The following is a 144,179-nucleotide window of genomic DNA, read 5'->3' as shown; positions in this document are numbered from 1 at the left end:
ACTAACAATAGGGGGAAAGAGATGCTGAAATAGCTGTGCACTGTTGGCTCCTCTTTTTCTCTCTTGATCTGTGGTTTTGGCAAGACGACACTTAGGATCACTTCCAAGTGAGCAATTTTCTTCAATGAGCTCAAAACTTTTATGGGGCCAGGTCACCCTTCCCAGGCCCCATCTCTTCCTCAAGGGTTAGAAGGCCTCAAAGGGGAAGGCCTCAGGCTCGGAGCTCAGTAGTTCTACATGAGAAGAGCATTGTTGGATCAGACCAAATTCCCGGATAATCCAGCATGCTGTTTCCATAGTGGCCAGCCAGATGTCCATGTGAAGCCACAGCAGCAGGACAGGAGCTGAATAGCATGCCTCCACTTGTGATCTGTGGCAATTGGTATTCAGAGACCCCATACTGTATATCGGAAGTAATATATACTAGTTGTCATGATTAGTAGCAACCAATAGTCTTGTTCTCTGCTGATTTTTCTAATCTAAAGCCACCCAAGTTGGTGGTCATCACTACATCTTCATGAAGGTTCCTACAAGGATGCTGCATGTATTGGTGGGGCATCCTGGGGACATGGCATAAAAGGGATTGATCACAAAGGGTGTAGGCTTGAAGGGTCTTGGGCTCTGGAGTCCCTGCTCTGCTGGGCTCCCAGCTTGGGCATGGTGTTGGGGCAGGGGCTATCCTATAGTGTTACTGGATCAGGCTGACCCCCATGAGTTGTGTCCTAGCCTGTGCTCCAGGTGAGAGCTCTAATATTTGCTTCCAGTGCCACTGAGCTGGGGGATTCTGTTGGATTGTCCTTCTCAGAGCTCAGGCTGCTGCCTGGCACTCTTGAATGATGCTCAAGACCTGATCTGAGAAAAGAGGGCTGACTCCGCTATTAGGCAGGGTGAGACAGCAGCCTCAGTAAGTGGGTGCTGGGTTGAGCCAGTCTGAGACGGCAGGACCCCCGTCCCCCTTTCCCCTCTAAACTAGACAGCTATAAACTAGCCTATGCTGTGCTGCTCTCAGGTACCATGGAAGATGCTGCCCTGTTACCAACCCAAAGTGGGGAGTGGATGAAGTAGGCTACACAGTGGTACCTCGGGTTACATACGCTTCAGGTTACATACGCTTCAGGTTACAGACTCTGCTAGCCCAGAAATAGTACCTCAGGTTAAGAACTTTGCTTCAGGATGAGAACAGAAATCGTGCTCCGGCGGCGCAGCAGCAGCGGGAGGCCCCATTAGCAAAAGTGGTGCTTCAGGTTAAGAACAGTTTCAGGTTAAGTACGGACCTCCAGAACGAATTAAGTACTTAACCCAAGGTACCACTATATATGAGACCCTTCTAACTCCTGGATCCAAAAAGTGTTAAAATATAAGCCAGACAAGATTCCAATGTTGAGGCGATTGCCTGGGCGATGGGCCATTCAGGGTAACAAAGGAAAGGGGCTCTGTCTGATACAGCAAATGGGTGGAAGAAGGACAAAGCCTGAGTTTAGAGTTGAAAATGACAGTGATGTGCCCTAAAAGTAAAACAGCAAGTAGCAGAGAGAGTCAGAGCAATGACCAAGAGCAATGCTTGACTGCTGTTTGAATCCAAAATTGTCGCTATGGGAGAAATAAGACCCTTTGGGGTGTTAATGCTGTGAACCCACCACCATAGGCTCAGGTTGTATAACTAAACCATAGATCCTAAAGACACCAGAGTCTTGGCTGTGCCTCCAAAAGGAAACACCAGCCTGGAGCTCCTGGAATCTCACACGGCTCGGACAGAGATTGAGGTGGCATGCAGTGCTATAATATTCTTAAGCTTACTGATACATGCAGCAACAGGTTAAAAAGAAGAGCGAGATGAGTATGTCAATGAGTTCCTTTCATCATGTTTTCATATATACCAAGGTGAATAGTCCTTGTTATAGTTTGTGTTACTGCTGTCTTAAATTCTATTATTCCAGTAGAATTGCTCAGCAATAATTTTTCTTTATGTATACACAATAGATCTTCCCCCAGTTGCATTTCTGAGCTTATCTTCTGTGAGCAATTTTGAAAATCTGCTTTTTATGAAAACCCTGCTTCACCTAAGACCGTATTTATAAAATCCAGATCTATTTCCCTATACAATATGTTTGCTAAAGCCTGAGTGATAAAAAAAGTGAGAATTTGATTTATTTTGGTATAAATGTCCTTCGTAGGATGTGTCAATGAATACTTTGCAGAGACAGCAATAGCAGGGAAATAAAAAGCTGCCTGGATGGCTGCGGTGACTTTGGTACAAACAGAAAACCAGACAATGATATGTGGAAATGGAGGAAAGCAAAAGAACAAAAAGAAGGTGGGAGAATTCAGAATGAGAAGGAATAGGTGTCCTTTTGTTCGAAAAGCGAAGCAGAATAGAATAACAGAAAAAGGGAAAGTGAAGGAGTAATGACCAAAAGCTAGATAAACTTCCATATATGTAACCCAAAAGAACAGATGAGCAACTGTTTGTTCATTAGAAGGCTGATCCACAGCCAAACTACACATTAAGTAAAACCAGGCATGCAAATAAGCCCAGAGTTACCAGTGTGCAATTTTTTAACAATCATTTTAAGCTGGCTCTGCTTTCATGCTGGACATGGAGGAAAGAAGTGCAAATAATTGAAATATACATACAACACATCTCAGCACTGTATTTCATTTCCTTCTATGACTTAGAGCCATATTTGCATCCTGTGATCAACCCACACCATTTCTCGTGATTGTGCACCCCTTACCAAACGAATGGCATAGGTGGAATGGAAAAAAGAAGCAGAAATCTGTATTTCATCATAATGGAGTTCACCTACAGATTTCTGAAGCCTGGCCTTCAGTTTGGGGCAGGCTATGTCACCCCTTCAGGGGGTATGAATTCTGCCAAATTTCAGAAGGGTCGCTGCAGTGGTTTCCCTGTAAAGTAGGTGCTACTGGCTTAAGGTAGGAATAACTTAATCTCCCCTTCTGTTTTATTGGCAGAAAATTGATCAGAAAATTGCAAACATGAAAGAAGTGCCTCTGGGTAAGAAACCCGCCAAATTAGAGACAAATAAGTCCAGGGATGTTTGTTCTTTGTCTTCGATTTATTTTGTTCACTGATAAAATGAAATAAAAAAACAAGTCCAGGGACTTTTGTCCTAGGCACCTTTATATTCCGTTTTGGGATGGGAAAAACGAAGAAAATCACTTTCTAGGTAAAATCAGTCCTTCTGATTACAAACTTGAGCTATCAATCATGCTGGAGCTCTCCTTCTGAGTCCTCTGCCCGCCACATCCCGGCATGTTCCTGAAGCTTAGAGTCATAAATTTCACTCTGGTAAATCTGCTCTTTCCCCCAGAGCACTGGGATTAGAGAGCACAGGTAAAATAATTCCCTCTGATTACAAGCTAGACCTGTCAGTCACAACGGAGTTTCCCATCTGTGCCCTCTCCCCAAAGGTGTTTAGCCTCTCTACTCCCACGATCCCATCCTATTGTTGTGATCCGATAAGCTTAAAGAAATCCCACTTTCTGCAGGTGCTCACCTACAGCATTTTAAAAAATGTATGGATCATTGAAGTGCCTTGCTGCAACTCATGCAGAGATTATTTCTTCACCTCTGGCGAGCAGAATCCATCCTAATCTAGGGTTGACGTATTTCAAAAAGTAAAATTCAGGACACCCCGAAAGTTGTTGATTCCCTCCCCCCCAAAAAAACCCTGCTATTTTTTGATTGACTTGCCTAAGATCCAGGATAGAGCACCACCTTTCGGAAATTCTCCCTGCCTTTGAAATCCCAGTAATGTCTAGAGAAATTTGGACATTAGGCATTCTAATCGGATGCATGCCCCTATAACACACAAAGCTGGCCAGGGCCGAAAATGCCACAAGCACCCGTTCCTAGGAGTAGAAGTACAGTGAGAATCATTTTTTTTTAATAACAATTTGCTGCCATTTCAGGATACCCCAAACCAGCCATCTCACACTACCTAACAGCACATCTGGTAGGTCTTTAACTACTCGCTGTTATGCATTCCTGCTGTCTTCAGTTTTTCTAAGGATACTGTGTTACATCTTCTCTCTGATTTTTGATTGTATAGGCCAGGCACGTCCAACAGGTAGATCGTGATCTACCAGTAGATCACTGGACATCTGTGGTAGATCACTGGCTACCCCCAAAGAAGCCCAACAAGTTTGGCTCCCCTAAAAAAAGCTCAAAAACTTTTGCCCTGCATTCCCCAAAAATGGGGCTTGGGCTTTCCTCCTCCCTAAAAAAAGTTCAACAACTTTGATCTGAACCCTCCAAAAAGGTGTAGATCACTGCCAGTCTTTAACTGATCTTTAACTAGATCACAGTCTCTTGAAGTTGGCCCCTTCTTACACCCCCAAGCTAGCAGCTTTCCTCCTTGTTTCCAGTGAAGAGCGCCAAAACTGACAAAGTGTACCGCTGTTCAGTGAAGTAAACATTCATGAAATATAAAACTTTTAAAAACACAAGTAGAATGCCATAGGACAGCAATAACAACACACTCTCTCAAATATTTTAATAAATTGCAGAAACAGCCTACATTAACAGGCTTGCTAAGAAGCCTATTAATGGGTTTTATCAATTTTATCCACTCATGTAAGATGGGATTTGTGCTCCAGTGGAGCATTTCGTGAAAGGAAGGAGAGTTAATATACAACAATCGCAGAAAACATTATGTACAAATAAAAGGGGAAATGATGGAGTGCTAACCCAGTTTCATGATTATTTTATTTAAAACTTAAGATTATTAATGACTGGAGGGAAAATGTGACCCGTTTTCTTTTTTATCATATTTAATAGCTGTTTTAAATATGTTGTATCGTATTTATAAATAATATATCCAAGGAAGAGTGCAAGACTAAACAATGCAAAAGGAACCGATTAATTTTTTGCACCATTTTGCACTCTCATCATAATCTTCGTCAAGCGGATGGAATAATTTGTGCCATTTTGTGGTCCTTATTAAGGAATTTGTCATTGGAATGATGTGTCAAGAGGCATTTAGAGTACGTCCCATATTTTATGAATTAAAATACTGTGTCACACAGCCATGACCTTTTTAATATTCTATTTCTTTCCTCCACTGTTTGGACATTTCTCTTCCTCTCTATTCTGAAGGCGCCAAGGTTATTACAGAGAAGAAAACTGTTTGTCTGAAAAGGATTCCTCACCGATATAATTTTGCTACTGCTTTATTAAAAAGTGGCAAAGGCTACAAGGAACCAAATCAATGTAACTTGTCAATTTTCATTTTGACAAATTGATTCAGGACCTAAATTACACATGTGCCAAATCTACAGATATTTAAGCATTTCACTGTTCATAATGAGGCTGACTCTCTCAGACAAATCAGTAGTGTGTTTTCCTCCAAGGTTTTAAAAGGCTTTTTCTTTTTTTTACATCCTGACTTCTCTCTTTTAAATCTCTAACTTTATTTTGATCATTTTAAGTTGGATAGGAAGTAAGTGATCATATTTTTATCACATTCCTTTTTGGGTGCAGATATATTCACTACGAGCCCCTAGGAAAGAATGTAGTACAGAGATTGCCAACCTGGTGCCCACAGGCACCGGTGTACTCAACAGTATCCACTACAGTATCAGTTCTCCCAGTTTCTCATTTTTACAATCTTAAATTATTTTCACTGCCTTTCTGCAGCAATTTGTGATTTATTTATTTATTTTAACTCCCACGAAAAGCTACATACCCCCCCCCCAAGTGTCGCTGGAAAAAACGGGACATCCCCATTTTAATCACAAAAGAATGGTGGCCATTTTGGTTACTATGATCTCATGTGATTTCACAGTGCGATTCCCTCACACACACCCCTGCAAAAAAAGAGGTTTTGAGGAGAAGACTGTGGCATGAAATCACATGAGATCACAGCAACCAAAATGGCTTCCACACTCTTGCAATACAAAAAGGGGGTGTGTGTGGTTTCTGGGAAGATGGCGTCCTGAATTTTGGCTTCAACGTGTTTTTGTAGAGTATGAAGTTGTCCACATTTTATTGCTAATCTCTCCTAATATGCACATTTTTTTTTCTACACAAACTTGCCTAATGTACACATTTTTGCAAAGTAATTTCCCCTTACAGTGTGTTTTTGTATAGCGTGTATATTTTCACTAATATAAGTATTCTTATGCAGACTTTACCTTAGCATGTGCATTTTTACACACACTACCTGACTGTTTTGGTCTGTGTATTGTTTTTGAAACAGAGGATTTGGTGGGTTCAGCCTTAAATGTCAACTGAATTGAATTTCTTCCCTAGCCCTAGCTATGGGTGGATTGTGGACTGGGTTGGCAGAGATGAGTCCAGCCATGGCCACATAGGAATGTGTACATTTCTCTCACATGGCTGCCTAAATACAACTTTATACAGGGCACACAAGGAAAGTCACCTTGTGTGAGGCAACAGTGAGAATCTTCAATGAGATTCCCCAGACTGCTCCTATCTGTATTTCCCTCAGTCTTCCTTTGCAAGAGGAAAACAACAGGAATTCACTGCTGATGCCACATACGATCTTCATATAAAATCTGTCCACATTATCTTGACTTACATGTAGAGTGATAAAATGTGTCAGAGACTATATAGCCTTTTGGCTTTCCATTTTGCATATTGACTGCTTCTCTCTTGACACGTCCTTTGCTGAATGTTTTAGATCTTTTGGGTATCTGGTTATTCCGGAAGTTTAAGATGTGCATGGCTCTCTGCTAAGAGAATTCATTGCCGCTGTGTTAAATACTTCATTACCCTATCACTTTGTATGCAGCTAGAGCATTGGCACTATTGGTCCCAAACAACAGCCGTTTAAAAGTAATTTCTTCTAGATGAGTCCAAATGAGAAGGCAGCTTAAGCAGATCTTTAAATCACATCAACACAGGCCTAGTTCCTCAGTACATCACACTTAATCAATGGTAAAATGCAGAGGAGGGGACATAGATAGACAAGTGAATGATCAAATGCTTGCATTTCATTAAGCAGAGAAATTGCATGAAGATGTATTTACAGGCTAACATTCTCAAGGACAAACAAAAAGGAACTTGGAGAGTTACTCGAAAAAAGCAGTGAGTCTGGGAGCTGCTGTGGCTCTTAGGAAAGAAGCTTCCAGGGTGTATTAGCTAGCACAGGAGGAAGGGGCAAGGGGCAAGGGGCAAAAACATCCTGCTCCCTTGGCCAATAAAGTGAGATGAGCACCACAACCCCAGAGTCAGCCACGACTGGACCTAATGGTCAGGGGTGGTGCTGTGGTCTAAACCACTGAGCCTCTTGGGCTGTCCGATCGGAAGGTCGGCGGTTTGAATCCCCGCGACGGGGTGAGCTCCCCTTCTTTGGTCCCAGCTCCTGCCAACCTAGCAGTTCGAAAGCACACCAGTGCAAGTAGATAAATAGGTACCACTGCGGCGGGAAGGTAAATGGTGTTTCCCAGCGCTCTTCCCAGAAGCGATTTAGCCATGCTGGCCACATGAGCTGGAAAGCTGTCTGTGGACAAATGCCGGCTTCCTCAGACTAGAAAGTGAGATGAACGCTGCAGCCCCATAGTCGCCTTTGACTGGACTTAACTGTCCAGGGGTCCTTTACCTTTACCTTTTTACCTTGATGGGAACTACTCATAATGAATGGTTTCTCACCCAACTGTGAGCTCATAATATAACTTTCCTCCACTTCTCTTTTTATTGAATTTTCTGCATAACCACAAAAAGCATACAATGGGTTTTTAGCCAATTCCCCATCCCTCGCTGCCCTCTCCTTGTCTAGAGATTTTCAATGCGTAAAAGGCAAATTCATGTTTCATGTTGGACTGCTGTGGCTGCTGTTGCACATATGATCTTCCTGTTGAACGCAGAGAATAAACAGCATATCTCCAAATATCATTATCTCTAGCCAATAGTCTTCCGTGTGATTTGATTTTGTGACTTCATTGTTTCAAAGCAATTTCCCAGATTGAATCTTAAAAGGATTGTAAAAGAAGGAGCCGTTTGGATTATGTATGAATACACCTACTGTACTTCTGAGCACATGACTTGCAAGATTTGTATGCAGAATTTTTTTATTACATTTTCTTTTATGGCACATTCCCTTATGAATAAAGATTTCTAATGGTGGGATATATCTTATTAAAATAAACACACTCTGTCTACGTGGTTATAAGTGCACAAATGCACCCCCTTGTTCTTAAAAAGAAAATCACTGCCATATTTGAGACTACCAAGGAAAAACTAAAGCAATCTTGAATGCATCCGAAGTTTTGTATTGGGGCAGGGGGCGGAAGGACTATAAAATATTATCGGAACAATCCTAAATGAGGTCAGGGAGTCCACACCATCAAATATATTTTTGTTGGTGGAGTGGATGGGGTTTTTGTTCCTACTCAAGTTCCAGGCTGACAACTTCTGGCATGACAGAGCCCCCTCAATGGTGAAACTTCTCTCTGCTGGTTGAGTTCAGCAAAGAGGCACCAACATGCTAACCTAACCCCCTCTAGCATCAATTTGGGGGGATCAGGATTGTGCTGTGTTCTCCATACAGAAAAAAGACTTAACAGAAAGTACCGTACTTGAAATTATAAGACCCTTGTTCTCAATGAAGTTATTTTCAAGTCAGGGCCAGAAACAACAACTTGAGCAAAGCAAAATTTCCGGAAATAAAATGTTAATGGAAGGAAACTGTTTTCCTTGTGAAGTTATGCAGCTATTGGCCATAATAGTTGCAGAACATAATAGGGACACGGGTGGCGCTGTGGTTTAAACCCAGTGGGGCTTGCCGATTGGAAGGTCAGTGGTTCAAATCCCCGCAACGGGGTGAGCTCCCCTTCTTCAGTCCCAGCTCCTGCCAACCTAGCAGTTCAAAAACACACCATTGCAACTAGATAAATAGATACCACTATGGTGGGAAGGTAAATGGCATTTCTCTGCGCTCTTCCGTTGTGCCAGAACCGGTTTAGTCATGCTGGCCACATTACCCAGAAAGCTGTCTGTGGACAAATGCCGACTCCCTCAGTCTGAAAACGAGATGAGCGCCGCACCCCATAGTTGCTTTTGACTGGACGTATTACTTTTATTGGCCATAAACATGGACCTCTGGGGGGTGGACATTCCAAAGCTTGGCCATTGCCACCAATAAATACTTGTTCCATGCCACAGACCTATAGGCATTCAGATGGCAAGGAGCGATCTCAAAGATGATGCAAGGATCTTGCAATCCTGCAAACTTTTCAAGCCAATCCTGCAACCCTGATAATATGTACAATCAAGAGTGTGCCAGATAATCAAAAGACGGAGTTGTGAGTGTATGAACTTTGAAGTCAGAACAATCTTTGAAAAGAAGATCTCTGAAGCAGTTCATGGTGCAATGTGAAGTGTCACCTTGGTCCTGTTCCACTCTTTCTCTGTGCTACTAAGTTGGATCTGCCCATAGTAAGACACAGCAACAACATTTGCAACTATATCCCCGCAGAACATGTATGTATGAATGTATTGTATGGCTGAGAGCTCTTGAATAAATGGAAATTAGTAAATAGTTTTGAAAGCTGGGGCTTTGTTTCTGTGCACTCCTCCTCTGATCCCAGAGGGCATTCATAACAATGCTGACCATTCATTCTTTTCTCTCTCACACACCCATTTTCCCCCATTTATGGATACAGTGGTACCTTGGTTTTCGAACATCTCCGTTGATGAACATTTCAGTTTTCGAACGCCATAAACCCAGAAGTAAATGCCTCGGTTTTTGAATACGCCTTGGAAGTCAAACATGCCATGCGGCTTCCATACTGAGTTTTCCGTATTGAGGCTTACGTATTGAGTTTTCAGTTTTCGAACGTTTCAGAATTTGAACGGTCTTCCAGAACGGATTACATTAGAAAACCAAGGTACCACTGTATTTGTTATTGCATTATTGCAGGGGTTGCCAATATGGTGCCCTCTGGATTGTTTGGACTACAATTCCCATCAGTGCCTGCCAGCATGGCCAATGGTTGGGATGATGGGATATGAAGTCCACAACTTCAGATGGGCACCACATTGTATATATATTTAACCTGTGTCTGAGCAGACTTGGAAGGCAGACCATTACAGCAGAAATTCTAGAGGTTAATAATGCAAGGGTGATTGTAGGGGTCACAGCTGAGTCCAGCCTACAGTTCCATCTAATTTGTTGAAATTGCTAATGCACAGGTGGTGGTAGTAAGGTCTCTGCTCTTTAGTATATTATTCATGATTTCTTTTATTTTAAAAAATAGACACCAACTAATTAAATAGCTCTTATACTGAAATAGCCTATAATCTTTCAAATGATCATGGCAGGGTTTCGTGGAAAAATGCTGGGGTATAATAAGGGCAAAAAGAATGCCTGAATGCCAAAACTTTTTTTTTTTAACCCAATTAGTTGAAAAGTTGTAGAAATGTGGACTCTGTTTCAAATGATGGATTAGCAAGTCGGAAAGATTTGCACAGTATCAATACCATAGCAGCAAACACACACACACACAACTCCCAGAGAAATGTAACAGGAAATTAAGCACAAATTGATTCCACAAATTAATGTACATAAGGAGATGCTGAATAATTTAGCAAATCGATATGAATAATCTGAGTAATTGATGGGTATAGAGGCAAAGTGCTATGTAGGTTAATGTTTAATACAAACCTATTTAGTGACCTGCTCAGTAGCAATAATTGTTGAATTCTAAATGTGTGAATAATAGAGAGATAGTTGCAGTGTAGTTGAAGGAGAAAGACAAGAGGAGACATGGAGGTCACCAAGTGGAATGCAGCAATATCCATACTAAAATGTTTCAAATACGCTTGCTAATTAATGCAAGCGAAAATTGCACCAAAGTATTTTAAGGTATGAGGCATGGTTTTTAGCAGGGCTAAGAATAGTTACTATAAATGTTTTAGAGTATTTGCTCATAGACAAGGAATGGAATGTTAGCAAATAGAAAGTAAATGTAATTTGCACCTCTTTGAATTTTAATTTAATGCAAATATAGGCTTCTGTTTACTTTGAAGTGAGCTGATTTTTCAAATAGGTTCCCCACCACCACCACACACAGATGCAACTATCAATGTGCTGTCATCTTAAAGACAATGAAATGAGAGGACTAAACTGAAGGCTGTTGTCCTATGGGAATAATGCAGAGCTGTCTCTTTGTATTCATTGGAACTTCACTTGAGAGGTGGTGCTCTGGTTTTTATTGGGCTTTATTGGGTTTTTATTGGGCTCTTCTCAGCAATATGAATTTAGTTGGTCTTTGCAGGAAAAAACCCCCTCATAGGGCAGTGATTCCCAATAAAGCGAGATGAGCGCCGCAACCCCAGAGTCGGCCACGACTGGACCTAATAGTCAGGGGTCCCTTTACCTATTTCCATCTGAGGAATGTCAGAGTGTATAATAGGCCAACTCTATCGCTGAAGCAGTCCTAGGGCAGAGAGTAGCTCACATGGTGCCTCCTGGATGTCAGACTGCAGTTCCCAAAATCCCCAATCAGTATGGCTAATAGCCAGGGATGATGGGAGTTGTAGTACAACAACATGTGGAGAGCATTATGTTGCCTATGCATCCCAGGGAGTTGTTCCAGGTGTTTCGCATCTCTGCACAAAAGGTGGGGTGGGAAGAGCCTGTAGCTGGGTACAAGAGGTTTCTGTGCCCAAACTTGTTTCTCAACCCCCATTTCATCAACACAGTCCAGCCCTGAAATCTCTTTCCCACTTTCAATCTATAAGCTACTTTTAAGACTTGGCAGAGACTTCAAAAGCTACTGGTGGCTTTGGATAGTTTGAGTGCCATTCATCAAAGAAAGAGGAAAGCACAGGTGTGCTAAGTATATGAATATGTCTTTTGTAGAGTGATCCATACAATGAGCTTTTAGGAAGCGGACAATGATGTCGATGATGGATTCCACATATTAGTTGCTTGTTGCTAAGGTATCCAAGCAATTGGATATTTAAAAACGAACAAATACATTAGACAATTAAAAAATTCATATAAAATATCGATATTCTAATATAAACACCTACACACACAACACACACACTGCGTAATAGCTAGCCTACAAGAAGCCTTGGTAGCAACTAAAATCAGAACAAAATTAATTGGGTGCGTCAAAAGCCTGGGGTAGAGAAGATAAATCTTTACCTGATGTTGAGAAGATGTCAGCAAAGGCGCCAGGCAGACCTCACCATGGAGAACATGTCACAGATGGGGAGCCACCACTGAGAGGGTCCCGGCTGATATTCCACATGCATTATTAAGGCTAAGAGAAATGATATCCACCTGGTTTGCTTCATAAACCCTAGGAACTCCAGCACTTCAGTGAAACATGCAGGAAGGTGCCTTGTACCAGGTCAGGCTATGAGTACCACCTAGTCCAGTATTTTCTATGCTGACACGCGATAGCTCTCGTCGCCTGCTGCCTGAGGGTTTTAACTGACGATGCCAGGAGTCGAACCCGAGGCCTTCTGCATGCCAAGCACGCACACACTGCAACTGAGCTATCAACATGGATTTTGCTGACTGCACTTGGCTTCTGCAAAGAGGTAATTGCCCTCCCTAGCACATCTGTTGGCAGCACCAGGCCCTCATTTATTAATCAAGAGCCAGATGGGTTCTGCGTGGGGGTGGGGAGAAGCCAGACAGGTGTGCTCAAGTCCCTTGATTACCTTGCTGACATGGTGAGAAAAGGGATTTCTATAATTCATTAAAATGCTTGACACTTGTGTCACAGAGCAGATTCTCTCCTAGCAAAGTCAGGTGGCTCAGCAAGGAAGAGGAGCCACGGAAACAAACAGGATCCTGCCAAGGCAGTGCACTGAGACTATATAGGAAGCAACGTGTTTTAAGTTATATTGTGAGTTGTGTACCTGCTTAGTCTGCTGACTGGGTGCTGCTAATTGTGGATGGGCAACTTCGAAGTTTCTGCCCTCCCTTTCTGTGGTTCCTTATCTTTAAACTAGACCTGAAGCCTTCAAACAGATGGAACCTTCAGCTAAAGGACTGGCATCTGGTAAAGGGGTAAAGGGGGACCCCTGATCATTAGGTCCAGTCGTGACCGACTCTGGGGTTGCGGCGCTCATCTCGCTTTATTGGCCGAGGGAGCCGGCATACAGCTCCCGGGTCATGTGGCCAGCATGACTAAGCCACTTCTGGCGAACCAGAACAGCGCATGGAAACGCCATTACCTTCCCGCAGGAGCGGTACCTATTTATCTACTTGCACTTTTGACGTGCTTTTGAACTGCTAGGTTGGCAGGAGCAGGGACCGAGCAACGGGAGCTCACCCCATCGCGGGGATTCGAACCTCCGATCTTCTGAACGGCAAGTCCTAGGCTCTGTGGTTTAACCCACAGCGTGACCCGCGTCCCTTATCTTTAAACCAGACCATTTTATATGAATGTGGTTCCTTATCTTTAAACCAGACCTGAAGCCTTCAAACAGATGGAACCTTCAGCTAAAGGACTGGCATCTGCTAGGCCTTCCAAATAGAGGACTCTTCTCTAAAAAATAGGACACATGACTACGCTAGGAGGGCCTGTGTTTCTGCCGTGAATTGAGGCTGTCTTATTCAAGCCTGTATCTTTGAGAATTCCCATTTTGAATACTTGCCCCATCCGAAGTTTATGTTGGTAAACCTCGTTGCCTGTATGGAACTTGAATCCATACAGAATAGGGGTGAACAAGAAAATGGGAGAGATTTACATTCATTATCTCAGTGCACAAATACAAGTTGTAAATAATTTAAATGGTTTCACAAAAATAAATGAATATGCAATCAATGACTGCTAATCAATAAGCCATTAGTTCCCTGATTTCCTTTTTGGCTGTTTGTAACTACATACCCTCCAACTGTCCAAAAGCCAGGGCTGGTCCCTAGTAAATCACTGTCCCTATTTCACCCCCCCACCCCATTTTATTTTTTTGGGGGGGGAGAAGATTTTGTTATTAACATTGTGGCACTCAAGTTCAGCTCCCTCCCCCAAATTGGTTAAGACGTTAAATCAATAGATAAAGCTGGTGACACGCAGCTTTATCTATTTCCCCCCCATCTGTACCCTAGAATCACCACTCAACATGAAAGGGAAGCATTTTAGCCCCTGTATGCTGAGCATTTAGGAACACAAGGTGCTTCGGTTTCGAGAGAAATGTGTGCAAGTTTTGTACCATAAAAAGGAATTTCATGGGAAACAGTCACTCCAAAAGAAGATATTGGAGCACTCCAAATCATTTGCCCAGGTATGGGCACAGAAAATAGTAGATTGAGCTGAAAGCCAACATATGCATTGATCATTGCAATGCATTGTTATTGTATAATTATACGATCATTGTATACTTGTAGAAAGTTATGGATGTGACTATCATGAAGGGACCTTGCACTTCTGAATTTGCCGCCACACTATTTCTGTTAGAAGTTGGTTCATCTGCCCAGGCTACAGGGTGGGGTTGCAAAGCTCTTAAAGGATCAGGTTTGCCGTTTGGGGGTATTGATTGAACCAGTTTCATCAACAGAGGCTCAAATGGGCTCAGAGCACCTTTTATCAGATCCCAATGATACACCCTCTCTGCAATATCACCTGGATGCACAGTGCCTTATTTCAGTCACCCACGCTCCTGGATTGCTGCAATGTATTACATGTGGGAGCTGCTTTTGAAAATGGTGCAAGAGCTTCAGAAAGGGGCTACAAGTGTCAATACATGGACTGGTTAATTTGACCGTATTATGCCAGTGTTCTGTCGTCTGCCCTGGCTCCTAGTCTGTGTCCAGCCACAACTAAAAATGCTGGCTGTGACCCCTGAAGCCCCTAACAACTTGGTACCAGGTTACCTGAACGATTGTTTCCTCACAGATGCAGCCACCTGGACCCCAAGCCTTCTCCATAGCTGTCAACCGTCCCTTATTTGGCGGGAAACTCCCTTATCCCAGCGCCGTGTCCCGTTGCTGTCCCTTATTGATGATGTCCCTTAAATTTCCTAGATTTCATGCTTGCCCGGCTCGGGAGGGAAGCAGCGGCTCAGGGTCCTCCGCTGTGAGACACAGCGCACGCTGGTGCCATCGTCCTGGCGCGAGGAGTTCCATCGACCCTTCCCCGCCCAAGGGGGGGGAGGGAGGGAGACTCTCGCCCACGCCACCCGCAAGCCCGGAGGCAGCAGTGGTGGTGGCAGCTGAGGAGGCAGCCTGAGGGAGGAGGAAGAGGAGGGGATGGGGAGGGACGCAGAAGGGCGACACTTCAGTGGTTGCCGCTGCGCCGCAACCGCCTCATGCCGGATTGACAGCATCTGTCAATCCTACCAATGTATGCAACTCTTTACAACAGCAAAATCCCTTATTTTGGCTGCCGATCCCTTATTTTCGAGGCTGCTGATCCCTTATTTTCAAATTTGTAAGTTGACAGCTATGCTTCTCTAGATGCTCCTGCCACAAGAGGTGGAACAGGTGGATATTGGGGAAAGGGTATTTTTAGTGATGGCACCTCAGTTAGAGGTTTGCCTAATGCCTTCCATATTTTCTTTTTTCAACTGGCCTTATTGTCCCAGGATTTTTGTATCTGTGCACTTTTAACCCTCTGAAGTTTTGGTGATCTACTTTTAGTGATGCTGTGTATCTTAGCATTCTATTTTACTTGCTGCCTTTAATTCTTTTTTATAGCTTTGGAGGAGGGCAAAATCCTAACTCTGACAGTGGATTCTTGACTGCCCCCTTTCCCCCTCCTCCCTGCCCCTCCCCACCTCCAAAATGGCTGGTGTCTCTGCTGGCAGAGTCTGGCACAGCCAGGCAGGTCTGGGCAGAGGGACACCTCCACCTCATCCACACTGGATATCCGTGTGAATTATTATTTTTAATGTTTTATTGTAAGCATCCAGGGGACACTGTTATTGGGTAGCATAAAATTATAATAAATGCACACACAATAGGCATGCACTTTGATGCTAAAGTCCCACATAGCACGGTCCGCCATTTCACATACCGCAGCTGCTGAAATCCATTTTGAAGGATTGATATACCATATTGGAAGACAACCATGTTTTTTCTAATCCCTTTAACTGGAGAAAAAGCATCGTCTGCTTTTAAATAATCGTAAGGCAAGCTGTGGCTGAGTAAAGTAGGTGAAGCAGAGTCTTCAGTAATGTATAGCAGGCAGGATGGAAGATCTCAAGCATGCAAACAGGAATGCTACATGCATGTTTCTCTTTTCATCTGTCCAGTGTCAGAGAGAAGGTACATATAACTGTATATTTCTATATGGCAGTAAACTTTAGATCTACGTGAATTACATTGTACTGTGGTCCCATCTGGCATTTATCGGCAGTCTGTAGAAAAGGTTGGGGCAAAGCATAACTTCCAATGAGGTTGGTGTAGAATGATGCTATATTCCTGACTGAATAGCTTATACAGTGGTACCTTGGGTTGCATACGCTTCAGGTTACATACGCTTCAGGATACAGACTCTGCTAACCCAGAAATAGCACCTCAGGTTAAGAACTTTGCTTCAGGATGAGAACAGAAATCATGCTCTGGCGGCACGGCAGCAGCAGGAGGCCCCATTAACTAAAGTGGTGCTTCAGGTTAAGAACAGTTTCAGGTTAAGAACTGACCTCCAGAACGAATTAAGTACTTAACCCGAGGTACCACTGTAGTCTGTTGTGTGGCTTTTCTGCCCCGTGAAAGTATCAAGTAATCGTTACTAATAAATGCATTTCTTAAGGAATTTTGAAAATAGGATCCCATGGGATTTCCATTTTTTGTGTCCTCCATTTTCTTTTGTTACAAAAGAATTCTCATCCGTTGTGCCCTACTCCCATCCTTGATCACACAGATACCACACAGGTACACGTAAATAGCAACACTTGGATGGGGATGCAATTCAGATCCGGAAAATTGTGTGTGTTCTCTGGTACCACAGCCCTTATCGGAATCCCAAATGTCTCATGTAGGAACCCTTGGGACATCACACACACACACACACACACACACACACACACACAACTGCAGCAGGAAGTTACAGGATATGCACCAATTGAAAAGGAAACCGTATGCCTGCCCCAAAACATTTGTAGGATCAAAACATATGGAATATGCAGAAATGGTGAAACTTACCAGAAGAATAAGAAATCAAGATAACTAAGAATGGAAATGGTTTATTGAATATTTACAGATAAATTGTAAACAGATTAAAACATTAGCAGGTTTATTGTAATAACCTGCAGTTTTATAAGAGTGTATATTTACAGTAGATAATTAAATGAGTAAATTAAATGAATTTGGATATGCAGAAGATATGAAAAAATAAATTTAAGGAACCACGGAAAAAGGGGGAAGGAAGTCAAATTTTGAAATGTTAAATGGAATGTAAAATTAAGGAAATGTATAAATTTGAAAAGTATAAATGGGGGGAGGGGACTTTTGTAGGATCACGGAGGATTGATTTGATTTATTGTATATCTATGCTGCGGACTGAGCAGAGGAGACCAATAGGGGCTTCACAGTTACGAAGATGGTTTCTGCACATGCTGTAGAGAGAAATGAGGGGCAGATGGGGCTCATCAACCTGGGAAGGTAGCCCATCTAGGAGAAGGAAAACTCTTATCCTAAACCTCCACTGCCTTGGGAGATATCTTTGGGAGAAGAAAAGGCTGAGGAGTAAAAACACTACACAAATCCAGAGTGGAGTCTGTAAATCCAGCAAGGATGGTGCCTTGTATGCCTCCTTCTGGCAACTCCTGCAGCCAAGCTGTTGCCAGACATATTGCTTTCCTTTGGACTGAGAAAGGGGTCTTGTTGTCTGGTCAGCTCAGGACTTCGAAACACACTGCTTATGCTCGCACCTTGGGGGTGGGGGTCAGTTCAGTGCTGCTGCTGAAGCCCCCAGAGGCGCACTCCATTGTTTCTCAAGACAGATGCCAACAACAACACTTCTTTTCATTCAAATGAAATCTCCAAGTGGCTTACAAACAATGAATTGCAATAACATAATAGAACATCACAAATGCAGCATAAACTATATAATCAACAAATCATCAACAAAACCATTACAACCTATATAATAGTATAAATGAAACAGCAACTAAAAAAAACCAGCTGAACACCACAATTACAAGAAAAGTCAGATTATCTGATTAACCAATCAATATGGCATTTATAATCTATGGAACGATATTAACAACATTAACAAAATTATAACTAACAGGGTGACAGACAGTTCACTGCCTTGATAGCATCATAAACACAAAGCATCATGAATACACAATAAAAAGCGTGTCTGGAGGGGCCCATAGTTTGGTTTCTGAGTATAGAGAATCACTCAGCCAGAGAGAAATGCTAAGTATTCCTGTGAAAAAATTGCATGTGGTCTGAAACATGGCATGGCTACTTTTCCTAAATGACACCCCTGCTTCTTAGTACCTTCTGAAGTAATGCCAAGGATAACAATCACGGATCCTAAAATGCAGATCATGCAAGCTTTAAATGTCTGGATTTGGATATACAGTAGTTTTTAGTCATATGGGCCATAGTTGGGATTGGTCTATGAAAGCACAGAACCACATTACAAGCAACTCTGCTTGCTTTTTTCCATTATGATGCAAAGAGTTCAGAAAGAGCTGGCCTTCTTCCCGTACATTGTTGTAGCTGTCCAACCAGTTGCTCCACAGCTACTGGATGTAATCTCTCTGTTCCTGCATTTTGGCGCTCCTTGTGATTCCTTCCTTGCGATTTTGCAACCTCCCTGGTTTCTGTGTCTAGTCCTATACATAAACTTGCTCAATCCCCTGACTAACATTCAAAACCTGATTTAGCCTCAGGCTTGATCTTCTGAGCTGGGCATTAAGCCAAATGATCATTTAGTACTGACTCCAGGTGTGATTTTCTTTAGAAGTCCAATATGATCTGACACCGGAAGCTGCCTTATACGGAGACCGCTGGTGCATGCAGCTTAATATTGTCTACCTGGAAATACCAGACATTGAACCCAAGGCCTTTGGTGCACAAAACATGTGTTTTACCACTGAGCTATGATCCTTTCCCACTGATCTTGCTAAGTGTGCTCAGGTTCTGTGCTATTAAGGGCAAAGAGAAGCAAGCTGAATTTAGAGGCAGGTGCAATTTGTTCTAAACACAGGTGGTCTATTGCCTAAGAATGCCAGATGGTAGTTATAAATTAAGCAATTGATATGTTAAATGGCTTTTTGAGTCTCTGCTGGAATATACCATAAAATGCTACTTCTTTATGTTGAGAGAGAGAACAGGTTTATATAAAAAACACACAAGTAAAATAAATATTGCTGCTCAAGTTCATCATTTGGAAAGGCAGCATGGATGGTCAGGAATAAATTCATCAAATCCTAGTTCTCAAACACCTCCGCAGGAACACTGCCAGTTGAAACAAGTGGGATTTAATGGCTGTGGATGAAGGCTATGTTTTGAGGCTAGGGTTGTACATTAATTCTGTTCAATTGCAAACATCTGGAGGGTGCTTTTGCCAGAATTATGAAAAGGTTTTAGCATTTTAAAGTAGTTGTCTGAAAATTATTGAACTTTAAAACAGTGGGGGGTTTTATGTATCTGTTGCATTTGTATCCTACATCAAGGTTCTCTTTCTCTCTCCTGAATTGGGGATCATTCACTGAAGCTTCCTGTAACAGAGTTTGAGGTTCCTTGATTTGAAGTGAAATCCTAACCTCCTAACCTGGATTAGGCTTCAGCAGAAGTGCTCCTTCTGTGCACCTTCCACCAGTCTATTCTGGCAAGTGAGCATCCTCCACCATGGAGGACTCAAGGAACCCACTAAAAACATCAGCAGGGACGAAGCTACAGCCAGAGATGTTCCTATAAATGGTAGCCAGCAGAGGTCTCCAAATGAGGAAGTAATGGTATGTCAATGGACCCAGTGGATCTTGAGATGGACTGTTTCCCAGAGAGGGGCCTGGGAAGGGGCCTTTTATTGGGACAGCTTGGATCTGGTGCAGCTTGGATCTGTCCACATCCCTAGCCAGCAGGAGGATTGCTCTGCCTGTCAGATGTAGTTTCATCATCAAGTAGCTAAAGCCTGAATTCATTATCATGTCATCTAATACAGCCACAGCTGCCCTGGCTAGGGCTGATGGGAGTTGTAGTCCAAAACATCTGGAGAGCAGCAGCCTGGGGAAGGCTATAATGGAAAGCATCTTCCAGTTTGATTTCCCCCCACAACCGCCTCTCCGTTAAAATAAAAAGAGCGCTGGCACAAACAAATCAGTCTTCTCAATTACCAAAGTGTTACTGGCATGCTAAAAAGTTTATGGATTAATATTCTGAGATAGAAAACAATCTAAAAGGAGGAGCACGTGGCTTTTCCTATGCAGCAACGGAACTGAGCTCACTCCCCAGGTCAGGCCCTTACTCCATGGCAGGTTCTTCACCCCTGTTGGACACCCATGAGTCATGTCCTTGTTTTCTATGACGTCATCTCAAGCCCTGCCTTTATATGGACAGGATTTAGAAAATACAAACTGAGATATAGGACATTGCACATTAAAATGGCAGTATGGTTCCCAAATAATCCGCAATGTGCACACTGACGTCGCAATCTTGGTTTGAATGAAACATCAAAGAGTCTTGTGGCACCTGAAAGGTTAATGACTTATTTGCTTGTTTGAGTGAAGTGGGTCCTCAAGAGTTTCGTGGTGCCACACAATGATTTCTTACGTATTCCCTGCTTCCGACTAAACATTTGCTACCCCTTTGGTCTGCATGACTTATCATTTTCTTGCAAGGTACTTGACAGTCCTTTTCATCTTTGGGTGCTTCCAGATGGCTGTGTATTGTTGGACAGGTGCTCCTCACACATGCAGGGGTGTGTGTGTGTTGCAGCATCTTTATGATGTTGTCCTCAGCAAAATGCTAGTCCATATTTTCCCCCATTTAGCCTTTCATGGGAAAATTTGACCTTAAAAACAAAACACCTGTGATCAATGACCTGTTCTGTTTGTGATGTTTCAACAATCCACTTACCAGAATCATAGACATCCCAAGTACCCCTCTGCAAAAAAGCTAATTATACATCGTGGACTTGATTCTTATAAAGGCAAAACTAGTAAATGCTAATAAAACCAACAATCCTATATTAAGCTTTCCTGGTAATACGAAAACATTGTTTTGTTGTGTGGATTCTTTTGAGATATAGCAATGCCCATTGTCAGGAAAATATGTGGCATGCTGTTCTTTAAGCAGCAGATGAGTATTGTGACAGCAGCTGTCCAAAACTTAGAAAGACAGGTAAATGCTGGTTCTTATTTAAGAATAGTGTTAGACAGCAACAGATAATATGACTGGTCTTTACAATCAACAATCTCAAGAGTTTCTCTATTTAAAATAATGAATAGATCCTGGTTTGATTTTATTTGAACTCTTTGCTGAATTTAAAGCTTTATACTTTTTGCAGTTTAATGAATATCTGATATTTAAATGCATTGTAATAGCTGGCTGGGGACTTATTTGTGTAGCCTTATGAGGCTTTGCCCTCGGGTGGGGAAAAATATTGCGCCCGGGAAAGGGAGTGGGAGTCAACAGACACTCAAGGAATAGTTTCGGAGAAAAAGTTTTATTTCTACCATCCATGAACTGGTAGAAGGAGCAAGTGTGATAGTTCACAAACAAGCACGAGTTCACAGTCATTTGCACAGAGCATATATTCCCAGTTCTCTCCCCTTTCTCCTCCTCTTCCGAAGTCCTGCCCCATGAGTTCCTCTGAGCATGAACAGAAAGCTCCTATCTTTGGAACTCTTGGCACCCTTCCCAGGAAAGGGGGTGAGAAGCCAATGGGGGGGTCGAGGAGCCTTGTGGTTCACCATGTCCAAAATGTTGCAACTGAATGAGATAAGATCCAGTTCTCAGGCCTGCTCTGACAGAGTCTATTCATTAGCCTTTTTGAAGCTCTCTTGTACTGATAAAAGTAACGGTTTGCCCTTGCACAGCATCTTGTGAGAAAAGCAGAGGAAAAACTTTAGCTGTGGATTTTTTAGAAGAGAGAAAAGGAATTTTGGACAGTTTTGAGGCCTGGGGTGATTATTGAAGGGGGGTGACTAGGTGGGGTCACCTGTCCTTACCTCCTTCAATTTGGATCTTTATTTTTTAAAATCCCTTAAATATTACAAAAGTTTCTAAATTTCAATATTTTTCAGTATTCAACACCTTTGGATTTTTGAGGGAGTGCCATGAACAACTCTTGCAAAATGGCTGCCACAGGGTGAGGCCTATGACAAAATGGCTGCCATGGGGAAAGTGGCGGAACGCAAGGTGCAAGATGTGGCCCAGCTATACAGTGGCAACAATAATGTCCTAACTAAAAGTGTGACTGACACATATGTTTAAAATATATTTTGTGTATGCAGGCAAAAAAAATAACACAAAGAGAAAGAAAGCATTATTCTGAATAAAAATTAATTTGGTGACAAGGTCTTTGTAGATTGCAGCAATACAGGCTCAAAAATCCTCTAAGCTAATTTTCAAAAGACCTAGTAAGTCATCGTAATCTTACAAACAAATTCGATAACTTAGGATATTGTCTCCAAAGCACAGACAGCACCAAATGGGTTTCTATTTATAAAGGTACTTAGTTACAGGGTCCTTCTGATCAAAGGATAAAGACAAAACAGCTGGCTAAGATAAATATAAGTTATTAGGCAAGGGAGAGAAAGCACACACAAAAGGACCACAGGTCAATGCACTATGATAATACATTATTTATTGTGCAATAAAGAAGGATATCTAGGTTACATCCAAAAATCGACTTACAAGATAGCTCTGTTCTCGCTGACCTTTTGCAGAACAGCAAGCGAGTAGGTATATAAATGTTTTGCAACATGCAGTTTGGTATAAAACCTTTCAAAATGCACATGGCTAAGTGTCAATATTTCCCAACTGTATTTTTATGTACACTGGTGTCTGAGTGAGGAAAATAGGTGCATACATATTATAATATCCCAATACGCATACCAGGAACGTTTTGTCCAATCTACAGCTCAAACACATCTCAACAGCAGCACTGTGTGATGTTTGTGCTGGGGTTGAATATTTGGACCAGCATTTTTGCCACAGGGAGCTATGGAGTTTGGGGAGCAAGAACTCTCTCTGACGATTACATGGAATATAAATCTGGGTTTTGTTTCTGCACGTTTGGGTGGCAAGGGTTGGTTTCATCCCTTCTCCTTTTAAAAACTATTCATTTATTTACATACCACTTATAAGCAATTTACAGGGGTAAACTGCTTGTAAGTGGTATGTAATGGCAGGGGTACAGCCGTTAAAAGCCATCATTAAAATACACAATAAAACAATCCCATAAAACACTTAAATATTAACACCCACACTTGAAAATATGCAATAAATCAATCCTGTTGAAATAACACCACAATTTAAACTGGAGAGTCAGGCAGAGAGATCAAGGGAATGGCGGTAGAAACAGAAACATCATCTTTGAAAGCTGATAAAATACCACCACACATTGCGCCCTCATATTTCAGCAGGGGCTGCATTCTATGATACTGGTGCCATCAAAGGAAAAACCCACCACTGTATCAATAACCATTAAGCCATGGCAAGACGAAGCAGATTCCATTGGTTCAACTTAATGCGTTGACCAGGCAATGGAGAGGAAGTCAGTCTTCCAAGTAGAAAAGCTAAGTTGTCAGTCCCATGAGCATCCATATTCCATTATGAGTGTTTGGAGCAGTCACTTAGTTATTATTTTCCATTCTAAGGTTAATTTTTAAATAAATAAATAAATATTAAACCAGCCTCATTGTTCTGCTGTCACTAGGTTTTTCATTTACCAGGGTGTTTGCCAGTGGCATAAGTAAAAAAAAATGTGTCCTGGGCTTGTCTGAGTAAACAAGCATTCATGTTAGACAGGGGTGGTTCTACTATGAAACTAATGAAGCCTAAACTTCAGGGCACCTAATTCCAGAGGGGCAACAGAAGTACCGTATTTTTTGCTCTATAAGACTCACTTTTTCCGTCCTAAAAAGTAAGAGGAAATGTCTGTGCGTCTTATGGAGCGAATGCAGGCTGCGCAGCTATCCCAGAAGCCAGAACAGCAAGAGGGATTGCTGCTTTCACTGCGCAGCGATCCCTCTTGCTGTTCTGGCTTCTGAGATTCAGATTATTTTTTTTCTTGTTTTCCTCCTCCAAAAACTAGGTGCGTCTTGTGGTCTGGTGCATCTTATAGAGCGAAAAATACGGTAACTTTAGTGCACATTGCTTACAATTTTGGATCTAGTAGATCCAATTCGAGTCACACAGCTCAATTTGATGTTGTTGATGATGATTAGTATATATTTTAACAATCCCAAAGTTTGAGAGTCAGTAGCACAGAAGTTGGAAAGGTGTGGTGATCTGTCGTGGAACAACTCCATTGAAGAAAATAAAGTGGTACCTCGGGTTACAGACTGCACTAACCCAGAAATAGTGCCTCGGGTTAAGAACTTTGCTTCAGAAGAGAACAGAAATCGCGTGGCGGTAGCACGACGGCAGTTACCACGTTAAGAACGTACCTCCAGAATGAATTAAGTTCTTAACCCAAGGTACCACTGTAACAGTGGTCACCCAGATCTTATTGCTGGTTGTGAAGGGGCCCCCATAACAGTTCAAGATTCAGGGCCCCCAAAATGGAGGTCCACCACTGATATTAAAGGCCAAACTCACCCATGTTGCAGATGACCCATCCTCAGTTTCAGTTAAGGATCCCAGCTCCACACTCATAAATTGAGCCTGTTCAGGGCTTGGTGTAATGCTGGGACGTTCATCTCATCCTCTGATGAAGAATTTCCTGGCTGAGATATTACACTCAATGCCTTCATGGAATTGCAACAACTCTTCCCCACTCCAAAGTCCTGTGACTCTGGCCCAGCTGGCAACAGTCACAAATATTCAACTCCCTCAATGCACACAACATACATAAGGGAAGGATGGACCCATGAAAATGGGGGAGGGGGAGCGGTATCTCTGCTTTGATAAATAGCAGAGGTTATGCCTCCCATTAACAGCAGTCTCGTTAAAGTTTTGTCATTTTGAATTCCAGTTTTGCAGGTGAAAGGCACACCAAGTAATCTTTCTGTAAGGTGGCTTTAGGCATGCAAAACTGGTTTGGTTTGCTTTTCCTGGAGAATAATAGCATCAAGGTCATTAAGCAGCTCAGATCCGCTGGATAGCACAGAATACTGGCGCCTTCAAATTATATCAGCATTGTAAAAAAGAACATCATGTATTGGTAATTTTATTTTATGTTTGCCTATTTATTCTAATGTTCCAAAAGATGGCCAAATCTGAAGCCCTGGTTGATTGTCCTTTCTGTACAGAGCATGTGTGTGGCTTTTCTCTTTCCTGTCACTTGGACATACTCTACTACTGATAAAAACATTCATGATGGGAAAGACCATTGTTTAGATTCTGTCTACAAGGTTTTAGGGGTGCTGGTGAAATTTACTGGGTGCTGCTAAAGCCGATTGTAATTTTAAAAATCTCTGATCAAGAGGGAGCAATGATGAGAAGAAAAGAGGAAGGGTTTAAAGACTGGTGGAAGTAAAACTTGCGCCATCTTTCCAGAAAATTGATAACGGGTTGTTACCTCATAACATATTTGCTTGCAATTCAAGCCCATGTTCAAGATTGTTTGAACACCTCAGAAGGCTTTTTCCAGATTTTCAAACGCAATGTACTGTGAAACGCTGCAATGAAAGAATGACAATTTTTGGCTTCCCCCCCTATGCTTAATGCTTAACACCTCCATTAATGAATGGCCAAGTAAACTAATTGATTAATTCTGCACTATGAAATAAACCCAAAGCCTGCAAGGAATATTTTTATTTCATGTGTTAAATATTTATTTCAGCCTGACCTTTGCAAACGATCTCAGAGTGGAGTTAAGTGTAACTGAAAAAGCAGCAGATACTTGTGAGAACACAGCTGGAGTTTGACTTTTCTTGCATGTTAGTGAAGGGCCCATTAGAAGAATGGGATGCTTTCAAAAGGCAGGCTCTGTCTGAGGCCATCTCTGCATCTCAGGACTGTTTGGCAAGCCCTTTATTATTAGCAAAAGGCATGGAGCAAGCATTGGTGGAGACAACTGCGTTTGTCACTACAAGAAGCTTCCGCTATCTGTTTGGGGACTCAGCTACATTAGTCAAAAAAACGTTCTGAATGCGTTATAAGCATGCAACACCAGATGCATCTCTACAGATGGCGCTGCAGAGCAGAAAATATTTCTATGTGATTTCCCCCCTTTTTCTTATAATGATTTAATTTCTGACTTTTTGATAGCGTGTCCGTCCATCCCGTCCCCCCGGTGTGTAGATCCACCCTGGTTCTTCTTACAGTACAGGGTGACCAGGAGGCTCTGTTGGATAAGTGGTCAGGAAGAAGCAAAGGTAATTGCTTCTACCAGGCATTTGTTTATGTAGTTCTGCTTATCTAGGTTTCCACCATACACAAAAGACATGAAGAATGGCCCCATTTCACTTCCAATCTGATGGGCACTAAACCACCTTGGCTCACTATTAGAAGGAATGTTGCATAATGGAGTGCGGAGGGCTGGGTGTGCTGGAAAATCCCTGCATGTGCTGGCTCCACTTTAAAACCAGATGGCTTTAAAAGAAGATTAGACACCTTTGTGGAGGGCAAGGCTATCAATGACTACTAGCCATGATGACTATGCACTGCCTCCACCATCTGCATGTCAGTTGCTGGAAACTGCAGGAGGGCAGAGTGCTGGTCCACTCAAGGTCCACCTTGTCTGCTTCTCACAGGCATCTGGTCGGCCACAGTGAGAACAGGATGCTGGAAGAGATGGGCCATTGGGCAAATCCAGCAGGCTCTTCTTGCAGGTGAATTTTAGGTTCCCTTCCCAGAGGGAAATAGTAGCAAGGTATGAATAAGGGAGGGACACAGGTGACGCTGTGGGTTAAACCACAGAGCCTAGGGCTTGCCGATCAGAAGGTCTGTGGTTCGAATCCCCGCGAAGGGGTGAGCTCCTGTTGCTCAGTCCCTGCTCCTGCCAACCTAGCAGTTTGAAAGTACATCAAGTGCAAGTAGATAAATAGGTACCACTCCGGCGGAAAGCTAAACGGCGTTTCTGTGTGCTGCTCTGGTTCTCCAGAAGCGGCTTAGTCATGCTGGCCACATGACCAAGAAGCTGTATGCCGGCTCCCTCGGCCAATAAAGCGAGATGAGTGCTGCAACCCCAGAGTCATACACGACTGGACCTAATGGTCAGGGGTCCCTTTACCTTTACCTATGAATCAGGGAAGATTTATTGCACGTGAAACCCCAATGAAGAAGTCACTACAAAGGATTCAAACGCCATGCAAGCATAGGTACATCAACATCAAACCCACCCTGTCGTTGCCTTAGTTCAACACAATCTTAAAGCATCATTTCAGCGACACGAACCAATAAGCAGTTTACACTTTTTGACGTGGCACTGTTAGTTCCCTTTGTTGCTACCCTATTTTACACTGTCAGCTAAGCATAACTGCTCAATCTGCAATTCTCTTTGAAGCTCCTACAGCGTGATTTGTTGCGTTCTCCATCTCCTGACGTCTCCAAATGTTTTGATACCTGAAACATAGCTTGCTTACTCCCCTTTCGATCCAGTCAAATATCGCCTTGTTTTCATTCCACCTAGCAGTTTCTCTTCGTGACAAATTAACTATTTCAGTCCCTGCACCCCTCGCTCCTGATATTCTGTTGGGTATCACCTTATGATGCTAATCTCACTCCTAACTTTTTTACCCCTCTTTTCTATTCTACCCATCCATCTATTCTCCACCCCCCATCTATCTTAACCATATGCAGTGCCGGATTTACGTATAAACTAAACAAGCTATAGCTTGGGGCCCCAAATCAATATCCTTACCCATATAGGTGCAGCATTCGTTTCTCACCAGGGCACACACTCCTTTGGCCAAATGCAATCCAGCGCCATTCTATCTTGCAAGGAAACTAAGCATATGTTATACTCTTCACCATCGATTCCCTCCCCAACCATCAATTGAAGCATTTATTAATGTTTTTAATGCCTGACTGAGGGCATTCAGCCATTCTCATTGCCCTTGCTGCCTCATACCAAAGGAAGGCTGAACCAAAACGTACCTGACACATCATTACTAAAAAGGAGGCTTATTTTGTCCTTAGATAAGGCCATTTCTCTCTCATTTCTTACTCTTTCTCCAAGATGTGGACGTATACGAAATGCAGGCATTAGTAACACCTTCCATTCCAATTCTTGAGAACCAAAGGTACGCCTTCTGTTCATGCTTAAAAGCAACTTCTTCCATATGTGGGTAAAGTGCATTTCAAAACCTTCCCTTCGCAGTTTTCACTGGGCCAATAGTCTTCCTTTCCATTCGTGGTTACATTTTCTATTACAGCTCAAAGGATGATTGCTGTTACTTTGAACAATCACACATTCCTGTCCCTTTCTTCTCGAAGCAGAAGGAATGGCAGACACATGCAGAGGTTTAGGAGGGACATTCACTTGCATAATATTTACAATTCTTATCTGCGGCACCCTCCCACATCGTCACTCGACCCTCCCAGTCCCAGCAATGGACTTAATTTGCACACCATTAGATAGGAGAACAGAACCAGCCAAAGAAATCTGGTCCTGAGTTGACCTGAAAATGCAAGCTTGTCTGGAAGCCCTGCTTGCAGCATACTGATGGTCCAGATGACCCCTACCTAACTGGTAGCAGCTGTAGCAGTCAGTGGCGTAGCGTGGAGGGTGCAGGGGGGGCCGGCCGCACCAGGCGCAACATCTGGGTGTTAGGGTTAGGGGGCGCAAATCCACGGGTTAGGGGGAGCAAATCCACGGGTTAGGGGGTGCAAATCCACGGGTTAGGGGGCGCAAATCCACGGATTAGGGGGTGCAAATTACTTGCCTTGCCCCGGGTGCTGACAACCCACGCTACGCCACTGGTAGCAGTGAGCTTATATGTGTTTCACACACTCTGATGTATCCACAGGCCCCAGGCGTAGCTAAACGGGTTGTTGTTGTTTAGTCACTTAGTCGTGTCCGACTCTTTGTGACCCCATGGACCAGAGCATGCCAGGCACTCCTGCCTTCCACTGCCTCCCACAGTTTGGTCAAACTCGTGCTGGTAACAGTCCCTTGTGTTCCTATGTGACGTAGCCTACTTGAGCCCATAAAGATTGTGTGTATCTTCATTTGGGTGTGGATAAGCCACCTCCTTGCTGTCAAATCTGTCCCACAGAATGCTGTGAGACAGGGGCAAGGAGGGAGCTGTTGGACTTTTGTTGTAAGTTTGTACCCTTCTTTAATAAATCGTTAGACCTGATCACTCTGCTGGTTTGAGCATCTTTCTTTGGAATTCCTGTGTACCCGAACTTCCATGAGGCCTCCTCTGGTTCCGGAAGGTGTTTCAGGTTCCCAGCTGATCCCATACTTTACTGCAAGGAAACATTCATGCAATTCCAACATACACTTAGGTTGAGAGCTTGACAGGTCTCTGTCTTGAAAAGCTCCTTTCAAAGGCCTGTCATCCAAATGTCCCGAGGCTCTGGAGAAATAAAATATTTTGTAAATCCAGCATGGTTATTATAGATAGGGTACAGAAAAGCCCGTCAGCACTTGACTTAAAACAGTTTCAGGGCCACCTGTAGTTGTACCAAACCAGGTATAGGTACAGCAAAGCAGAATTCAGAGACGTGTGAATTTCAAAAGGTTAGCTGCATTTCAGTTTCTGTATTATTTCAGAAAGTGCAAATTGCATAGGTTCACATTGAAATGAGAACTGAACCCAAATTCTCCCTGTCCCTAACTATAAGCAACTTCTCAAACTTCTAAAAGGCGAAAATAAAGGGCAAACAAGCATTTCAACACAAAAGGGGGAGGGAAGGGAATAAAGTTTTGTCAACGAAGCAACATATTTTCACTGCAAACAGTTCTTATTGACATAATGAAGAAAGCCAGCCATGTCCAGCCCATGGGCCTTTGCTGAGATGCCCTCCGAACTCCCAGTTCTGTATACAATATTCCCATATGACTGGCAATTGAACAACATTGGTTTGTCACCTGCTGCATCTGAGGAGAGCAGGGCAGATGGCATGACATAAACTGCTTTGTTTTCCAATACTTTGTCATTGTACCCCCCCCCCCGCACCCCGCCAGCCTCTGTTGCTTGACGCAGCCACCTCACTCTGCTTAATGGGTAAGGCTGGCCCATTAGTTTGAAATGTTATAATCATTTCCTTATCTCTATAGGCAGGAATTCTTTAAAACACTATCTCTTTGCTGTTGTGGTTGGGGACATGAAAGCAGAAAAATTCTTCCAGGTGATCCTAACTGTTCTCCTGGCATGCCGCAAACAACTCTGCTTATCTAAGTAAGCACAGGAGCTTTAGAATAATCATCCTAGGTAACTCTTATGGGCCTGGGATGCTGCCAAGGCTTGGAAGGTGTCTTTCCTTCCCCTGGGAAAGAGTTTTCTCCCATCAGTTGAAAAATACGGATCCCTCCCTCCCAAAAATAATATTCTATTGAATTTTCTGTCTCTGTGACCTTTCTGGTATCCTATCTGTTTTCATGTTGGATCATCATGTGCCGTAGAGATTTGAAAGCTATCTGCATCTTAAGAAATAAAAATAAAATGAAGATGAGTTGCAAATTAAATGCAAGCAAATCCTCAGGGCTCAAAGAGTTGTTTTTGTGGTTGAATGTAATACTTGGCCTCCAACATGTATCGGAAACTTTTCTCTTTCTTCCCCTGCCTTTCAGTGGATTCCTGTAATACTGGGAATTTTACATGAAGGAGCTGAATGTCTGAAATAACATTCCAGGTGTTAGGGCAACAGTGCTGGGATTGCAGTAAGGAGTTCTGTTCTGAACATGAAGAAATAGTAAGAGAATCTGATAAAATTACTTTTAGCAATGTAGAAAATTAGAATTCAAGTAATGGGACTTTATTTGTGATTGTAATAGTGCCCATTTCCACCCATGTGGTTTCATCACTTGCATGCATCTCTCAGCTGTGTGGGAGCACATCACGGCAAAGTAGCTACCAACCTGCAATCCTTAGTATACTTCCGGGGAGCAAGGGCTGGGGGAATCCACAGAACAGATTTGGGAGGGCGCATGTGGGGCAGAGGTGCCAACTGACACCCATGAAAGGGGAGCAGGAAAAAACTTAAGTAGACCAGAAGCAATTCTACTTCATCCAGCAGAGCTTTTACTGGTGCTGAAGGCAAAAGAGCACAAATGGTCACAAATCCAATACATCCAGGATTGGCACTGTCTGAAAGAAATCCAATTGCAGCACTTACCATAAAACTTACAAAACTTATAATAAGTCTAAAACAGGCTTCCTCAACCTCGGCCCTCCAGATGTTTTGAGACTACAATTCCCATCATCCCTGACCATTGGTCCTGCTAGATAGGGATCATGGGAGTTGTAGGCCAAAAACATCTGGAGGGCCAAGGTTGAGGAAGCCTGGTCTAAAACTTGACACTACAGCATGCAGAAACAGAACACCAGAACAAAGGAAACGGAAAAAAGTAAGTGAGACCTCCTAGTCTTACTATTATAGTCAGCACAACCTTGGCAGAAAGATAACAGAACCAGTTTAAACCAGCTGTATTTGGGTTCCCAGAGAAATAACCCAAACAGAAACCTCCTTTCACACAGAGAAGTTTCTTGAACCTTCTTGTAGTAAACAGAATAGGAAGGATCTCTACACATCAGATTAATACTTTCTGTACTAAGAAATGGCGACTGACACCAACTTCTCGAAAATATTGCAGGGGCCCAAGGCAATGTCCTGACGTCATGCGTGTGACATTGCACAGAGCCAGGGGGTGGAGCCAAGCGTGGTGGCAGCATGGTTACAGCAACCGGTGGCCCCCGTCCTCCCCACCCCCCTACAGCACCAGGGAAAGGGGGGAGCTGCCCCCACTGTGCCTCCAGATTCTACTCCAGAGAGCCAGTGTGGTGTAGTGGTTAAGAGCGGTGGACTCGTAATCTGGTGAACCGGGTTCGCTTCCCCACTCCTCCACATGCAGCTGCTGGGTGACCTTGGGCCAGTCACACTTCTCTGAAGTCTCTCAGCCCCACTAACCTCACAGAGTGTTTGCTGTGGTGGAGGAAGGGAAAAGAAGAATGTTAGCCGCTTTGAGACTCCTTCGGGTAGTGATAAAGCGGGGTATCGAATCCAAACTCCTCCTCCTCCTCCTCCTCCTCCTCTTCTTCTTCTTCTTCTTCTTCTTCTTCTTCTTCTTCCTCTTCTGGCTGGTTCAATTCCCCCTGCCTGGTGACATTCTGCACTCCACAGAAGGGGCAAGGGAGAGACCTGCCATATCTGGTTCCTCCTCTCTGACTTTTAGAGTTACAAAGGGACGCCCTCCCTGCTTCACCCCTGAGTGCCCACCTTCCAGTCCCTCATCTGCTCCTCCTGTTGGCATTTCAGGCTGCCAAATCATGCCAGATCCTGACAAAGCTGAGGGGGCCATGGTAGGACAGGAGATATGGGTCCCAGCACAAAGGACCTGGGCCTCTGGCCTCCTGTGCCTTCCCCTAAATATACCTATAAAACCAACTACCTGAAAGCTTTTCTCCTTTAAGTTTACACTTTAATTATGGGGCAAATGTCCAAGGCTGTTTTATGAAAAGACTCGCGGCACAATCACATTTACTCAGACATAAATCCCACTGAATTTAATGGGGTTTACTCCCAAGTAAGTAAGTACAGTGGTACCTTGGGTTAAGAACTTAATTCGTTCTGGAGGTCCGTTCTTAACCTGAAACTGTTCTTAACCTGAGGTACCACTTTAGCTAATGGAGCCTCCCGCTGCTGCCATGCGATTTCTGTTCTCATCCTGAAGCAAAGTTCTTAACCCGAGGTACTATTTCTTGGTTAGCAGAGTCTGTAACCAGAAGTATCTGGAACTTGAAGAGTCTGTAACCTGGGGTACCACTGTCTAAGATTACAGCCATAGCTTGCTTATCTTTGTCTCTAAAAACACTCCTGCTGGTATCTTTTCTGTTTCTGGTTACATTCTCATGAGAAGCCAACATGTTGCCCTCCAAATGTTGAATCACAACTCCGATCATCTCTAACCATTGGCCATGCTGTCTGGAGATGGCAAAATCTGGGAGTTAACAATAGGTAAAGGTAAAGGGACCCCTGACCATTAGGTCCAGTTGTGACCGACTCTGGGGTTGCCGCACTCATCTAGCTTTATTGGCCAAGAGAGCCGGCGTACAGCTTCCGGGTCATGTGGCCAGCATGACTACGCCGCTTCTGGCGAACCAGAGCAGAGCACAGAAACACCCTTTACTTTCCCGCCGGAGTGGTACCTATTTATCTACTTGCACTTTGACGTGCTTTTGAACTGCTAGGTTGGCAGGAGCTGGGACTGAACAACGGGAGCTCACCCCATCGCCGGGATTTGAAGCGCCGACCTTCTGATTGGCAAGTCCTAGGCTCTGTGGTTGAACCCACAGCGCCACCTGCGTCCTAGGGAGTTAACAATATCTGGGAGATATTTCCCCCCCCCTTCCTCTTCTTCATGTTGCTGGAAAAGGACAGGAGCGGCAGTTGAACAATTTTGGAGCCCAGCCCGCAGTGTAACATAACCGCTGTGGTATATATAATAAACAAGATTCAAATAGCACTTTTTGCTTAGTGTGAAATTAATAAGGCCTCCTCTTGGGAATTGCTGCATATATAGCGTGGCTATTTCTTTTATTACTGCTATAGTACGGAGAAAAAATGCTATGCCAGAGTTTCCTCTGTTTATTTATAACAGTGCTGTGCCGAATCCTGTCCTCCTATTTCTGAAAATATTCATTCCTTTGAGAAAGAGGCTTCCATTTGGCTTTGTCATTCTCGGCGAGCTTTTGAATTTCTTTCAACTTTTGGTGGGGACAGGGTTGAGCTTATTTTAACATTGCAAGGTGACCATGGGTGGTTTGAACTCTGCAGCCTCCCTAGCTGCCTGCACTTCCTGATCTGAACAAGACCTATAGGAAGAGTCCTCTCAGAAGGTCTTCTCTGAGCTTTGTGCACAATTCCTTAAAATAAATTAATTCAGGCATAGGCAGACTTGGTCCTGCAGATGTTTTGGGACTACAACTCTCATCATCCCTGACCACTGGCCCTGTTAGCTAGGGATGATGGGAGTTGTAGTCCCAAAACATCTGGAGGGCCGAGTTTGCCTATGCCTGAATTAATCAATCAAAAGACTTTGCTTAAAAGAAGAACAAGGACATCATTAGGTTCTTAGGGAATATGGGTACCCAGGAAAGCTGCAGAATGCGGACCACTAGAGATTTGATGTGTCGCATGAAGGAAAGAAGCACCCCTAGGCCGTTTTAAAAGTAAGTGCAGCAAAAACCGTGTGCCCCACTCTTGAGAATTTATCTGAAATTTTCTCTGCCCTTTGATAATTTTTGAATGCTAGTTAGTTCTTTTCTCATTAACTGATGGAGAATGGTAAAAAAAAAAAGGGGGTGTGGGTGGGTGGTTGAGATAGAAATCCAGCACAGCACTAATTTATACTAACTTAAAATGGAACTCTTAGGCAAACTGTCACCAAATGGTGATGAAAACATAACTCAGAGGCAGGTGACGCCTTGGTCCCCAGGGCTAACTTTCATTTTCTTCTTTTTTCACATATTTCATGGGGTTCTCCACAAGCCTCCCAGTTCCCTGCTGCTCATTTTCATCTGCCACCTTTTTCCTGTGCCTCACAACATCTGCCCTGAGTATTTAATCCATCTATTGTTCACTATCATTAGCCCAGATCTCACACCTGGCATGTGCCTTGCCTAATAATTTCCCTGCAAAATTTCCAGGTATATGTAATTGGGTTATCTTTTTAGTGCCGTCGTAAATTCCTTCTCTGAATATCCGTGATGTAAGGCACATGGTTCTTCAAGTGCTACGGAACTGGGCAAAGGCCACAGTATATATGAATAGATTAGTCTGAGGTGAGAGAGCCCATCCAGTTGCTAGGCAACCTTATGAATTAGCGGCACGGAAAGTGCAATAGTTTCTCGTCAGTGTTGGTGGGTGGGGGGTTGCAATTATGCAAATAGGTGTGAGAAGAGGGAGAACGTACATCTCAATGGCACAGAAGCCTACTAACATGAGCAACCTTGCTATGGTTAATTTTCTGTAGCTTTTATGGAGGATTTTTTTTTGGGGGGGGGGAGGAGGATTTCTTAGAGATTAAAAGTCAAAAGTGGATTAAACATAGCCTGTTAACCCCTTCTTCTTCTGAGCATCCAAGTTACAATGCTGCCTGAGCCAGTGAAGCAGTCTGTAGGAAGGGAGAGGACAAGCAAAGTCATATGATTAGGGCTAAAGTACATGCGATGCAGCAGGTCTGTGATCAGATTTTCGGATGCCTCCCACCCCCCCTGCCCCTCCCATCTACTGCCAAGCAGCCACAGAAAGCTAGTTATTTGAATGGGGGAGTAGAGTTGCGGGTTCAAACCACAACGCTGTAGAAGGAGCAAGAGAGAGGCGGGGCCTGAATTTTTTGCATTGCCGCTGAAATTTGAGAACCCAAAGTCTGCCACGGCCTAGACCAAGCTCCTTCTGTAAGCTACACCCCTCAACTGCACCCTCCGCGAGTGCTTTGCTAAGCTAGAATGTGTCCTTATTCACGATAATGGCCTTTTCTTACTCGGATGAAGAGGGGTGTCTATGGCGATGTGCCCTCTGACTTTTGAATGGCTGGAATGTATCCTGCTGCACAAAGCTAAGACATCATATTGCTTGCCTGGCCCACCTGTGTTTCTCTCCCCCCCCCCCCTTTTGCTTCTGACCTTGCCTGCCTCTCACATGTGGCCTCCAGAAAGTTGCCTATAAGGGATTGTGGCCCTCAGGCTGAAAAGCTTTTACCATCTTTGGTGTTCAAAGCCCATAGTGCAGAATGATTTCATGAGCTAATGTAGTGTAGCAGCTGAGAAGCTGACCTACAATTTAAGACGTCTCCAGTTGGAATCTTCTTCCTTTTGCTATGGGAGCCTTCTTAGGTAAGCTACTCTCTGCCTCAGTGTACAATATGGGGTGATGATAATAATTATTCTGAACCACCTTGCAGGGTTATCAATAAGAATGCAATAAAATGCAAATGCAAATCATTAGCTTTGATCTTTGGATTTTCTTCCTGGTTGTGCTATTTGTGTCTGTATTTAGGAATAACTGCACTGATGTGGCGTGCGCTTTCATAGAATCATAGTGCTGGAAGATACGCTGAGAATCATCTCGCCCAACTGCCTGCAGTGCAAGAATATGCAGCTGTCCCATATGGGGATCAAACCTGTGACTTTGGCATTATTAGCACCATGCTCTAACCAGCTGAGCTATCCAGTGGTCAGCTAACATTCCACAATACCTTTTGATTTACTTTCCAAGTCTACAGTAAGTTACTGGAGCTTGTCCTCTGGAACCGAGCAGAGCAGCCTATACAGTGACTTACATATGGCCCCAAAGCCCCCATACCCATTGTTTACCTTTACCTTTTTCACTTTCTCCTCTCTGCACATATATTATTAGTCAATGATAATAAAGCAGTTTTATTTTAAATGTAAGTAGGGAGAAGGATGACTCAGTAAACAAAGCTCTTTCCACCCCTTGCGCTACATTCAAGGAATAAATGTTTCCAGAAAGCTCGAAACTCTTAATATCATCCCTATAGTGTGTACAATTCAACTTCCCCGAAATCTGACAGAAGTAATAATTTTTAAAAACCCACTTTGTATTTCAGTAAGTGCTAAGTAACAATCAGCACAAATTATGCAAATTGTGTTCCATATTGTCAAAATTATTCCAGGGACTGCAAATTCTGAGACATATGTGATGATTTAATTAGTTTGTGTACCATACGTTAAAACATCTGACACACACTCAGGAATGTTTGCATTCTGAAGTTATTATAGTGACTACTTTTTCTCTTTTTTTAAGAGAAGGACTCAAACAAACCACCAAAAGAGGAATAAATAGTTAGGTGCAGTTGATGTTATTTGCAACCAAGGAAGCATATTCACGGAGGGGAAAAGAAAGCTCTTGAGTCACTCCAAACGACAATTTTGTTCCAAACCATGATGATTGTACAGTACAGATGTCTCTTTACCATTTGGCTTAGTGCTTACGTTGCATGGCCACAAAATACCTAGCCGTCAACATCCCGGAAGGCTTTGGGTTCAAGTGTGGCTTGTCTTTACATGAGCGACTGCCATGCAGAAGTTGGGAAATGATGCTTAGGATATAGCGCTAGTAAGAACATTCCAGCTCCTCTAACACAAATAAGCCCATCTAACAAAAATATGTCCTGCTAAGGATACTGGGAATCAACTTTGCATCATTGGCTGTAGTCCTAAGCAAACCTGAACAGGTAAATAAACCTGCTTCTATTTAGGAATGCAAGGTTACATTTTCACTAGGAAGTGTCCTCAAAGAGGAAGTTCCTGTCTCAGGACTAGCAATTAAGCGTTCCCATGTGAGGGCGAAAAAACAGCAGCCAACACTAATTACAAGTATCCAGAGATTTCAGATAGAACGATGCAAAGGCTGGGACAAAAGCGAGCTTCCATGAATCAGCCTTTTAGTTCTCTTCTACTTTTCTCAGACTGGTGTCCTAAGAGAATCCTGTTGGGCAGTGTTTAATTGTACACTATGCAACTTTATCACAAATGCAACATGTACTCAAGGCAAGGCAGAGTCCAATTTAAACTCCTGCGGTTTTCAGAGCCAGTTGTATTTGTGGCAACAAAGAGAAGGAACATTTTCGAAATGAGCAAACTTTATTATTTCATAAGCTTTAATGAACTACAGTCCAGTCTAGTTTATCAGATGTGTTAGCTGGCAGGAGTGTATGTGTGTGTACAGGTCTATCTACACACACACAGAGAGAGGGAGGGATATATATGTTTGTGTAGGAATGTTAATGGATGAGTTCAGAAGGAAATAATGTTGCTTTCTGATATCAAAGATTTGAGGTTGAGAGTCTGGACAGTACTGAACGATTTCTCCAGCTGCTTCAGGTCAATTTTTTAGTATTGCTTTGGCAATAAACTGTAGGCAGAACCTAAAGGTCTTTCCTTAGCTTCAGCAAAAGGTATCAGATGAACTCTGACCAATACAGATTCATTTATTTGCTTTTCCAAGTTCCTATCTCTGCTTGGAATGTGGCTATACCGACTGGCCTCTGTGCACACTTTCTGGTTTGAGTTTTAACAGTGCAGTCCTAAACATGTTTACACAGAACTCCCCCACTCCCTTACTCTGAAGTGTGCCTTCGATTTCAGCCTAAAATGCCTTTTGCTTCTCGAACACAGCTTCACAATTTTTCTATTCCAGGATCCAAACCAGGGATGTATAGGCTGCAAAGCAGATTTCCCTGGGGCCAGCAATGTGTGTGCTCAAATCTGTGGACAATCGTTTAATTAAGGGTATTTTGCTAATGAAGCATCATGCAGTCCTTGAGGCCTGACCAGTCAAACCTGCCTTGCCACATTTCTCCTTCAGGCTTTTAAAATTCTCTCTTGCCCCCATATGTCACACTGGTTCAATTTTGGGAGGTACTGAATATGGCCCCACTTAAGCTCTGGGACACCATTCTAATGTGTTTATACTTCTTTTCATTGTGGTGAGGTTTGATGCTAAAAGATTTCACAGGACTTCAGTGAGGCCTATTTTTTTTTTTAAAAGATGCATATTTAAGCAGGAGTCTTTTTGAGTCTTGAACCAAAGTAGTAACCTCTTCACATTGTGGTTATGAATGGCTTCCACTCACATACTTTGAGCTATGGTGAATTATAAATGTGCAGTTTACAAAGATGTCCTCACATTGAGCAATAAGGGAATTAGCACCTACTCTTCCATGAGCAATAAAATTTGTACAGTTGTACCTCTGGTTACGGACTTAATTCATTCCGGAGGTCTGTTCTTAACCTGAAGCACCACTTTAGCTAATGGGGCCTCCTGCTGCTGCCGCGCCGCCAGAGCACAATTTCTGTTCTCATCCTGAAGCAAAGTTCTTAACCTGATGTACTATTTCTGGGTTAGGGGAGTCTGTAACCTGAAGCGTATGTAACCCGAGGTACCACTGTACTATGATTACTTTTTACCCCTTTGGTAAGGATGTGAACCGGTTGTGGGGGGAAATTAAAAATATTTGCTCATATTTCACGAAGCAATGCAGAGCTTTCTTTTTTTAGAATAAAATTTTGTGATGTTGCAAACAGGCGGTTTTAAAAAAAACCTATTGGTAACAGCAGTTTTATATAAACAACTTTGATACCTTGGTTTGCCGTTTTATGTAAGTTATTATTAATAGTATAAAGGGGACTGGTATGCAGTATAATTTATCCAGGTATGAACAGACTGACCAATGCTGAAATTTACTCAGTGACCTGTAACTGTTCTCTATATAAGTAACAGTCAATGAAGTGGAAGCATCATGCTGAACAGATGAAAATGCATGATGGCTGAAGATGGTGGTAGCAGGCTGCTCTAAATTTATTTCTCCTCCATTCTGACCAGTGAACTTTCTGGGCAGCTAAAAGCAAACTTTCTAGCAAATGCCACCACCCCTATGCTGAAAAGGGCACATAAGATGAAACAAGTACAATTTAACAAAATAGCTGTAGTACAGTCCTACTCACAAGCCTCATGAATTTGACTGAGTTATTCAAAGACAGCCTTAGACATGAGCACACAAATATTTTGCCGCCTCCCATCTACAACAAGGGTTATAGGAGGGATTCCCACAATATATGAATTCTACATTGCCAATATTATATGTGCCTGCTTGCAAGTTAGTCCAACTGAGCTCATCGAGACTTACTCCTATCCAAGTATGTATGTACAGTGGTACCTCAGGTTAAGTACTTAATTCGTTCCGGAGGTCCGTTCTTAACCTGAAACTGTTCTTAACCTGAAGCACCACTTTAGCTAATGGGGCCTCCTGCTGCCGCCGCGCCGCCGGAGCACGATTTCTGTTCTCATCCTGAAGCAAAGTTCTTAACCTGAAGCACTATTTCTGGGTTAGCAGAGTCTGCAACCTGAAGCGTATGTAACCTGAGGTACCACTGTAAAGGACTGCAGCTTTAAGTAACATTAGTCTAGGGGAAACATGAACCTAAATACCCAGACTGTCAATGGGGTTCCTCTGAGGAAAGTGTGAACGACATCCTATTCTATCTTTTTGCACAATTTTGGGGGAATACCGTAAACTCTCCCACTGAACTCCATAAGCTTGGAATGGTACGTATGCAAGATACCATACAGAAGTTACTACAGAAGACTAGGCCATTTCTTCAATATACCACAAGGCTGAAATCGTACACACATTCACCCAGGCATGAGTCTCCTTGAATTAAACGGCATTTGCTGATGTGTAGTCAAAGGATTAAAGGCACAAACCCAGAAGTAAGTCCTATATCATTCAATGAGACTTGGTCATAAAGGTTAGGATTGCAGCCATAGTTATTTATACTTTCGCCATAAGGTCCCAAGGCTTTCTATAACATAATACTACAATATTAAAACAAGTTTAAACAATTTACAACAGAATATTATATATTACATTTGGTTTTAATAATTAACATAAAAAAGAAGAGGGGTAGGTCCTAAAATATATATTCCAGTTGTCATAGAGCAGGCAAGGAAAGCCATACAATGGGGAGGAAAGTCTACAAGTTTCGGGGCTGACACACAAACCGCCCTCTGGCGGACCACATAATAATTATAGTAATAATTTATTATTTATACCCCACCCATCTGGCTGGGTTTCCCCAGCCACTCTGGGCAGCTCCCAACAGAATATTAAAGCACAATAAAACATCAAACACTGAAAGCTTCCCTAAAAGGGGAAATATATTATTATGTATTATTATGTTTATTATTAATACCCCATTTATCTGACTGGGTTGTCCCAGCCATTCTGGGCGGCTTGCAACACATATGAAAACATAATAAAACGTCATTTTTGGGGGGGGGGGAGGGACACTCCAACTCTCAAGTGTGGGGGAATTCCCGAGAGGCTCCCCCTGCGATCTCCAGCCCCACGCGGGAAGGATGCGGTTTTTCAGCTATTTCCGATCCCATCTCCCCTCGCTTCTTAGCGTGACTGAAGACTTCCGAGCAAGCACGCGATGCCAAGGAGCTGCGAGATAAGCAGGCGCGCGCTCTTCCGGCCTCCATTGCCGAGCCCTGCAATTACCCCCCGACGTACGTGGGAGCGAGCCGCGCCTTCCGCTCCGCCCCCGGCAAGAGCGGGACAACTTTCTAACTCGTGCCGGGGAGGGAGGCTGGCATCGGGGGCCCTCGCTCCCCTTTCGCGGAAGAGGAGCGTCAGGCAAGTGCCTGTGTCTCGCCTCGCACCTGCCCGCCGTCTCTAAGGCAGCAACAGCTGGAAGCCTCCGAAGGCTCCAGGGAAGCGGGCGCAGCAGCAGCTGCTCCGCTCCCCGCGCCGCAAAACACAAAAGGCGCATTCTCCCGCCGGCCGGGCATGCCAAGCTCGCTTCCTCCCATTGACGCGCAGCTGCGATCCTATGCAGGATCCTATGCTGCACTGACGCGCAGCGGCGATCCTATGCAAGCCCTCTTGGAGCAGCCTCGGCTTGAGGGGGTGGGAATCCCTTCCTAGGGCTCTGGGTTTGTGCAAGCGTCTTTTGGGGGGAGGGAAAGGGGAACTGATCTCTGCGCCGAGATCCCCCAAGTGCCGCCTTTCTGCGGGAAGCGCGATCTACGGTGCAAGCGAAGCCCACCGCGGCGGGCGGGAAGAGTCCTGGGCGCGCAGAACTGCCGCGAGCCGCCTCGAAAACGTAATAACGGCGGCAGAACGAGGCGCGATCGCCGAACGCCTCGCCGCCCGCCTGCCTCGCCGCCCAGCGTGGTCGTGGCGCTGTGTGGCTGGTGGTGGGCCAAGCTCCGCCTCGCCTCGCCTCTCCTCCCCGGTGCGTGTCTGGGGGCGGAGCGCGTCGCTCTCCGGCGGCGGCAGCAGGCGCTGTTGCTGCTGGACTGGCGGGCCAGGCGGCCGCGGCTCCTCCCCGCTTCCTTATCAGCCGCGCCGAGCGTGGGAGCGCCGAGCCCTCCTCGCTCGCCGCCGCCGGTTCCAAGTCCCGCTTCTGGCGGAGGCGATCAGGAAGCAGCGCATCCGGAGCTCCGGCTGCGTCGAGGCGCCCGGGCGGCTGGCTGCCCTTCGCCGGCCCCGCGCGGCTGCCTCGCTCCCCTTCGCGCCGGAGGAGCTCGAGCGGGGGAGCCCTCTCGCCTTTCCCCGAAACTCCCGGGCGTATCTTGGTGGATTTGTCGAGGGGCCCCGACGGGAGGGGAGAACTTGCCCCGAGGGACTCGGAGAAGCGGCTGGAGGCTTGGCTTCGCCCCGGCCCCGCTGGCTGGCGTCCGCCCGGGCCCGGGAGGGAACTTTTGTCCTTCCTGCCGAGCTCTCCGGCCCGGCGGCGGGGCCGGGATTGTTGGAGATCGCGCTCAGAAGTTTAGTTGGAGCCGGAGCCGCCGTCGCTACTGGGCGGGGTAGGGCGCAGGGCGCATTTGGGTAGCTGCGCTCGGGGCTCTTTTTTGTGCTTCTCCGCCTTTGCTCGGCGCGGCGATGAAGCTGAGCCGGCAGTTCACGGTGTTTGGCAGCGCAATCTTCTGCGTGGTGATCTTCTCGCTCTACTTGATGCTGGATCGGGGCCACCTGGACCACCCCAAGAACCACCGCCGCGAAGGCTCCTTCCCCCAGGTGAGTTGGTGCGGGGTTAAGGGGCAGATGGATCGCGGGTGCGCGTGTTTGTGTGTGTATCATACAGGCTTGTCTCGCAACTGCGAGCAGTTACCAGGAGAGAAGGAAATGCAGAAAGCTCGTTTTAGCGACCGTAAACCGATTCCGGATCAGTGCCCTTGCCCGTAGATAGGATCTGAGTCAAGTGGGGTTGGAGGTTGGGGTGTCTCCGGAAAGGAAAGGGGAAGTTGCTCATACTTCCCCCTTGTTCGATGGAGAGTGGGGGGCACTAGGAGACTCCTATCTGCCCCCACTTATTAGTCTGTTTCGATGGGACGAATTCCCGGGTGGAAACTGCACGTGGGATTGTAGCCTTCCCCTTGGGAAAAGTCGCATCCTGACCGACTTCGAATCTTCTTAGTGCCCTACTTTCTATGTTGGGTAGGCTTAATTCGAGCCGCAGGCCAGTCCCGGAGCCAGATTTGAATGTCACCCTCGGCACAGCCTTGGAGTACGTACTTTAGTCATAAAAAGTGCCTGCTACTATCGGTCCTATACTTACTCCAGAGGAGTCATAGCCAGGGAGTAGGGTGCAAGGCTTCAGACAGGTGGCGAGGCTATCAGAAAAGGACAACAATACTCTGCTGCCCTAAAAAAGACCTGGGAAACAAAGGGGATGGTGGCTGTTAACTGCTTGATAGGAGCTGCGTGAATGTGGGAGGGAAACTCATTTGGAGACTGGAAAAAGCAAGTTTTTCCTGTGTGCCTGTTAAATGGGTGCTCTACTGGTCCCAAGGCACAACTGTTTTTTATTTGCAAAGTCTTATTTTTCTCATTCTCTATATTCCCCCTTAGTCCCCAAAGAACTCAAGGCAAAATACATGGGAGTTGCCCTGTTTTTTTTCCTAAACAAAAATTATTTGGCATACTTCAGGCCCTGTGTGCGAGGCTGGACTGAGGCTGCCAAGTTAGCTTTGAGCTAGGTTTCCATGTTTGAAATCCATTGTAGTTACATTACATTATCAAGTTACTTGCTTGTTGCTAGAAAGTTAATACAGTGTGTAAGCATAGGGCTTATTTTCTATACATAAACACACCTTGTTTTACGATTTGTACTTATCCTGATTTTATATGACAAGTACAAATCGACCAAAAGAGTTATGTCAGGCTGAATAATTTCCCCGGGATATATAAGAGGGTGTGCTTGCTTTTGAGACAGGTAACTTTGGCACAGAGAGGTGTGCATTTGAATTGGATAAATGAGGCTTTTCAACTGCTTAACAGGTTAGAATGTACTGCTGGAAAAGAATTGAAATTAGTATCTTATATCAGTAGGAAAGAGCTTCTTTTATTTAAACAAGCTTTTCCTGCAGATCATGGCCTAATGCTCAGAACTGTAAAACTTAACGTGGGTTGTGTAACAAAGTAAGTGTATTTCAACATTTAGTACAGGGCTGGGGTGGGGGGAATCTTGCACCATTCCAGCTCTGTGGTTCTAAAATTTCCAAATTCCTATGCTATTAAGTAAAGTATAGTTACCAAAGACTGCTAGTAAATCTCTCATCTCTTGCGTAACCCGTGCTTTAATATGCACATTCTAGAAAGTGGTATCCTTGCCTTTATGGAGCACAGATATTATGGAAATAATAGGTTTCTGAAGTGTTTAGTGCTTTGATTTTTTTTAATAAAAGCTGCTTAGAAAGTTTTCCTGTGCAACAGTACGCCAGCACGCTAGGTTGCATAGGAAGAAGGCCTTTGGAAGCTATTGGAAAGAGTTGTGACATTCCTGGTTTTGTGTTTGAGAGAGCCCTTAGCTCAGCAGCGGCTTGAAAATAGAGGGTTTTCTAGTTACTCCTGGTAACTTTTGTGGTGTGATTATCTCACCACAAAACACACTCAAATCAATAGTTGCTGCCACTTACTGAGGGAGCAGTATGGATTCTTACTACTTCATTTAAAAGATCCGGTTAGGGTACTGAGTTGCAAGTATTCCACCTTTGGACCCTCTCAACAGCCATCTTCCCTCCCTAAAGGGATAATGACCAGTCTTTGCTGAACAGATAAAGCACTCATGTGAGGTGACAAGAGCCTAGCTTAGAAATCTGTTCAGATCAAGTTTCCTTAACCAAGAAGATCACTTTATTGTGTAAAACAAAACATTAAAAATGCACTTTGGGAAATAAAGGTAAAATGCAATTTCTAGTTTAAAACGAGCCTCTCGATAAATGTGTTAGACAGATGTTTATGCTTGCCTGGTTACAGATCCAGAGGAAAAGGCAGTAATTCTTATTCAAATTCAGGACCTTTCTACTTGGCAGAAAGGTACAGTGTAGTATTCATTAGTTTACCATTAAGCCTCCTACAATATTCCTGGTTGTATACTTGGCTGTGAACTAGCCCCAGGGCACGATCTGATCTTGAATGGCAGACCAGGGCAAGTTCCAGCTTGTCTTCACAGACAGTGTGGCATCTGGGGTGTTCTGATACTGTCTAGAGTGTCAGCTTAAGAAACACACACACAGTTCGCCCTTTGAAAAATAGGCAGGCTGGCCTCAGCAGATGCAGACTCAAAGCGATCATATTTAACTCAGATGGCGTCATATATTCCTAACACTACAGATAACTTAATTGCCTTGAGCATTTGTTTCTTCAGTATCCCAAAGTTTTTTTGTGAAGGGAGGAAATGTGTGATAAGGCATGTGAAGTAGTTGCTTCTTACCGTTTGCATGCGTAGTGTCAAACAAAAGGACATTGTTTAGTGCATTTATATCTAGCCTTGCTTCCGTCATGAAACTCAAAATCTGTACAAGGTGGTGTACTTTGGGTTCCCAGGTGGTCTCCCACCCAGGCACTGTCCAGACCGAAATAGACTAGATAACAAGTATAGCTTTGGGTCTATTCTACGTAGATTCTGGGCATTTTAATTGGAAGTTAAATTCAGTGTGTTGACATGTGGTTCTCCAATACGTGTTGGTTGAAATCTAAAGAATAGGATTTACGCAGTGCTGTTTTTCTAGAAAAAGAGGTGCTGGAACTCAACATGATCTCCTCTCTCATTCTCTTAGAATGGCCATGGTGCCCACCTGAGAGATGCTGGAACTGAGTTCCAGAGAGTTCCGGAAGAAAAAAAAAAGCCCTGGATTTAAGGCCTGTTAGTATGCAGAGTCAGGCATATTTTAAAATATTCAGTGAGACCAGTGGATTTAAGTAAACCTAATTCTTCATAGGATTGGGCTGTTAATATGCAAGTGCTGAAAGAACACAGTCCTGGTAGCTGTGCAGTTTTCTGACTGCAATGAGTTTGTCTCTTGCTACATCAGTTTGTCACTTCTTTCAGACTAGGGATTAAAGTCTTCCCAACCCAAAGGGACTTATACACATCACTTCCATTCACAGCCAATTGTGTGTGATCTTGTGCCCACAATACACAAATATCCAGAGACTGAGGGTCATGAGTCAGACGGCACGTATGTTATAGACATAGGAGACTTCCTGGTACACCCATGGAAGACTCTAGTGGTGCCGTGCTGTGGCCCTTTCCCCTAAAGAAAGGAAACTAATGTTTAAGAAACTAATTCTAAAGGTCCTGAAGTTTTTAAGTGTGGACAAAATGAAATGAAAACCGAAAACAGCAGAAGACCTGCTACAGGTTTACAACATAATACTTTGCACAATTCAGAAGGGGAGAGGATAAGGGCATATTGCCGGGGGGGGGGGGGGGGATAGGCAAGATCAGGCACCAGTCATTACACAATACTTGATTTTTTAAAGTGAGAAACTTGACTTAAAGTCACTTCAGTTTAAAAATCAATATGTACTTTGGCTTTGGGGGTAGAGTTCAGTGAAGTGCTCCTCAGCAAACTGAATCTGTGGAGATGGCAAGGCAGCTCCACACATTACAGAGTAAGATTGGTCGTTGTGTCTCACTGCCATGGGTAAACATCAACATTTTGGCATGATTGAAGGACGCTTGAACACACAATCCACATGAGGCAAGGCAGATCAAATGCGCTTTTCCTGTAACGTCTGAAGAGAATTTAGCATAGGGGCCTAGTTTGCACGTTCACAGTAAACCATAGTTAGTGGGTTTAATTTGAACACATATTTGTGGTCTGTCTTGCTCCCTCCCTGCTAGCACTGGCTCTGTGTTACATCTGTAGTGTCGCTGTCAACGAAACAAACAAAACCGACAAAATTGTTCTGGTGTTCAGTGATGCAGAGCTCTATTGTAGCTCAGGTTCTTAAAATAAAACAGCAGCACCTAGTTCCTCAAAGCTAAGTACCTCAAAATCAGCCTGCAGCATAACATTGTTTTTTTATTCTCTCTGTATCTATGTCGAACATTTGTTTTGAGCCTTCCAAAGTTGGATGTAACAGTAATCTAGGGGTAAAGGTTTGCTTCATCTGCACATAAGCAGGAAGAAGCAAGAAAGCCCTTTTAAACTTTCCTCCCTGTGTTATCAGTGTCCTACCTGTTCTCAAATGTGCAAGCGTTTTGCAAACTTTACAGAACAGACACAATTGACCCAGCGTGGTAATTCACAGACTTGTTCTGTCACATGCAGAGCAGATCTCTCTGTGTCTCTCTCTCTCTCTTTATATAGTTGAAATATCAAAGAATATGACTATCTGGATGTTCAATGGTTTCCTAGTTGAGCAAAGTTATTCCAAAGGGTAAGACTCCTTTCCTGTGCATTTTGTAATTAATCCATCCAAGCATGCAGCTGAAAGTTGTTAGAAGAACAATGAAAAGTACGACTTGTGTTTGCAAAAGGAGTCAGCTCTGACTTTCAGTAGCAAAACAAGAGATTACTGATTCATTTACGGGCTGCAAGCTGAATCTTGCTAGATCTGTTAGTGGGAAAACAGATCAATGTTTCTATAACACAGCACTCGCTAACAGCTCAAAAGATAACCTCAAGGCATTTTGGCCTTAAAGTGTACATGGCACAAAATGCCTAGCTCTGTTTGAATATGATCCTCCCTGGAAAGTTTTGTGCCCTTTTTAGATTTATTGAACGATGTGACACTTGGCATGAATGCCATGAAATAATCAGTTAAGTGTGGCTTTCCTTAAATTTAAACTTCTTCATTTAAACAAAGTGACTCTCTGGTTTTCTAAAGCAGCATCTGAGTGAAGCTAAAGTTTCAAAAATATAAACAGGGTTGTCATTACTGTCTGAATGGAAACTTCCAAGTCAGGCTTCCTCAACCTCTGCCCTCCAGATGTTTTGAGACTACAATTCCCATCATTCCTGACCACTGATCCTGCTAGCTAGGGATCATGGGAGTTGTAGGCCAATACATTTCCCATCATTCCTGACCACTGATCCTGCTAGCTAGGGTTCATGGGAGTTGTAGGCCAAAAACATCTGGAGGGACAAGGTTGAGGAAGCCTGTTCCAAGTAGTCCAAAATTCAACTGCTAATTACCGGCTGGGGTTCCCTTCAGAATGCATATAATGCCTGTTTTAAAACAGCTGCATTGATTACCAGTCTGGGCCCAATTCAAGGTGCTCACATTAATGTTTGAAACCCTAAATGACTTGGGCGCCAAATATCTGAAAAACCACCTCCTTCTCTACAGACCCTCTTGAGTATTAAGACCAGCAGTGGGAGCCCTCTTGGTAGTTCCACCTCCCTCAGATGTTGGGCAGAAAAAGCTATTATGTGTGGCAGATGTGTTTGGCATCTTCATTATGCAGCTTTTATCGTATGATAAAGACGCACCTCTTTGCCCTGACCTTTGATACTTGAGATAATGTGTTTTCAGGACCTACCCTATTCCTATGGCTGTGCTTTGTTCAAGCTTTTAGTGTTGATTTTTAGATTGTTTTGACCCATCTTGTGACTTCCTGGTGAAGTTCAGGCTGTAAATATTAATAACAATGCAGTAACAACATAATCTGTTGTAGTGTTCCTATAATCATAGAATTGTAGAGTTAGATGGGACCGCGAGGATCATCTAGTCCAACTCCATTGAATCTTTTGCACAACGTGGCAAAATCTCCCAAAGGGCAGTGTAACCATCTCCTAACCTTAGTTGGAGCTTAGGAGCATGTTGTGGGGTCTCATTCCTCCTTTTGCCTGATCTGTCATTCCCCATGCAAACTTCCCCTTCCCTAGAGGGGAAGACTTGGGAGATCTGAATTTATATTGCTGGCAGTGTTAGACACTCAGATATATGAGCTAATTGCCAAAACGGCACCTAAAACCCAGGTTACAGCCGCCACAACGGAATGTCTAGACCAGGCACCCCCAACCTGCGGCCCTCTAGATGTTTCGGCCTACAACTCCCATGATCCCTAGCTAACAGGAGTAGTGGTCAGGGATGATGGGAATTGTAGTCCAAAACACCTGGAGGGCCGAAGGTTGGGGGTGCCTGATCTAGACACCTTTTTTAAAAAAAACAATGAAATTTATGATGATTCATTTCATTTCTGTACCTTTCTATATTTTAAAGAAAAAATATAGCTGTTTACAACACGTTAAATAAAATAATTCGGTATAAAACAAATGTAAGCTTCAATAAAAATATTTCAAACCCTTCCCTAAGTGACATTTTGCTTTCCCCAGATTTATTTACCTACTTAATTTATATAGCTGCCCCAAAGCAGAAGTACTCTAGGAAGCCAGTATAGTGTAGTGGTTTGTGTTGGACTGGAGTTCAAATCCCTACTCAGTCATGAAGCTCACGGGTTACTTTGGGCCAGTTGCTGTAGGGATTAACTGAGGAGGGGAGTACTCCTTGGAGTAAAAGATGAGATATAAATGCAATAAATAAGCTCTTATTTACTGGAGAGCCAGTGTGGTGTAGTGGTTAAGAGCTGTAGCCTCGTAATCTGGTGAACCGGGTTCGCTTCCCCGCTCCTCCACATGCAGCTGCTGGGTGACCTTGGGCCAGTCACACTTCTTTGAAGTCTCTCAGCCCCACTCACCTCATAGAGTGTTTGTTGTGGGGGAGGAAGGGAAAGGAGATTGTTAGCCACTTTGAGACTCCTTGGGGTAGTGATAAAGCGGGATATCAAATCCAAACTCCTCCTCTTCTGCTTACCATCTTAAGAAACCAGGAGGGGCCAGCCAGATGGAGATGTCAGTCGCCAGCTTGGCATCCAGTGATCTCCACGTGTTCGCAGTTGGCCCTGCGCAAGTTGCATAATACGCCTAGTGCCTGGGGAATTTTTAACACTGAATTGTCTGCTCAGCTATTAAGCTCGCTTGGTAGTATTGTGCAAATCACTTTTATCAGCTAAATTGACTCTGATTACTGAGTTTTGGATACCCAGAACTCTGCATTGCTTCAGTGCTCTCCACAGCTGGGAGGGGGCGGGAAGCCCATGAGTAAAGTATAATTATGATGAGAACGAAGCAGTTCCTCTTCTAAAGCTAATTTTTATCTGTTGCGGCAAAAACAACAGTTTTGCATCACAAAGCCAAAGCTTTTTATCATGGCATAAGATTTCAAGGAAGTGGACTGTAGTCCATGAAAGCTTACATTCGCCAAAATAAGTGTATTATCATTAGGTGCTGTAAGAGTCTTTAATTTTTCTTCTGAAGCTGTTATATTCTTAAAGTTTTTTTTGATATTCCAGAATGTTACTAAAGAATGAAAGCCTTCAGCCCTGTGAGAATCCATAATTGCGAATACAAAGAATTCAAGTTTTGTATTGTTCGAGATGCAACTGTGAATTGATTGAGGTTGTGAGGTTTCAAAAAGTACTAAGTAGATTTTATACCGGATGCTCCTGCTTGAAGAAAAGCAGGAACCAACTTGCATGTGCTTGCAAAACATTACTTCTGTAGCCAAATATCATATCTGTGTTCCCTGGAATCATTAGTTCAGGTGTTCCAAAATTATGGTAATAAAGTAATAGATTTGAAATGCACACCGCTCGCTCATTGTCTTAACTGGAAGTGATTTTGTTGTTGTATAATTCTGAAGGACTGCTAAGATTAGAATGTTTCAGATAATTTTGGCCTTAGACATTTGGTTAATGTACCACCAGGGGGCATGAAGTAACACTTCAGTGCTTTAGCTCTTTTTTAAAAAAACTTTCTCAGTGCTGCCATAATATTTATAAATTGCTTTCAGATGTTCAGCTTTGCAGATGCCAGAAAGAATACTGCGAACCTTTGTATTCCCCCCCCCAAAAAAAATCTGTCACATCAATGTAATGATCTAATCAGCAACTAAGCAACTAGTGTGGCTTGTAAACCTGATAAAAACTGTAACATTTGAATGGAAAGGTATTAATGAGCCTTCCTTTTAGAAAGCAGCTCATTCAGACAGAAGCTTAAAAAATGCAACTGTGTATTAAGACAGAAAATAAAGGAGCTAGCTGCAAAGGATCTAGACTGGGGAAAAGACAACAACCCCCAGGATTCCTGCAGAAATGCTAATAAGAAACAGAAATTCCCCGAAGGAGAATTTACATGCTGTTGAATGGATTAGCGTTACTGTACCTGGTGTAAAACAGGATGTATTGTCCTTCAGTAGATAGAATTTGAGTTTTAGCTGGTTCAACGTGTGTTCCTGTGCATTTTCTGTTGTGGACTTGGGGCAGATCACTGTCTTTAAACTTTCTTTTTTAGAAAACAATTTTTATTGGTTTTTACACATGTTTTCCAAACATAACATAACATCCCATCTTATACACTATAATAAACCTTTGGCTACCACAGCCCAGGACTTCCATCAACCTTGACTAATGGTTTTCTAGCTTTCTTTCTGATTTTGCATTTTATTTTAATAGTTACTGCTATAAAATCCAAATCCTAAATAAACTCCCCTTAGTTCTTTTTCGCAATAATTCATATAGTTCTCCTTACAAAACTTCTTGCAACCCTACAAGCGATGTCAGTTGATTACAATTGTCTTTCAAATACAGTGGTGCCTCGCAAGACGAAAAGAATCCGTTCCGGGAGTCTTTTCGTCTTGCGGTTTTTTCGTCTTGCGAAGCAAGCCCATTGACGGAGAAGCGCTATTAGCGCTATTGGCTAAAAAAGGGCTAAAAACGGCTTTTTTAGGGGGGGGGGATTAGCGGTTTTGCTGCTAAAATGCTTTTAGCAGCTTAGCGATTCAGAATAAGGGGTTTTAGAGCAAAAAAAAAATTCAGTTTTTTTCGTCATTTTTCGTCTTGTGAAGCAAGCCCATAGGGAAATTCGTCTTGCGAAGCGCCTCTGCAGACGGAAAACCCTTTCGTCTTGCGGGTTTTCCGTCTTGCGAGGCATTCGTCTTGCGGGGCACCACTGTATATCATAAATTTCTTCCAATCTTTCAGGAAAGCCTGGTCTTGCTGGTTCCGAATTTTCCCAGTTAATTTCGCCAACTCGGCATAGTCCATCAGTTTCATCTGCCACTCTTCTTTTGTTGACACTGTCTTTAAACTTTCGGTCATCAGTGGATTAAAAGTTGCTGTTTTAGATTGTTGTAGCAGTGTTAAAACTGGTATATAAACGATCGTTTTACATTTACATAAAATAGGTAGCTGACACCTGTCATGGCTCTGCATTTTTCCTCAAGTGCATTTGGTAGTTGATTCAATGATCCTAGTCTAGACCAGTTTGCAACCAATATGTTGGTGACAATCCGCTTGACACCGGCTGTTGGACATTGAACAACAGTTGCCATTAGCAAGGAATGCACTGGAGAAGTTACACTTCTCTGCACCGATTAGTGCCTTTTTGTGCCTGGGGAAGGCAGCATACATGACACAAGCAATAGCACAAGGGAAGATGTGTGGAAAAACTCCCAATAAACCAGGGAGGAAATAACACCTGCTTCCCAGAGCATTGATGGTGTGGACAAGCCTCAGCTGGTTGAACTTGCTCTTTTGCTCTCCTGAAACTTTTTCCAGTTCCTCTTGAAAACGGGTTATTAAAATTATATGTCGTAAAGAAAATGTCTGCATATTAATGAAAATATTAGACCATCTTTTATTAACTTTTGCAGCAGGCTACAAAACCTTTCAGTCAGGTCTTGCCCTTAATAGGAAGACAAGTTCTCAGATGTGCTTTTAGTTGAAAACATGGCTGAAAAGAATTGAAAAGATAAAATTTGAAAACGTCTGTCTCTTCACTTGATTTGTAACGGATTTGGTCAGTGCTTTCTTACTGTTTTTTTTTTTTTATATTAAGACTTTTAATTATTGAAGAAAACAGTCTTCATTATTTTAATCTTTTTCTGAGAAAGTTTTCTTTGGTCATCAAGGGCTCTTCTTTTCCATTTCCTTTCCTCTGGACTCTGAAGGCCTGTTTAGTAGAGTTGTGAGTTTCATTCAGTACAAGTGGGATGTGAAATACAGTAGCTTGCACATCTGAAGGACTAATGTTGTGCCTCTCCACAGGGTCAGCTTTCAATACTGCAAGAGAAAATAGACCACCTGGAGCGCTTATTGGCAGAAAATAATGAAATAATTTCAAACATAAGAGATTCTGTGATCAATTTGAGTGAATCTGTCAAAGATGGACAACGTACTCCAGAGGCTATAAACTTCAGTCAAGGAAACTTCTCTGAGCTGTCACCTCTTGCCACTATGTACCTCTCAGTTGACCCTGAGGATTGTCAGTTTGCATCAAAAAGTGGAAGGCAAGCTTCAGATGTACAGGTAAGAATATAGTGAATTTATTGCTACGGATGAACTGAGTATTTAATTCCTTTCCTTGCAGTCTCACTGGGTGCTCAGTCATAGGTTAATCCTGTTTGTGCAGGTCCCCCCCCCCTTCTTTAAGAATGCACAGAAAGTCCACATTTAAACTACAATTCTTGTATATACTTTTTACATAAAATACACCCGTCCATAAAATATGCATTTTGTGCAGATCTTTTGCAAACCAAAAAAGAAGTGTGTAATGCAGGGGTCAGCAAACTTTTTCAGCAGGGGGGCGGTCCCTCAGACCTTGTGGTGGGCCGGACTGTATTTTGAAGGAAAAAATAATGAATGAATTCCTATGCCCCCAAAATAACCCAGAGATGCATTTTAAATAAAAGGACACATTCTACTCATGTAAAAACACGCTGATTCCCAGACCGTCTGCGGGCTGGATTTAGAAGGCGATTGGGCCAGATCCGGCCCCCAGGCCTTAGTTTGCCTACCCATGTTGTAATGCAACTGGAAACTTTTTTTTCCAAACCTCAGCCAAAGTCAGGAAAACAGGCTAGACTACTTCCTCCTCCATTCCTAACCACTACTAAGCTTTTTAAAGTGGGCCCTTAAGCGAGTTTCCCAAACAACTTAGTTGATTTGCAGGTTAACCAAACAGCACTTGACTGTAAGTTATACTTAAGTCAGTGGGACTTACAAGAAAAGGTGGCTGTGTTGCAGCTTGAGGGGTGTTTTTTGTTCAGTTCTTTGGTTTTAAGGAATTGCCTCGTTCTTTCCAGGTGGAATCTGAGTGGATAATTGGTTGGTACTCTTGGCTCATCTAAGAAATGAGAGGTCATGCATGGTGTGGCATTGTATAGTTGCAGCATTCTCGTTGTACTTTGGAATGATTGTGCCCACATAGAGTATTTTTCTATAGGCATGTTAAAAGATACATCTTTATGATGCAAATTACATTTAAGAACTAAACTTAAATCTGAAAAGCTATAGCATGGATGTTAAAATGTTTCAAGATATGAAGATACTGAATAATGGGAGGTCTGCAAGCTCAAAAGATTGAGCCAGGTTGCCAGCCTTGTTTTGTGTTATAAGGCTTTTGCAAATAAAGCACTGCTTAAGTCCAACAGCCAGAGATTTGACTGTTTTCCACAGGTCATTATGTAAATGTCAGCTTTTGTTGGCATTTTAGCTCTTGGCCATGTGAATGCGCCTGCTATTCTTTCTCAGCTTCTTTTCTTTCTCTGACCTCTTTTTTCTTTCTTTTCTGGACAGTTTTCTTTCCCATCCATCATATTCAACACTCCTTCCCTCCTTTTTACTGTGGTCCATTAACTGCCCAGGTATCTGCTGCTTCTTTTCCTGGGCCACACCATCTTACTAGGTTTCCTTGTTTAGACCCTTTCTGTCTCCAGTCAGTGACAGCCAAGTGACTTTTCTAACCCCTTCCAACATTAAGAAAGATTAGGTGATTGTTGACGGAGGCTTCTGTGTCATAAATACAAAAATATTTCTGCATTACTGTGTAGATGAAAGCCACTGTGGTAAAGATCATCGTCATACAAATTCCCCCAAAGGAGACGATAATTCTAGTTGCATTGAATGGAATTCATTGATACCTAGTCAGCATCTCAGCAGTTCCAGCTAATATCAGTTATGTAAACCCTGATTTTGATCCGAAAGATTTTATTCTGCAACAGAATACCGACACGCAACTGCGTGCTTTGCAAGGTTTAGATAGGATTTTAGTTTGTAGGACTGAAGATTGATGCCCATGTTGCAGCATCTTTATTAAAAAGAGTGTAGAATGCATCGTGTCCCTTTGTTCACTTACTGTAAGGTGTAATAGTTGCTTGGTCACCTTTGAGCAGGTTTTGTGGGGAAGGTAAGCCGTAATTGCAGAATCAAATGTGTCATGGAGAGCAGTCATGCTCAGGCTTCCCTGTTTATGTCTTGTACTTTGAACAAATCAAGAAAAAGCACCCATATCAGCTCACTGTGTTAATACCTGATTTAATGCTGATTCCACCAGCCTTGTGCTTGTAATTATAGTGGGTTATTAAGACTCATGTGATGGCACAGTTAAAAAACAAATCCCAGCATTAAGCAGCAGGTTACTATTGCTAGAATACTTTCTTACATGGGACAAAGGGAGCTCAACGACAGCAACTAAACATGTCTTTAAGACAGAATATTTATACTCTTTATTAGAGATGGGGGGAGGGACTTCCATGCTGCAGCTTGAAAGTGTTTTCAAGAAGTCTTCATTAAATATTAGACATATAAAAGATTTTTTTGAGCGTAATTGGGAACTGCTGGTGTCTGTTGTTTCATTGGTTTTTCTCATACATTTGTACCTTGGAAGTTCCAAAATGTTTGGAAACCAAACCACAGCTTCCGACTGGCTGCAGGAAGCTCCTGCAGCCAATCAGAAGCTGCGGAAGCCCCATTGGACATTCAGGTTCCAAAAGAACATTTGCAAACCGGAACACTCATTTTTGGGTTTCTGGCGTTCAGGAGCCAAAACGTCTGAGTTCCAGGGCGTTCGGGAGCCAAGGTACGACTGTAGTCATATTTGATGCCTTGTTCTTGTTCAGAAAGGAGTTAACACTCTAGGCATGCAGAAAGTGGGGTTGTGGCGATTACTGATCACATTCAGTAGGTGCAAAGTTTCATGTAAATAACTTAATCAGATACTTTGCTCAAAGTATTCCATGTAAATTCTCATTTGAATAAAGAACATAGACAAATTTGCAGTGTGAGTTTTTTCCCCTTACTATTTTTTTAAAAAAATAATAATTTGCAACTGACTACAGCCTTGCCTTTGTAAGTGCAGAACTGTGTACTTCAACCACTGAATGTGTTCTCATGTAACCTTTTTTCTTCATCCATTTTAGATGCTAGATGTCTATGACATTCTTCCTTTTGATAATCCAGATGGTGGAGTTTGGAAACAAGGATTTGATATCACCTATGATGAACACGAGTGGGACAGTGAACCCCTTCAAGTTTTTGTTGTGCCTCATTCGCATAATGATCCAGGTAATACAAAATTCTAAAAGGATTTGGAGATTTATTTTTGCATGGCAGTTGCCATCTCTATCTGCTGGGCCTCGAATGGGGCTGAAATGTGGTCCTTGACATTCTTTCTGTGTAGGGCAGGTTTTATCCCTTGTTAGGGCAGTAGCACGAGGCATATCTGGCAAGTAAGAGTCTTAACACTCTAAAATCCAGAGCCATTTGATTCTTTGGATAAGACCAGTAAGCTTATTTAAGGAACAGACGGATTGAGAAATGCTGCGAGCCCAAAGCTTGCATGGGAAACATGCCATCATTATCATTATTTTTTACATAAAACAGAAAAGGGCTAAAGCGAATAACATATTCCAACAGATAACTGTAAAGTTCTGCATTTACCTTGGAACAGAAGATGCAGAAATACAGGATAGATGATGCTTGGTTTGGCAGCAGTATATATGAAAAGAAGGTAGAAGTATTAATGGCTAAATAGGCTAAATAGGTCTGCAGCTTGATGCGAGATTGAAAAAGGCTAATGCAGTTCTAGGCTGCATCAATAGAAATATAAGGCCAGTTCGCAAAAAGCAATCGTACTGGTCTATTCTGCTTTGGTCAGATATCACCTGGAGTACTGTGGTGAGTTCTGGGCATGGCAGTTTAAGACAGATATTGACAAACTGGAATTTGTTCAGTGAAGAGGGAAACAAAGATGTTGAGGGGTCTGGAGAACAAATCCTTTGAGGAGAGATTGAAGGACTTGGGATATTTAGCTTAGAGAAGAGATGATTAAAAAGGCAATATGATAGACATCTTCAGATATTTGAAGGGCTGCCACATAGGTGATAGACAAAATGTATTTTCTGTTACTCCAGAGGGTAGGGCCTGAACAAATGGGTTCAAGTTGTAAGACAAAGGATTCAGAGTACATGTTAGGGAGAACTTCCTAACCCAATGTGTTTGCTGCTCATTGTATTTCTTTACAAAGGGGATGGCCATGCAACTGAACTGACTTTTGTTGGTTCACTTTTTATTATTTCAAAACATGTGCTGTTCCCCATGAACTTCAGCCATCTTATAGCATGAGTAGCTAATTTGGTGACCTCCAGAAGCTGCTCCCATCAGCCTTTGCCACCATAGCCAATGGTGGGAGTTGTAGATGGTTACACCATTGTTTAGCACAGGCATAGGCAAACTTGGCTCTCCAAATGTTTTGGGACTACAACACCCACCATCCCCAGCTAACAGGACCAGTGGTCAGGGATGATGGGAATTGTAGTCTCAAAAACATCTGGAGGGCTGAGTTTGCCTGTGCCTGGTTTAGCATCATGTTGGTTACCCCTGTCTTACAGCATTAGATGCTCAGATCATTCACCAAGATGCAGTATTACCACCATAATTTTTGTTTTTGAAGTGCTAAAAAGCAACAAGATATAAGATGCACTTAATTTTTCAGTGTCTCTGTGTATGTGTCACTGCCAGTCTGCAAAATTCTTCCAGTGTAACCTTAGTCAGGTAAATGACTCTTGACTAATGTTTCTGGTAAATCCTGTATTCCACTTAATTTAGTCACTGTGTGATCTTTTTGTGTTTAAAAGGCTGGCTGAAGACATTTGATGACTACTTTAGAGATCAGACGCAGCATATTCTCAATAACATGGTTCTAAAGCTGCAAGAAGACAAAGGGAGGAAATTTATATGGTCTGAAATCTCTTATTTTTCCAAGTGGTGGGATGGAATAGATAGTCAGAAGAAGGATGCTGTGAAAAGGTCTGTATATTTTATTGATTGATTGATTGATTGATTGATTGTATGTATATGTATATGCCTCCCATTCTGTCAGAGGCCCTAAAGGCAGTTTAGTATTAAACTACATCGATATTAACTATAGTTTTCGTTATTTGCAGGTTCATAAATTGTAGTGTTCTACGTGTTGCTGTATCTGGGATCCCCCTCCCCCCATATACAATTTAGTGGAATTCCTTAACAGTTAAATTACCAAGCGCTATAAGATTAGGGGGACGCGGGTGGCGCTGTGGGTAAAACCGCAGTGCCTAGGACTTGCCGATCGTATGGTCGGCGGTTCGAATCCCCGCGGCGGGGTGAGCTCCCGTCCTTCGGTCTCAGCTCCTGCCCACCTAGCAGTTCGAAAGCACCCCTAAGTGCAGGTAGATAAATAGGTACCGCTTTATAGCGGGAAGGTAAACGGCGTTTTTGTGTGCTGCGCTGGTGCTGGCTCACCAGAGCAGCGATGTCACACTGGCCATGTGACCCGGAAGTGTCTTTGGACAGCACTGGCTCCCGGCCTCTTAAGTGAGATGAGCGCACAACCCTAGAGTCTGACACGACTGGCCCGTATGGGCAGGGGTACCTTTATAAGATTAACACTTCGGAGCAGAAATAATGGTGGCACAAGCAATTCTTCAGTGAAAACAGTGTTTTGGGTTACCACTTAAACGAACAAAAGACAAACAAACCCCAAACCTGCAATAAGGTGGTTATTTGGCTAGCTTTTAAGATACAGAAATGCCAGAATTCAGCTACTCTAGAAAGTTGTTGAATTAGGCATTTTTCTCCGTTTCTTTGCTGTTCTCCTTCATGTGGTTGTCACTCATTTGTTGTAGCTTCAGTTGAATTTTCTGTTTCTGAAACCGGAAGCATTAACAATGCTGTAGCGAATGTGGCAAGTTGTTGGCAGGAGCCTTCCCAATAAGTATTCAAGTGCTTGCCACGGACCAAAGGGCAGGGCAGCGTAGCTTTATTAGCACTGCGTACAAGTCAAGTGGGGACAGTTCCTGAGGCTGATTGACGAGTGTGACTAAATCGCAGGACTGGGAAGTGAAAATAGAATGACAAGTGAAAATGAAATTACTGCATCAGATCTGGTGCTCTTAACTCCACAGAGAGATGCAAATTAACTTTGTGTTGCTGACACAAAGCATACGGATCAACATTCATTTTTCTTGAAACCCTTTGAAAGAGATTTTGCTTGCAGTATTCATTGCTATGGTATTGCCCCAAATAGTGTTGTCATGATGCATAATTTTTCAATAGTGAGCTTTATGGCTTAGTATATTTTGCATGCAAAACAAGCATATTGGTATTCTGAGTGTTCATTACAACCTGCTTGATAACACCTCTAGGTTGATATCCAGAAGCAATGTAGTTCAAGTCAGTGAGAGCCATTCCAATTAGTGCTTTTAAAAGTTGATGCTGGAGAGAGAGAAAGAGGTGTGTTATTTTTTAAATGCTCAGCATTTTTTCTGTACGAACTGCCTGTCTAGTCCAGCGTTCTGTTTCAGATAGTTGCCCGTCACAAGCAGGGTGATGGCGGAGATCATTGTCCTTTGTTGTTTGGCTCCCCAACATTTGGTGGTACAGTGGTACCTCGGGTTAAGTACTTAATTCGTTCTGGAGGTCCATTCTTAACCTGAAACTGTTCTTAACCTGAAGCACCACTTTAGCTAATGGGGCCGCCACTCTGCTGCTGTACAATTTCTGTTCTCATCCTGAAGCAAAGTTCTTAACCTGAAGCACTATTTCTGGGTTAGTGGAGTCTGTAACCTGAAGCGTCTGTAACCTGAAGCGTCTGTAACCTGAAGCGTATGTAACCCGAGGTACAGTGGTGCCTCGCAAGACGAAAAGAATCCGTTCCGTGAGTCTCTTCGTCTAGCGGTTTTTTCGTCTTGCGAAGCAACCCCATTAGCGCTATTAGCGGTTTAGTGGCTATTAGCGGCTATTAAAGGCTTAAGGGATTAGCGGATTAGCTGCTAAAAGGCTATTAGCAGCTTAGTGCCTTAGAAAAAGGGGGTGGGGAGCGGAAAAAACCCCCCAGGAATCGCAAGACATTTTCGTCTTGCGAAGCAAGCCCATAGAGAAATTCGTCCTGCGAAGCACCCCAAAACGGAAAACCCTTTCGTCTAGCGGGTTTTCCGTCTTGCGAGGCATTCGCCTTGCGGGGCACCACTGTACCACTGTACTCAGATGCTGAATTTGTGATACAGCAACAGGCAGGGAGATTCATTTAGCTATCATGGCAAATTGTGGTGTGCCTTTTTCTTGCCGCATACTTGACTCCTCTGTGTTTGCCGTTTTGTGTCAAGGAATCATAGAATTAAAGAGTTGCAAGGGACCATGAGAGTCATCTAGTCCAACCCCTTGCAACGCAGGGATCCTTTTCCCAGCGTGGGGCTCAAACCCACAACCCTGAGATTAAGAGTCTCATGTTCTACCAACTGAGCTGAGAGCACAGTACCTTCCACTAAAATCCAGTAAAGAAGGGAAATGCTTGCAGGGACAAGCTAGGGTGCTTGATCTGTGCTGAGGAAGAGAAGCCTTAGATTGGAAGAAGGGCCGGGTACTATATATGGCAATGTAAATTCTATTACTGGGGTGTCTCTGGATCTCCTTAATGTCCGGGACACTCAGCCTGCCTGCTCCAAAAGTTTTGTGCAGCAATGAAAGAACCTCTTGGGCTACTGAGCTAGAACATAATTTGTGGGATCCTCACATTCTGTTAAAAATCCTGTTAGTCTCAATTTAAAAAGAAGAGGAGGTACTAATCAACAAATTATTTATTGATTGTAAGAAAGTCCTCTTTGATACTGCTGCTAATTTATAATGACTTGGTAATTGGCAATTAGAGACTTTTGACTTGCATTAAGACACAGAAGCTAGATCAAAGTGAATTTTCGTGCGTGGATTTCACGCTTTAGAACTAACAGTGTAAATACATATACTTTCATTTTTCACTGCCACACAAATTGGAATGTTCAACATTTGTTTCAGATTTGTCTGCGCATACGTTATTAGGGCAGAAGTTGATAAAATATCTGGCCCATTTTTGGATACACCTTTCCATTGGCTTTTCGTCTATAACTTCCGCTGTCCGCACTATGCGAGTTACTTTTAGTGGTCATCCTCTTTGAGGAACAAGTATTGAAGGGAACGATGAGGAGGCTTGAGCAAAGAGTTTGCAAGAGCCATCTCATGAATAAAAACCAGAACTGGCAGCTGCCTACAGGTTTGAGGGAGAAGGAAATGGAAAAGGGCCCAAAGGAAATTAAATCCGTCTCAATCCTCTTGTTTTTCTCAATTTAGTCAAAGGGATATGGCTTTTAAAATCTGGACATGGGCAGAGGGATGGGTATTTCAGGTGAATTGCCTGTGTCATATTAATAGCTGCTTTCTAGAGATAGATTACCTGTCAACCTTTTCTAAACAAATGAGGGTAAACTATTGCTAACTCAGGTTAGTACAGCAACTTGAGAATGAAACATCTTTTTATATGGGGTGGGAGGAGGACAGACAACCAACCCATGTTTAAAATACAGGCACAGTCTGTCAACAGTTGCACTTTATTGAACCCACTGATTTAAGTCACACTGTTCCCACTGAACATGCCAGCTACACGACGGAAATATGTTAGGAGTCAAAAAGTGCTTAAGTGTGATTTAAGATACTGCCTGTGGCCATTCTTATTTCGAGAGGGTGCTGTTCAGAGCGGTCAAAGCTGAAGCTTTTAGAGCATTTCGGTTTCTATAGAATTGAGAGTGCAGCTCTTCCAGAGCTTGTGTAAAGCAGGCTTTAGACAAGGGGTGAAGAATCTGTTTCACAGGCCAGTCACCCCAAACCCCTGCCACCTGTCCACCAGCTGATGTCACTGGGTGATGTCAGTTGATGAGCTGAGGGGGCGGGGTTCAATGCTGCTGAGTTTTGGACCAGTCACCTTGAAAATGATTTTATCGTTAGAAGATGTTCCATAACATGAAAGAGGGTTAATTGTGTATATGATTCCTAATAGAATCTGCTTCTTAACATTTTACAGAGGGCTAAGAGTGGTCTTGTTGAATGGGGAAAGTATTGTTCCTTGTATATAATTTTTACTAAATTTTCTGTTTTACAATTTAAAATACTCATTTTTACATCCTTAAGATATAAATGACTTCCCTTCTTCTCTTTCCATGGTTCATTTTACATATCATAAACCCCTGCATATTTTACAAAAACTATACCATTCAATATTCCATTATTGCATCCATCAAAGCTTAGTTACACTGTGGAGTTTATCTTAATGCTGCCAGCATTTTCAGCTGTACACAGTTATTTCCCATACATTCTATAAATGTTTTCCAATATTCTCTAAACGTATGTTCTTCTTGTTCTCTTATTCTATATGTTAAGTTTGCAAGTTGCGCATATTCTGTCAACTTAAGTTGCCATTCTTCTTTCACCGCAACATCTATGGCATAGTGAAAGTATTGTTAATATTTAAGTATCATTGCTGCCAACATTGTATGTTGCTGCTCCAGATAATCTATTGATTGGAAATAGTTACATGCATGAATAAAAGTTTAGTAAATATGTTTTTCAGGTTAATTGAAGATGGACAGTTTGAAATTGTAACGGGGGGATGGGTCATGCCTGACGAAGCATCTGCTCATTATTTTGCTATAATTGACCAGCTGATAGAAGGGCATCAATGGCTGGAGAAGGCACTAGGTGAGTTCATGTAACTTTTGCCTTGTGATTTCATTGTGACAAGGTATTTTATTTCATTAACAGTATTTTAGAAAAACTGTTAATTAAATGATTGCGTTTTCAACATTGACAACCACAGTACAGTGGTACCTTGGTATACAAACTTAATCCATTCCGGAAGTCCGTTCTTAAACCAAGGCATACTTTCCCATAGCAGTGGGGGACTCAGTGGGACTCACTTTACAAATGGAACACACTCAACAGGAAGCGAAACATGTTCTTATTCCAAGGCAAAGTGCACACACCAAAACACCTACTTCCGGGTTTGCAGCGTTCTTAATCCAAGTTGTTCATAAACTAAGCTGTTCTTAAACCGAGGTACCACTGTACATTAGTTGCAGGAAAGTTATAAATAACAGTTTTTAGTTTATGTAGTAGTGTACCTTTGAGTTTTATATGGTGAAACTCGCTTTACCCAGAGTTATAGAGGAAGCAGATGTCATTGTGAAAACTCAGAGAACTCAGTTAAGCCTAAAACGGTTAATGCAGCAGATTTCTTACCACCTACAGATCAGAATAAATAATTCAGTTACTTACTGCTATTGATTATTTTTATCCATAGACTGCAGTGGTTTGCCATAGTAATCATTTTTAAATGCTTTCCTGGTCATAATCTATTGTAGTGTAATCCTAATCATGGCTAGCTTCAAAGTGCCCTGCTTTGAAGAAAAAAAAACATGATTGAGCTACTAATGGTTAAAATTGGTGCCGCCATAATTCTGCACAGTGGTTAGTTTCTTTTTAAAAAAGGAGGGTGACTTTACATGTGGGAGGATGAACATGCTAGTCTCTTAATAATTATTAAGAGATTGCAGTCTTGACATGCCCAATGTGTAATTTGAAACTTAAGCAATTAAAAATTGCGTAGAAAGAATCCTTAAAATAAATGCCACTTGAAAAACAACAACTTCAATTAGTAAAGTATAATTGCAGTCCTGTAGGCAAGTGGTATGTCATTTTTAGCCATACTGTTTTGTTTTCATTCTTGCATAATTGGTTAGGGGTGCGAGCCAGACATTTTTGATACGAGAAAAAAAATATTTATTTTCTGTGAATCCCCAGGTGCATAAACAAACACTAGCCGAATTATAAAAGCTCTTCCCTGATAAGTAAATTAAATTTCTGCGTCATCGTCCCCCCCTTCTTTTAACGTAGTTAAGTGGTAAGGATTTGAGTTTCTATAGGATGAGATCTTAACTGTGCAAGACTAGGTGCACTTTCATTTTTATTCCACTATGGCGTACATTTTCAACATGTATTCTTTTTTTATTAGGAGTGAAACCAAAATCTGGTTGGGCAGTTGATCCCTTTGGACATTCACCAACCATGGCTTATCTTTTGAAACGCACTGGATTTTCCAATATGCTTATACAGAGAGTTCATTATTCAATTAAAAAGTATCATGCAGCCCAGAAGACACTAGAATTTTTTTGGAGACAGAATTGGGGTATGTATTCCCTTTTTTGCATGACCTTATGCCAAGAACTGTCATAGCAACAAATACTTTGAAACTGAAAGGTCTTGCTTTGACCCGGAACATTTAATAGATAATACAGTTTTCTATGTTGCTATCTCCAGAACTAATTTGTAACTTCAAAATGATTTATAGAACTACATGCAATACACTATTCATCCGGTGCACTAGACTTTAGTCTAACGAAAGCTCATACTATAATAATTTTCAGTTTGTAAGGTGCTGCAGGAGTCTTGCTCGGTTTTGCTGAAACACAAAAATATAGCTATTCAGAAATGAAAAGATAATGGGCTGCTTTGCACATAATGCTAAACCATGGTTTTGCGCTACGTGATGGAGCCTAAGTAAAGCATTGGCTCACGTTCTTTTTCTTCTCTTTCAGTCAGGAGGAGACCTTCTGTCATGTTTGCTTTCAGTTTCAAATGACTTAGTTTTATGGATAAGTCAGGAATTCTGACTTACAACAGTGGTTGGTTAATGTTTAGCATGGGGTAGAGGGAAATGTGTGAACCTGCTTCTCTTAGGCATGCACCGCCATTTAGAATTAAACCATGATTTAGTACAGCGTTCACACTTGCCCAGCGTTCATCTTGCACTGGAATTGTCAAAACAGGTCTTCATAACAGATTTTTTCTTGAAAACTGTGGTGGGTAGTAGGTTAAAATATACAATAATTGTAATCAGGTTGGTCAGTGTTCACTGAAGCCATGTCATGGGGAAGGGATCAGCAGTGGAAAATAGGATTATTTTTGGCATTTCTTTATACTCCTTTTAGCTATTTCCAGATTGCAGGTCACAAGGATGTTAAGGTGTTAAATGAGTGTTACTTTTACAGAACTCTGAAAATGCTCAGTGACCTTCAAGAAATTGCATGTGGAGCTCACCTATGTCATATCACATAAAGTACTGAAAGCAGCACCTTAAAGTTTGAAAAGCCGGGAGTGACTATGTAATATAGCTATTTAAAGCTCATGCTGGCAAACAAAGAGATTCTTTCTTTGTCCTTAGTGATTGAGGAATAATTGGAGTTTGCTTTGGAAAACTGAAGATAGAAAGTGTTTCAGGCAATTCTGTTTATTTGAGACAGAGGCAAAGGTTATACTTTACAGAGGGAAACAAATGTTGGAAAGTGCCTGGGCTAAAGTTGCCATATTTCAAAAAGTAAAAATCAGGGCACCCTGAAAGTTGACTTGCCTAAGATCCAGGACAAAGTGCTGCTTTTCGAAAATTCCCCTGGATGTCAGTTCCACCTTTGAAAATCCTGGTAATGTCCAGGAAAATCTGGACGTATGGCAGACCTAGCCTGGAAACTATTTGGCACCAGAAAGCTATATTATTAAACTTAATTCTCCATTGCTGTAGGAAGTTGTCTCAACTATATTTGGCATGTTAAGTTTATGCAAGGAAATGTAGTGTCCCGAATTCTTTGTACAGCACACTTGCCAAGTTCAAAGTTTGGTATACACAACAAGAACTAATAAGCAAAGCACACAACATATTGTTAAGCAATACTACAAAGAACCCCAAGGCCAATGTACAATATATCATTAAGGGATTTAAAATTATGCAACAAGTGAGATTATGATTGTATCTGTGGCTCAAAAAAGTGTGGTTATGGCTCTAAACAGATGTATTTGCCAGTATTCTTATGTTCAGCAGGCAAATTTTTTGACATTGCTTTGAAAAAAATCCATTGAGTAAAACTGGGTGGTGGAATTGATCAAAATTTAGTTTACCCTATTTTGGGGGCTGCATGGTTTCTCTTCCTTCTTTGCCTCTGCAGAGTAGACAGTGCTAACAAAGATAATAAAGGAATTTTATAAAATAAAAATTGAGGAAAGCTTGGAGTAGATGGGTTGGGTCTAAGGATTGGAGCCATTTCCCCCCTGACTTCAGTGGGTTAGCTTAAATGCACTGATGAAGATGATCAACTTTCAAAGTCTCCTTTTTAGAAACACAATGTTTGTAAGTCTCTAATGATAGATTGCTTTATTAAGATGGCGTTTCTATGTTTTTGAGCCGGGGCTTAGATCTGTTGCTTCTGAAGCTGTTTCAGTCTCTTCCGTATTGAATTTGGCATTTCAGGGTAGCATGGCATTGTATTTCATTGGGTTTCTCTGCACTATTTTTTACTTAACGCTGTTATATTTATCTTTAAGACACTGAGTTATTGAAGTATTTGTGAGCAATCAATCTGGTCACCTCATGTTAACTCGAATAACAGAAGCTTACTGGATTGAATATACAGTGAATTATTTTTACTGTGTGGCGAATTATTGGCAGTTTGGGTATCATTGCCAGGTTTGCAAAGCTTACCAGGCCCACAGGTATGGGAGGTAGCTTGTGTCATAAGACCATTTATAGCTGCAAAACGTGTTACGGTTGGCTGTCATCCAACAGTCTTCCAAAGGCCTTCCAACTGCAATTTCAGATTATGGAATGGGAAATTATTAAAGTACTCATTCTGTCAGCTGATACGATGGAATGACAGTTTTTTGGCTCATTATGGGTCCTTCTAAATGGCCACACTAAATAACAGACCTAGGGAGACATGGCCTAAATGACATAGATACCACACATGGACTTCCGTATTACATCAGTAGACTTGTCAAAAAAAGTACAGGCCCAAAGAGCATACCTGGAGCTAATTACTGGTGGAAATGGGATGCAGGTGGCGCTGTGGTCTAAACCACTGAGCCTCTTGGGCTTGCTGATCAGAAGTTCAGCAGTTCGAATCCCTGCGACAGGGTGAGCTCCCGTTGCTCTGTCCCAGCTCCTGCCAACCTAGCAGTTCGAAAGCACACCAGTGCAAGTAGATAAATAGGTACCGCTGTGGTGGGAAGGTAAACGGCATTTCTGTGCACTCTGGTTTGCATCATGGTGTTCTGTTGCACCAGAAGCGGTTTAGTCATGCTGGCCACATGACCCAGAAAGCAGTCTGTGAACAAACGCCGGCTTCCTCGGCCTGAAAGCAAGATGAGCGCCGCAACCCCATAGTCGCCTTTGACTGGACTTAACCATCCAGGGGTCCTTTACCTTTACCATGTTTTACTGGTGTAAATAAAAATTCTCTGAAATGTTGTTCTTGTTAGAGAAAAGGCATGTCATGTAATGGGCATGAATGAGATACGAATGAGAAAGGACAGAGTATTCCTTTTATCTTTATCTTGCCTATTTTAATTCTAGATTTGGGATCTAATACGGATATTCTCTGCCACATGATGCCTTTTTATAGCTATGATATTCCTCACACTTGCGGACCAGACCCTAAAATTTGCTGCCAATTTGATTTTAAGCGCCTTCCTGGAGGAAGAGTCAGTTGTCCCTGGAGAGTCCCTCCTGAAGCCATTCATTCTGGAAACATTCATCACAGGTAAGTGCACAGTGCTGCCCATTAATTTCATGGCCAGTCATATCTTGAGCAATGTCAACCATCTAAATTCAAAGTAGGTAGGATGTGGAAATTAAATAAATTTAATATGCATAAAAGTTGGCTTTGTCAAGAGGTATGGGTGATCTTACTGACCCTGCAGGTGGCTTGTCTCATATTTTCAGACAGCGACGATGGCCCTGAATGAATCCCTTGGGATGAAGTCTCACTTTGTGCAGGGAGCTGCACCTTGTCTTTGAACAATCATTAATGTGGAATAGGCTTTACAATAGAGTCGTACCTTGGAAGTCGAACGGAATACGTTCCAGAAGACTATTCGACTTCCAAAACATTCAGAAACCAAAGCACAGCTTCTGATTTGCTGCAGGAAGCAGCAGAAGCTCCGTCGGATGTTAGGGTTCCAATGCACGTTTGCAAACCGCAACACTCACTTCTGGGTTTGCAGCATTCGGGAGCTGTCAGGGGTTCAGGAGCAGAGTCACAGGAGAGGGAGGAAATGGAGAGCGAGGGGGAGGAGTCCGAAGGAAATGTCAGCGAGGACAGCAGTCCGAGGTCTCTGAGTCTCTCCAGTGACTCGGAAGATTCACAGAAAGGGGCCCCCATAGTCAGGGCAAGGGGAGTGCCCAGGGGGGCACCTCGGGAAGAAGGGGCCAGAGGGGACTCAGAGAGTAGCAGCTGGAAATCCGGACCAGCGTCCCCCCCAGAGCGCAGAAGGGGGGAGGAGTCCCAGGCATCGGGATCAGGTGGCGCGCGGGCAGCGGGAGAACGTGAGGCAGGAGTGACCACACCCTCGTCAGGGAGCGAGGAAACGGTCATCAGGAAAGTTAAACGCGCGCGCCAAGTTCAAATGTACAGGAGGGCGGCAAGGTGGGCAGCCCGGGTAGGGAGCCAGGTCCTAAAGCCCGCCGAAGAGAGGGGGAGGAGTCAGAGGGGTCAACGTCTGCGTCAGAAGAGTCCAGGAGGGAGGAGACCCCGGGGGGTAGTAGGACCCAGAGGAAGAGAGAGAGAAGGAAGAGGTGGAGTAAGATTAGAGTCTTAAACTGGTGCGCAGGGGGTGGAGACTCAGACGGAGCTTCGCCGGTCTAGACTCCAGACGTAGAGCTGGGACGCTGAGGCTTGGAAATGGAAACTATTCTTCAATAAAGACTTTGATACTTTACTACCGGCTAGCGTTGGTCCTTGGTGAGCTGGGACCAGGAGCCAGCTCTGACAGTAAGCTCCGTCTCCTAAAAAAGTTTTGGCACCAAGAACCTCGCCACGTGAGTCGGCGCAGCGAGGGAAGAAGAGGGGTGCTTCCAGAGCTCACAAAACTCAGGCAAGATGACTACGGAAGAGCAACTAGCAGCCCTGCAAGAAGCTGTGACACAACTCAGCACCGAGGTACTTGCATCCAGGAAAAGAGAGGAGGAAATGGTTAACGCCTGCCGGGATCTCCAAGTCAGGTTGGACGTGCTTTCTAAACAGGGGCAACCGGGACCCAAAGCAGAGGGCATTGGCTTGGGGAGAAGGGGAGGCAGCCTTGTATCTCATTTCGACGGGAGTTTACAGCAGTACCCCAACTTCAGAGCAGACCTGCTGTTTGCGCTGGATCTGCTTGACAAAGACTTTAGAGATGAGAGAGAGAAAGTGGGGTTTATCTTGTCCCATTTGCATGGGGAGGCCAAAACGTGGCTGAGGAATTTATGGAGAGATAATGATCCGGCGCTCCAAGATGCGAAGGCTTTCATTAAAGCAATGGATTCGTGTTTTTTATCAAAGATAGACATCGATATTGCCAGGAGGGACATACATGGACTTAAACAAGGCAAAGCCAGCGTGAGGCAGTACCATGCACGCTTTTTCGGACTAGTTCATGCACTGGGATGGGAAAAAGATTCTGCGCCAGTGAGAGACCTCTTTTGGGAGGGCTTGAATGCAGATGTAAAAGCGGAGATTGGAAGGGGGGAGAGACCAAGGAGCACCCAGCAAGTAGTCCAGAGGGCTCTGGAAATCGGGGTGCATCTGAAGGAACGTCCTTGCAACAGAGAAGAAGGACGTTGGGGAAGGGCACCAGCCAGAGCACCTCCCTTCTCTCCCAAAGAAGCAGCGCGTGCGCACTCCACACCCTCGCAGGGAGGGGGAGAAGAACCGATGGAGATCGGAGGTGCCAGGGCTCAGTCAGCTACCAGAGCCCTAACACCGGGAGCAGTCAAAACGAAGCCTCCTAGAGGGAACAGGAAGTGCTACATCTGCGACAGTGCTCAGCACATGGCGAAAGAGTGTCCCCTGAGGCTCCACAAGCACACTGCAGCCTCGGCAACAGTCACAGAAGCAACTCAACTGAGAACACAGCAACAGTTAAACGACGGAGTCTGGCTGGAGGAAGAGGCACTGGGGTCCAGCCAGACAAGTCAATGAAGCAATCCCCAGCACTTTTGCAACCCACAGACCCCCTCCCACCCAAACCAGTGGTGCAGCTTACAGCGTCTCTCCAACTGCCCAATGGACGCACTCTGGAGGTGCCGATCACCATTGACTCCGGCAGTAACGCCGACTTTATAGGACTGGAATTCATTCAGCAGCACAATATACCACTGCTACCAGCCACACTGCCCCTGAAAGTTGTCACGGTGGATGGCAGAGACTTGTTAGGGGGGCAGGTGGTGCAACAAACGCAGCCAATGGTGATGCGGATTGGAAATCACCAAGAAGTCATCAGCTTCAATGTCACCCACCTGTCGGACACGCCGGTAGTCTTGGGCATGAGTTGGCTGCACAGGCACAGCCCAGCATTGGCGTGGTACCAGCGCCAACTGACCTTCGGCTCCTCCTATTGCGCGGAACATTGCATCCTTCCTAGCCCGGAAGAAGGAGGGGACGACCCGCAGCTACAATTAGGCACGCTGCAAGCAGTGCCGCGCAAGTATGCAGCGTTTTTGGAGGTTTTCTGCGAGAAGGAAGCAGACAAGCTGCCTCCCCACAGGCCCTATGACTGCAAGATTGACCTCCTGCCAGGGGCGACGCTGCCAGCCGGGAAACTGTATTCCATGTCTGAAGACGAGCTGCAGGAGCTCAAGGAGTTCATAGACCTCAACTTGAAGCGCGGTTTCATCCGGGAGTCGAAAGCAGCGGGGGGCAGTCCTGTATTCTTTGTGAAGAAAAAGGACACGCCCCAAAAGAGGCTTGTAGTGGATTTCAGGCTCTTAAATTCCAAGACCAAGCCCACGGCCTTTCCCATGCCCAAAATAGATGACCTGCTTGCAACGGTGAGGAAAGGACGCGTTTTTACAAAATTGGATCTGCGAGGGGCGTACAACCTGATTCGCATACGGGAGGGAGACGAGTGGAAGACTGCCATGTTCACGCCCCTGGGCACATATGAATACAGAGTTATGCCCTTCGGTTTACAAAATGGCGCTCACTGTTTTCAAGCCTTCATGCATCACGTCCTGGCGGGTCTCCTCTACAAGAAATGCGTCTGCTTCTTGGACGACATCCTGATATTCTCAGAATCTGAGGAGACCCACGAGGGAGATGTCAAGGAGGTTCTGCAGAGACTGCAGGAGCATCGGCTGTACGCCAAGCTGGAGAAGTGCCAGTTCGACAAGAAGGAGGTGGATTTCCTGGGCTACAAGCTGTCGGACAAGGGGCTCGCCATGGACAGCGCCAAGGTTCGCGCAGTGTTGGACTGGAAGAGCCCGCGCAATCGGAAGGAGGTCCAGCGGTTTGTGGGGTTCGCCAACTTTTACCGCAAGTTCATCAAGGGGTTCGCGATGCAGACAGCGGCCATTACCGACACGCTCAGCTCCAAGAAGAAGAAGTTCATCTGGACGGAGCAAGCGGAGCAGTCCTTCCAGAACCTTAAACGTCTCTTCTCGTCCGAAGGGCAGCTACTGCATGTGAATCCCAGCAAACCGATGAGGGTTGAAACGGACGCCTCAGACAGAGCCGTGGGCGCCGTACTGTTGCAGAAGGACCCGCATGGGGACTGGAGACCGTGTGCCTTCTACTCTAGGAAGCTCAGCAAGTCGGAGCAGAACTACACCATCTGGGACAGGGAGTTGCTGGCCATTCATGCAGCATTCAAGGCGTGGCGGCACTTCCTCATCGGGGCCAAACACACAGTGCAGGTTCGCACGGATCATAAGAACCTGGAGTACTGGCGCACGGCAAGGTTCCTGAACCAGCGGCACATCAGATGGGCGGAGTTCTTTGCGGATTTCGACTTCAGGATAGAATACATCCCAGGCGACAACAACATCATGGCAGATGCACTGTCCAGAAAGCCGCAATACCTCGAAGAGGCGGCACCAGCAGCGGCCAAGCACATTTTCGCTCCGAAAGCGTGGGCGTGCGCTTCAGCAACCGTGGACCTGGAGGCGGTCCGTCGAGCACTGCAGGAGGACCCCTTCGCACAAGCCAAGATGGAGGAGGTGCGCAAGGGCACGGTGAAGGACGACGAGTTCCAAGTACGGGACGGATTGCTCATCCGCAGAGGAGCACTCTATGTACCGGGAGACGACCTCCATGCGAAAGTACTGCAGCAGTTGCACGACGCACCCACCGCCGGGCACTTTGGCAAGGAGAAGACGGCAGAACTAGTTGCCAGAGATTTTTGGTGGCCCAAGATGCGGGGGGAAGTCGCGGAGTACGTCTCGAGGTGCGACACCTGCCAAAGGGCCAAGTCAGTGCACAAACCTCCGGCGGGACTGCTCGAACCGCTGCAGACCCCGAGCGAACCGTGGGAGAGGGTGGCCCTGGACTTTGTCACGGATTTACCCAGCTCAAGGGGTAAAACGGCAGTGCTAGTGGTGGTGGACATGTTCACTAAAATGGCCCACTTCATTCCATGCGCGAAGGTGGCCACGGCAGAACAGACCGCCAAACTGTTCATAGACCACGTCTTCAGGGTGCACGGTCTGCCAAGGTCTATCTTGTCCGACAGGGGGCGCCAGTTCATTTCGAACTTCTGGCAGAAGCTGATGGGTTTCCTGAACGTCAAGATCAACCTAGCGTCGGCGAGACACCCGCAGACCAACGGCCAAGCGGAGCGCGTCAGCGCCATCATGCAGCAGTACCTGAGATGCTATGCAAATCAGCAGCCGACAACATGGGTGGACTACCTGCCGCTCGCTGAGTTCGCCTACAACAACACGAAGCACGTGTCCACGGGGGTGACACCGTTCTTCGCCAACAACGGGAGGCATCCCAGAACCTTCCCGGGATTAGAGAGACTGGGGGAGGGGGAGCCACAGGCAGCGGAAGTCTTGGCGGCAGAATTGCAGGAGGTTCACGAACAGCTTAGGAGGCAGTTAGAGCTTGCAAAGCACGCATACAAACTGCAGGCTGACAAGCACAGAAGGGTTGGGGAGGACATACAGGTGGGAGACTGGGTGTGGTTAGCGGCCCACGCAGTGCCGACCAGATCACTAGCTAAGAAGAAACTCGGACATAAGCAGCTAGGACCTTACCAAGTTGAGGCACAGATCAATCCGGTGGCTTTCCGGTTGACACTTCCGGAGGGATCCAGAATGCACCCAGTATTCCATAGGTAGGTGCTCACGCCCTACAAAGCACCTCACCGATTTCAGGCGCAGGACACGGCACCAGACCCGTATGGGGAGACCCCCCCAAGGAGGGAGTCGCCAAGAAGGGAGCCCATCAACCAGGTCACAGAGATTTTAGACTCGAGATGGGGGGAAGAGGGAGTAGAATATTTTCTCGCCAGTGAAGGTACCCCGGCCAGCGCCAACCGTTGGGTGCCGGACTATGCCCTGAACGAGCCTCTGCTCAAGGAGGAGTTTCATGCCTTGTTCCCACACAGGCCCATGCCAGCCGAGTATTTTGACGACTGGCTTTTCACACCCACGCTTTCAACCAGCACATTCCAGGGGTTCACCTCGGACGAGGAACCGGCAATAGAAACACGTTCCCCGGAGGGCTCGCCCTCGGGGTTTGCCTCAGACCGCTCGTTTTGGTGGGACGATCGAGGAGAGGAGCGGTGGAGCAGGAGGTGGCTGGGGGGTCCTTGGCAGGCAACGGACCCAGAGGGGACCGAGGGTGAGATGGACATGGACGTGCTGGGGGAGGACGTTGGGTTCGAGCATGGCGGCACGGAGATGGAAGCAGAGGAGATCGAGGTCGGCGAAGACAAGGAGGACGAGCCGGACTTATCCGGATGGATGCACGCCACGGGGGACGAACTGTATCCGCCATTCACCCCCACAACGACGGAGCACCCAGCACCCCCGCCGGAGGAGGGGGAGGGGGGAAGGGGGGGCTTCGAGGGGGGGATGGATGTCAGGGGTTCAGGAGCAGAGTCACAGGAGAGGGAGGAAATGGAGAGCGAGGGGGAGGAGTCCGAAGGAAATGTCAGCGAGGACAGCAGTCCGAGGTCTCTGAGTCTCTCCAGTGACTCGGAAGATTCACAGAAAGGGGCCCCCATAGTCAGGGCAAGGGGAGTGCCCAGGGGGGCACCTCGGGAAGAAGGGGCCAGAGGGGACTCAGAGAGTAGCAGCTGGAAATCCGGACCAGCGTCCCCCCCAGAGCGCAGAAGGGGGGAGGAGTCCCAGGCATCAGGATCAGGTGGCGCGCGGGCAGCGGGAGAACGTGAGGCAGGAGTGACCACACCCTCGTCAGGGAGCGAGGAAACGGTCATCAGGAAAGTTAAACGCGCGCGCGCGCCAAGTTCAAATGTACAGGAGGGCGGCAAGGTGGGCAGCCCGGGTAGGGAGCCAGGTCCTAAAGCCCGCCGAAGAGAGGGGGAGGAGTCAGAGGGGTCAACGTCTGCGTCAGAAGAGTCCAGGAGGGAGGAGACCCCGGGGGGTAGTAGGACCCAGAGGAAGAGAGAGAAAAGGAAGAGGTGGAGTAAGATTAGAGTCTTAAACTGGTGCGCAGGGGGCGGAGACTCAGACGGAGCTTCGCCGGTCTAGACTCCAGACGTAGAGCTGGGACGCTGAGGCTTGGAAATGGAAACTATTCTTCAATAAAGACTTTGATACTTTACTACCGGCTAGCGTTGGTCCTTGGTGAGCTGGGACCAGGAGCCAGCTCTGACAGGAGCCAAAACTGGTTTGCAAGGCGTTCAGGATACAAGGTACAACTGTACAGTGGTACCTCAGTCTACGAACAGCCCTGTTTACGAATTATTCAGTTTACGAACTCCGCAAAACCGGAAGGAGTGTCCCGGTTTGCAAACTTTACCTCGGTCTAAGGATGGAAGCCGAAGGGTGGAAGGGCACCGGCAGTGGGAGGCCGCATTAGGGAAAGTGCGCCTTGGTTTAATAACGCTTTGGTTTAAGAACGGACTTCCGGAACGGATTAAGTTTGTAAACCAAGGTACCACTCTATTGCTTTTGATGTCCTTTGATCCTCATTGTTTTCTACTGAAGTATTTTGTATCTTGTGGCAGTTCTGAAGAATTTGGACATATATACAAAACTAGGAAATGATAATAAACTGAGTTGAGAATTCTTTACTAGCTAAATATTTATAAGGACCATTAATGCCCCACATGACTAATGTCATCAGAGGTCTCTTCCCTCCTCCTATTCTGAAGGGAGACAAGTGATAACAGGAGGGAATGCCCTGCATTGACAACCCCACCCCATCGGTCTTATCTGGCACTCAATTTGATTTCTTTTCCAAGCCGGGTAAATTATCTTTTTGCTTATGCAGAGCTCCCTGTGGGCAAACTAAGCTTGTTTTAACTTTACAGTTTTTACCCTATGTTTTTTACTAAGTGTGTTTTATGATTTTTGCAACTGTCCTGGGATTTTCTTAAACTAAAGCTCTTGGAAGCATTCCTTGAGCAGAATATCCTTTCTGTTGTACAGCAGAAGCTCTCAATTTCTTGAAAGCGTGTTCTCGGTGGATTGGGATGTAGACAGTTTTTATAGTACAGACACCTAAGTCTGCTGTCATCCATCATTGTTTTTAAAAAAGAATCCTTTAAAAAAAGAATGTTGATTTTAGTGGATGTGGGGGGAAATATGTTACAGTGGTACCTCGGGTTAAGAACTTAATTCGTTCTGGAGGTCCGTTCTTAACCTGAAACTGTTCTTAACCTGAGGCACCACTTTAGCTAATGGGGCCTCCTGCTGCCGCCGCGCGATTTCTGTTCTCATCCTGAAGCAAAGTTCTTAACCCGAGGTACTATTTCTGGGTTAGTGGAGTCTGTAACCTGAAGCATCTGTAACCCGAGGTACCACTGTACTTATGGACCGTGAACTGCAAAGATTAGATGTACTTGAGAACAGAGGAAATTACATGGAATTAAATTCCATGTGATTTGCATGGAATTTAAACTATAAAACCTAAATAGGCTGAAAAACAATATTAAATGTTGAAATTTCATTGATAAGTGTTTTGTCGATGCATTGATTCTTTTATAATTAAGTTACTTTTAGAAGCATTGTAAACGGACGTGGGTGGCGCTGTGGGTAAAACCTCAGTGCCTAGGACTTGCTGATCGTATGGTTGGCGGTTCGAATCCCCGCGGCGGGGTGAGCTCCCGTCTTCCGGTCCCAGCTCCTGCCCACCTAGCAGTTCGAAAGCACTCCTAAGTGCAAGTAGATAAATAGGGACCGCTTTACAGCGGGAAGGTAAACGGCGTTTCCGTGTGCTGCGCTGGTGCTGGCTCGCCAGATGCAGCTTCGTCACGCTGGCTACGTGACCCGAAAGTGTCTCTGGGCAGCGCTGGCCCCCGGCCTCTTAAGCGAGATGAGCACGCAACCCTAGAGTCGGACACGACTGGCCCGTACGGGCAGGGGTACCTTTACCTTTACCTTAGAAGCATTGTAGCATTTGTGCTCCTTGTACTGACTGAACACAAATCATCTAAGGCTACAGCCTTATATATACTTTGGAATATTGTCACATTGAACTTGGTGGGACTTTGTTTTCAAGAAGCATGCATAGGACTGGGTTGCACCAGTTTATTTATTTATTTTGAAGAGTTGTGCCCCAACTTGCAATCATTAAAAAAAAAAATAATTAGTCCATTTGCTCTTCCTCCTCACTTCTGCTGTCAGAACTGCAGGTCAGAACTATTGGAATCAAATCAATTTGGCTGCCATAACTCTTTTAGAAAACTTTAATTCACCCCAGTCAGGTGAAATTTTGCAGACTTAGTAAGAATGAGTATTTTTGCAAAATATATGTTCATGTTGGTTTATCCACTTACTCTATCTTTCCCCCTCAAATTATATTTTTTTCTAAGGGCATGGATGATTTTAGATCAGTACAGAAAGAAATCGAAGCTTTTCCGCACCAAAGTTTTGTTGGCTCCACTGGGAGATGATTTCCGCTACACTGAGAGTTCAGAATGGGATCAGCAGTATCAAAATTATCAGAAGCTTTTTGATTACATGAATTCTCACCCAGAGTTCCATGTTAAGGTAAGGTACAGTCCTGCTATAAGTCAGTTGTTAAATGGATTTCATTGCCTTCGCGGTTCATTTAAACTTCAGCTTTGCTTTTTTGCTGGTTGGTTATGCATTCTCAGTGATAGAAAGAACTCTAGAATGAATACAGCTGCAGTAAGCCACCTTGAACACAGATGAATATACTTCATAGTAAGCATATTCCTACACATGTTTTAAGAAAATGTGGGTGATATACAACTAAGTCGTATTCAGGTGACTTTACATGCTTGGTGTTTAAAACGGGGGGCAGGTGTGTGTGTTGGGGGGGGGGAGAGTATTTGGCAGTCCCATCCGCCATGGCACTCAGCATGTTTTGACTATACACAGTTTTGACTTCCGTCGTGAACCCTGGAACGTAACTCCCATGTAATTTGCTGGCTTACTGTATGCATGAACACTGAATGTAATTCTTAGACTCTCTCTATAAATTCTCAAAGATTCACGATTTATGTCTACAGAGAAGGTGGAGTGGGGTGGGGAAAGGTTGAGGGTAGGTTCCATTCCAGAGCTAATGGAAGCAACGTGAGCTTCAGTACTGAAACGGAACAGCAGATGCCTGCCAAAAACGCTGGTCTCCAAGAACAAAATGTGCTTCGACTGAACGCAGTGTAAAGAACTTATATACCATATTTTAATTTGCTTCAGGCTCAGTTTGGGACTTTGTCAGATTATTTTGAGGCTCTCCGTAAAGCTAGTAATTTGGATGAAAAGAACAGTAATTCAGTGTTTCCTGTTCTGAGTGGCGATTTCTTCACATATGCAGACAGAGATAATCATTACTGGAGTGGATATTTTACTTCACGCCCCTTCTACAAACGCCTAGATAGGATTCTAGAGTCATATTTAAGGTAAGTAGGGTCACTGGCTTTTTTGGGCAGGGGATCCCCCTGAGGGTTTTTCCCTTAAGGTTGAGTTAGTTTGCACTACTTCAAATGTGGGGTTACTTCCAGTTGTACTGATCTTGTGCCTGTTTCCCTGAACAATATAGTGTGGGACCAGGAGTGCTGGGTTGTCCTCTAGCTAAAAGGCCAGATTGACCGGCATGATGGGTCTTGCAGCCCTTCTTTTGAAAGGAAGTGCTAGGGTGTTGGAAAGAAAGGTTGGTGCTTCCATTTGCCTGTGAACACTGGTGTTTTGTGTTGGGGGAGTTACACATCTCCTGTTCTTTTCCTCCCATGTTTCAGCAAATGTGTTTGATACGTTTTTAGTTTGGAGTTTTCTAGCATTTCCTGTATTTTGAGTTCTTCTTGGGAAAGGAAATGTAGGTGGAGTGGGAAAATGGCACAGCACACCAAAGTGGGTTCTTTCAAATACCGTATTTTTCGCTCTATAGGACGAACTTTTTCCCCTCCAAAAATGAAGGGGAAATGTGTGTGCATCCTATGGAGCGAATGCAGGCTTTCGCTGATGCCTGGAGAGCGAGAGGGGTCGGTGCGCACCGGCCCCTCTCGCTCTCCAGGCTTCAGGCAGCTATCTGCAAGACTTCGGAGGTAGATGCTAGGTGTATTTTAAGTAGTTCTAAGCATAAACAAGTTTTTATACTTAAGGCTTTGTTAGCCTTGTGTTTCAGATCCTTGAAAGAAGGTAGCTTCTCATTGACCTAATGCTGAAGTGAATAATAGGATGTTGTAAGTCTTGCTCAGTTGTATTATGGAAACCTCTTGGGGAACCTTTTTGTTGAAAGGTGGTATACAAATACTGTAAACATTTATTTTTTTAAATATATTTTTTTTGTTTCAGGGCTGCTGAAATTCTTTACTCCTTGGCTCTGGTACAGTCCAAAAAAACCGAGAAAATGAAAGCATTTCCTTCAGTGGACCACTACAAATTACTAACAGAGGCTAGAAGAAACTTGGGACTTTTTCAACATCATGATGCTATCACAGGAACAGCTAAAGACTGGGTTGTTGTGGATTATGGCACTAGGTAAGTGTCATGCATTTCATACTGCTTCTGGTGTGTTTCTTGGCTTGAGGGGGGAGATCTGATTATTTGGTCTCCTATTTTAGACAAACTTCTCTTGATTTTTATATTTAAGTAAACTTATTAATAGCTTTGTGTTAGTCAACACTTAGTAATTGCTGCTTTTTTGTAGCCCTTTAACATAAAGAATGCTTGAATCCACCCTCCCACAGCTGCAGTATTTATTTTGTTCACAGGCTATTCCATTCGTTAATAAACGTGAAGAAAATTATCACTGACTCTGCTCACATTCTTATTCTAAAGGACCAAGAAACGTATCATTACAACCCATCAACCCCATTTCTTACAATGGTGAGTTTGTGGTAATAATCCTTATAATCGTGAAGAAATTCTTTCCAGGAGGCCACAATTGTGTTGGTGAATAGGCCAGTCTTGTTTTAGGTTCTTAGCATGAGATGGTTGGATGCATTATGCACCTCACCTGGCACCTAATGCAGCCTGGACAACATTTTTTTGTAATCATACCATTAAAAAAAAAAAAGGTTTGGGAGAAGGAATGTGCTAAATTTTGCTGGTGAACTTATTAGCCATTTTCTTAATGTGGTGTTCCAACTGTGTCCTCTTGATGAAAAGAACGTCAATGGCATGAGGGGAAGGGAGATTATTTTCAGTGTTCCTTTCAAACCCCCTGAGCAGATTTAGGGGAGTTGCAGGGGGAGGGGAAATTGCTGAAAATGGCATCCCTCCCCATCCTGTTCCATTGACAAATTCATTCTTTGAGTGAACGGACACTGTTAGATGCCTACATTGTTTACGAGGTACTGTATAATACAATTATACTGGGTGACCAAGTTAAGTTGTAGTACAGTGAATGTTACACCTAAACTAACTGTGCTTGCAACAGGGTAGGTACTGTGACTAGTTATAACAATTTTCAGTTGGCTTCTCAAATAGTTAAATAGTGAACAAAAATGAACCCCCCCCCCAGTAATGTTATTTCATTGGTTATTTCTTATTTGAGTTTAAAATAGCTTGACTGTATGAAACTGTAGCATGAAAGCATGACAAATCACTTCTTGTATAATTTGCATGATTAAAGAGTTCCAAATTCCCAGACTGAGGAGCTGAGCTGCCTAGAGCAGTCATTTACTTCAACTTGAACTATTTGCGCACTGATACCTACTTCAGGTCCCTTCTTCCAGGTGTCTTCGTCATCTGAGGTTGAGGCAGATAGTGATGGGGAGAGGCTCTCTCAGTGGCGTGTGGCTTGCTACCTGTTAATTCTTGCTGAGATCACTTCAGTGCTTCCTTTTATCTGCTTTATCTTGTGGTGGTGGCTTAAACATTTTCCCCGCACCCTTAGAATTTGAGGGCAGTGGACCATCAGTCATGGTAATACAAAAACGAAAGTATAAAGTGCAGTGCATAAAATTAATTTGCAATGGATTTGAAACATCTGGGTCAGGAAACAACGATTTTACACGGCACCAGAAGATTTGCAATATTGGGGAGGATGTTCCAAAGGCCCAGGACGTTGCCACTGAAGTAGCCTTCCCTCTTGAATGATGACTTCTGAAATAAGGAGGTCCCTGAAGGTCTCAAAGCATAGGAGAATTAGTATGTAAAGAGGCACTCATTCATATATTTGGATCCCAAGCCATTTTATGGGTGGATTTGATTTTATTACTAAATTTTATAAGCCACCCTCAAAACATTGAAAATTAAAGAGGGATCAGTATACTTCCTTAAAAATAAAGTGAATGGGATTCGAATGGCCTCATGCGTTTTGTGGCATGGCAGGCTCAACTCTGTTCAGCAGCACAGTCCTATCCATTGAGTTCCATGAGACTTGCTGCCAGATAAGTGGGTACAGGGTTGCAGCCTTGGTGAATTTTCAAATAGACTTTTCTTCTTATGCTCTGTGTTGTATCTGCAAGTAACCTCAACATTTTTCCCATTGGAAGGATGATGCGCAGTCTACACAGGACTCTTTGCCGCACAAGACTGTCATAGAACTGAGTAAACAGCCAAGGTAATTGCTTTCTTTCTTAATACATGAGAAAACGCAGAATGTTAAAAGTTCTACTATTGTTTTGATTTTTTAAAAAAATAAACTAAGCTGTTTCAGGGAGGTATTACAGGACTTGCTAAAATTACAAAATCAAGGTGGTATAGTTGCAGTAAATTAATTTTTAGTTAATGTTTTATCCTTTTTTGTAAACAGAGAAGAGATTTCCTTATTTACAGTGTGTATACATTTTATGAAATAAAAATAAAGCAAATTTAATTCATTAAAATAGGATAGTTCATGATTTATGAAGAAATTAGAATAGGAAGCTTGGGTGGGAGGAAGTAAAGTTATAGATAACTCCCAAAGCAGTGTCATTTTGTTTATGTTTGCATTTTTTGATATGCCAAGTCTAAAGCCATAGTTTGTTTTTTTAAAAGAAATACATTTGAGGATTTAGCAATAGGGCGACATTGAGAAAACAAAGTACCATCTATATCTCATCTCAAAGCTTATGCTTTGCTTGAAAAACTGCTCTAATAACCAGACACTTAAATACATATTTATTTATAGGATTACTTACGTAGCCCTCACCATAACGTCTCATGGCGAGTTACAACAATATAGTCATACAATTTAATATCAGACAAAATCATTAAAATAATGAACCAATGCAGTTTAAATAAATAAATAAAGGATGTCAAAGACCAAAGTAAAGAGGTGTGTCTTTAGCATCTGCTGAAAGCTCTACAATGAAGGTGATAGATACACCTCTAGCTAAGAAAGGTAACCATGACAATGCCTTTTTAATCTGCTGTGAAATAGTCACAGAAGCACTGAGCAGTAGGGTTAAGCAAAACATAATTTATTCTCTCTCTCTCTTTTTTTAAAAAAGCTGACACTGCTTATGGTTGCAAATGTCTTAGTATTGCATAGTATCTGTGTACTATACTATACTGTGTACTGTGTATTATACTATTGCATAGTATCTGTGTAGCATAATGTCTTGATATACTTTGGTGTTTTTCAATATTGAACAACAATATTGGTAGCAAATAAACTAGGTGAAAGAATTGATTACTGTAGTGTTTCAGAATTTGCAGTTTGATGCTTTTTTTGGGTTGAACTCTAGCTCATTTCAAGAAGAAACACTAGGAATACCTCTTTATTAATATTATAGGTATCTTATCTAGTTCAGAAATGTGGTGTTTTAAATTAGTATGTTGTGTGCAGGTTTGTACAGAAGTGAATAACACTGAAACTTTGTAATTGCCGAGTTGTCTGTGGTAATAGTTACAGCAGATATCTCCGTTGCTGTCATAAGGGCCACTAGTACTGGGATTGCAGCCGTAGGGGTAGCCCTCATAGTACTGCCCTGCGTTCAGCAAAGCTATTAAACCTGTGCTCAAGACCCCTTTCTCTTTTCTAACCTGAGGAATTGGAAGGAATTGGAATTGGAAGTGGTGTTTGTGCGGCTTCTAATAATAATACCAATAGTTTGCAAACAGTGTCATGGAGACTCTGAATTGCTCTTTTCTAGACTATGGAAGTTCTTCACATGCTTTGTTTTGCCATGAGATCAGCACTTTTGATAGTCTCGTTCGGTATGGCAACTGTAACCAATAATACTTGAGTGGGGGAGAAGAGGCGATGAGTGGTCTAGCCCAAGTACCGCTTAAATATTTATTGCTCAGCAATAAATACTTCGAGGCTCAGCAGAGATTGTACAGCCGCCTTACCTTCTGCTTACGAACTTCTGAAGTAATTTTTGATAGGTCTCAAGAGGGTTGCATGCCAACTTGATGCACTCCAGATGTTTGACGCACAACCCCCATTGGTCCTAAATATTATGGCTGGAGCTGAAGGGAGTTGTATCCAAACCATCAGGAGGGCACCAGGTTAAGGCTGATGTAGAGCATTTCAGAGGGTTATGGGTTGTCACCATAGAACGTCTGGTTAGTTTGCAAAGGTTGCAATTTAGGAGTTGCCTGTGTTACAGATTTGTTTGTATAAACATCAGAACTGTCTTCTTGGATACAATGTTGATGAGGAGGCTATGGGTGGTGTTATAAATGCATGTACAGTGGTACCTCTGGATACGAACGGGATCCGTTCTGGAGCCCCGTTTGCATCCTGAAGTAAACGCAACCCATGTGTGCGCGGGTTGCGATTCGCCACTTTCGCGCATGCGCGTGACGTCATTTGGACCATCTGCGTATGCGCGAGCGGCGAAACTGGAAGTAACTTGTTCCATTACTTCTGGGTTGCCGCGGAGAGCAACCCGAAAGCACTCAACCTGAAGAAACTTCAACCTGAGGTATGACTGTAAACCTAATTTTGGAACAGACAATGTGGTTACAGTGGTACCTCAGGTTAAGTACTTAATTCGTTCCAGAGGTTCGTTCTTAACCTGAAACTGTTCTTAACCTGAAGCACCACTTTAGCTAATGGGGCGTCCTGCTGCTGTTGCGCCGCCGGAGCACGATTTCTGTTCTCATCCTGAAGCAAAGTTCTTAATCTGAAGCACTATTTCTGGTTTAGCGGAGTCTGTAACCTGAAGCGTATGTAACCTTAAGCGTATGTAACCTGAGGTACCACTGTATATCTTTCTTTGCATATCTGTGCTAGATAAAAACCCATGGTCTCATTACCTGGTGTAGGTACTAGGTGATTATCCAGTGCCGCAAGTGAATGCAGCAGGGTTTTCTATCCCTGCAGCCATGGGTCTTTCAACTCAACCTTCGGAGCTGTCGTGTGCCAGGACAAGGGTAGGCATGGCACGATCTGTCAGAGGACGAGAGCCTCAACTGGGGGTGGGCAAGTTTCCAGTAATGATGGTGAAGAGGGTCTTGTGGCACTGCTGCTGACGTCTTCTGTAAGGGAGTCTGCTGGGTCAGTTCCTATACAGTCTCCTGAGCACAAAGTTCCCAGGGTAGCTAAAGAGGCAGGTAGCCATTTGGCCAAGCCAGCTGAGTTAGAGGTAGGGGCTTGGATTCTGTACCCATCACAAAAGACATGCCACCATCTGAACAGACCCAGCAGCTCCCCTTGTAGGAGTGCTCCCTTGCAAGGTTTTCGCTGGGGATAAGAACCACATAACCGACCGGTCCTGTGATGGTGCCTGCTTATGCCTAACCATGATCCTAGAACTCTCATGAAGGATGTATTCTGTACTTAGAGCTGATACTGAGACTGTGTGCTGATTTATCAATAAATTCTTTGGGATTTCCTGAGCTGAGAGTCCTCTGAGTCTTTTGTCTGAGAGTGGGAGCCAGGGCAAGACCAAATTTTGGGGCTGCAGGGGAAAGAAGTCCCATTAGGAGAGTGGATATTAATTCCACAAGTGGGAAACACCTTTGAATGTCGCCTATTGATTCTTTTACCACAATTGTAATATTTGCAGAAATCATTGATACATTTGAAGAAAAGTGCTTAGGACATTTTTTTTAAATGTTGGAAAAGATTATATTAGGCTTTGGGATTCTGTAAAAGTTTGTAAAGGTATGGCTAAAAATTTGGTACATGTTTCTGACTTCTTAAGAAGGGTAAAATATACTGCAGTGTACTATATAAATATAAAAGTTAACTTTTACTCAGAGTACACCCATTGAAATTAATGACCATGACTAACTTAGGTCCATTAATTTTAGTGGGTGTACACTGGATTGTATTCACCAAATTTTACTCAGTGTGCTGATAGTACTTCCAATATCATTTTTCACCATTTCTTACAATGGTCTTCTAAGCTTGCACAACTTTATTATTCCTTATTAAAAACTTGAGCTTGAAATCAAGAACCTTCATCTCATAATTTATGCCCTTGGCCACTGTACTACAATAAATAAATGCAGCAAAGGTCCAAAAGTCTAGGAATCGTCATAACTCGTCAGGAGAGAGCAGGCAGAGGTCTGTGCTATCTTTACTTTTAATCGGATTTCTTCCAGTGCCTCTCTTTGCTTTACCCCTTCCAGACTTGTGTGTAATCAGATACTGTTTGTAGGCTTTTTGTTGTGATTTTTCAGGAAATATTTTTACTGTTGAATTCAGCTGATAAATAAATCTTTCTCAGGCTCATGCTTGTTTATTTAGCTGATATTTATACATGGTGGTTGTGGTAGACGACATACAGCTTGTGACATACTCAGTTTCTTACAGGTTACCTATAGATCTTGCCATTTTGGGGTGTGTGTTCTGCCTCTTCAGGCTGCAAGAGTCCTAACATAACTTTGAAAATCAACCCGACCTTAATGTATTGCCATTTGCTGCCATTAGTAGTCCCCCCCCCATAGGTTATCACCCAAGCTGTGATATGATATCTAACCTACGTACTTTGTGTAGTCACATTGAAATCGGTACACTTAAGTGCATTGATTTCATTGGGTTTGCTCGGAGTCCTCACCTTGTTGTGGTTTATGACATTAGGTCAGCAGCAAGGCAACATACTAGTTTAACAGAACCACCTGTACTATGAAAAATACTATGCTTTATTTTCTACTGCCTAATAAGGAAAATAGGTGAAAGAATAGAGACAGCAGCATATGTTCACCAACCATGAGTGTTTGTGAAGTATTAGAAACAGAGATATGAAAACTAGGAGCTAAATGGCTCCTTAAATCTAGGTTATGGGTTCAACAACAGAATGTCCAGGCGCACTTTTTTTAATAACAAGAATACAAAGCTGAAAATGAATGAATTGCTGCTAAAATATTACAATCATTTTTCACATGGTCTAGTCCTTCCCCTGCCCACCCCTCTAAGAGGGTCTCTTCCCCAGTCTTCAGAGAGCAGCTGGAAGTGGGGAGGTAGAAAAAGGCCCTCCTTCCCTTCCACTCTGCAGTTTTAATCTGAAATCTTAGTCGCAGTACTGCACCCAGAACTCAAAAACTGCTCACCCTAATGAAGTTCTATGTTGCAAAATGTGCCTAGAACCACGGGAGTTTTGTGTACCTGAGAGAAGTGAGTGATGAACTCAGTTCAGGAACATGTTGAGAGTGTGGGGGTTAGCACTCAAGTTTTGTAATCATTTTGTGGCTACATAGAGGAAAACAAAAACCCAGTGACTTCAGAATTTAGAGATCTGATCAGAACAGAGTTGCTCTTAAGATTGTTAGCAGGGAGGGGAGGATGTTTGAGAGAGATGAGAGGAGCAAAGGAAAAGGTGAATTTAACAGGATTGGGGTCTAGAGCACTTGCGCCACGGACTCATTATTGCTTGTTCTGGCTCTGTCTCAGAGACTCAGTTGGTAGTTGAAAGATTAAATTGAGCTGAAAGTATTTATTGCTTGTGAGTGTAGTGGTAAGGTTGAACACCAAATCTTATTTAGAGTAGCTATGAACAGTAAATACAAACAGATGTAAAAAAATAAAGGTAACCTTTGCCTAATTAAAATTTGTTTGAAGAGACAAACTTAAATAAAACTATTGAAGTGTACCTATGCTGTGCTATATTGTCACCTCTAAGTGGATGCTTTCATTTAAATAATTATTGTGATTGCTTCATATAATGGAGCGGCATTTTTAGTGCTGCTTCATTTTCCCTTGTAAAATCCACCAGAGCATGTAGCGTTGTGGTAGAGATTTTCTGTGGAGTTAAAAAAATTGGCAGATTTGCATGCACTTTTGTCATCAATGGATCATGGATCTTGAAGTATTTGTGGAACTGGCAGAGATGCAGGATGGCTTTTGGAGTAAATTATGAAGTAGATGAGAATTTAGAGTTTTGAGTGCAAAGTGCTTCTGCTTCTACTGGGATTATAGAAAATGGTTAGACATAAAGGATTAAATGGAGAATGTTATTTTTAAATATAAAAGTATATACTGCTATCTCATAAAACATGAAGATGGTATGCACAGGAATATAACGTGATTGATGAGATATTTGAATCGTTTGTTTTGGCAATTTAGCCCACTGTTTATTAAAATAATCCCAAAGTAGGGCACAATGTATAAAAACAAATGCAAAATACCGAGAATTAATAACATAAACCAGGCATAGGCAAACTCAGCCCTCCAGTTGTTTTGAGACTACAATTCCCATCATCTCTGACCACTGGTCCTGTTAGGTAGGGATGATCGGAGTTGTAGTCCCCCCAAAAAAACTGGAGGGCTGAGTTTGTCTATGCCTGACATAAACCCATAATCACATATCACATACCAGTGATTCCAGCAGGGACAAGCTGCCTACCCCCACAACCAGTTCTGCCCAAAGCCTGAGTATATAAAAATGGTTTTTAACTGGCACCAAAAACCCACCAGGGTTGGCGCCTGTCAGATCTGTGAGGAGAGAAAATTCCCCCAAAAGGTGCTGAGAACACACACTCACACTCTTAGTTCATAATGCAAATTTAGCACCATTAAGAGGGCATACTCACCTGATTGTCATTTTCAGGAAATCTTATATGGGAGCAGGTAAAGGTAAAGGGACCCCTGACCGTTAGGTCCAGTCGCAGACGACTCTGGGGTTGTGGCGCTCATTTCGCTTTACTGGCCGAGGGAGCCGACATTTGTCTGCAGACAGTTTTTCCACATCATGTGGCCAGCATGACTAAGCCGCTTCTGGCGAACCAGAGCAGCGCACGGAAACACTGTTTACCTTCCTGCCGGAGCGGTACCTATTTATCTACTTGCACTTTGACGTGCTTTCGAACTGCTAGGTTGGCAGGAGCAGGGACCAAGCAACAGGAGCTCACCCCATCGCAGGGATTTGAACCACCGAGCTTCTGATCAGCAAGCCCTAGGCTCTGTGGTTTAGACCACAGCGCCACCCGCGTCCCTTATATGGGAGCAGACAACCCATCAAATATTTAGATCCTAAGCCATTTAGGACTTAAATTCATATATTATATGAATGTAAGTAGTATATGAATATTGGTTATAATATTGCTGTCAATGCTCAAAAGCCCAATCTCATCCCCTGAATTGTGTATCATATTTGCAGTGTGATTGGGCAAAATAATGTGGGGTGTGCATATGAAAGCCTTTAGGCCTCAGCTCAGTTCCATGAAGGAGTGTTGTCATGGCGGTTCTTTTTTTGGCCATTAGTCTCTTGTTTTGCATACATGTTGATGGAAGGAAATACATGTAGTAGAACAGATTTTGTAATGCTACTTCGATTTTCCCTTGTACAATTTGCTTGAGAAACCTGCTCAAGTTTGGACTTTATTATTATTTCTTTCTCTGTAGACATCGTTTTTGAGTTTAAATACATTAGCTCTTATTCAGGTTCCCCCCCCCCCCTACTTTTGGCAGAGATATTAAAAACATTCATATTGATGGCTTTTGACTTATATGCTAAGGCTTTGAGAGATGAGATTTTGGGTGTGAGGTTGCATATTACCTTACATTAATATTCATGGTCACCTAACAGTAGAGCATCTTCGCTTTCTCAGAGGCAGACATTTGCCTTTTTATCAAACTTGCACTTTATTTCTATATCTTGTGACCACTGAAGAAATAATGATAATAATAATTACTACTATTATAATCATCATCACAATAAACTATTTGGCTGTTGCATAATCATAATCTTGAGAGTCCCATGGACTGCAAGAAGATCAAACACATCCATTCTTAAGGAAATCAGCCCTGAGTGCTCACTGGAAGGACAGATCCTGAAGCTGAGGCTCCAGTACTTTGGCCATCTCATGAGAAGAGAAAACTCCTGGAAAAGACCCTGATGTTGGGAAAGATGGAGGGCACAAGGAGAAGGGGACGACAGAGGACGAGATGGTTGGACAGTGTTCTCGAAGCCACCAACATGAGTCTGACCAAACTGCGGGAGGCAGTTGAAGACAGGAGTGCCTGGCATGCTCTGGTCCATGGGGTCACGAAGAGTCGGACACGACTAAACGACTAAACAACAACAACAAAATAATCAAAACGCTGGAAGATACAGTACTATATCATTGAAGGAGTTTCATTAAATTTTCCTGCTTCAGAGCAGATTTGATGAAATTTAATCCTAGTTGCAATTTATATGATGCCATGTCCGGCATATGTTTATGTATGAATTCTGCTTGAAAGTATCTCTGGCACTATAGAGGTAAGTGTTTTTCTTGAAAAAGGTTAAGAGCAGCAGGTGGTGGCATCTGTCTCTGGAAAATGTTCTTTGGTAATCTTATTGAGAACGTCTGTTCTGTTACTATTGTGTGTGGGCAGTCAGATCTTTATGACCTCATTTGCTTGTACTGCTAATGCCCCTAAGACTTCATAAGGGGCACTTTTTTGTTCGTGAAAACTCTTAATGGTGGCCGCCACCAGTTTTAGTGCATGAGCCCAAAGCTCAGGTACCTTCCAGAATAGAGTTATTTTTCGTGGAATGTGGCAGTTAAGAGTCAGAGAAAAGTTAGTGGTGTGAGGAGTCATTGGCATTTTGGAGAGCACTTTAATGATGGACTAGGCCGAGCCTCACTACTGAATCTGGGGTAAAATGTTCTGACTGGAAATTTTTTTCTTCAGGGTCTTTCTGGCTGATGGAAACAGGAGAGCAATTTTAAATTTTTGAAGGAAGAAATCAATTCCAGCAATAGACCCTGAGGCAGTGCCACAAAGAAGTGCTCTGAATGGTGAGAGCAGCACAGCTGCCTATTGCCTCTGAAACAGAGGTAGATGTTCAGTTTCTCCGAGTTCTTGTCTTAAGTCCAGTTTTAACGGGACCTTTTTAGATGGTACGGAAAGCCTCCTTCAGTAAACCTGCCTCCATGCTTGTTGTTTTTTTTTGTGGGTGGGCTACATCTAGCATTTGTCTTTCCACATGGGTGGATGTTGTGCTGTGCTACATAGTATGAGTGAAGTAGAGTCTTTTGTGAGTGTGGTGTCTTGATTTTTATTGTAGATATCTATCTTGTTACAGGTGACATGGTGTTTTAAGTGATGGAACTGATGCAAAGCTTTTAAAATAGTATCGCAGAGCTGTATTAGTCATAAATGTAAAACACACAATTGTGTACCTGAAATTGACAGGGCGCGCCCTGTTGTTTGCATGGTGTTTTCATTTCCCAAATTGCGGGCTTAATTGTTGACTAAAATCACAATATAAGTTTCCTCTTCTTATTGGACTCCTAATTTCCTCTTTCACCTTCCCTTTTGTTTATTCCCCAGTTACATTTTAATACATGGTTGAGTTTGGTTGACCTCAACTTTTGGGGGTTCTAGGTACATTTATCATTAAATTATTCTCTGACCTTCCCCCACCAGAGAGTGGCTTTGGATAATATTTCCGCATTGCAACTTCCTGTTCATGTGCATCTTTGTTTTTAATCTGACATAGGACTTCCACATCTGCACTGCTTGGAGATTCAAGGACAATTTCAATTAGCAGCTATTTTTAAATTGCTGTTCAGATTAGGTGGAAACAATAACAACTTGTCACTTGGTTTTCCTTTTGTATCAATATCTCTTAAAGACACTATGCTGAAGAAGATAGATAGATAGAATTAAGTTCTTATATGGCCTGAATTTCTGTTGTGAAATTCTTCTCGGTAGTGGCGCCTTCTACCTGTGAAACGCCCTCCCTTCAGATGTCAAGGAAATAAACAACTACCTGTCAGATAGTCAGGGAGGATTTTATAGATTGATGTTTTTATTATGTTTTACATATGTTGTAAGCTGCCTAGAAACCAGCCAGAAGGGTGGGATAAAAATATTATTATTATTATTATTATTATTATTATTATTATTATTATTATTAACAGACGTTAAAATTCAGAGAGATTAGAGGGAACTTTGAGGTAGGAATCTGTTCTCCTATTCCTTGGAAAGTACCATGTACATAGATGACACCACATAATTAATAATAATATATCTCAGAATCAAGCATCTACATAGTCTATTCAAGCCTATGCTGGCTATGTCTATGAAGGACATTGAATTTACACTACATAAAAATAATATGGAAAAAAACCCAATACATTTCCTGCCATTTTTTCCCCATAGAAAATTTTATGTCATCATTTTTAATATTTGTGTCTTAGATTGAACTGTTGAAGTGCAAGCGGTGTGTCTCATAATTTGTTGCAGCTCATGTAAAGTTAGAGACAACTGTAGTTCTACGTTTGAATGAATAGGATATGTTCTCTTGTACAGAGAACAGAATAAACCTTGAGAAGGTCAAGACTTAAGGCATGCTGGTACTTCCTAGTGGTGAGATGAAAAACTGGGTGGTGCATATATACAACCACGTCGTTGTGATAAGTTTCACTAGTACAGGTATCTCCCCACTTATGTAGGGGTTACATTGCAGGCCCGTGCTTGCATAAGTGAAGTTGTGTGAAGTTTAAATGCCATCTCTGCCACTCTCTCCTCAATCCATACTGGGGGGGGGGGGATGCTTTATCCAAAAACTAGAATTGAAGCTGTGGAGCTGGCAGGAGGCTGGAGGGATGCGTGGGAAAGTGGTGGCAGCGGCGGCTGCACTACCCCACACATCAGCTGTTAGGCGGGGAGGCTGAGCAGCATAAACAAAGTTCAGTCTCTTCAGGGCTTCCTCCACCTTAACTGATACCCTCTTCGGTCTCTGGGGTTGGTCTTTTTGTGAGCCACAAAGACTCCTTCCTGGTTTGAATTGTATTATTTATTTCCCGTCACTGCATGTATACGCGGTCACACGTGAGTTGCATGTCTCTTAGATGCTTACAAATGCGCTCCCGCAAGAAATCACCTAGGAAGTTAAGTAACTGAGACAAAGTAGTGTGGTAGAAAATGTAAGAACAGAAATTGATAAAATGTATGCCAGTGCTTTCATTATATTCCAACAGTTTTCCCCCTCTTTAATTTATGTGAATGCATATTTTAAGATATAGCTGCATCGTTTCATTCTATACTAATTGCTTGTGGTTTGGGCTAAGAAATTGCAACTGTCCAGATGTTCAGCTACAATACTTGGCTTCGTTTGTTGGGTGATTTTCAGTGTTTTGCAGATAGATCTCAAATGTTTCCTCCAACAGAGGAAGCTCATTTGAACCCAACCCAATGATATAAAGTAATTTCAACAAGTTATATATGCTTTTAAGAGAATATACACACCATATTAAACTGTATTTTGAGGCTCTAGACATGAAACACTTCAGGTGACTGGTAAATGAATAGATTTATCTGAAAAAGATTTGCCAAGAACTTTTCAGTATTTTCTCTTCAAAAGTGTTCTTAAAAGAAAAACTCTTAATATCTAGCTAGCATATTAGATGTATTGTGCATCTAGATGCATTGTGCCCATGTATTCTTTTTGTTTTAATGTTTTCTTGGTATAACTTCCTATCTTGGTAATTCAGGTGAAAAAAGAAGTCTTTGATCAAATAACTTTGTTTTTGTAAAGATCTGGCAACATTTCTTGCAGGTACCTTTTGATTTATAATCCTACAGAACAAGAACGCTCATCAGTGGTTTCAGTCTACGTGAATACACCTCGAGTTAAAGTATTGTCTCCTTCTGGAAGACCAGTTGTGGTCCAGCTTACCGCAGTATGGGATGGAGCTGCTAAAATAACATATGATGCATACCAGGCAAGCTATTTGTAATACATCTATGAACGTGTATTGAACAAGCATGTGGATATTTTGTATGTGGGAAGCAGCAGTACAAATGACAAAAAAAAAAGGGAATTCAGTCATCTACAACTGTTGCTAAATAATGTATTTGGGAATTTTTTTAAAGCATAAAAGTGATAATTTTAACTTTGGGATTTGATTATTGTCGTCCCCTTTATAAATAATAATGAGATGCCTATGCATTTGAGACTTGGAAGGTGCATAAAATTACTACAGCATGCGTGTTTACTTGGAAGTAAACTCACTGTAAATTCTTGGAGGTTGCTCCTAAGAAATTTGGTATAGGATTGTAGTCCTACTAAAGCTTTCTTTTAATCCAGGTTATAGTTCCAAAGTGACAAAAAAAAAATCAATTTTTCATTTCAAATGTTTAGTTTAATTATGTTTTTCCTGGTGGTGAGAAGTCAGAGGAGAATGTGTAAGTTTGAAGTTAACAATTCTCTGAACATAAAATAAGTTATTTTGTTTGTCTCTCTGAGAAAGGAGAATCCAGGTTGCATTTTCTTTCAAATTCTCTTGGCTCTCCAATCTCATAAAATTCTGTGGAATATCCATCAAGATTTTTTTCCTGCTATAATCCTTATGCTTTTTGTAACAGTTTCCTAAAAGTTCAAATGAAAACATTTGCCCCCCTGCAACTGCTGAAGTACACGAAACCTACTGAGGGGTTGCAGCTGTAGTGTTTGAGCATGCAGAAAATAACTGTTCTTGATTTCCCTTTCTGTCTCTTGCTTGAAATATAAGTAAGCGTCTTTACTTGTGTGAAACAGCTTTAAAGAAAAGCATTGCAATGCTTTTAATATTCTTTATATATTCAAGTAAGAGGACATGCAGTGATTAAAACAAGGATGGTTTGTTGCTCCAAAATATTTTTTTGTTGATTCATTGCTCCTCAAGTTTCTCAAACGTAGAAGAATTTGATTGCATCATTACCTTTGAATTTCTTAGAATAGAAGAAAATGAGGATAAATTGATGTAGTGGAATCTTTGACTGAACGCAGTTTATTTGAAAGGCAGCTATTGTAGCTAATATTGTGTCCTAGGTTCTGCTTTATTGTGGGGAAAGCATGGATTTAATAAACTGAAAAGAATCCTGCTAAATGAGATTTAGCTCTCTTGAGTACCATTATTTTCACATGTCTGTTCATAACAAGGATGTTGGCTTTGATTAGAAAATAGTTCCTAGCACAGTTGTGAGTTTAGGATCTTGGTGTAAGTCATCCTTTGGGGACCAAATAATTTTGTTTACACTTAGATGTCAGCTCTTGATATTGGAAAAATAACCTTTCTTTGCCTTCACTTAACAGATTTCTTTCTTGGTTCGTATACCACCCTTGGGTTTTGGAGTTTACCAGCTGCTGGAGGGTCTGAGTTCTGAAGCTGCATTGGCGGACTATAATCTCTATCATAACGACAAAGCTAAGCTAGTCAAGCCCTATAGAGTTTTCAACGTTAAAGAGATACAGAATGCTCTGGATGAGATCATGCTGGAGAACTCTTACATGAAAGTCTGGTTCTCTGGGAATTCTGGGCTTCTTGAGGTGTGTATTTTTAACTATTTGAAAATATTTTGATATTGAAAGAAATTGGAATAACAGTATTGTTGTTGTTGTTGTTGTTATTCCTTTAGAAAGTAAATACAAAAGAGAATAATAAAAATCACCGTGTCAAGATGGAATTTGTTTGGTATGGGACTACAAGTAACCGAGATAAGAGTGGGGCTTATCTCTTCTTACCGGATGGAGACGCCAAGGTAATAATAATAGGCTTGTGTTTGGACTATATTGAGGAAAGCAGGGAAGAGTGTATATACTGACTTTGATCCAGAGGTACCCTTCTGCTGGTGGAAAACTTCCCCCACTTTTGAAATAGATGTTGTGACCTCCCAGAAGAGCACTGGATTGAGAAAAGTGAGCCATGACTGACTGGGAAGAAAGGAGGATGAATCTCTTGAGAGTCAGTGCTCATTTAGCTATCCATTAGTGGTAAACTGAGATCTGATTCAGAACATTTTTATCACTACTTGTGTTATATAGGTATCACTAAAAAAAAATATGGACTTAACCCAGATATGCTCTTATTGGAAGAAACAGAGGCAGGGTGATTTTTGCTGATTACGCCTTCTTGCTGCGGCCCCTTTGTGTTTCTTGAAAACATACCCTTAGGGATTGGGAGAACTAGGTTGTAAGAGATGATGTGAGGAAATCAGGGGGAATTGTCTTGTACTCCACAGCTTCTTCCATCAATGGAAGGAAGCTTTCCATTTGTGGAAGGGCAACTGCACAGCCAACCTAAAATATTGAAGTAGATAGTGAAATGGGCCTTCTTTTTTAACTGAAGATAAACTGCAGATACAAAACATTTTTGAAATGGGGATCTACAGCAGGATTGAGGAGCATCCAACCCACAGACCTAATTAGGTCTGGGAGGGGTCGCTGCTTGACTCATGAAGCCATTACCCCCTCCCCCAAACCACACCACCTGTCCCAGCCCTCCATCAGATGAGGGGCAGGTGGAGATGCGGCAGCCAATGAGTGATCAGGACCTTTGAAATGTGCTCCTGGTTGTGCATTTATAAGGGGAGGGGGCTTGCTGTTGCTGAGAAGGCCATCTCCCAGTTTTCTTGGGATTTCCATAAATAAATATTCCAATTTTATGAAAAGCTGTGCCAGAAAGGGGGAATCTATTTAATTAGCGATCAGATGTCGTTGAATAACAATCGTCCTTTGTTCATATAGCTCTTGGTTGAAGCTTGAGGGATCTGTGACAAGATAAATGTGGCCCAAAATCCATCTCTCTCATACAAAGTACGATTTTAACTTGGAGCTCTTTCAAGGCGTTCCACGGATGAGGTGAAAGAGGATATGTGAGGGACATGCTTTTTCCTACTTTTTGGAGCTCCTCTGAAGGGTTGCAACAACAGTGCCCCCCCCCCTTAAGCAAGACAATGAAATGTGAAGATTCAAAGTACTAACATAATTTTGCTTTTGTCTTTTTGCAGCCCTATGTTTTCTCTGACCCACCTATCATACGAGTTACACATGGGAGGATCTTTTCTGAAGTTACTACTTTTTTCCATCATTTGACACACACAGTACGACTTTACAAAGTTCATGGTAATGTATTGTTAGCAAATCTAGCTGTGCAATAATGTTCCAGTTCTTTTAGGGTTTAATATTGTCTTGTTTCAATGCATGTGAATACAGTTGACTTTCCTACAGTTTCCCATTTTAGAAACTTGTTAACAGCAGTGAGAGTTGTTCAGAAATGAACTCTTTGATCTGCTACATTTATTCAGCCTACTTTAGATTAATGTAATCCATTATTTGTGGTGGTGCCTTTGAAAAGTGTTTGGGAATCTCAACTGGTTTCAACTAACAGTTATATATCTATAGATATAGACAACAACCTCTGCCAGGGACCCTCACTCCAGTATAAGCCATGGGGGGCTTTTTCAGCATAAAAAAATTGCTGAAAAAGTTGGCTTATATTCAAGTATATACGGTAAACATTATACAACCTTTAAAATATCCAATGGCTTCCCTTCTTCTCCTTCCATAGTTCATATTACAAATCATACTTTCCTGCATATTTACTATAACCATTCAAGTCAATTTTCCACTTTTACATCAATCAAATATTGTTTACTCTGTTGAATTTATCTTAATGCTGCCAGTGTTTTCAGCTGTGTACAATTATTCTCCATATATTCAGTAAATATTTTCCATTCTTCTTTAAATATACGTTCTTCTTGCTCTCTTATTCTGTGGGTTAAACCTGCAAGTTTTTCTTCATATTCTAACCTCTAAAGTTGCCAGTGCGCTTTACAAGGGACCTTGCTCACTTTGCATTTGGGGGCTGACAGAACACGGGCTGTTGTTGTTCCATACATAAACAAAACTTTTCTGGCCCCTGGGAATTTCTGTCTGGGTTATTCCCAACAAAAAGGGCTCTGGTTTTTTAGTGGAAGGTAAATCTAAACATTCCCCCCCCCCCCCCAAACTCATTATAAATAATTTCCCAACTCATTCTTTAATTCACACTACTTCTGAAGAGGAACAAAGGTGGAATCAGTTGAATTAATAAATATATCATGTGCAAAAGATGGCGTCTTCTGACATCTTTCCTTTGGTTCCAGTCCCCTTCTAAGGCGGGATATGCAGCTCTAGAGATACAACCGATAGAAGCATCTATGAAACCCCTCTTTATGTGGCTCCAATTGAGCTGCAAATTTATGTTGCACTTGACTGGTTCCTTACTGCTTAGGATCATGGGTTTGACAGACTAGTCTTTGGAAATTACTGAATCTCATTTTATATTTAGGGCTTGAAGGTCAGTCCCTTGAGGTATCCAATATTGTGGACATTAGAGGAGAATACAATCGTGAGATTGCAATGCGGATTTCATCTGACATAGAAAGCCATAACAGATTTTACACTGACCTCAATGGATACCAGGTAAACACCATATGTTGATTTAAACACAGGGGTTATGTTCTATGTTTTAGATGAGGCTTTTTGTTTACATTTACTCTCATCTTTCATTGGAGTGGTGTTTTTTTTTTAAAAAAATGGTAACAATTAAAAAAAAATTCTATAAACTGGATGGAAATCTTAAAATATTTATGTTATCTTCCCATCTTCCTCATCCTCTACCTTTTTTTTAATTCCACTCACTTTTATCAGACATTAATGAAAAAATTCCACCTTTTATCTCCCACTAATGATACCATGTCTGTCCCCATGTTTTGTCTCTCTCCCTTATCTGGATTCCCAAGTCAGAACAGCAGAGAGGTGCTTCCATTCCCTTTAAAAGGGAGTTATCAACTAGCATAACCTGAGGTTGGTGCAATCAGTATGCTTGCTGATGAACCCACAGCTATGGTGGAATGCCGCAGACCTCACTCAGGCAAGCTCCCTGTATTTTCAGCAACATGTATGCAAGCTCTTGCACATGGTAAATTAGAAGATAAGCAGAAAGCAAGTGAATCTCAAAAATGATGAAGAGAAATAAAAACCCAGTTGTTAACCGCCTTCTCTTATACCAGTTCACCCTTTCACTGAGATTATAATCTGTGACTTTCCTCTGGGAGCTGCCACAGATTTAGCTGTGTTGCATACAGATGTTTGTTTGTTAAAATACTAGTTAGAAAGAGAACTTGTTTATAGGCTGTCATCAATAACTTGGTTTTAGGGAAAGAGACAGAAATTGGGCAAGCCTGAAAGTATAGCTCCCAAACACCTTGGGAGTTGAACGTTTCGGCTCCCAGACGATTGAAAACCGGAAGTGAGTTTTCCGGTTTTCAAACGTTCTTTCAGAAGCCGAATGTCTGATGGGGATTCCGCAGCTTCCAGTTGGCTGCAGGATGCTCCTGCAGCCAATCATAAGCCACGCATTGGAAGTCAAATGTTTCGGAAGTCAAACGGACTTCTGGAACAGATTCTATTCAACTTCCAAGGTACGACTGTATTCAATTACCATTTAGCAAAAGCTATTTTTCTATTTGTCTTATGTAAATTATCAATGAAATTTACTGAAGTCACATTTGATAATTTAGATTCAGCCTAGACAGACAATGAGCAAATTGCCTCTTCAAGCAAATATTTATCCAATGGCAACAATGGCTTATGTCCAGGATAGCAAGATACGATTGTCTCTTCTTTCTGCTCAGTCTCTTGGCGTTGCAAGTTTAAAAAGTGGTAAGTAACACTAGAAGGTTTTAAAGACTGACTATGCTGGAAAGTAAACAATGTTGTGGTCATAACATAGCTCAAAGGCCCTGCAAGTTCCATGGAATTCTCCAAGGCTAATCAAGGCTCTATGAATAGTTGATAAGATATGTAGGTGCTTGCTAAAACATTAGAGGAAAAACTAATATAAATAGAGCAATGTTTATGAATATTTTGGACAAAAGATCTTGGGTTAGGAGAGTTTTAAGACACCCAATTTTGTATACCTGTTAATAATTCTATCCTTTATGTATATGTAGAATAATGGGTAGTCTGTCTTTTCGTAGCAGTATGATTTTTAGATACTTTAACAGAGTGCTGAGTGGTGGATCAAAAATAAGACGAATGTTTGTTTTTAGGCCAATTAGAGGTCATCATGGATCGCCGACTTATGCAGGACGACAATCGAGGTTTAGGACAAGGTGTACAAGATAACAAAATCACAGCTAATCTATTCCGAATTCTGTTGGAGAAAAGAAATGGAGCAGATATGGTAGGAGAAGTGTTACAAATAACTTGATTTCAGTTTCTTAAATATTAGCTTCCAAATATATATACATGTATATGTATCATAAGAACGTTTCACCAAGGGATTCTCCATATCTCAAATAAGTACATTAATCTTTCAGTATTCGAAATATGGATTCATTTATGTTATTGAACCTGACTATGGTGTGTCATAAAGTTTTTCTGTTCTTCCCTGTTTTAGGGAGTTCATATGAAAGAATATGTTGCTATAATGCCACTCGCTAAGTCCAAATAAATTCTGGTGGAAGGGGGTTGGGCGAAAGGTGATTCTTCCATCTGTAGAACTGTAGACACCAGGCATCACTGTAAGACTCCTGTGGTTTGCAGGGGAGCACATGGGGCCTTCTACATGCAGAAGGAGGGAATAGGGATAGGGAAATAAACAGTGATTGTGGTGATAAAGGCAATGGGGACCAACAGTAGGCTCACTGTTGGGAGTGGGATAGCAGTGACAATAGTTAAATATTTGGTCCTCTACACTACTCTTAAGATGAAATATTTCAGCAGCATGCTTTGCGTCATATGACTTTATCTACTATAGAGTCATACAGTCATACAGATGCACAACTTAGCAAATTTTCACAGGGGTGCATAAAGAACATCCTGAGTGTACAAACCAAGCTGCTGTAAATTAAATGTATTTATTTATCACAGTCTTAAGTGGTACAGATTTGACAAAGATAAACACCATTCCAGTCTATGGTGTAGTCACAGATCATTATACTGGGACCCCAGGGAAGTCTGAGGTTGTAGCAGTTAAATTTAAAATCTTTATTAACGCTGCCTGAAAAAACCATAAATAGTGCTACAAATGTTGGATATAGGCAGAGTATAGCAGGTTACCTAGTTAAATGAGACACACAGAGAAACAGCCCAGTAAACCAAGAAAAGGGTACCTCTGTTTGCTTCTGGATTAAAAGAGCACACTGTTCAGTCATCCGTCAGGAACCAGCATGACAGAGGGATGCAAAAGACCCCCACAGAGAGTATGGATGAAGAACCAGTTCCTTTGGGATATGCATATAGACCCCCAATAGATCAGCTAAGCACTCCCAAATGCTGTATAATCACTTCTATATGAGAGAAAGAGAAACTGCACAAGTCACATACAGTGGTACCTCGGGTTAAGTACTTAATTCGTTCCGGAGGTCCTTTCTTAACCTGAAGAGAGCCAGTGTGGTGTAGTGGTTAAGAGCGGTAGTCACGTAATCTGGGGAACCGGGTTCGCGTCTCCGCTCCTCCACATGCAGCTGCTGGGTGACCTTGGGCCAGTCACACTTCTCTGAATTCTCTCAGCCCCACTCACCTCACAGAGTGTTTGTTGTGGGGGAGGAAGGGAAAGGAGAATGTTAGCCGCTTTGAGACTCCTTAAAGGGAGTGAAAGGCGGGATATCAAATCCAAACTACTACTACTACTGAAACTGTTCTTAACCTGAAGCACCACTTTAGCTAATGGGGCCTCCCGCTGCTGCCGCACCGCCGGAGCATGATTTCTGTTCTCATCCTGAAGCAAAGTTCTTAACCTGAGGTACTACTTCTGGGTTAGCGGAGTCTGTAACCTGAAGCGTATGTCACCTGAAGCGTATGTAACCCGAGGTACCACTGTTACTGTGCCATAGGTTAAAGTATGTGCCCTAACAGTGCTGTGACTTCTTTTGGACGCTAGAGTGTATGTCTGTTTATGGTAATCTTTTGGGGGCACTGTTGACTTTAAAACACTGTTGGCTACCTGTGTCCCAAATGCCATTTAGTTTTATTCATGGGTTCATTTATCAGCTTAAATGAATGCATATATGTTCAATGTACCACAACTGAAAATAGCTTACTACTATTTTCTTTTTGTTAATAGAAAGAAGAAAAATCGGCAGTCAGCTTTCCTTCTCTCCTTAGTCATATAACATCATCTTTCATAAATCATCCTTTGATTCCAATGATTACCTATGCAGACATCGGCATCCCATCGCTGTTGAATACCTTTTCTCCATTAATGTCATCCATGCCCTGTGATATGAATATAGTTAACTTAAGAACCATACAATCAAAGGTAAGCTTGAAATAAGTTTGAAATAGTTATTTCAGTATACTCAAAAATATTGCTTTCTAGAAAGCCCCTTTACAAGACTTCTGAAATGGGTCTCTGAAGAAATTAGTACAGTCTTAGCATCTTTTACTCCTAAACACTATAAAATGTGCCTGACATTATTGACACTGTTAATGATACTCTCTGGGGTCAAAGAGCAGTGCAGAAGTAAGTTTGAGAAGTGACCAAGGGCTTGAGTCTGATTACTAGGATGATTTACTTGAGATGCACGGCTCCTTACCTACAATGTTTTGCAACCTAGCTTGTGACGTGTACTTCCATGAATTTAGATTCATAGATGCAGTCACTTCTTTTCTACACCACAAACAGAATTAATTTCCATGGGCAATAACTCTGTGTATGCTGCGTATGGGCTTTCATTATGTGAGTCTACTGAAGTAGAGAGTGATAAATGTCTGCTTCCTTATAGACCACAAACCATCATTTTTGTACAAGGAACAATAAAATTGTAGATTTCTCTTCCTAATGATGCATATTATTGGAATGATAAACGTCAACATATTTAAGACAATGTGAAATTACGAAATGTTGCAATCTTTCATTAGTAGCATTAAAATACTCAGGTTTAAACTAGATAGAGAATAAGATGAATTTCGGTAATCAAGAAGAACCAAAAGACTTTTCCAGATAACATTTGCCTCTGTTCTCTCTCTCTCAGCAGTAGCATCCCCCCCCCCCCCCGCAAAAATAGGGAAGGTGTGATGAAGCCTTGTCATAAAATAGCCATGCTCCTGTTAAATAAATAAAGGGAGAAGTGTTCTTTCACACTGGGTGGATAGTGGGCGGCCTTTAGAATACAAATATTTTAAAGCTAAAGCCTAACAAAAAAGCAGACAATCTTGCTTAATGGGCAACAGGTAGGCATGCTGAAGTTTGCTGCCATATTTGTTTTGCTATCTAAAGGGATAGATGATACGAAATGTACTTCAGTGCAGGGCACAACATTCTATTGCCATAAGATATGGCGGTGGCCACTAGTTTTAATTGGCTTTAATTAGACAGCTTCACGGAGGATACGTCTGTCAATGGCTACTAGTAATGGATGGCTCTTTGTGTAAATTTCTCTAATGGTGTTTTCAGTGTCATTTAGTAGCTGACAGCATGGGTTTTGAGAGTTCCGCTTCAAAAAAAATGTACATATTTTGCACACCTATCATGTATTCCCATCTTTTGCCTTTTAGAAGAGCTATTGTATGTGCCTGCTAACATTGTAGGCTCCTGAATCCTTAAAAAAAACCCCAAAAACTAAAAAAGCTTAGACACTTCCTTTTTGTACAATTGAATGCACTGTTTTAGTTATGTGGGAGGTTATTTTGCCTGAATTTCTGGCTTAGTTTTTAGTGCCACTGCCAAGTGAATCTAATGGTATATAAAGTAACAGATGCTTTGTTCATCTTACTGAGCTGTTTATTAGCCCATAACCTGCTTCAGATAACATCTGTATTCCTGCACACATGCATTTGGGGATATAACTGTTATGTATGCCAAAATCTTCTAAGTTTTAATATAGTAATTAAAATTATGTATGTGACTGAACCTGTTATGGCCATATAACTGAGGTCTAAAATCATAGCAATAATCAGTGAAGTTAGGCAATGTTGGGCTCCAGAGTAACTTGTCAATTTCATAGCAGTTTCAGTCACGATTCAAAAGTTTGTGCCTCTGCCCAGACTCTACAGTTCTTTCCTCCTCCTCCTCCTCACCCCATTTGCCCACAATTTCTCCTTTTGTTTTGCAGGCAGATTCTGGGCCATCTGAGGAAGCAGCCCTGATTGTTCACAGGAAGGGATTTGATTGTAGGTTCACAAGCACAGACCTGGGCCTCCTCTGCTCTACAACTCAGGGAAAGGTATTCTACAACATTTATTCAAACGGTAGTAGAGAAACAAGTTGGCAGAGATTGAGTCAGCTGCTTATGATAATGGCTTGGACCTGCTTAATTGGATTTTCTACCTTCTTTCCTTGGAGTAGCAGGCTCTTATACTATGTCACAAACCAGTCCTGAAAGTCTCTTCAGTTTAAGAGACGTCTCCCATGTTGCATGATGAGGGACTGCTGCTTGAGAAACACAACCCTGCAGTTCACTTAAGTGAGCAGAATTGTAGTGCCCTGTTCACCTCTGCATAGTTCCATGCTTATTTCAGACATCATGGTATATTGTGATGTTTTGTTAGTGATATATCACGATTTTGAAAGCCAGATATTGCCCAGCCCTCACACACATTGTGATTTGTGATATATTGCCAGGTTATAAATACAGTGGTGCCTCGCAAGACGAAAAGAATCCGTTCCGCGAGTCTTTTCGTCTTGCGGTTTTTCGTCTTGCGAAGCAAGCCCATTAGCGGAGTAGCGCTATTAGCAGTTTAAGGGCTAAAAATGGCTTTTTAAGGCTTAAGGGATTAGCGGTTTTGCTGCTAAAATGCTTTTAGCAGCTTAGCGCTTCAGAAAAAGGGGTTTTGGAGCGAAACCCCCCACCGAAAATTTTCATCAATTTTCGTCTTGCGAAGCAAGCCCATAGGGAAATTCGTCTTGCGAAGCGCCTCTGCAAACGGAAAACCCTTTCGTCTTGCGGGTTTTCCGTCTTGCGAGGCATTCGTCTTGCGGGGCACCACTGTATTATGAAACGGTTTTCACGATGTGAACTTCAAGCCAGTTTTGGACGATATATCCATATTTCGCCCAGCCCTAGTTAGAATCTACTTACGAGGAACTCAGTTGGGAAATCATTAAAAGAGTGAAGTTAAAATTCATGTCCAATTCTGTGTTGTAAATAATGATATTTTTTACTTCTCCAGCTAAAGGTGCACAGACTCTTTAACAAGTTCCATGTGGGAAGTCTTATACCTACATCCTTATCTTTGATGCATTCACCTCCAGATGCCAGAAACATTAGTGAAATCAGTATGAGTCCTATGGAGATAAACACATACAGAATTCAGCTGAGATGAAACTTGACCTTTAGAACTCAAATGCTAAAGAAGAATCTGCAACTTTTCTCAAAGATTGGTGTGCAATAAGAAGCACATTTCTATTCCAGCTTCTTGGATACTGTGACAGTACATTCACTCTAGAATTTATTTGATCTCCAGCACAGTAAAAAGCCATGATGCAAGCAAGCAACTTTACTATTAACAAAATGCCAACATCAGTATAAGAAGTGGAAGAAAAACAAAGGATATTTTCATCGACATAGTGAATCTCAGGTTAAATGTTAGTTTATGGCTTCTAAGTTTATGATTTTGTGTTTGAAAGGTTGGGACTGTTGATTTTTAAATGGTTTTCTGATCTGTAATTGGGTCTTAAATAATTACATATTGTTGAAATCCCAGATAGTACAGTCTGGAATTAAAACCCTGAATATGCTCTGGCAAAGCTATTGTCCAAATACTTGTAAAGACTTCTATAAGCGACAGTTACAATTTTGTTCCACATGGAGTCTGCATTTATCCCACTCTAGCCGTAGAGTGAAATCCAAGAGCCTTTGAGAAGTGTGGAAAATTATAATCACTTGTCCTACCATCTTGAAGTGGCAGAAGTTAAAATTCCGGAATTTTAGATTTCATCTTTCTTGGAAATGTCAAACAAAACTTCTGTTTCGTTACTTGACACATTGGGATATGTGCAATTACTCCATTATGAAGAGTAAGGAAAGTTAAGTCTTTAATTTCATGAATACAAGATTTTTTTACAGAACATTTGGATACTAATGCTCTCTGAAAGCCTTTTTCTATTTCAATATTTCAATATCAAAATAAATGTGCCTTATTTTTTGATACATCTTGTTACTCTATTGGTGTCCATGTAGTGTTTTTTGGGGGGGAAGGGGGAAGGACATTAAAACACATATTTTTTATTTGACAGTGGTGGGTACATTCCGTTCTCCTGCACCAAATTTGTTCTGGTGGTGGTGGTCTGAATGCTCTAATTGAATGTAGAAAATGATGTAATGAATTCAAACAATGGAAGAATAAATGATACTGTAAAATTCATCTATCAGTTAAACTGCAACATACACATAAATTTAAAGGTGTGCAAAAGCTGCCTTGCCATGTATATTGTAGCAAACAGTGCATTGAGAATCATGTGCCTATATTTTTTAAATGTCACTGTACAAACTTAAATGTCCATGCTTATTTTGCTAATGTTTGTTACATATTTCTGAAGATGCTATTCCTCAGTATTTCTGCCTCCAGTATTTTACACTGAGTTCTTGAAGCCATGGGGATTTAAAAGTTCCACTTCCCTAAATAAAGTTACTGTTTACTATTGGCAACCAGTAAAGGCTGCAATCCTATAAACACCTAGGGGCATGTTCCATTGAACCCAATGGGACTTGCTCCTGTGTAGACATATGTAGGAATGCACTGTAAATTGCAATTCTGTATGATTCCAGTTCCTTTAACCTTCACCTTTTTTTAGTTTTGCTGATACATAATTTCCTCTGAAACTAATATTTTAATGGGGAAATGGCTTTTATAGTCACACGTTTTTGTACTGTAGTAATCTGATCTATGCCATGTTGGTATCCAGGCACATTTCCCATCTTAATGACATTAAATTCTTTTATAATTTTCATGTTTCGAAAGCATTCTTCAGAGGACACTATATAGATTCCCTATTTCATTTTTTGTATTCACACAATTTCATGTGACCTGTTGGGGGAAAATAGTACAGTGGAAGAGTATTAAGAAGCTATAAATGAATCATTTTATGCAATAAACATAAAAAATGAATACTTTTTCTTTAGATGAAATCCTTAAATGCCAGCAGAACATTCCTGTAACTACTTTTTCAGTTTTATGATGTCCATAAGTGGGAAATATTTACTGGAAGCCTCTAATTGTTCTTAAGGGAGTAAAAGCTTTTCAAAAGGTTAAAATGCAGAAAAATAAAAAAGATGCAATGAATTGTAGTCTGTTTAATTGTAAAACATTCTTCCAAATAATGTTTCATGTGACTAGACCTACAGCCCAGTCTTACGGCATGTTCCCTCAGAAATCCTTTTGCGTAAGTACATTAAAATGCATGTCTACTTGGAAGTTGCGTTAAATGGGACTTACTTCCTTGTAAGTGTGTTCAGGATTGCAGCCTAAACTTCTTAGTTAGCAAGCATAGGATTGCAGCCTTTTTTTTTTACTCATTTATTTTTCATTGGCTGTACAATCATGCCTGAATGTTCCTTAACCAGCAGACGTTTGTATTAATTCAAAATAATTCTTGTCTGAAAGCTAATGCCTTGAAAGCTAAGGCAATGGCAATTAATTCAATATAAAGTTGTCAAAATTGCAGTCCAGTTCATACTAATCTAAGGAAAGAAAAAATCAGGATTTACTGTTTTTATTCCTTGCATTTTCTGTGAGCATTTTTCAAACTTGTACACTTTTTAATGTCAGTTTTGATGCCCATATATGTTAAGAACAATTTATCATACGTTCATATTTTTTTTAATGGAAGAAATCAGTGCATTTAAAGCAATCATGTAAAGCTGAATCTAAATTTCTTGTTGCAGGAGTTCCACCATGCTAAGGATTTTTAACATTCCTTTACGTTGTGTCTCATTTTTTTCATACTGTCCCTTGAAGCCAGCTGATTTAATTGAAAGGTTTTCATATATATATATATATTTCCCTAGGAAGATTTTATATCTTTGGGGGCGGGGTGTGTGATGCAAGATTGCTAATAAAAAAAATGTGATAACTTTTTTTGTTGAGCTGCTTTGATCACTATTTTAGAGATAAAATGTTCAGCTCTGGCTTTCTCTGTTGCAATAAAAAAAAGGTAAAGGGACCCTTGACCATTAGGTCCAGTCGTGACCGACTCTGGGGTTGCGGCGCTCATCTTGCTTTATTGGCCAAGTGAGCCAGCGTACAGCTTCCGGGTCATGTGGCCAGCATGACTAAGCTGCTTCTGGCGAACCAGAGCAGCACACGGAAACGCCGTTTACCTTCCTGCCGGAGTGGTACCTATTTATCTACTTGCACTTTGACATGCTAGGTTGGCAGGAGCAGGGACCGAGCAACGGGAGCTCACCCCGTTGCAGGGATTTGAACTGCCAACCTGATTGGCAAGCCCTAGGCTCTGTGGTTTAACCCACAGCATCCCTTCTGTTGCATCCCTTCTGTTGCAATAGTATTCAATATAATCCAAAGATTTCTCTGTTGCCAAAGCATCAGTTTGTGTTGCTCTTCTGTCTGTGCCAGTAAGAGTGTAACATCAGGGGTTACTGTTAGGAAGACATAATCCTTAGGACACGGACCATGTGCAAGATCTTCTCAGTAACCAGAGAACCTGGAATACCTCATCTAATTCTCTTTGCTGTATAGACTCCTGATGAGTGAAAGCATGAGGCAAATGCCAAAATAACTTACAAAACCATATACATCCTAACTGTTGGACACCATTTAAAGCTGGGGGTGGGGGGTGCTGTATCAACTTAAAGGCTTAGCTGGAAGTATAGTTGGTTGATTTCAAAATTACTCCAGATCATTCAGATACAGGCAATGACCATTTTGCACGTGATCAAAGCATTCGTGACCGTGCACTCACACATCGCCACAAACCTGGAAGTGGCAGGAAAAGGGGGCGTAATGGGCTTTGCTGTTGCACGCGATGACCCAGAACACAACCCCTGTGCAAATAGTGCAAGTAAAGTGGTGTGCCAATCTAGTCTTAATACAACAGCTATTAGTGTACCTTAGATTTCAGAATGTTAACCTAAATTCCTTGCTTGGGGTAGCAGGAATTCTATGCGGGCGGGTGGGGACGGTGACAGAAAATAGGCATAGGTAAAATATTGGGCTCATAACAGAAGGGAGATCAAATCAATACATCTTAAAAGTTACTATGTTTTAAAGTTAATAATACAAGGATATTTTCTTCAAAATGGCATTACAAATAAATCAGTATTCTGGGCTTAAAGTAAATAAAAGGATATTGCCTACCCTGTCGCAGCAGCCAGGGAGCCAGGCCACCATGGGCGAATGAAAGGATGCAACAACATTTTGGGATTGAAAAATGGCCACAACTTTGTTTTCAGTTGTAGGTAAACATTGGACATGGATCCCTCTCAACTCCCAGCCGGGGGTCTGAGGCATGACAGGGTCAGTTGGGGGGGGGGGGAATGGGACCACGGCAAAATATGTGTTTACACAAATGGTCCCCCTTCTGCAGGCGCTGAGGGAATCTCTTACGGCCCTCCAGCCACACGCTTCTGGCTTTATGGACAGAGACTTTCCTCAGTACCCTTCGAATGGGGTACCTTGTTGTCGCCAACCACCAAAGTTGTTGCTATGAGGAAGGTGGAAACCTGATATGCAGGGAAAATTCCTTCCTGGCTCTGCAAAAAACCGAAACCATTAAAAAAACCATAGCAAGGCCACTGACCTGGAAAGAAAAAGGTTGCAAAAGAGGCATGATTAGAGGTTGGGTTGGGTGGGTGATGTGCTGGGCCAACTGAGCTGCTGAGAGCAGCACCGGCCTGTTTAAATGCCCCGGAGCGGAGAACTGACCCCCATAATTGTGGAATACATAGAGTATGAAGTGGCTCAGGTCTGCTTGAAAAGTTTTTTACAATTTTCAGACAGCAACATCATATAAGGAATTTTCTCCCTGATGCAAATTGAAGACTTAGCTGCTTACCTTGGGTTTTTGAGGCATGAACTCCAATTGGCATTTGAGCAGCTGTTGTTCTTTTTTCTTCCATATTTGGTAAGAGCTTTATTTTAAGATGTTTTTAATTTTCTGATTGCAATTTTTGTGTTCAGCGCCACAGTTTCCCGCTAGGAGAAGAGCAGTATAGAAATAAAATAAGAACAGCAGTTGTTTGCTGAAAAATTCTCATCCGAATTTTCTGCTGGCCTAGTATGCTCTTACTGTTTCCTAAGCATAACTGCATAGAATGAGTTGTTATTACAGTATTACAGCCACATTTTATAGAAACGTTGCAACAAATCTTAATACTGTCCCACTGAAAGGAATTTCACTCACCCGCCAACGATTTGTATCGGATAGCAGTTGCCATGACGATGGGCCTGGTCTTCCCTTCTCGGCATTTGTTCTGGGACTCAGTATACCATGCTTGGCTTGTGTTTTCTGCTCCAAAATTTCTTACAAAAGGAGTAGATAAGATAAAGCTAATAGAAGATTAACAGCAAACATGATAAGAAAAACATGTCGGATGGTAAATTGTCTTCAAATAAAAAGGATGTTGTGTACTCTGAATACAAAATGCCTTGAAATCTGGGTTGCATGGGCAACCAAGCTGCCATTTTCTACTAGAGTACCCTTAGTGGGATTTTGGGTTCGACTCCACCGGGCTCCCTTTTGCCAGACGAGGGAGGTACCACTTCAGAAAAGATTGTGGTGGTTGCATGACAATGCTCCAGCTGCTTCCCATGACATTCCCAGGTCACTCAAATGAAAACAGGTGAGCCAAGAAGGGCAGCTGGATGGAAGCAGCTTAGAGCATTAAGCAGACATGCAGGGCGGCTGCATAAAAGGGAATGTTGGAGGATGAGGATCTAAGACATTGATGAGTGGAAGAAGCAGGTGTTGGAAGAGGGACAAGGGCAAGACAAGGGAGGAAGAAACCTGGATTGGTTAGAGCCAGAAAGGTAAGAGATTAAGTCTGGGGGTAACCCCCAGTGGCAAGCCAGAATAGCATGGGCAGGTGAATGGAATTACTACATTAGACATTAGACATTTAGGGGTATAGGTAGGAAAGTCCTACACCTTGGAAATAAAAACAGAAAAGGGGTCTTGTGATGAGAAATTGCCAGGCCATTGAGGGAAAGGGTCCCATCCAGCATTCTCTGAGGCTAAGGGGTCACCTGGAGTTTGCAGGATCCTAGGGACCAAAAGATTCTGACACTTTTGTATACCACACACACACACACACACACGTGTGTGAGTTTCTTCACGTTGTAAGTTGGATTGTCAGAGTTTCTAGCAGAGTTTCTACGTCAAACTTGGTTTCTAGCCGAGTTTCTATGTCAAGCCAGTTTTCCACATGGGTAGGTTATATTTTTTATTATTAATGAGGAACATTCAGTCATATTAAGCCCCACCGGAAACAGTACAGTCCTGACACCAGTTTACAAGTTCAGGATTAAATTCTAAACACAGCAGGAGCAACACTTTGAGCACACAAGTGTTTACAACTCACTCAGAAGTATGTTTTGTTTCGGTTCATTTTAAGTCTGCTTTCAGCCAAAGCAGAGCAGCAGCCATAATGACTTCTAAAATGCCACCTCTTGATAAATGTGAGCCATAAGTACCGTGGCTTCCACAAAATGAGCAGTAACTTTCCCCATCAGCAAGGAAGTGCAAGTTTTGAGATTAGTTATGCATTAAACAATCAATTTAGGGACACTAATTGGAAAAAGGAAGACCTTGAAATAGAAGTCAATTTTTAAAAAGAAACTTGATTAGACTAGCTTTTCTACCACATTTGTCATTCATTTTATCAAAGTTGGTAGGTAGACTGTTCGTTAACCATACAAAAAAAGAAAGATCGGCAAAGGAGGCCTTCTTGGAAAGCTTTCAGTATAAAAGTGTACCGATAGGAACACAAGAGTTTGAATCTATAATATTACACAACTGCATTTGTATTCATATGAAAGATCATACAAACTTTAGCCTATCAAGTTACAAAATGCAGCACTGAATTGGAACAAGTGTTCAAACTATAGCTCATCGGATACGGCTAATTTTCCAGAATACTCCATTCCTTAACCTCCCCCCCACCAAAAAAAAAGTTTTCTGTTTTTCCTGCTCCAGTAATCTGCATTCCATGATTACAGAGTGTGTTCAGTCTTCATTGTGGTATTTTGGACAGACCTTGGGCCAGTCACAGTCTCTCAGCCCCACTCACCTCACAGAGTGTTTGTTGTGGGGGAGGAAGGGAAAGGAGAATGTTAGCCGCTTTGAGACTCCTTAAAGGGAGTGAAAAGCGGGATATCAAATCCAAACTCTTCTTCTTCTTCTTCTTCTTCTTCTTCTTCTTCTTCTTCTTCTTCTTCTTCTTCTTCTTCTCCCTTTCAGGGTCCTCTCTCCAAAGATTTTTCTCTGTACTTTGACAGTCCTTGGGGTTCCCTTAACCCCACTGATACATAAGGAAGCACATAAGGAAGACTCAGTATATAGCAGAGGTGAGGACATGTTTAGCCCAAGGACCACATTACCTTATCAGCAACCATCCATGGGCGACATGCAACTGATTGGTGGAGCAATGGATGTCACTGTGCAGTAGGCTATATTCCAGCCACACACAGGCCAAGGTTTATTCTCTCCTCCCCCTCCTTCCTTCCCCTTCCTCTCCATCTCACACCCATAAGAAAGAAACTGGAGGGCCGGTCTAGATTAAACTATGGTAGTACCTGGATTAAACTAGGATCTGGTGCTTCTAAAATTAAAAGAAGGAAGAACAATGAGTAACAAAGGCAGTGGCTTTCCATTGTTACTGTGCATGTTACTAGACAAAGGTTGGTGACCATTTATTGCAGATGGAAGTTTATAATGCCTGATTTACTTACGGATGTAAATCAACAGATTCATAGTCTTCTAGTTGTATCCACAAATATAAAAGGTCTGTTTCAGGTATTTGATCTGTGATGGCTGTTACACTAATGGAAATCATCAGTCATGGGCGGGGGGAATCATACATGGGTGTCCATTGTCCAATCTGTTTATTACATAATTTCACAACTTCTATTAAAATGACAGCACTGTGTTAAAAATGGCATCTGGTTAAGTGGTTGTGCATTGGTGGAAAGGGGGAACCCATCACTGATTTTCCCCCCTTTATTGTTTTAATAGCAAATGTTTATATTTGTAATTAAAGTAAAATAGATTCTTGGTCAAGGGCCGAGGATACATTATTACAAGAAAGCTGTATGTTCTACATGAAGGCCCAAAGCTGACAAATTATGAAACCATCCGAAAGGTTACTAAAATATCTAACATACCTGTCAGGGAACTGCCATCAGTGTCCGAGGGAGAGAGCAAGCTCCGAAGGGATCCCAGAGAGCGTCCCGGGAGTGGGAGGGGCAGCCCGTCTTCTGGGGAAGAGAATCAACGTAGCTCCAGTGGAGAAGGGGGGCAGATGGGGGAATCGGTGAGGCGGTCTCATGATTCCTTGCCGGGGACCAGCGGGGAGAGTAGAGGTCCTCCGCTGCCTATGCCCTTCTTGCGCAGAAGGCTTCCGCGCAGGGAGAGTAGGAGGAGACTTGGCGTCAAAGAACTTCTTTGCTGGAAGAAGTTTAAGAAACGCTCACTGACGGATTCTGCCAGCGATTGAGACGGTCACGGGCGAGTGGCTGCCCGGACAGGAAACGTTCACTCAGGCAACCCAGCCAGACGTTGGGACAAGCTTACGCACGAGCAACCCCTAGAACCATTACAATACCACACTGTATCTAAACGTGGGTTTCTTTAAGACATAATTTAAATAATAGCTCCACGGAGATAAGGTATCGCTCCAGCCTTTGGAAGTCTTCCCTGAACAAATCTGCCGGGCATTCGCTTTGCTGTCTTTGAGATGCTACCTCATTCTGTACTTTTCAACTGATGATCTTTTAAGAGCAAGTGTCTGATACTGTTTTCTATAAGTAGTTATACAGTTGTTTGTATTGTTTATGCTTTAATTTCATTATGTCACATTCTCATTGGTGATGAAACCCATGTTGAAGGTTTGTTTGTCTTTTAGTGGAAAGACTGGGTAATTAAAAATACGTTTTAAAGACACAGATTAGGAATTCAGAGTTAAGGCCAGGGGAAGCATTTACTGGCCAAAGGGTATGTGTTTTCTTTTAGAAATTCTTAAATTTCAGACGTGTATCCAATATACACTTAGTATTTTTCCTCTCTGTTATAGCATGTTGGTTCTAGCATCAGGGTCATTAACTGATGGGCCAGTGTGTGCAGGGCTAATGGGCTAGAAATCCTTTTAAATTATGTTATAAGAAAAAACTGCTCCTTTTCCCTTATGGGGTATTCAAGAGCCTGTATAAAGTGGGCTCCCTATTGGTAGGAGAAAATAACAGAGGCCAAACAGAGAATTTTGAGAAGTAAAGCAGCTATAATAATAATGATAATGATAATAATAATTAATAATAATTTATTATTTATACCCTGCCCATCTGGCTGAGTTTCCCCAGCCACTCTGGGCGGCTCCCAATCGAGTGTTAAAAACAATACAGCATTAAATATTAAAAACTTCCCTAAACAGGGCTGCCTTCAGATGTCTTTTAAAGATAGGATAGCTGCTTATTTCCTTCACGTCTGAAAGGAGGGTGTTCCACAGGGTGGGCGCCACTACCAAGAAGGCCCTCTGTCTGGTTCCCTGTAACCTCACTTTTCGCAATGAGGGAACCGCCAGAAGGCCCTCGGCGCTGGATCTTAGTGTCCAGGCTGAACGATGGGGATGGAGATACTCCTTCAGGTATACAGGTAAGCATGGACTTTATTAAACTATTGCAACAGGGTCCTCACTCACCACACGTGCGAGGGAGGAGGAACCCTGAGCAATGGTGTGAAAGTCCTTATATAGACTTTTGAAATTGCCCACCCTGTAGCTCAAGACCACCCCCCGAAACATCATACATACATCACAGAAGGAGGTGAGTCTACAGCAGAAATATATCACAGGAGGCGGTGTACAGAAGAAAACCGGTTTGCCAGGATATCTGTTAATGGTCACTGGTTGCTTTACCTGGGCAGCCTAGCCACTCTTTTGTGATGGTAAACACTTTTAGTTCCTGAAACCAGGTCACAGGCTCACCCTATTCGTACACAAATACAACCTTAAGACAGGTAAGCAAAAGACAATGGAGAGGCTTTTCCATTTCCTCCCTCCTTGCAGAGAAATATTTGAGGTCAATTTGGGAGAGTCAAAATGGCTTCAGGATTGCTCTCCTGTCCTATTTCAGACACATGGTTTATATACTTATATGTGTGTTTGCTTTGTACATTTATGAACATTTTTTTATTTTTGGGACCTTAGAATTCTTATAACAATTAGGACTGATCATTTGATTTTGGATGAAGTAGGTTCAAGTCAAAGTGACCTGCTCTCAACATATTTGGACTTCTAATGACCTGGGTCCAAAGCAGGCAAGTCCTAAAGCTTCAGAACAGCTTCTGAGCCTTAGAAAACCCGTGCTGTTTCTCTGATCCATTTGACACAGTTGTGAAACTTTCCCCAAGCTGTCCATGACTGGAAAATACCAGGGAGAGGAAAGGGAGACACAGGAATGGGATGTGAGTCTGTGACAGACAGTTCTAAATTTCCATCTGGGAATGACTTTACCAGAGTACTCCTTTTACTTGCACCAACTGAGGATGTTTTTTCTTTTAAGAGATGCAGAAGGGATGCAAATGGAACACACAGAAATTGTTTGAGTTATTTTTTCTGCTCCTTGCAGAGTTTTTAGATGTGGCTGGTGTGGTTGTGTGACTTACGTTTCTTTCAGTTCCTTCCTTATTCCAGACCAACTTTGTCCTAAAATCCAACCCCTTTCACCCTACATCTTTTTCTCTGCTTTTCCTATTGTATATTTGTTTCTGTCTTGACTCTTTAGTCTACAGTGGTACCTCGGGTTAAGTACTTAATTTGTTCCGGAGGTCCGTACTTAACCTGAAACTGTTAACCTGAAGCACCACTTTAGCTAATGGGGCCTCCTGCTGCCGCTGCGCCGCCACTCCACGATTTCTGTTCTCATCCTGAAGCAAAGTTCTTAACCTGAGGTAATACCAGTATTTCTGGGTTAGCGGAGTCTGTAACCTGAAGCGTATGTAACCTGAAGCGTATGTAACCCGAGGTACCACTGTACTCTGTGGTAAAGTTTCTTCCCTTTCCTCACACGGCCCTAGTAGCATTTCCTGTTGCCCTAAACAGGCTTGCAATGTCCCCTATGTGGTCACAGCAGCTGACCAATGGCAGATAAGAACGATGAGCTGCATCAGCTCCACTGATGTCACTACAGCTCTTGCAAGTCTAGGGTAAGGCAGCTGTCTAAACATCCAAGAACAACAAAAGCTTCTGTGACATCACAACAGATCAGCCAATTGCAGCCAGAGAAGTGAGGTTAGGAAGAAAGTTTGACTGTGCTTATGGCTGATAAAAACCAACAGGCTATTCACTAGTAAAGGTAAAGGTAAAGGTACCCCTGCCCATACGGGCCAGTCTTGACAGACTCTAGGGTTGTGTGCCCATCTCACTCAAAGAGGCCGGGGGCCAGCGCTGTCCGAAGACACTTCCGGGTAACGTGGCCAGCGTGACATCGCTGCTCTGGCGAGCCAGAGCCGCACACGGAAACGCCGTTTACCTTCCCGCTAGTAAGCGGTCCCTATTTATCTACTTGCACCCGAGAGTGCTTTCGAACTGCTAGGTTGGCAGGCGCTGGGACCGAACAGCGGGAGCGCACCCCACCACGGGGATTCGAACCGCCGACCTTGCGATCGGCAAGCCCTAGGCACTGAGGCTTTAACCCACAGCGCCACCCGCGTCCCTAGGCTATTCACTGCTAATGTATAAAACAGAGGAATGAAAAGGGGAAGTGAGACAGGATGAATAGCTCAGAGTACACTTCATACAATGACAGTATTCTGCAAGGCTCAATGATTCATTTTAAACTTGCTTGCAAAGTGTCTGCTTAAATGCTCCTGTTAACTCATCTGAATGGTTGTTAATCGGAAAAACTTTGAAAAACAATATTTCTCTGTATAGCTCATATTCATCCTCACCCATTAGATGCTCAATTAGCTGAAACAAAGCTTAAATCATATGCCAGAGGCTTAATTTAATTTGCCCAGCCTAAGCAGCTAACCATAGCAGTTAAGCCTGCATTTTAAAGAAATTACTATGGGGTAGTCAAGCAAAAAAACTATTAAGCACTAGAAGGCTATAGGCAAGTTAAAACTGAGCTTCTTATAAGTTCTAGAGCAACAGGCACTTGACGTGAGAATATTTGTGCACTGGGCATAATCTATTAGGAACTTCTGCAAAACTCCTATCGAATTAAACTGCAAGTGCATAGACCGCACAGTAGCAATCTACTTTAAATAATGTAAATATATTCAACATTCCCCCCATCCATGTGCCCTTAAGATACTATCATAAAGGAATATTTTTATAGCATAATATTCACATAGATAAAGCAGATGAGCTAATCAGCAAAAGTCAGCATCTTAATGGCGGCTTCAGTCCAAGACTCTTCCAGTCCTATGGAAAACCCTCTTGCATTAATAATTTATATTAAAGCATCCTGCTTCCATCTGTTGGTCACACTGAACTTTCAATGAGCATATCCAGTATTTAATATATCATTTAATCATAGCTTCTCGGACAGATTCTTCCTTGCAGGAATTCTCTCCCTACATCGCATTCAGTGCTAGAATAGTTCATCTAATCTGAAACAAAAGCAGAAAACCTTTTTTACAATAAAGGTCTGTAATCTCAGGAAGGGCCACCCCACTGCCACCCCTTTTCTCTTGCTGTCCTTCTCCGCACGGTGGGCTGCGAGGGGAGGGGCAGGTCATTTTTGCCAGAGGTCTGAAGCCATCTCTGGAGTGGTACCTATTTGTCTACTTGCACTTTTTGGCGTGCTTTTGAACTGCTAGGTTGGCAGGAGCTGGGGCCAAGCAACAGAAGCTCACTCCGTCATGGGGATTTGAACTACCAACCTTCTGAGTGGCAAGCCCAAGAGGCCTAGTGAAGAGCAAATCTGTCAACATGACAAAAGGGGTTGATGGGCCATCTGAGAGGAATCCTTTGGCCTGGGGAGACAGATGTTGCCAAGGTGGTACATTGTGTGTTTGAAGTGACAAGAAAAGAGAGTTCTGACCAAGGTGTTCTGGGAAGAAGAATGGAGAAAAAGTTGGGATCCATCTTGGATAGGCTGGCTAAAGGTTGGCAGGGAGAGATAATAATAATAATTTATTATTTATATCCCACCCGTCTGGCTGGGTTCCCCAGCTACTCTGGGCGGCTTCCAGCAGAATATTAAAATACAACGATTCATCAAATATTAAAAGCTTCCCTAAACAGGGCTGCCTTCAGATGTCTTCTAAAAGTCAGATAGTTGTTTATTTCTTTGACATCTGATGGGAGGGTGTTCCACAGGGCGGGCGCCACTACCGAGAAGGCCCTCTGCCTGGTTCCCTTCACCTCACTTCTCACAGAGAGGGAACCGCCAGAAGGCCCTCGGAGCTGGACCTCAGTGTCCAGGCAGAACGATGGGGGTGGAGACACTCTTTCAGGTATACTGGGCTGAGGCTGTTTAGGGCTTTAAAGGTCAACACTAACACTTTGAACTGTGCCCAGAATCATACTGGGAGCCAATGTAGGTCTTTCAGGACCGGTGTTATGTGGTCTCAGCGGTCACTCCCAGTCATCAGTCTAGCTGCTGCATTCTGGATTAGTTGTAGTTTCCAGGTCACCTTCAAAGGTAGAGTGCATTGCAGTGGTCCAAGCAGGAGATAACCAGAGCAGCTGCACTGCTGTGGGGGACAAGCCCCTCTTGAAATGACCATGCTGTAAGACCTGGACTCCCCCCATGCAGAGTGAAGGTGTAAATAGGTAAATAAACCATATTTCTTAAAGCTGTGACAGTCTCCGCCATGTCTGAATTCTCCAAAGGAACACAGACCCTGAGTGAGTGCATGGAACCCCCGGGAATCCTGCAGAGAGTGGGCGTAGCACCCAACCTTTGTGACCCCACCCTACTCTTTCCTATTAACATTTGATAGCCACATTGCTTGTTGATGATAAATGCACTTGGCTCCCGGAAAAGACTCATGAAAATGTACAATTCTACAATTGACTTCCCACCTCCTGCAGCTGCAGAGAGGCAAATGTGAAATATTTTTCTAGTCAGTCATTGCAAGAGTAATTCTTTTGTGTCAAAAAACAAATACACACTTACATGCAACACAAAAGCAGGTTGCCTTCAAAGTCTCCAAAAGCTATTCTGAGAAATCATTCTTTGCTAACACTCAAATTACCCTGTGGGGAAAAGGCACAGAATGTTTAGCTAGTTCCATTATTGTCAATGAAGTCATACAGGAGGCTGGGGAAGAGCCCAGGGGGGACACTGTACAATGAAATGTGTAAATACATCAGCAGGCATTGAAAAGCTGTGATTACAAACCGGAAAACATGCTACACACAGCAGAACAGATCACCTGCGAGCACAAAATGCCATGTGCAAACTAGCCTTGTCCATCATATCTGGGCCTTTGCTGGTGTTGATATCCCGTCTTAATCATTGCTTAAGTTAAGCCATTGATTTCAGGGTGTCTCTGTGTTCTTTAAACCAGTCCTGTGATTTTAATACACAGATTGCCATGTACTCGACCCCCAACACAACAGGTCCATAGTAACAAATTAGAGGAGGATGAGGAGGAGGATGAGGAGGATGATACATTAACAGTCACCAGAGATATCAGATTTGTGTAAAACAGAAGAATACCAAATAACTAAATAGATGTATTTAATGAAGTGGGAAAGTGGCAGTTACTAGCAAAAGATCTTGTCTCAAAGCCATAAATCATTGTCATCATTAAAGACTGTTGTGAAGCCTTTCACAAAGACTCCTGACTATGCAACAGTCAGTGTGGTGAATGATCACGGGTGATGGGAGTTGTAACCCAGCATCAGGGAGGGGTTTCCCTATCTCTGTTTTTAGGGATGATGAGCATGGGATAATGCCTTTCTTGTTGCAATATACATTCAAAGCAAATTGTGGAGTGTGACATGGAATTCAAGTACAGTGATACCTCTGGTTACGAACTTAATTCGTTCCGGAGGTCCGTTCTTAACCTGAAACCATTCTTAACCTGAGGTACCACTTTAGCTAATAGGGCCTCCTGCTGCCGCTGTGCAATTTCTGTCCTGGGGCAAAGTTCTTAACCCGAGGTACTACGTCTGGGTTAGCAGAGTCTGTAACCCTAAGTGTTTGTAACCCAAGGTGTTTGTAACCCGAGGTACCACTGTACTCTGATCTTTGTGGGCAACCTTTGGCAAGCTTTCAAGAAGTGGCTTGAAATGGAGAGGATGAGAGAGAAAGTACTATGGAGTCTTCCTCCCTCCCCCCAGGTGGCCCCCAGCCAGAAGGACCAATGATCAGGGATGTCAGGTGAGTCAGGCCCCATTTCCATGTGCATCAAACACCGTGGTTCTAACTGTATGTGAATAAAGCAGTGAGGTGACCATCACATAGATCTTTAATACCCAATTGTTTCATTCAGATATTGGTGTACCATGGGGCAGTGTCAGGGACTGGCAAGGGCAGAGGGCCAGGGGATTGACCCAGGAGAGGGGGCCAGTGATTTATGGGGTTTGGCACCACCTGCATGGCAGGAGTCACGGCAGGGAGCAGTAAGAAGAAGGGTCAGAGGGTCAGAGCCATCTGAGATGGAGGGAAGAACTAAGGATGTCTCAGTGGCAGAGGAAGAGGTGAGGGATTCACCAGTTGACTCCCTAGCATCCCCTTCCACCCTGTCTCCTAGCCTGAAGAGGGAAGAGCAGTGATGACGTCTGTGTAGGAGAAGCCCTCAGGTTGACTGTGTGCACCTCATCAGATGAGGGTACATAAGCTGGCGGGGGGGGGGGGAGCGTGGTTTCCTGTTGCTGCAACTCCTCTGTAGAACAACAGCAAACCTCTGGTTACGTGAAACGTATTCAATAAACACACAAGACGCAACCGGCTGTATGTTTGAATAACTAAGGTATACTATTCATTGTATTAAATTGTAGATTTCAACAGAAGTAGCTCATAAAGTTCAACGGAAAAAGCAGAAGACCCAGTGGATCACTTCATTCTCTAATCAGTTCATGCATAGGGTTCATATATGTGTAAGTGTCTATTCCACCTGTCTGTTCATAGATTCCAACAATCCGCACAAAAGGTTGTTACAGTTCCACAGAATCTTTTCACAGCGTCTAAGACAAGGATTTCGGAATATTAGCCTTGTTTCGCCGTCCTGGGCTTCATCAGTAGTACAAACTCTAGGTAAGGCAAATAAATACAATATTGTAATCTCACACATTTTTACACTAAAAGTAATATAAAAACCATCAACAACTCCTCTGCAGGGCACAGATCTGGGTACGGCTGCCTAGAGGCTAGAAGTTGTATGCGTGTATCTGGAGAACCATGGAAGTTGATGTAAGTACATACTTTTGTCAATAAAGAAACTATCATATGTGCACCCATGGGTATAGCCAGGATTTTTGTTGGGAAGGGGGCAGGACTGCCATGATTGGTCAGCTAGTTATTTCTACTGGTTTACTTGATCGGGGGGGGGGGTGCTGCTGCCCTCAGCCCCCCTTTGGCCACGCCCATGTGTGTACCTTTCTTGGCTGGGATGCCTAGGACAGGAAGTGACTTCCACATCAATGTAAGATAGGGAAATAATTAGTGCTGAGCAACAATGGGAGGGGGGATTTTTTAATTTATTTTTTGGCAAATATTTCCACCTCTGTAAAATATGCCCCAATTTCTTCTGAATGTTGTAGCCTTTTGTAAAGGGTTGTGCAAATCAGAAAGGAAGAGAGAAATGGGTTGCTCGTGTCAAGGCAATCAGATCAATGATCCTTCACTCCAATCCAGTCACACGTACCAGACTGGCTGCAGCAGAATATAGATGAGTTTGCACATCACACTGAAAGCAGTGGAATTTATTGCTGTCCACAATGCCTAATGCACACCCCATTGAAAGTAATGCAGCATATTAATTAACGTTCAGATTCGGTTGTGGATCAGATATGTTTTTTTGTACCGATATATCACATTATTTTATATTGGATGTATACTGTGATGACAATGTAAATACACAGCATTATTTTCAGTGGGATCTTCATTCCCATCAGATACAGTGCACTATGTTCAATCAGGTGCCAATCTGCATTCATGACCTGCCCAAATCATGTATAAATACATGCGTGGCTGGGACAAAAGTCATGCCATGTAGCACTGATGGACAATAAGCCCACACAGTTTGAAAACAGAGGTTGGTCAGTTGGCGTGGCAACAGGGATGCATTCCCTTTAGATGCCAAAAACGACAGCAGCTCACAGGGTTTCCAAAAACAGGCAAAAATTATATACTCCTTCTCCCTTCCTTGTACAGAGTGAGGAGGGTTGCACAAAAGGTTTCTTTGCTATCAGTGGCAACATCACATAACCATATCTGATTGGGAATATAGTACTGTAATGTTCTTTACATAATCTCAAATTGGCTGAGGAAATATTTGAAGGCGCCTTTCAAATTTGTGTGTTTGTGTTTTGTTTTGTTGTTTTGTTTATAAAAGCTGCCAAAGCATCAGATTAAAGGACTAAAGGGTATGACAGACATGAAAAAATACATAAAAGCGTAGAAGGCAGGGGTTGTGGGGAGTGAATGCCTCCATCCTTCCTCTTTTTTTGTCTTGAACTTCAAGCGACAAGATAATTCAGTGCAGTGCTAAGTAGAATAGGAATGAGTGAGGTGTAAGTAGCTGCACAGAGTTCTGGCTTCAAAGGGACTAGTTCAGTCATCTCAGGTTTGTGCTTTGTAGTTATGAGAACAGGAAACTATTTTGCCAGGAATTCTGAGGAGCCACCATGACATGCTCCATTGTTAATATAGTCCCAGTAATGGCTGCGAATTAAACATCTTCAGTACAGATTTAGCTTTAGATACAACTTCTACGTTAAGAAGCTTCATTAGCCATTAATGTAGCTTCCAAGCATCTAAAGTCCTCATTTTGGAATATAAGTGTGTATGTGACTCCTTATTGCATGGTAACATTTACCCAGTTAAAAATAGCTCCTTCCTAGCAAATGAAGTGCTCTTTGTCAATATTACTGGATGAACTCTTAACTCAGTGAATTGATGCAGGAAAAATATGACAGCTTTTATCTGATTTGTAAGGGCTGTGTTGTTTATGTGATCTTTGGCAGTTCAATTGGCACTTGGCCTTTAGGAAATCTGGAATTCCTGCAGATGGGAGAGTTTGGAAATCCAGAGCAAGCAGGGATTTTTATTAACCCCTTTGCCTTTCAGCTTCAACTGATTCCCAACAGAAAATTCAATAATTAGCTGAATGACAGTATTATTTGTGACTATTCAAGAATGGTGCTCAATAACTCGTATTTCAACATACATATTTGCCTTTTCACATTTGGAGGCGACTCCATTTTCATCCAACCAGCGCATTTTTTTGGGGGGGGGGGTACTTTGGTTAAATGGATATAATTTAGTTTTGCTTGGTAAATAACTACATAAAAATATTGACTATTTTACATTTTTTTAATCTAATAATTTTAAACTTGTCTTACTGACTTTTTGTGTGAAAAATGAGTGTACAAATGCAAGTAGACTGGTTCTATTGGGCCACATCAAACTGGCTTGCCAAGTCTCCCTCAGCGTAACAGGAAAGTCAAAAAGTGTAACTGGCAAAAAGACGAGAGAGGAAGGCTTGCTGGATATAAGCAGAGAAGTAAGCAGGATGCTTCAATCAATATGAAGACGGAAATGATGGAAGTTATGAACTCACATTAGGAAAACCAAGTATGCCTTCCACTTCTAATAAAAAAGACAGATTACAACATATTAGAAATATATAATATTGCTATGCAGAGCATCAGGTATGATGTTGGCCTGCAAGCCACAGCTGCCATCATCATTTCCGCTTTTATGAATGCTGGCTTGATCACTGAAGAAGACGGGAGAGGTGAGAATGGGACCCGATGAGCCCCCTGCCTGAGCCCCCTAACAACAACAACAACAACAACAACAACTGTACCCTGCCCATCTGACTGGATTGCCCCAGCCACTCTGGGCAGCTTCCAGCATATACAAAAACAAAATAAAACACTAAACATTAATAAGCTTCCTTATGCAGGGCTACCTTCAGAGGTCTTCTAAAGATTTTATTGTTACTCATCTCCTTGACATCTGGTGGGAGCGCGCTCCAAAGGGAGGGCACCACTGCCTAGAAGGCCCTCTGCCTGGTTCCCTGTAGCTTCACTTCTTGCGGTGAGGGAACCACCAGAAGGACCTCAGAGATGGATTTCAGTGTCTGGCCTGGATGATGGGGGTGGAGACACTCCTTCAGGTATACTGGGCCAAGGCCATTTAGGGCTTTAAAGGTCAGCACCAACACTTTGAATTGTGCTCGGAAACATAAATATGGAGTCGGTCCTGGCTACACTGCAGCAGCTCCTGACTGCAAACTGGTTGCATGAAAAGGAAAGGCCAAGCTGGGTGCCATTTTGAAGAGGTATATTAAAGAGGTACCAGCTTGTGAAGCTAAAACAGTAAAGGTGGCCCTTAGAATGCAACATTACCACGGCATTAAGCAGATCACTTCAACCTTAGGCAGTTTGAAAGCAAACCCTTTGAAGTTATGGCTAAAGAACATAAATGGGACCAAGAAACATCGGTTCAAGTTACTTCCTTTCAGCTGACACTGAAGGTCAGGAAAAGGACAGATGCATAAAAGCAAGTTAAGAACAAATATTTCTCCCTTTCACTCCATTTAATACATATTCTGAATCTTCACAGTGCATTTTGAAGAGAGAGAGAGAGAGAGAGAAAAAGAACAAAATCAGACCTATACATGCAAATTGGCCCATCTCTCTTGAGAGAGCTTTGAAAAGCAGCATATGAAACTCTGTTCTGATTTAATATTTCACAGGACTATAATCTCTGTGGTATTCTGCATATTCCCAGTGTCTATATCCTTTTTCCTAAGAGTGAATATTAACACTAGCCTGGGCTCCAAGGACACGCAGCTTCTTTTGCTGGATCTGAACTTTCGGTAATGATGGATATAAATGTAGGACACAATGTTATCTGTTAGTTAATTAACAGTGCAATCCTATTCACATCTACTCAGAAGCAGGTCCCACTAGGATCAATGGAGCTTATTCCTAGGTAAATGTGTATAGGATTTCAGCTTAAATATTTAAAACTAAAACCCGCAATAGCATAGAATGTGTGAGGCTGAAACAGCCTTCCCGGAAACTGTCTGTCACTCAAGCTTGCACTGGGCTACTTACATGATGTGTGTTTACTGTATATCCTGCTTACATCCTGTTCCCTAAACACCAGACGATAAAAGCAGCTTAGGACCTGTCCTTGACGACCATTGCAATATTATCAGTTCAGGAGTAAGAACAAAAAAGTCACTGTAACTATTATGCATGATGCTCAGGGCAGGAGAGAATTTGCAATGAAACAGATATACAGTGGTGCCCCGCAAGACGAATGCCTCGCAAGACGGAAAACCCGCAAGACGAAAGGGTTTTCCGTTTGCAGAGGCGCTTCGCAGGACGAATTTCCCTATGGGCTTGCTTCGCAAGACGAAAAATGACGAAAAAAAAATTTTTTTTGCTCCAAAACCCCTTATTTTGAATCGCTAAGTTGCTAAAGCCACTCCCGATTTAGAGAGGGGGTGGGGTTGCGGGCTCTCGACCACGACTACATTCTCGCGGGGCCAGGCAGCCCCGCGGGACTCAGGGATTCCCCAAGCATTAGTATGCGTCTCCCCGGGCCAGCCAATCAGCTGCCGGGGGGGGCGGTCCTGGAAGGTCCTTTTAAGGTCGGGGCAGCCCCCGGCTCGCCCCTTTCTCTTCGCGCCAGCAGCAGCGATTTTCCCACCCACCCTCCCTTTAGGCTTGCCTTGGACTTTGCTATGGGCTTCGGCTGGTCGCCGCAAGGGGCCTGGTAGGAGTTTTTCCATTTGGCTAATTGGCTATGATTTTGAAGCCTCTTGGTTTTTTCGCCTACCTCGTAGCAAAACGTCACAACTTCCCGGTTTTGGCGGTTAGGCATTGGCAGGGGTATTGATATGCATATGAGGTCGGGGGGGAGGAGCGCCATCACCTCCCCCACATCACGAAGGGTAGTTCGTTAAAGGACTCTGAGGGGCGTCGCCTCGTCCGAAACCTACGGAGGCTAGGGCCTAAAGCGCGCCCCCGATCGGTAACCCCTGGGGGAGCGCCTACGGATGTGCATCATGGGGGGCTCCCCCTGTTGGTGCTTAACCCTTCCCGGTTAGACCGGATAGTCTGTTAGGGCCAATGCCTAAAGCCAATACCTCTCTTACCTGTAATCAATAAAGTTGTGGCCATTTACGCCCAATTAACCTTAATTCTGGTGTCCGTGTCTTTATTTCCTACATCTGTGGGAGGGGGCGGGAATTGCCACGCAAAAGCATCTTAGCAGCAAAACCGCTAATCCCCCACCCCTTAAAAAGCTGTTTTTAGCCCTTAAATCACCAATAGCGCTAATAGCGCTACTCCGTCAATGGGCTTGCTTCGCAAGACGAAAAGACCCGCGGAATGGATTCTTTTCGTCTTGCGAGGCACCACTGTAAATAAATGCCTTCCATGAGTGTGTATTTAGCTGGAATATACAGGCAACCCCCTCTTTGTGTGTGGGGTGGGGTTGTGGTCCTGGCCCCTGCTCCGCCCTGTTCCGCTGCATTTAGGGGGCACTGTGGCGATTACACAGGGTCCCCGGACGTTTCACGGTCTATTGATCCCTGTGCCACCACTTTGTTTCTCTCTGCCACCACCCAGGCCCTACCTGGTACAATACTGTGTCCAGTCAGGGTTAAATTGGAACATAAACTTCTGTTTATTTATTGCAGTTTAACAAGCATGTGGTTTCATAAACGGTATCAGTCCATTACAATCATAGGGTGCCTATCCAGACCTATAACTTCTGCTACCTGCTGTCACTCACTAAACCACCTCTCAGATATTTCCTTGTCTTCCTAGTTCCTAACTGTTCCTGACTCAGCTTATTTCGCTACACTAACTCAACCTACTCACAGACTCTATCCCAATTCACTCCCACTCCAACCAACCACCGAACTCCCAACGAACTCCCCACTTCCCCACTCCCAGAGCTGGTTTTATAGTCCCTCTGACTCCACTCTGACTATCCTGCTTACATCCTGTCAGTAAAAAGCAGCTTAAGACCTGTCCTTGACAACCATTGCAATATTATCAGTTCAGGAGTAAGAACAAAAAAGTCACTGTAACTATTATGCATGATGCTCAGGGCAGGAGAGAACTTTGAATGAAACAGACATAAATAAATGCCTTCCATAAGTATGCACTTAGCTGGAATATACAGGCAACCCCCCTCTTTCTGTGTGGGGTGGGGTTGTGGTCCTGGCCCCTGTTCCGCTGCATTTAGGGGGCACTTCCAGGCCTCCGGCAATGAGCATGTGTGTGGTTGCACGTCCATGAGACACATGTAAAATGGTTGCTGTCTGCAGAATAAATAAATAAAATGCAAAAATGTCTTGCATACTCCATTACAACAAAGGCCTATCTCAACCCGGACAGGGGATCTGATTCAGCACTCCACATATCTAAAAAGGACGGAGACTTTTAATATCAAGGTCATGGGTTCAAGCCCCACATGGGGCAAAAGATTCCTGCAGTGCAGAGGGTTGGGCTGGGTGACCATTGTGGTCCCTTCCAACTCTACGGTTCTGTTATCGTTTTCTGTGAAACGTTAGCTCTTAATATCTAGCCAAGTCCCAAAGAAGAGGTGAAAAAGGTTAAAAGGAGAACACTGAAGACAACGATCTGTCTCCCGTCACCAGAGACTTTCTGGCGGCCAAGACTGAGGAGCAAAAATACAGGGCTTTCTGCCAACTCTTTAGGCAGAACACGAAGTTGGAGTGGCTTTATCGGAGAAATTAGTCCATGATTAGAGCTTTAAACGAGAATCTGGAATTTTGACTCATTTAAAGCTACCAGAATAAAATGCCGCAAGCCTCTAAGAAAGCCTACTTATCCTCCCGTTAAGTGTGGGATTGGAGCTCTCGAGCATCAACTGCGTTTGGAGACCCAGCGCCGCTAACAGCCAATTGAGGCCTGTTACAGAAATAGCAGCTTTGCTTAATGGTTGAGTAGGAACGTGAACTTTTGCATCAACATCCCCATTGCTCCTTTCAAGTTCGAGTTATTCTTTAAAGTCAAGGCAGTTTGAATTGGAGGGGAAAAAAGGGAGAATAAATAATTCGTTATCACAGGACCACAAATAAGAGTTAACAGCTATTTCATCTCTATTTAAATTCTGGCTGACTCTGACCTACTTCTTTGCTTGTGTATTTTAATTGGATTATTAATTGATTAAATGCAAAAACACACAATAAATATCTAAGAACCTTCCGTGGATCCTTAGAATGGATTAGTAGCCCACTCAACCCAATACACAGTCTGCCGCATCAGCCAGATCTGGACACTTCAAAGGAAGTGAATCCAGCGTCGACCACTCAGAAAGTCTTCCAGCCAATTTCTACTGCTTCTAGGCTCTGTCATTCTAACACGCTCTTTGAATTGATAATTCATGAACTGACTGCACATTCCTGGACACTTGGAACCGATTTGTAGTTTAAAGAGCTAAGCTTCCTTTGACATTTAGCTTGCTTAAATATAATTTCGAAATCGTGCCTGTCTTACAGTTTCGTTGCACAGGGTGACTCTTTTCTTCTTTCCTGTCTGAACCTGTGACTTGTCCAAGCCTAGCCGGGCTTCCTTCACACATCTTCTTTTTCTTGGTTTCTCTGCAGAGGCACACTAGTCGTGGGATTTTCTTCTCTTTTGCACCTGTCACTGTGGGCCAATTTAAACGTTACAGCTTTATGCAGAACATGTTGAAAGGTGCTTCTATATAGTTGTGCTACTCTGTTTGTTGACCAAAGCATGTGCAATGTCTCCATGCCAGAGCTGTACAGCTGGGCAGCAAGCGGTATTGGTATAGACATATCCAGTGCCATTAGTCTCCATTAAGTTGTTACTGTAAGTGCCATACTTTTACCTACGGGACCGCCTCTCCTGGTATGCCCTGCAGAGAACCTTAAGGTCCACAAATGACAACATTTTGGGGGTCCCAAGTAGCAAGGTGGTTAGATTGGTCTCAACTAGGGCCAGGGCCTTTTCAGTAGTGGCCCCAACTTGGTGGAACGCTCTGTCACGAGAGACTAGGGCCCTGCGGGACTTGACATCTTTCCGCAGGGCCTGCAAGACAGAGCTGTTCCACCTTTGGTTTGGTTTGGTTTGGACTCAGTCTGAACCTTATGTTTCCCTCCCCTTATGGTTTTGATCTATGGGCTACTTTTAAAATGTATTTTAACCTGTATTTTAAATTGTCCCCCCCCCCATTATGTTTTTATTGTAATTTTACTGGTGTTAGCTGCCCTGAGCCTGGCTCTGGCTGGGGTGGGTGGGGTATAAATAAAACTTCTTCTTTTAACCAGTGCTTTTCTTCTAGCAAAATGGCGCTGGCACTACATACCTTTGAGTGCCCCCAGAAAAAAAGCACTGGACATACCGCATGCCAGGGGTGTGCAAGATTCCCTTTTTCATTATTAATACCTAATCGATTTCATAATTCCTTAAACTCACAAATATTTTTTCCACCGGAAGACTGAATTGTTTTTCTGCTGCTTGCAACGTCCAACACAGCCATAACACAATTCAGCATTTTAAGTAATAAAATTATGCTCTATCGAAATAGAGAAAGGTTTTTCTCCCTTTCTCATAATACTCAGGGATGTTTAATAATCATCAGGAAAGACAAAGGTCAGTAGTTCTTCACACATACACTTCAGCATTTCTCCAATGAAAATAAGGTAAAGGTAAAGGTAACCCTGCCCGTACGGGTCAGTCTTGCCAGACTCTAGGGTTGTGCGCTCATCTCACTCTATAGGCCGGGAGCCAGCGCTGTCCGCAGACACTTCCGGGTCACATGGCCAGCGTGACAAAGCTGCATCTGGCGAGCCAGTGCAGGACACGGAACGCCGTTTACCTTCCCGCTAGTAAGCGGTCCCTATTTATCTACTTGCACCCGGAGGTGCTTTCGAACTGCTAGGTTGGCAGGCGCTGGGACCGAACGACGGGAGCGCACCCCGCCGCGGGGATTCGAACCGCCGACCATGCGATCAGCAAGTCCTAGGTGCTGAGGTTTTACCCACAGCGCCACCCGCGTCCCCCAATGAAAATAGGGGCGTACAAAAGGAAAAGTGGGACGTTTCAGGATCAAATCAGAAACTGGGACAGCTTCTGTAAATCCAGGACTGTCCTTGTAAAACAGGGACACTTGGAGGGTTTGTATTAATCCTGCTGATATGGTTTATATTGTAGTTGTAACTCTGCAGTTTTACCTCTCCTTATATATTTAAGGTGGGTGGATTATTGTTGTTTAAACCATTTGTAACCCACCCTGAGATCTGTGGGTGATGGGGCAGGCTAAAAAGAATGCCTAAAATAAATATATAAATGATCCGTGGGTTAAGAGATGTAATTGGTGTACTTACACTGAATTAATATTGCAGTGTTTTAAATTATTGATTTTGCCATGCCATCCTCTCGGAGAAAAAGCTGAAACATTGTGGTAGACCTAGACTTTAAAGTTATTTTTTAATATGCAGTGGACAAAGTTGCTAATAGGCTGGGGTGCTGCTGTTCCATAATTCTTCCTTCATCAGGAGCCAAGCAGGATTTAGCGCTGGCAATTTTTGAGGGACAAGCTTTTAGGTACGGAAGTGGGCATGCATATAAAATTAAATTGTTGTTTCTGCTCCATTGTTAATGAAAGAAAAATGATCCATGTACTCTACTGGGATAACCAAGCTCGGAATATATTTATCTCGTGATTTAGAAGCTCTGTGAATTGTCAACAAATCATTCAACAACCATTAATGAGCTTTCATTCATACCTTGTGAATTTATTAACTGCCCTGCTATGTACATTTCTATGCTGCACATACAAGACAAACTCTAGAACTTCAGCAAACAAAACCCCAAAACCCCAATTAAACAAGAACGATTCTTATCAAGTGCAAGAGAAAGTATAATTAGAAACAGGATGCTTCCTTTGTATTTATCAACACCTGTTTAAAACTGCATAGGTGTCAGGAACTGGCAGAGTGTGTGTCTGGTGGCTGACCCAGGAGAGGCAGCCAGCGATTTTGGAGGTTTGGTGCCACCTGTGAGGCAAAAGCCAAGGCAGGAGGAAGAGGAAGGGGAGGAAGAGGCTGTTCAGGGGAGGGGTGGGGCTGGCTGAATCCCTGCTGTCCCTTGCCCCACTGTCTTCTAGAACCAAGAGGTGTCTGAAGAGGGAAGCACAGCAGCAACTTCCATGCAGCCGAAGTTGTGTGCACAAACTTGCTCAGCTGAGGGTACAGAAACTCAGTGGACAGGTGTGGTTCCACTGTTGCTTCAACTGCTCCACTCGGCATGAACCTGAGAAAGTTAATGCCAGCTAATAATAATAATAATAATAATAATAATAATAATTTTATTGTTTTATACCCCGTCCATCTGGCTGGGTTTCCCCAGCCACTCTGGGTGGCTTCCAACAAAATATATATATATATATAAAAATGTCAGACATTAAAACTTCCCTGAACAGGGCTGCCTTCAGATGTTTTCTAAAAGTTGTGTACTTCTTTACCTTCCTGACATCTGATGGGAGGGTGTTCCACAAAGAGGGGCCACTGCTACATAGTCACTAGAAGCGTGTTTGTGTGTGTGAGCGTTTGATGCACCTTATGAATTGCTAAGTGCATGCTTTTGTCAATAAAGAAGTAGCTATCATCCCTTTGTCCTCCTTGGTGTTTCTGACACGTCTTGCTTCTCTCCCCTGCCTCTTCCTCCCCCTCCCCCCACCTTGGCTTTTGCCTCGCAGGTGGCACCAAACCCTTAAATACCCCCAATAGGCAGCTTAGTTGTTACCTCTTTTTATGCCAAGTATATTTGCATATTAGCAAACTTCCTTTTGTCTTTACAACTAATTTAGAGACGCATTTAGGGTGGTGCATGGAAAAGAATGCAGACTTGGTGAGCTGTCCCCAAACAGTGGAACTGCTCATGCTTTTACTGGCAACGTTTCAGAACCTTTTGCCCTTGCTAACTTGCACAAGAGAAGGCAAATGTATGTTGTGTTTGAGTTTGCTAGAGCTCTTTAATAGCAGGCAGATTTCTATTTTCCTATGTGCAACACAAAATAAAATTGTAGAATGGATCAGGCAATCCCACCCAGGTACATTATCCTATGCTCAAAGCTTCTCATATGCGTACCCATCTATTTCCCTCTTAACTTTCAAAGACTGGAAACTCCCTATGGTTGTAATATACATGGTTCTGGAGGGAGAGAAGGGAACAGACTTCTCATTTCTTAGCATAAGCAACCAACTATTTCCTTTGTCATTTGGGGATGCCAAAGAGGTCACAAGAGTTGTATTGGAGGGACGGACACTGCAGTTTGCTGTACAAGAAATAATTCCCAATCCTTGCGAGTCCTCTTGAAAAACAACAACCTTACAGCATAAATGTGAATGACAGCTAGGCAATCCTCCATAGAACTGTTGTTACTCATTCACATGCACTTGCCAACCCACTCCGGGTGCTGTGGGTGGAAGATGAATGATAAAGCTACAGTTTGGAAAGACTAGAAACTCTGAAACTGTTCCTTCCCAAACAAGCACAACCCTATCCCTTGCAAATTAAAATATGCCATTGGGCAATTGATCAGCAAGCTCTCTCCCCCCCTTTTCTTTTTTAATGAGTTAGAATTGCATCAAAATGTACCTTCTGTTCTGCTAATTGTGCCCATGTTTCCATGTTTGTGTGTGTGTGTTTTACTGTTGCCGTTGCAGTCGTATCCCATTCATCATTTGCCATGGAGCATCATAATCAATTGACTGTGCAGTAAACTTGCTATAAATATAACAAGGTATTTCACTGTCTTAATAATTAGTGCAGGGCTGTCGGTAGGCTAGCTCTCACAAGAGACTTAGATGTTATGTCTTCAGCTTCTAAAAAGAAACTGTTGACCATCAAAGATTTGCCCTCTTCATTCTGCCCCCATTGGTAGGAGAAATAGTTTGAGCAAAGGGGGGGGGGAAGAGGCATCAATCCTTCATGATGAGATAAAACATTCTGGTAGGTGTCAAATAAGGGAGGACGAAGTTTATGAGGCCTCCGCAAATTGGGGAAGAGCAAATTAATAAGGAAGATGTGGATGATGTAAAGCTTCTTCAGCCTCAAGAGTATCAAGAAAGGTCAACAATTCCACCCTCTACAATTTCAGAGTCTAGGTGCCTTTATGCATATTCATTTGTACTGTTCTTGCTGCTTCAATCTATCATTGCTTGCAGTGCTTTTCCTGGAGAACAGCTGGTGCATTTCAGGAGACAAAATGTCTAGAAGGAACAGTACAATATGGCTAATTCTCCAGGCAGAGTCTGCTTGGCGAACAACACGGTTGTTGTTGGTGGGGGGAATCACTGCTATGAGTAAAATCCAGGGGTCATTATGGATGCCCTGTAGGAATGTTTAGTTATTTCCCTCCTCCAACAATATGTTTCCCCAAAATTCATGACTGATTTGCTGTGTGTCACACACCCCTACTGTCAGGAGTGCGTGCAGGAGCCAGGCCCTGTGACCAGTAGGGCTGCCAGGACTGGGGCTTTCCTAAGTTTGTTCTGAAGAGGCAAGGTGCGGCTGCACAGGTGAGGCCGATTGGTAACTCACAGCACCTGGTGGCAAGAGCTGGGAAGGGATATATGGTCAGCATTTCCCTTTGGCTCTTTGCCACAGCAACACGCTTCCCGCCTTGTTGCATTTGGCTTCTTGACTCCTTGCTTCCTGATCCTCAGACCCTTGGCTTCTGGATTCCTTGCTTCCTGACCTTTGACTTCTGGTTTCCTGACCCTTGGACCCTTGGCTTCTTGACTCCCGGCTTCCGGACTCCCGTTCCTGCTCGCACCCCGCCGTCTTGTTGGCATGCAGAGGGCTGGGAGGCCAGCTGGCTAGCCCCGGCTGGGCCGTCTCCTTCCAGCCCTCCCTCTGTGGAGACCATCGTCTCTGTTCCGATGTAAATCAGCGACCTGGGCTTCTGAGCCAGCACACACTATCAGCAGATCGAACTGCGCACACAGAATAGGTGTGAGGCTTGTGGAAGCATACTACAACTACAGATTTATTAATCATAAATCAGGACAAAGAAACATGTCGTCTCTCTCTCTCGCGTCATCTCAGAGAGAACAGGAAAAGCAAAAGCTAGACACAACGGAAGTTCCCAGCAAGCTGTGCTGGAATGTAAACAGACATGTGACACGCAACAATTCCACATGTCTGCTCCTTAAGGTGGAATGGAAATGTCAACATGTCTTGCCCCCGGTTCCGACGTCCTCCGCCAGGACTTCGACTGCCCATAAACTGGACCGTGATACCTACTTCCTCTTGAGAACTAGTTAAGATCCAAAACAGGGAAAAACCTCCTTATTGGAGAAGAACACTGCCAGCATCAGAGGAAGCAAAAGACGCCAACATCCCAAAGGTGCCATCTGGCGAGATGTCCCATAATTTACAGCAGGATTTCCCAACCTAGGTCTTCAGCTGTTTTTGGAATACATTTCCCATCACCCCTGACCACTGGTCCTGCTAGCTAGGGATGATAGGAGTTGTAGGCCAGAAACAGCTGGAGATCCAAGTTTGGGAAACCCTGGTTTACAGAGTTAAACCAATTGCTTCAGTTTCTTCATTAAGAGCCCTAGCTTCAGTCTCCAGCACTGAGCAGGAGAAAACTCCTGCCTGAAACCCTGAACAGCCAATCAGTGTTGACAGCACCGGACTGAATGGAACAATGGTATAAGTCAATCTCCTATGTTGCTAGAAACTGAAACCCAGGCCAGAAGACACAGTAAGCATCTGGGAGAATGAGGCCTTCTATCTCTGAGCCATGCTTAGGAGAAGAACCATAAACCAAGAAGTTCTGTGGGCCATGGGTTCTCTAGAAAGGGATGGCACAACAAGTCCAGCTCTGAACCCCTTTCCTTGCTGCCTAGCTGTTGCTGTGGCAACTCTGCATTGTGTTCAGTTCCTAGCTCTGTGGGGTAGTTTGGAATCTTTAGCTGGACAGCTTCCCCAGCATTGCCACAGACCTGCTCCTTGCCCTTCTGGACAGTTTTCTGGCACTGCCGACAATAACATTCAAGCCACACAGCAATGGGTGTGAATAAGACAATATGTTGCACAGTGGGGAGATCACTGTTTAAGAAACTAACTGTTGCTGCAGCAAGATTTTCTGAACTGTTGCCCATGCATGCAGTGCAACATCGTATAATTAACTTTTGGGGTTAGACGAAGAATGATGTGATTATACTTGTTTATTACTATGTTTATTAAAGGCAGCTGCCTCAACTTTTCTTGGCTGCCAGCTGACATCACCCAGTCCTTTCTGCCACCAGACTCTACTGGAAAGCATTGGTGTAAACCATGGGTGACCAACCCCCTGTTCAGGGATCCAATGCAGCTCCCCTGCCCCAAGGAAATTATTTTGGCTCCCTGGGCACCACACTAATTTTTGCAGCAGCAGCAAAAGCAAATAATAATACTAAAGTAGATAAAGTGCTGGGGTTGGTGGAGAGATTTTAAACCTCCCCACCCAGCCCAGTGCCCAAAGTGAAGCTGTAAATGGGACCCTCCCCAGCCACCATTTGATGAGCGCAGTAGGCATAACTCCTCCCTTTCAGATGGTTTGCACAGCTGATGGTGGGCTATGTGCATTTATGCATTTGTACCCAGAGTGCATGCCTGTGGGATGGCCGCACTGACCGCTAGGCATGTAGCTTGTGGGGGCTGGCCAAGGGCAAATGTGGCTGCCAAGCAAAAAGAAGGTGGTTTGCCATCCCTGGTGTAAATAGACAGACTGCAGGATTTGATACAGAGAGAAGGAACAAAAATTCCTGCCTACAATCTGATTTCGCCTGGCTTCCTTCATTTGCATAGGGGAGGTTAAAGAGGCAAAGGCCCTTGAGTTGGGCTGAGATATGCTGGATGTAATAAGAATTCCAAGCAGGTTAAAAAGCGAGCTGTTGCTATGTTATGGCAGCCCACTTGCTGGCCCCTGAGGTCTATTCTAATTCCATAATACTGCGTTTTTAATCAATTAATTGATTGCTTAATTGAGTTAAGCAGGATCATTAATAAGCCAAAACTCTATAATCAGTTGACAGTCCCACTTTATTGTGCATACATTAGTTATTAGCCCAAGTCTTATAAATGGCTTATACATTGTCTCCTTATGCTAATAGAGGAGGAGAAGGAAGGAAGATTCTGCATATATGAGCCACCCTTGCAGATGGCTCTTCTGGAAATAGCAACAGAGTCCAACTCACTCACACACACACAAAGAGAGAGAGAGAGAGAGAGAGAGAGAGAGAGAGAGAGGTTGGTGCCAACTGCAGAGGATCTGCTCAACCTAGAAAAGACCGTCTTGTGTTTGTGTAAAGGCTGGTTAACACACATGCGAGGTGTTCTGCATTAGCTTGGATCCTAAAGAACTTACAGAATACAGTGGTACCTTGGGTTACAGACGCTGCAGATTACAGACTCCGCTAACCCAGAAATAGTACCTCTGTTTAAGAACTTTGCTTCAGGATGAGAACAGAAATCATGTGGTGGCAGCGGGAGGCCCCATTAGCTAAAGTGGTGCTTCAGGTTAAGAACAGTTTCAGGTTAAGAACGGACCTCCAGAACGAATTAAGTTCTTAACCCGAGGTACCACTGTAAATGTTTTCCTGTCCATTCCTTCCACCCAAAGCCACCTGTGACCCTGGAGGGGCTCCTATTCTAGAAGAATCCAGAACTATGTAGGCGGGGAAGGGGCAATAAAGGCTTTGCAGAGGAAGGGAAATTGGGACCTAAGATATTCTTCATGGAAGAGAAGTTTCCCCCTACCATTCTTCTTACATCAGCTAAGGTAAATGGTGTCTCTGTGTGCTCTGGAACTTGTCATAGTGTCCCGTTGCGCCAGAAGCGGTTTAGTCATGCTAGCCACATGACCCAGAAAGCTGTTGGCTCCCTTGGCCTGAAAAGCGAGATAAGCGCCACACCCCATGGTTGCCTTTGACTGGTCTTAACTGTCAAGGTTCCTTATACCAGCTCCCTAAGTTTCAGCCCAGCCCATATTGTTCAGGAGGACACTCCCTCCTTTCAACCCTGGACAGAGACTTTTCATAGAATCATAGATTTGGAAGAGACCATTGAGTCCAAGGGCCATTGAGTCCAACCCCCTGCCAAGCAGGAAACACCATCAGAGCACTCCTGACATATGGTTGTCAAGCCTCTGCTTAAAGACCTCCAAAGAAGGAGACTCCACCACACTCCTTGGCAGCAAATTCCACTGTTGAACAGCTCTTACTGACAGGAAGTTCTTCCTAATGTTTAGGTGGAATCTTCTTTCTTGTAGTTTGGATCCATTGCTCCGTGTCCGCTTCTCTGGAGCAGCAGAAAGCAATCTTTCTCCCTCCTCTATGTGACATCCTTTTATATATTTGAACATGGCTATCATATCACCCCTTAACCTCCTCTTCTCCAGGCTAAACATGCCCAGCTCCCTTAGCCGTTCCTCATAAGGCATCGTTTCCAGGCCTTTGACCATTTTGGTTGCCCTCCTCTGGACACGTTCCAGTTTGTCAGTGTCCTTCTTGAACTGTGGTGCCCAGAACTGGACACAGTACTCCAGGTAAGGTCTGACCAGAGCAGAATACAGTGGCACTATTACTTCCCTTGATCTAGATGCTATATTCCTATTGATGCAGCCCAGAATTGCATGGGCTTTTTTAGCTGCCGCGTCACACTGTTGGCTCATGTCAAGTTTGTGGTCAACTAAGACTCCTAGATCCTTTTCACATGTACTGCTCTCAAGCCAGGTGTCACCCATCTTGTATTTGTGCCTCTCATTTTTTTTGCCCAAGTGCAATACTTTACATTTCTCCCTGTTAAAATTCATCTTGTTTGTTTTTGCCCAGTTCTCTAATCTGTCAAGGTCGTTTTCAGGGGTCACAAATGACTGTTGGGGGGAATGATAGGGAACTTTATTTCCATTCACTTTATTTGCAGTGCAATCCTCTGTGTTAGCTTATTTTAGGATCAGAGTTAGCCACCCAAACCTGGTGCCCTCAGAAGTTGCTATATTTCTCTTCACCCCTGGCTGTTGGACATGCTGGGTGAAGATGATGGGGACTGTAATGAAGGGACCGCATTAGCTACCCTTGCTTTAAACAAACAAACCTGGCTTCAGAAAGCCCCAAACATTTTGCTGCCTGCAGATGTCACACCTCCCAATTCCACATGCAGAAGCCGAGTGGACAGGCGTTTGAACCTGACCTCAACACTGCTGGTGAGATAGCATCCTTCACCGCACTGGAGGCTGAGGCAGCAGGTCGCATTATGAGGCCCAGGAGATGCCATGTGGCAACAGATGGAAACAGACGCAGGCTGTGGAGGAATAGCCAGGGGCTGCCTGCTGTTGCACCTGAACACCTGCCATCTGAGGCAGTTGCCTCATTCTGCCTAATGGTGGGACTGGCTCTGTTTGACTTGCGCAACACAGAGTTGTCCGTTTCACGTTGTGATGCTACAGGTGTTTGAAAAGCAGCAATGCAATTCAAAGGACCTCATCATCTGTTGTTTTGACCTGGTGCCCCTTTCGTCTGCAAGATACTCACCTGACCAATTTTTGTAAGAGGAGCAGTTGTATCCAGTGTTTTCTTTCTTGCAAAAATGATATTGCGTACCCTTGATTACCCCCAGAAAAAACAACACTGTGCTGTTCTTCCCCTTTATGAAATAAATGCTGGAATGAATATGACCCGTTAAATCTTTATAAATCTTACAGTATCTGCTACTTTTGCATGTGGAAGAGCATTTTTCATGCAAGAGCAATAAATATTGGTGCAAAACAAAGGGCCCAAGCAGGAGCTACTAAATTCAACGCAAGGCTTTCCCTTAAGTTCAGCATGCTGTTGACCAGGCAAAAAGATAAGAGGGGCTTTATTATTAATCTTAAGGAAGTCTGATGAATCATCAGAAAAATGCACTCCAGGGCCTCAGCACTATGATTCAAAGGAAGGAGTGGGTTAAGTTTTATTGGTAGCCATAATGATTTGTTTCTGCTGTCTGAAGAGGATGTGAATATGATATAGTTGAGCTGTGGTCTTACAGATCAACATAACATAGCAGACAGACATTACCATTTACTGGTCCAGCTTTGCCTTCTCAGAACTGGAGGCGAGATAGTGCACAGTATTGCACAGAAGACTTTTTAAGGTTTTGGTATTCCAGCATTAGGATTCCCCCCCACCCACCTCTGAATCTAGCCAAGTTCATGATATGATCTGATAGGTGACCACGAAGAAGAAGAAGAAGAAGAAGAAGAAGAAGAAGAAGAAGAGGAGGAGGAGGAGGAGTTTGGATTTGATATCCCGCTTTATCACTACCCGGAGGAGTCTCAAAGCGGCTAACATTCTCCTTTCCCTTCCTCCCCCACAACAAACCCTCTGTGAGGTGAGTGAGGCTGAGAGACTTCAGAGAAGTGTGACTAGTCCAAGGTCACCCAGCAGCTGCATGTGGAGGAGCGGGGAATCGAACCCGGTTCACCAAATTACGAGTCCACCACTCTGAACCACTACACCACACTGGCTCACTGAAGCGGAGAGTGCCTGGGTCTGGTTGCTATCTGGATAGGTGACTCCCTTGGGAACCACATGCACATCACTGCCTTGGTTTTCATGGTGGAAGGAAGGTAGTTCTGCATATAAATGTAAGGAAATAAATGGATAAAAATCTTAAGGTTCTGCATGACTCATAAGGATACACACAAAGCTCATGTGGGGAGAATGGGTGCCCATCGGATTATGCACACTGACCCACGACATGTGTGGAAGTGAATTGGGGGAGAGTTGGCTCAACTGGGAGAATTCACCCAATTCATCAGTAGTAGTAATATTTGTACCCTGCCCATATGACTGGGCTGCCCCAGCCACTCTAGGCGGCTTCCAGCATATACAGAAACATAATAAAACATCAAACATTAAAACCTTCCCCATACAGGGTTGCCTTCAGATGTCTTCTAAAGATTGTATAGTTACTTATCTCCTTGACATCTGATGGGAGGGCGTTCCACAGGGTGGGCACCACTACTGAGAAGGCCCTCTGCAGCTCCTATTTTTCTCTAACACTAATTTATTTCCTGCTTTGCAGGGGGTTGGACTCGATGGCCCTTGTGGTCTCTTCCAACTGTTCTATGATTCTATGATTTATATAAACACTTTCGAACCCCTTCAAAAAACAAACCATATGGGAGACACACCCCAAAATGTTAATGAAATCTCCCCATTTACCGGCACCCCCTTTTATCTCCTCAGTAATAAAATGCCGGCAATAATTTGTAACCTTGCACCAGGGATGTGGGGAACCTGTGGCCCTCCAGAATGTCAGCTCCCATCAGATCAGGGATAACTGGAGCTGTAGTTCGACAACATCTGGAGGGCCACAGGTTCCCTGCCATCTTGTGAGGGTGAATGAGATAAAGAGGGTGAATAAGATGCCAACAAAATGTCTGCCAACAAAAACTGCCTCTTTCCAATGATCTTTAGAAATGCTGAGTTTTTAGACTCCCAAACCATGCATTCATGGATTGTGGGATCATGCCTGCTAGCAGCCACTCACTGTAACCCTGGTGATGTTACGTGTACACACACTCATCCTCAAAAGTGTGAGCCTTTTGTGGCACTTCTTTCACACATGCATGCCGCCAAACCTACAGTCACTGGTGGGGAGCTGGATGGCACAGAGATGGCAAGAAGGCTGCCACCAGCAGGCACAATCCTGGCCCCTTGGCCACATTTTCACTCAAATGCGTTGGGTGAGGGGCAGAGTCAAAGAAAGCTAAAGTCAAGAGCAACTTGCAGGTGACCCTATTCTCCATTAGAATTGTGTTGGGTTCACAAAATCATATTTTATTCACTTGTTAGTATTGTTTTATTGAATTTACATCTCATCCTTTTTCTCCAACGAGCTCCAGGTGTGGCATACGTGGTTCTCCCCTTCCTCATTTAATCCTCACAACAAACCTGTGAGGTAAAGTTAAGCTGAGGGGCAGTGACTGGCCCAAGGTCACCTCCATCGACAAACATTTTCTTCTTGTGGATATAGCTTGACCCTGAACAGCGGTGCCTTTGAACACGTTTGCCTTTTGAATTCTGTCCAGAATATTTCTGCTCAAAAATCGGACAGTTCTTAAACCGATCGCATCTGCTTTCCCTCTTCTGTGAGGCAACTGCAAAGCTGAACTTGTGGAGGGGGAAACCTCCACAACCCAAGTCTGAGGCCACCATTATAAAGAAAGAATGGCAGGAAAACAGACACCAGCTTTTCTCCGTTTTCTATTTCCAAAGTGCAGACGCAGCTGATAATAAGCATTTGCTCCTGTGCAGGTTTGAAACCAGTCCAATTTCAGTGTGCGTTCCTGCAGTCTGTGTGTGTGTGTGTGTGTGTGTGTGTGTGTAGCCAGGCCGCACTCGCAGCTAAATCTCCCTGCACCGAAGTGGATACTTTCCAAATGTCACACAGGCCTCTCAGGTCTAAATCTACTGCAGACTCACTCCATTTAAAGAGATTGGTTTTTGGATCTTACTTGAAAGTTGTGGGTACTTAATCATGACGCGCATATGAATGAGCTGAATGAATTCATTACTGAAAAGCTAAATTAAGTTCTGCAGCTGTTCTGCCCTGAGACTTTGTTCCGAGTGTGGCCAGAGCAGCTGAGAGAAAGAGAGAGGGAAAGAAAAAGAGAAAGAGAGAGAGAGAACGTCTCTCTCTCTCTCTTTTGAGAGACTGCATTTTAGGAGGCAGTCTAAGGTAGGAAGTAGCATTAAAAATGCTTGATGGGAAGAGAATTGAACATGACATGCCTGCTTATAGGGCCCGGGTTCTGTGGAGCTGCTGAGCAGCAGGTAAATTGTAATAGAAATATGAGGCATTGCATCCCAGCTGCCTGACCTTGAGCGTGCTAATTTCTGCCTTTAGCGCAGCTGTGGCAGTCACAGCAAGCATTCACATCCAGCATGTCAAAGGAGCTTTACAAATTGCAAATCAAACGCAGGATGTTAGTAACAATAACGGAAACCCAAGGGGAGCAGGTGTGCGGGCAGGTGTGCGCATGAGCTCACACGCGAAAGCGGAATTCCCTATTGCTCACTTTCAACTGCTCTCTCCTGGTCGTATTTTGATTATCTTCTCTATAGGACCTTGTTCTCCTCTTCCTTCATGTGGAATTGTGTGCCAGAAAGCAGATAAGCAGTGACCACTTTACAAGCAGGCGGAGTTGGGGGGGGGGGAGTTTTCTCAGGAACTGCTCTATTTCAGTCGACTGGGAGTAGCTGCAAATGTGACCTGGATGCAGAGGGACGTAGAAGGGAAGGAGCGTAGTGCATTGGCAAAGCATCTTGCCTTGCCTGCAGAAGGTCCCAGGTTCATTCCTTGTTGTCTCCCAGTACGGCTGGAAGAGACCACTGTCTGGAACCTTAGAAAGCTGCTGTCCCTCTCGTCCAAAATATAATTTTGGTTTCCCCCCTTTTAAGGAAATGTGGTCTAGGGCTGGACATTACCAGGATTTTAAAGGTAGAAGTCACGTCCTGGGGGTGGGGTCTGGAAGCCTGCGGTTTGTCCTGGATCCAAGGTGTTATGTACTGAAGTTCTCACCCTGGGCCAGCAGGGGGATACTGTAGATAGTTATGCAAATAAGGGATCGAAAGTGATTGGATAGTTTTAGAAAATTGTTACAGTTGCATTGTACTGGAGCTCTATATAAGCAGGCTGACTGAACCCTTCAGTTCAGTTCTGTCCTGGCCTGTGAATAAACAAGAGCTGTTTGAAGAATCGCTGTGTCATCTGATATGTTCACCCACAACTTAACACAAGGCAAGTCAATTGAAAAATCACTGTTTTGGGGTGTTTTTGGAAGAAAAAAGTGTAGGTGGCGTCCCACGAGGCAAGGCATAGTGATAACAGCAAGAACCTTTATTGAAATAACAGAACTGGACAACAGCGGCAAAGCAACTGCTTATATACATTTCTGAAGGCCTGGGCCACTCCCAAGGTGATTGGCTGTCTAAACTCAGACTCACTCTAAACTCATGACTCAGAGTTTAACGGCCAGTGGCAGAGGCCCAAATCCGGAAATGTTCTGTGATTGGATATCATGTATTGAATCAGAGAACAGGGGTTCAGAATCCTTAGTCCAGACTCAAGCTCAGGCAAACACAGACCACTGAATACACAACATCCATGTTCTTACTTTTTGAAATATGGCAACCCTAATAATATTAACTATTTTTAAAAAACAAGGTTCCCCATCTAAAGAGCATGCTTCGCTTCATCCTTTCTCAGGAGGGAGAGGTGCGCAATTTCTAATTTAAATAAGACACAAAGTGAAACTAGTCATGACACCATTCACGCCATTAGCCATCAACGCCAATGAGAGCTTTCCTCCTGAAGGACATGGCAGGTGTAATGGTCCCATTCAGGCTTGGTCCCATTCAGATCAAGAGAGGTCAAATAACTGAACCCTCCCTACAAGAGATTAAATCTGGATCAGGGACCCCTTGTCTGCTGAGCATTCTAAAATTAATAATAATAAATAATAATAATAATAATAATAATGTTATTGTTTATATAAAAGGTAAAGGTAAAGGACCCCTGGACAGTTAAGTCCAGTCAAAGGCGACTATGGGGTTGCAACACTCATCTTGCCTTCAGCCCAAGGGAGCTGGTGTTTGTCCACAGACATCTATCTGGGTCATGTGGCCAGCATGACTAAACTCTTCTGGCACAATGGAACACCGTGACGAAAACCAAAGTGCACAAAAATGCTGTTTACCCTCCCATCGCAGCAGTACCTATTTATCTACTTGTACTGGTGTGCTGAATGGGTTGCCTCAGCCACTCTGGGCTGGACAATTTTTAAATTTATTTCATCAGTACTGCCTGTTATGCTGGTCGCCGAAGTAAAGTACCACATGGGGGTCAGTTAAAATTAAATATACGATACTCCTTAACATATATTTGATTCTGTTTCTGTGTTCCTAAGTTCAGCACACACAACCCCCACTGATAGCATTTGGGGCACTGGAGAGAGCATTCATGAAAGGTCGTGGGCTTATAAAAGGGGTTTCTTGCATTTCCAGTGCACCCTGCTCAGAGGCCCTTTCATGAGCATCCTTCTCTTCTGACACCACACTGCTTGTGCAAAAGACTATTTGCATGAATGGTTAAGTGTGCAAGTTAGAACCAATTGGCATTATATGAACTGCCTTTGGCTCCCTTAGGTGGCTCGTTCATCACTTCCATGGTAGTGTTCTTTACGGAGCTTGGCATGCCCATTTCTGCCATCTTCCATCCTTCAGCGAAGTTTTAAGCTCAATGTCATACATCCTGTGACTTGGCTTTTCACGCAAGTGTAGATAGTGATGCAACCTATTTACATCTCACTCCCCTTTTTAGCACCATCCTCATCTGGCGCCAATGGCAGCTTCTCTCCCAGACTAAACAGCAGCTTTGAGAAATGGGGAATTAAACTGGGGCTCTGTCCTCCTATGAAGCTGCCAGTTCAAGCTTTTAAAAAATGAGGAGGCATCACCATTCACTTAAAATATGCACTTAAATCCTTAAGCGGTCCATTGTATAAATGACATGGAATCAGAACTAAGGTGCTGGTCTCAAAGCAGGATGCCTTCCCCTTTACATTTTCTTATGCATGTGCTTTGTTGGTTCATTTCATAAACCACAATAAGCAAAAGTAATTCATTTTGTGATAAATGTGACTTTAAGTGCAGCAGTAGAGATAATTGATGATTCTGGACTGTGTTTGTGTACGCGTAATGGCATATTCCCCAATGTGCTGTTCATTCATGTGAAACAATCTCGACTGAGGAGGCATACTTGTACTCTAAGAAACACACAGCTAGTGTCTTAAAAAATATCAGCTATCTACACATCACAGCTGCCACTGTGACCAAGGAATGCAGAGAGGGCATCAAACAACACCCTTGTAAAAATAAATGAAGCAGACCCACCTCTGGCAGAGCAAGTATCAGGATGTGACATATAGTTTAATCTGAAATTAAACTGGAACGCCGCACGATCATTTCAGATGCATCACCTCTCTAGTTTTTAGCCTAAAAAGATATAAATGCTCCAGAGTGTGTGATTTTGAAAGCACTGTGACAAAAGTGACACTTGAGAAGCAAACAATATTTTAAAACCCAACAGAAGCAATGCTTTGCATACAATATTTTTAGGTATCTATACTCAAAGCCCTCCCTACACCTTTTTGAGTCATGTTC

General features: G+C 43.2%; 1 protein-coding gene and 2 long non-coding RNA genes across 3 annotated transcripts; 1 reads left to right on the top strand and 2 right to left on the bottom strand.

Moving 5' to 3' along the window:
• Positions 1-17,119: 17,119 nt before the first annotated feature.
• LOC310660195 lies at positions 17,120-24,913 on the bottom strand. The gene is made up of 2 exons (XR_014503293.1): positions 24,675-24,913; positions 17,120-20,919 (listed from the first exon to the last, which is right to left on the bottom strand). It is a non-coding gene; the product is annotated as an uncharacterized lncRNA (long non-coding RNA).
• A 17,085-nt stretch (positions 24,914-41,998) lies between these two features.
• On the top strand, positions 41,999-106,670 carry MAN2A1 (mannosidase alpha class 2A member 1). Its single transcript, XM_083403706.1, has 22 exons — positions 41,999-42,738; positions 53,063-53,323; positions 56,215-56,359; positions 57,931-58,102; positions 62,706-62,833; positions 64,146-64,319; positions 67,533-67,719; positions 76,937-77,114; positions 77,787-77,989; positions 78,882-79,067; positions 79,301-79,415; positions 81,029-81,096; positions 92,405-92,570; positions 93,923-94,156; positions 94,246-94,368; positions 95,617-95,731; positions 96,939-97,072; positions 98,173-98,314; positions 98,704-98,837; positions 100,722-100,916; positions 102,712-102,822; positions 103,769-106,670. The coding sequence occupies exons 1-22, from the start codon at positions 42,604-42,606 to the stop codon at positions 103,919-103,921; spliced, it is 3,459 nt and encodes a 1,152-aa protein (XP_083259832.1). The 5' UTR covers positions 41,999-42,603; the 3' UTR covers positions 103,922-106,670.
• Positions 85,354-89,357, bottom strand: LOC310660124. The gene is made up of 2 exons (XR_014503217.1): positions 88,953-89,357; positions 85,354-88,597 (listed from the first exon to the last, which is right to left on the bottom strand). It is a non-coding gene; the product is annotated as an uncharacterized lncRNA (long non-coding RNA).
• Positions 106,671-144,179: the final 37,509 nt, after the last annotated feature.

The sequence above is a fragment of the Podarcis tiliguerta genome (assembly GCF_965153285.1).
Source record: "Podarcis tiliguerta genome assembly, chromosome: 11".
In the NCBI taxonomy this organism is placed as follows: Eukaryota; Metazoa; Chordata; class Lepidosauria; order Squamata; family Lacertidae; genus Podarcis; species Podarcis tiliguerta.
This window is presented reverse-complemented; position numbering and strand designations above follow the sequence as displayed.

What these genes read in the sequence shown, in the direction of transcription:
- MAN2A1 (XM_083403706.1), top strand. Translation starts at nt 42,604, where the DNA reads ATGAAGCTGAGCCGGCAGTTCACGGTGTTTGGCAGCGCAATCTTCTGC. An exon ending in TAACATATGATGCATACCAG is followed by an intron (nt 92,571 to 93,922) that starts GCAAGCTATTTG and finishes TTCACTTAACAG; the next exon opens with ATTTCTTTCTTGGTTCGTAT. An exon ending in AAAGAAATGGAGCAGATATG is followed by an intron (nt 98,838 to 100,721) that starts GTAGGAGAAGTG and finishes TTTTGTTAATAG; the next exon opens with AAAGAAGAAAAATCGGCAGT.